Genomic DNA, 123,755 nt, shown 5'->3' with positions numbered 1-123,755 from the left:
AGCAGATGGAAAGCTTCTGTTCCTCCAGGCTCGGCTCTGCGGGAAAAGGAAAAAGCAGCTCTGTGTGGTCCTTGTTTTGGAGAAGACAAGAAAGTGAGGAAGATGAAAGCAGGAGGTAAGGAGGTTTTAAAAGCTGTCAAAGACAGCTATATAATACAATCATGATAATCTCTGACTGAAACTTGTAGTGATGACTGTGATCTTGGAGCTGACTTCAACACTGATAATGGTGTGTCATAGCTCAGGAGAGATTTAATTTTGTCTAACATTTTGTATCTATATTTAATATGGTAGTTTTCACCTTCCTGAATAAATAAAACAGGAGAAGAAGCCTCAGTCTTCAAAAACCCAGCATAAACTTTGTGGGCACCCCAATCCTATAAACACCAGCATAATCAAACATGGGATCTGGGGGCCTGCTGTCTGATGCAGCTCTAAAAGAGGCTGCCCCAACAAGCCAGAGACTACAATTAATAAATACATTCTTCATCTGTAGCAAACATGTTCTGTTATCTGTAGGTATCTGTGGCATGTGATAACACCAATTATGTTCTCTTCAGAATGCAGCTGTAAGTGGCCGCAGAAGATAAAAAGTGCTGAGGCTCCCCGGGACACAGAGGTGGAAAATGAAGCAGTCGGAGGGAAAAGGCAACCCCGACCGCCCTCTGGTGGGTCTCCAGCAGGAGCTCACAGGGCCCGGGATGCAGGATCCACCCCTCCTGCCACCTCCTCCCCTCCTGCCTGCAGAGGTACGAGAGCAATGCAACAGCCCTGGTGTAGCTGAAGCCTAAATACAGAGGGATGGGTAATCTGGAGCAGTTTTCCATGCAGGATTTAGTGCTGGGTTTGTGTCCTGCTGTAGGTTGCTGTTAATAATACAGTGTATTACACTGTGATTTGCAGCTTGGGTGCCCTTTGGCACAAACACTGCTGTGAGTTGGACTTGGAGGTTTCTGAGCTAGCAGTATTTTTTACTTATTTGTTTACTTTTAATAACCTCTTGGATGTGGTGCCAGCTGCATGGTCAGTAGGAAGGATCTGTGGCCACTTGTGCAAGCTGCAGTCCTGTGTAAGAGATGGCAAAGTCACCTGCCCCAGAGCTGCTTGTAATCAGGTTTTTCTGAAGTGTGTGCTCTCTGGTGTCAGAGGGGCCAAGTCTCACGATGGTTGTTCCTGGGGCCAAAAGGATAGACTTTGTTTCCAGTCTCCCTTGTTTTGATTAAATTCCAAGCACAGTGCTGGTGGCTTCTGCCTGCTGACCTCTGATGGCCCTGTAGAAACTGGATGCTCAGAGGGCAGCAGGGAAGAGCTGTGAGCTCCTTGTGCTGCAGCAAGATCCCTCCTAGGCCACACGCCAGAGCTGTGCATCCCATCTGCCATTTGCCAACCTGAAGTGGGTGTTGCAACAGCCACAGCAGCATTCCCACTCCTGTGTGACATTCCCTGTACTCTGCCATGGATTGTGTTTGCCACCGAGGTCATCCTGCTCGCTCCAAGCTACCCCTGGTGCTCCTGCTGATGTTCAGAGTGGCTCTTCCCCCAGCCTGACCACACTGGGACTGCCTGGAGCCGTGCAGGGCTTGCCACTGACCTGCTCCTTGCTTCCTTCAGGTGATTCATCACTGCTTCCCAGCAGCACAGCCTCCTCTTCTTCCAGTGGCTCCCTAATCCTTTCCACCTCCATCTCAGCCGTGGTGTCAGTAATGCTCTTACTGCCCAGGCTGTCAGTAAGGACTGACCAGCACTGAGCCAATGGGAGAGCACAGCAGGACCCTGCTTCCCTAGAGAGTTCCCATTTCCAGTTGCATGCTGAAGGCTCTGACCAGATTTGAGTTTCTTTTAAGGAATGCTGATTCAGAGCAGGGCTTGCCCAGCCGGAGGGAGGAGAGCTGCGGTGTGGTGGATTGCTGCATTAATGCTATTGCTCCATCAAGGAAGCTGTAATCTCTTAAAATGAGAATTAATTTGACAAGATTTGTTTTTCATGAACGTGTTGATTGGCATTAATTTCTTTTAGCTCTGTATCAACTATTCTTTTCTCAGGGATTAGCTTCAGAGTGACAGGCCTGTAGTAATTCAGTCTCTGTAGTTATATACTTTTATACACAGACAAAATATCAGCCTTCCTTTAAACTTGTGGAATTTCTCCTGAAACCCAAGAACTGTTGAAAATCAACATCCATGGTTCAGAGACCTCCTATGTTGAGACTTCTATGACCTTGAGAAAAAGCTACAAGGATCTGGAGATACAGGCATTAATTTAAGCAGCTAATGTCTAGTGCTGCACCCTGGGTGTGTCTCAGGAGAAAATATCCCCTTGTGATGGAGCTAAGGCACAGCTATGGTTGATGAAGAGCATGCACAGACTATTATTTGGTTTTAGCATCCTCCTAAATGAAGTGAAAAGCATATTCTTGTCTAGTTTAACACATTATTACACTATAGCTCTATGCTGTTGCTGAAGTTTGGCTCTCTGACATCTCAGAATGAAAGTGAGGAATTAACCTTTGAACCACATAAAGTGTCAGGAATATTCACAGATGGAATGGACTCATTTGTGAACTAGGAATAGCCAAACTATTAGAGGAGATCAGGAATCCTCCTTTCAAAATTTGAAATCATTCTCAGTATTAAATCTTCTCAAATAATATCTTGCCTCCTTATAGCTAATTGATCTTTCCTAATCTCTAAGTTATCTTTACGGTTGGCTTTAGCATTCCTCCCCTCTACCTAATATTTTACCTGGTTATATTTGTCCTGTAAGCCTGGACAGGGATTTGAACATATGCTGCCTTTTTCAATTTCAGGGCACTTACTTAAAATATCCAGAAATAATTGCTGGTGATCATTCACTTTCTGTTCAAACTCCTTCTCCCTGCTGATGTAGTTACTACTATTTTTAGCTTTAAAATGCTAAATACATAGTGCTTAGCTGGGCTTTTTCTCTTTCCTACCAACAAATATAATGAATTTGATTACAAGGTAATTTAGTGTTTGCTGGGTTTCAGGTTATTTTTCAATTTGAAAACATTTCCTTTTTCTTTCTCATGTTGGCATCCACTGTGGAACTTCCTGGGCTGGAGTTAAATGAAGGTGATGATGATAAATAAAATAAAGTGATGTTTGCCAGCACATATGTGAGTGGCAGGACAGATGCCTCCATGCTGCTCCTTGGCAGATGGTCCTGGGGAATTACTGACTCGATCCAGGTAATGTTTCTCTTTTCCCCTGTGTCCAGTTACACTGCAGTGCTGGAGATTCCAGCAAACACACAGGGATCAGGGAGCTGGCTCTGATGGAGATGCTCCTGAGGGTCACAGGGCAACAGGTTCCTGCTTTTGGGGTCCTGACAGGATTTGTCTGGTTTCAGGGGAGGAGAGAGTGATGGGCAGCTGTAGGACCCCACCTTTGGGAATTAATAACCTCAATGTTGCAACATCCCTCTTTGAGCAGGCAGATCAGAATGTAGAGGGGAAATTAGCTGTTAATAGGAGCAGAGCTGGAGATAAGCAGGGGCAAGAAACCAGAGCTCTGCAAGCTCAGGTTTGGGTAAGGTTGCATTTGGCAAACACACTCCCAGCTGGTGGAAGGGTTTATAAATTTGGCCTCCAGGACTGACTTTCACATGAATCTGACATGGTCAGCAGCTGAGTTGGGATTACTTTTTCCATCTTTAGAACAACATGTGGGATATAAGAGCTCTGGTCTTGAGCAACAGAGCAGAGAGTTGGTGCCTCAGGTTAGAGTGGCCTGTGTGGGGTGAGGTGGCAGTTTTTGGTGTCCTGGGCAGACTGAGCTGCCTGAGCAGGTAGACAGGGCTCAAAAGTGGTCCCTGACAACTTTGCCAGAGGATGAACCTTTCCTCTCTTGTCACCCTCCTTTCCATTGGGGTTGATGCTTTGGCATGTGAATCTTTTCACCGGGTGTTGGTAACACCCTTGCACTAAAATGTGTCACAACTGTTGGTTTTATGTGTTACCCACTTTGTGGCATGGTGCAGGCAGCTGGTCCATTTCCTTCATTGCTTTTGCTCTGAACACTCCAGCTCCACAACTGTTCCCCTCCAGCCTCTTTTCATGCTGGTTCAATCCCTTCAAACTTGTTTAGTCTGCCTGAGCCTGATGCTCAGAAAATTGAGTGGCTCCTACTGTGGCCATCCACAGCACACAGCCTTCCCACCGGAAGAAGGTGCCACAAACCCTTCATCTCTCACTTAAAATGCAATTGCACCCATGATTTCTTTCTGTTCCTCCTATCCCTTGGTTAAGCATGGAAAGGGTCTCAGTAAATGTTGCTGAGATATATGCTTCTTTGTGTTGTGCAGAGTCCTCACCAACCCTCCCAGCATGCTGGGATGTGTATTGGCAGGGATGGCACTGCTTCTTTACAGGTGGCTCCATAATTAGCTGTCCTTGGAAATGCAAGCTTAATTACATTTTATATATTGGCTCTAGAGAGGCAGGAACCGTGTCCCTTGAAGGACGTTCTTCTGTTATCCAGAGATTTGTGGTTTTTGCAGTGGCTGAAGAGCTCTCAGGCAGCCTGGACTGCCTTTCAGATTGGGTTGAGCACCCACCATCAGTGATGTTTCTCGTTCCACCATTTGTGTTCCTGCCCTTTCCTCTTTCTCTCTCCAGCCAACAGTGCTTTGTCCTTTTGTCTCTAAAAACTGCAGAGACTCTTGCTTAGCTTTGATATGAACCATGTCCCCACCAGTTACTTTTCCTTTTTTCCCCATCTTCCTTCCCCCACTGGAATATCCTTTTCATGTCTCACAGCTGTCCCTGAGCAGGGACATTTCTGGATCCAATGAATGGAAAAGCAAATTGTTGCATGGCTGTATGGGAACTCTAAATCCAGTTATTAGATTGCCATCATCTGTGGAAAGAAGGGAAAATAAAGCACAAACTGTGAAATAGCCTCCTCTTGCAGACTGATTGTGCCATTGTTGTAGTCCCTTGGGTCAAACACACACCCAAGGTGTTCCTTCACCTCCAGGTGCTTGAAAAGGCTAATATTTGGAAGGACAGGTTCTGCTGAGTGTAAGAGTTCAGTCTGACTTGCATGTCCCAGAAGTAATTCTGGAGTAATTTCAGTGTAGCATCCCTGGGTGCTGGGTGTGAGACAGAGTCGGTCACATCCCCAGGCAGGTGTTGCAGGCAGGTTAAAAGAATTGCTCCTTGGAGATCCCTCTCTGTCTGCCTTGACTGCACAGGGAGTTGCAGAGAGATAATTAGATTTCAGATGTAGTCTACCCTAAATAAGGAACAGAAGCAGCAATGGGTTTCTGTGGGTTTCCTTTTCGCTTTAGCCTCTTTTTATTGGTAAAAATTAGAAAGTGGGAATTTTACAGAGCCTTCCTGGATTTGGTCCAGAAACACTAGATTTGCTGTTCTCTAGGAAAAGGAACCCCTGTCTTATAGGTAAAAAAAAAAAAAAAAAAAAAAAAAAAAAAAAAAAAAAAAAAAAGTAGTTTGCGGGTCAGTGTCCCTGCAGCACCTGGGTTTATCTTCTTGGACCACAGGACATTAATCCCAGAGGAACCAGGTGCTGGCTGGAGAGCTGGGTGTTGTTTGCTTCTGCGGGTGGCTGTGGGCTGCCAGAGACGAGTCAGCCGGTGGCATCTTGGCTCCCTGTGGGCAGAGCCGCCGCTAATCTGCAGACGAATGTGTTTCAACAGGAAAAATGAATCCTGTCTGTACCTGCGCTCGCTTGCTGCTGCCGGAGCCCGATCGCGGCACTCCCCGGGGCCGGCTCGCAGCTCTTGTGCAAGCCCCGCGCCCCGGGGGCTGCGTGCGGGGCTCGGGGCGGCAGCGCCGCTTTTGCAGCGCCCTCGGTCTCGGCTCCCGGCTCCCGCTGTTCGCTTGTTTGTTCGGTGCTTGTTCGTCTCTGCCAGAACTCGGCGTTTCGGCCCAAACGCTGGCTGACGGCACGGCCACAGGCGGGGAGCCCCGCACAGGTTTGGGGACCGCGTGTGGCAGCGGGAGGGAGCGCACAAGGCAAACCCACGCTGTGTGCCCCGCGCTGCCGAGGGACTCCTGAGCCTCTGGGTTCGGCAGAGAGCTCCAAATGCAGGCTAAAAAAGCGCCAGAAAAAGAGAGACACATTTAAAGCATGCTTTTCACAAGCTGACCGATTGATTTTGTGTTTCTGCTTCTTTGGCTTTTGTTTGCAAATCAGGCCCCCCCTTGTCAGGAATTTTGGGAATGGAAAGAAACGTGGAAGCCCCAGGCCGCGGAGTGGCAGTCGCTGTTCCGGGCTAAGCGCTCGCAAATGACAGCTGGTGCGCTGCGCTCAGCGTGGTGGGGGGCGCTGGGGAGGAGAAGCCACTTCTGCTATTTGCCAGCACTCCCAGGGAAGAAATGCTTGCTAGACAGACTGGTTTGTGACACAAATGTAAAACAACAGCAGAAAAGAAACCCAAAAGGGCCAGCTAAAACCTAAGAAAAGCCACTTGCTGTTGGTCTTTTCTTGCGAGTTGATATATTGTCTTTGCTCTAATGATGAAAACAAAATCCTTCAGCTCAGGTTTTTCCTACTGGGCAGGGTTTGTGAGAGAAATTATTTCCATTTCTGGACGTGGAAAGTTAAAATCTGCTTACCTGTCAGAGAAGAGGCAGATCTTGGCCATCCTGCTTCCACCCCATCCAGACCTCCTCAGTGTTTGGAGCAGACTGATCTGAGATTTTTTTATCGTACATGGCTCCACTTACAAAGCTTTGCTCTAGCTCCTCCAAGTCTCTTTTTGGATCTCCCATTTGGCTGGGCACCATCTCTGACAAGATCTTCAGGAGCAGAGCCTGGACTTGTACCTCCTGTTTAGAAAATAACCAAACAAAACTCTCCAGGGCAGAGACTGCAGTCAAGGTGCTCTGCTGTCCTGCAGCCTCTTCTGTGCTGACTTTCTCCAGCTGAGTGGGAGATACTTCTTCCCTTCCTCTTCATGTGTAACCTCACCTACTGTCCAGCCCTCATTTTCTTTGGTTTGGGGTTGTTTGGTTTTTCCCTCCTTATTTGATAATTTGTCCTTTTTCCTTGTGACATGGTCTTTTGCCCATCCTTAACATTTCTGTCTTTTCTCAGAGCAGCTGAAGGAGTCAAACTGTGGGTGAGTCTGTGCCATCCTGGCCATGGCACCGGTGCTTTGGATGCAGCCACAAATCCTGAGACTTGGAAGGAGCTCATCTACTGACAGCAAGGCACCTGTGGGTCTGCTTGATGCAAATAATTTGTGATGTATCACTGGGCTGGGCTGCCAAGATGTAGTTTAGGGGCAGATGAACTGGAAATCACTGCTGAAAGATGAGGACAGGGTAGTTAGCCACCTCCATCCTCTGCTTTCAGTGTCCATGGCACAAAGCAGGAAGAGAAGAGAGATGGATTCAGCTGCCAGCAATTCCCACAATGAAGGGCTGGTAGGGCTGTGGCAAAGGCTGTCCCTGGTTGCTGGGGGTCTCTGTGCCTGCAGATGGGCACAAGTGGTGCCAGTGGTGGCTGTGCTGCCCCAGGGCTGCACATTCCCAGGGCTGTGTCCCCTCTGTTCATCCCCTGGACAGGACACTGGCAGTCTCTGCCCTCTTTCAGTCACACCTGAGTAATTTATGGCCTCGAGTTGGTGCCAATATGAGATTCACTGGCACTTGCTGGCATCCTTAAAGAGGGGCTCAGACTTGTGCTCCTCTGCACTGCAAACAAAATCAGCTTTTGCTAAGTTTCCAGGAAGGGCCCTTTTCCACAGGGGCTGCTGCTCCTTGGGTACCTTTCCATGGGGAATGCACTGGAGCATTCCTCAGGGCTGGGGAGATGCAGACCTCCCTGTTCTTGCAGAAGTTAAGGGAGGGGGAAGGGGAAACAGAGAGACAAAGCACCTGGTGCTGTGGCCACCGTGGCCTGCCTGCTTTAGGAAATAAACTGAAGGCAAGTTCCTTCTGTGTACCATGGTCCACTAAACTTGCATCTCATACCAGTTTACTGCCTGGTGCCTGCTGATGTCAATTTGGAGGGAAAAACCTGTTGTGGGATGCTACTTCAGGCCATGCAATGAAGCATGTGACTAGCTAACAATTAATGAAATGGCAGAGAAGGGTTTTTTGGGCTGAGATCACCCATACTCTGTTCTGTGTGTGATCACTCTGCTCTGTGACTGCCCTGCTGCAGATGGCAGCTACTCAGAACCTCTTCCTCCCAGGGCTCTCCAGTAGCAGATATGGTAATTCCCAAGGGTAGGTGTGTGGCTGATTGGAAAACACACCAGCTGCCATGGGAGCCTCCTTTCCTGTGTGTGTGGTCAAATGCAACCCACGGCCCTGGAGGCTTCTCACAGGAGTTCAGAAAGTTTGCACTGGCAGGGTGTGTTCAGGAGAGCGGTGTATTTATGGAGGAAAACCCACAGCAGAACTGAACTCCAGTGCAGCTCCTTGATGGAGCTGGACATCTCCAAAGAGGCACTTGCTAGCTGGTCATCATTGTGTTTTCCCTTGGTTCCTCTGCTTTTCTCACTGCCTTGTTCCTCGCAAAATTCCATCTGCTGTGCTCCTCCAGGTAGCAGCTCTAGGCTGCCTCATGCTCACTGTCAGCAATCCTGTATTTCACACCACAAAGCAGGGGCTGCAGGTGTGGCCCCATGTCTCTGGTGCCTTCTTTGCTGTATCCTTGTTGTTTGTATTCTTTGGTAATTGCAAAACCAGGGAATCTTGGAAAGGGTCTAGAATAAATCCCAGTGACAGGTTAGTGTGCTTAGCAGTGTGACAGCAGGCAGTATCTTGTCCCAACTTTTCCAGCTTGGAAAAGGTTCCAAGGGAAGAAATCTGGGTTGCTGGTAGCTTTTGGTGGGCTATGATGTGGTTTGAAATGTCTCTGTGGGAGGAAGGAGTTTAAAGAGTGATTTAAGGGCTTTAAGGTGCTGTGAGGGAGGCTGGGGACAGGCAGGACCATCTGCACCAGGGAGTGCCCATCTGCATGGAGGCTGCAGGGAGGGGATGCATTGCAGGGCAGCACTTCCCATCTGCTGGGAAAGGGGCTGAGCTGGGTGGGGGATGCCATGGCAGGGGAGGGATGCAGGACCTGGGCACATCCAGCAGTGCATGGGGGCTGACAGCTGCTGGGCTGTTTAGAAGCCAGCTCAGGGGTACTGCTCCTCAAACAGGGCTTGTGAGCACATTCCAAGGCTTGGCTGCTGTGCCAGCTCCTTGGTTAAATGGGTCATCTTGTGTAGTTCAAGTATTTTGTGAACAGTTAAACTGCAATTCGTGTCAGTGTGACTGCTCTTACAATGTGCTGGCAATTACAGGAAGTGCAGTGTTTGATAACCAGTATCTCATTTTCTAGAGGGTGATTGAGATTTCTTTTTCACACTCTGATGCAAATTTCTTTAAATTTAAGGTCTACTGAGGGGAGAAGAGAATGATTTATCTTAGATGAATTGTAAAAACTTGATAAATCCTTTAGGTGCAGTGGTCTGTGTTTGATGGTGGTTTGCTGCTACAGACTTTAGGTCTGAAAAAGCTTCCACCATGCAAAGAAGTTTTTTTTCTTTTTTGGACACTGAATCCATGACCCTCACTAGAAACTATGCAAACACCCAGGGACAGCCTGACCGTGCAAGGTGGTGCCTTTACCAGCAGCTGCTGCTCGGGGTCAGGCAGATCACAGGGAAGGATCACAGCAGCTCCCTGTGCTCCCTCTCTCCTCCCCACATTCCCGAGCTGCGGTGATTTAAAGTTAACATTCCTCCATTTGTTTGCAGCTATAAAAAATAGACATCTTGCAGGGAATGGTGAGATGATGTGCAAAATCAGCAAGGAGAGAGAGAGGATGTTATATTCCCCTTGGTGGTTGTGTCTTCACATATTTTAACAGACTTGAGGATGGACAGACATCTTGTTCTTTTGATGGCTGTGTCCAGCACAAGTAGGTCTTCAGCTCCAGCAGGACCTCTTGGGTAATACCCCAATAGCAATTAGCTAGGAATGATTTGAAGTATTAAAAAATTTCACAGGTTCAGAGTGTTAACTATTAACAATTTCCAGCAGTAACCATCATCTGTGGTTTTTTGCCCTGTGCTTCAGAGGGCTGTACACCCTGAGCTGCTACCTTGTAGGAATTTTGATCTGATTTAACTGTGAGCAGCTGGTCTTTGCCATTGGCTTCAGGATACTGCTCCTGCAAGGGCAACTGAAATTTTTCTACCTTTGCCTTTTTCTATTTTAGCTTCAAAGGACATGTCCCTATATTATTATGAAAAATCATCTTTCACTAGACTAAACTTTGAAGCTGCAATATTAACCATTTTATATGCCTATGATCAGTGTTTCTGTGGTAAAGACACAGCAGCATCCTCTTTCTGTTCTAACCCAGCCTGTTTGCTATTTTTGCATGTGATATTTTGATGCTGCCTCACCTTATGCTAAACCCCAGTCTTCTACTAATTTTCTTTATATGTGATTCAGTTAGCTTTTGTATTACCAACATAACTTACTTCAATAACACATCCTTTGGTATTTTGAACTTGAGTTGTGGGGTGTTTTTTACTCTCTCTAACAAATTATTTTATTTGTCTACTTTGGCACTAAATAAGGCCTGGTTTTCTTTCTTTTTAAGGACACTGACTTACTGATTTCTACATGAAAATTTCACCAGCATTAAGAGTACTTGTTAGTATGCACAGCTACAGCAGAGGATGTTTTATTTTTTGACAGCTCCAGCTTCGTTAACGTCTCTGTAAACTGTGGAAAGAAAGCTGCCATTTTAGTACATAAGTGGGCTGTACTACAAACAGACACATTTCCGAAGCAGGAACCAATCCACAAAATATTGCAAATTTGCATGCAATTAGAAACGAGATTGACTATCATATCTTTAATTAAATATGCTAAGTGAGTTGATCAAAAAAATGGCCAAGCTGATGAAATGACAGTATCCTTGATCTACATCTAAATATACATTTTTCAAAGGAAGTCATAGCCTTTTATCATGCCTTCATATTCCAATAGCTGGCATCGATTTCAGCCTGTCAGCTTGAATCTACTGGAGTTGATAAGGAATCTTTGATAATATGATGATATTTTTTTAAAATAAAGCTATTTTTTCCCCCAGAGGTATATGGATTTGGGGTCACCTTGTTGGGTTTGTCCTTTTGTATTCAATGAGTTACCCAAAATCTCCTGCTCCTGCTTATTTATTTAGTTTTGTGATTTTGTCAAGGTTATCAGCTAGATATTTTATCTATATTCTCTGTGCCTCTAGCTTCTGAAAATTGAGATTTAACTTTGTCTGGCAGCTAGGACCTCCTGCACAACCACTGCCAGCTCTGCAGACCTTGTCAGCTCACCAGAGAGGCTGTGTGGAAGGGAAGCTGCCTCTTTCTTGAGACAACGCTTTGACCCAGAAGAATGTCCTGTGTATACCTTGCAATCCACTGTCACCCTTTGTGCTCTCCAGTTATGTGCTTTCATCCACCATCAGCTCCTTGCCCAGCTGCCCTGTGAAGCACTGATGGGATGTTTTCTTCCCTCTTTTCTTGCACCTCCTCTCTGACTGGCCAAGGCTCTCTCCTTAAACCCAGGTACCAGTTTGTCTTCATCTGCTTGTCTGGCTTGGTGTGCATACATGCACCCAGCAAACAAGGGCAGTTTACTTCACAAAGAAATATGGTTTTACTTACTACAAGCCATTTTAAACCATTTATTTGACTTTTAAATTATCCTCAGCATTGAACTCTCATCTGCCTTGCAGATGGAAAGCAGCTCTTACCAAACAGGCTTTGTTGTCTGGGATATCCCCAGCCCACACTCAAACCGTTCTGACGTTCTTCTGACCACTTTCATTTTGTGTTGTCCCCAAGGCTTAGCCAAGCTCCCTGGATTTCCCAAGCAGGTGGTAATTGCAGTTCTGGAGCTTTCTGAGCTGGCATTACATGGACCAACCTCCTGACCAACCTCAGGCTCTCTGAATCTGCCTGGGCACGAAGTGTGGCAGCGCGCTCTCCTTCTGCAGGGACGGTCAATCCTCACCAAAACCTTCCAAAGGGTTATGTCAGGGTGAAAGGGGCTTCACAGCTGCCAGACCAGGTGTGATGTTCTAGGAGACCAGCAGAGATGGTCCTTTTCCATCAAGCCTGTGGGAAGCCACGTACAATTTGAAAACTGCATCAGTGCTGTTAGCTGAAAATAGGCTGGTGTTGCTCTGTCACTGGCTATAATATTAAAAAACAACTGCTGCCACTCCTGAAGTGATCAATGGAGAGGCCATATCATGTGCAGCATCCCTTCCTTATCAAAGTGGACCCACAGAGAGAAGCTGAGGAGGGACCTGTCTCCACTTGTGTAAAACAGTGTGATGTAGCAGCATTACAAAGGTCACATTTTTCTTAATGCTTACACACAGCACCACATTCCTTCAAAGAAATTGATCGCTTAAAGTTTGCTTTGTGTTTTAAACAAATTTCTGGCAAAATTTCTGGTATATCTCGGAGATTTCTGGTGTCTCTATGTGTCCTTAAATGGATCCCCTCCTATTTTAGTTCTTCATAGGCACCAGCTGATATGTATTGATAATTGCAAATTTCATGGAGTTATTCAGTAATAACCAGGTTTGTTAAGTTAACTTTGAGTAAGACTTAGCACTGAAGACCTTTGCCCTTCTGTTTTTAGGTAGTCAATGCTGTCATGGGGATTGGAGATCCTTTGTCACTGTTTGCTCATTATTGGATAAACCAGACAGAGGCACCTCCTTCACACACACTGAGTTCTCTTAAGGCGATAAAGAGGCCATGACTTTACAAAGTCTGTTCAAGTTACTGCTTTGGGGCTAAGCAGTGTTTTCAGCTCAGGACATGTGATAAATTTAACACAGAGAGTGCTTGGAACAGACTTTTCCTCTGTTCTTTCACTGATGAGCAGGCATGGCCAGCCAGCCCCAGCCTACCAGGACAAACAGCATCTTCTTGGAAACAAAACAGTCCTTTTTTTTTGCCCCCTTTGCTGTTTTTAAAAAGAGCAATATCTGAAACTTCAGGTTTTTGTCTGCTTTTGCCCATTTCATGCCCATTCTGTGACAGAGCGTGGTACAACCACAGGGTATGGTGAAGCAAGAGGAATCAGATTACTTTATAGCCTTGCAGGTGCCTCAGGTACCCATGTTGGCAAGACATTTTCCTTCAGAATCCTTTTGGCTTGGGGTTTGGCATGAATGCTTCAGATGTGCCATAGCAGAGAAGTTCCCCATTTCAATCTCTTGTATTCTTTCTTTGTTGATTTTTTTTTCTATACCAGACATTACTTCATGTACTTTTATTCTGTCTCACTTGCTTTTCTCTGAAGATAATAATCCAAATCATTTCAATCATTTGGGAATTGCCATACCCTTGATCCTACTTGTTGCTCTTTGAATCCTCTGAAGTTCCCCAGTCTCTGAGATGGCTGGAGATGGCTGGACCACAGCAGTCTGCTTGAAGTTGTACCACAGATCCATGTCAAGATACTGTATCTTTTTACTGTTCTTCAGCCTATTTTATCTGTTTGCTTACTTTATCTGCCCACAAAAACCAAAGCTGGGTGGCACCTGGTGCCAAAGGCTGTGATCTAGGTTACCTCTTCAAGCATTCATGGTTAATTTGTGCAAACTACTAAAGATCTCTATTGACTCCACAACCCCATAGGCCATTTCAGTGGTTTGTGACCTTTGCTATTAGAAAAACAGAAAATATCTAACCTAAAGGTAAAAATTCATGTCTTACATACCTCCCAAGGGCAGGGAAACCAGCCTTCTCCACTTGTCTGTGTGATGTCTTCTTACCTGTCTGAAGACCCTCATCATGTTTCCCCTTTAGCATTCTCCTTGGGAACATGTGCCTTTTGGGTCAGTTTTTAGACCTCTTGGCATTTCTACTGACCTTTCCAACTGGGCCATATCTTTCCTGCCCAGTTGAACTCTCAGCTGTCCTTGCAGACTGAATGGAAGTGATTCCCTTGTGTTCTTCAAGGTTTAAGCCAGGTCACACTAACAGCATGATGTGCACATCAGCTGATGTCCAGCTTGTGAACCACTGCACTGCCCTACTAAACTACCTTCTGCAATATTGCTGTCCTTTGGCCCAGCCATAGATTCAGGTCTTTTCTCCATCCTTACTGAGCTGAACTCCATCGTCTTCTTCTCCATCCTCATCCAGAGGAGGCTGGACCTGGACCTAGACCTGCTTGGTGCAATTTGAAAATTTACCTGTCCTCAGCCTCCTGTTGAATAATCTGGTACAAGTCCTAAGCAACTCCATTCAATGCATCCTTGTGTTTTGAAAGAAAAATCAGTCATCACTACATTCAAGTAGCATTTAATTTGCTTGCTTTGGCCTTATGACAGGTTTCATCCAGTTCACTTCTCATTTTATGAGAAAGACACATCAGAAAATAACTTATTAACAACTTTACCTTCTTGCCTTTCCCTGCCAAGCCCCCCTTCTTTAGTTGTACTGTGGCCATTTGTCATTTGTAATGGATCTTAGCAGTTTGTCTTTTCTTCTAAATTCAGAACTTCATGCAGATACAATGAGCTTTGCTGGCCATTGTGTTATCCATTCATCTGGCATTTTTGGAGGCCTCTGAGGTTTTGCTTAGTCCCCGCTGGGGTCTGATTAACTTAATAAATTTATGGCAGCCCAGTCAGTTCAGCTCCTGACAGTCACGAATAGGCTCTGTGTAATTTGGAGAATGGTTAATAGCCTGACTTGTTCCAATATTTCCTTATTTTGACACAGTTTTTGAGTGTAGTACCAGAGGAAACCAGTAATGGGAGGGCAACATTATGTTTTTTATTATGTTTATACATAAACCCCAAAACCCTTCCTTTTTTTTTTTTTTTGCTGTGTTGAGCAATAAACTTACAGAGTTCCAACTCCAGCCTTTTAGAATCTCTCCCTGGTCTTCAAGGTCCATTTGTGCTCTTCTCATTCCCTTCTCCTTCACTGCCAACTAAATTAGAGATTTGACTGGCTTTCACAGATTCAGCTTTCTATGCTCTGTTTGCATTTCCATATATTGTTTGTTGGCTCAAATAATGTATGGAAACATTCCATTTGGCATAATGGCTTGATCTTTGTAACTCTGGGAATGTACAACCTCTTGAGCTTAAATATGCAGAATCATAGAGTGGTTTGGGTAGGAGGGGACCTTAAATGTCATCTAGTTCCAAGACCCCTGCCTATATATACATACCCATTAAATATAAATACTATAAATATAAATACTATAAATATAAACATAAATAGAAATGTAAGCTTAAAGATGTTTTTGTGTTTGAACTTTTGTTTGGTAAGTATCAATCTTCCATCCTTGCCACTGCATCAGAGCCTGGTGTCCTACCTGCTCTGCACATCTTTTGTCTTGCTTTTAATCAGGTCAGTGTTAGACTTGTAAAGAGGTGTGAATCTGAATTTAAAATGCTGTGCTTGGCTTGCACAAACTCTCAGCACATTCAAGGTGGTGTGATGCAGCCTACAACAGGATAAAGTAAACCAAGAGCAGTGACATAAAGTAGGTAGGAAGTAGCTCGTTACTCATCCCTGAGTAACCTCTCCACCCCGACAAGCCTTTAGCCAATGGTTCAGCTAATGCTGTCTTTCAAATTAGATCCACTATAATATTTCAAATTAAAGAACTCAGCTGCAGTGGGACAGACACATGGGAAAGATTAAGATTCATTAAGTAAAGGTGTGACAATAAATTGCAACAGTTAAAGCCCACCAAATCCCTGTGTGGATGTTCTCTCTTTTACAGATAAAATATCCTTCACTCCTTTACATTTATTTCTGAAAAGCTTAATCCTAAAGTGTTCACACTGGGGTTTAAGGCCCTCTTGCTTTCCTATCTGCAGCTAATTCAACTTAAATGTCTTAGGGAGGCTGCCAATCTAAGTTAAGAGTAGATGGTTTTCTGCTCTACTCACATCTTGCGTTTTAAGGCAGAGAAATGGGTTCTTTAAGTTCTGTCTCGTGTCATCTGTTAGGCAAGTGCTGCATTATCATCATTTTTGTTGCTTTTTCTGTCTATTAGACATCACAGCATGGGACATTAAACATCCTCTCTTCTTTTAGTCTAGAGATTTATAATGCTAATTTACAGGAATGCCAGGTGGGACCAAGGCAGACGTATTACAGATATCTGAATGTCTCGTGTCTACACAATCCCTCTCTGACTGATGCTGCCTTGCTATCTTTCTTTTTTCAGATAGGTATGTCTCTCATCAAACTTCTCTTTTTTTTTTTTTTTCCCTGAGATTTTTGTGCTGTCTTGACCTCAAGTTTTAGAGCACTTCAGGCTGCTGTATTATCACAAAATAAATGACTGAGTCAGGCCAGGCATGTTGGTGACATTAGAAACTAATCTGATATGAACTCTTCATGGCTCAGGTAGAAGAGGAACAGTCCTCTCCTGCAAACAGTTTTGGGAACAGTAAAGGTTCTGGGAATAAGGAAAAGATCTTGGTGACTTGCATGCACCCTCTAACCAATACTGACTGTAAATAATTATTTTTGTGTGCAAACATCAGATGCCCAGGTGTTTTGAGCCATTGCATGCCACCACATTTCCACCCATTTCCACCACATCAGTAACATCAGGATGAGCACACTGTGCCCCTCTGTGGCATTGTCATTGATTCCTGATCTGCCAGCAATATAGGGCAAGGCAGGCTATTGAGTCAGGCTTACGTGGGATCATGAATTGAAAGCTTGCTATAAAAAACATTAAATAATTAAAACACAAATTCCACCAGGGATGCTGAAATGAAGAGAAGCAATTTACAGTCAATGTGAGTGGATGCTCAGACAATGGACTCATTACATTTCTGCATTGAATATGTGTGCTGGTTAAAGCCCTGGTGAAATATTCCAATTGAAAAAATGGATGGAAAGTGATTTTCTAGCTTTCAGTAGCAACTATCCCCAAACTGAATCCACTGCAGAAATGTCAGGCATTCACCAAGGCATTTCTAAAGCACCATGCATTCTATCACTGACACATACTGGCTACCAACCAGTGACCTTTGTGGACAAGGAAGGAGGGCAAGAGAGAAAGTGAAGAAGAATAATGGGAGTGGAGTGCAGAGAACACACCTGTAATCTCTGAAAGTCAAGTTACCCTCATCTCCCACCGAAGTTGTGAACTTCAACTGATGATTCCACAAGTACAAAAAAGGTGGGTTTAGCATTGTTTGGGAAGATGAATTGTGTCTGTCCATACCCTAACACCTCATGATTTTCTCTTGGATTTACCTTGGATTAGAACTTTCTGTTTGCAAATACCTTCTTTTGAGAACTTAAAATGTTTTTCAAGCAGTGCTCTCTGTATGTAAACTACTGACATGAACCCTTCACTGATCATCTTCAGTCTGTTTTTTCAAGACTTAGCATCATTATAAACTACTCAGTAAAAACACTGATTGCTGAAGTGCAGATTGTTTTTCACATTTCCTTTGGCCTGATCCTGTAACCACAAACAGACATAAATAGTCCAACAGATCTTTATTTTTTTGCTCGAGAGAAGCCAACCGTACGTGTTGGAAGGAATGAGACTGTTAACGGTGAGCTGTGACATCTGCAGGGGGAAGGGGAGAAGATGGACAAGCTGTATCCTTGTTTTACACAGCAAAGGACAGAGAAGCAGCAGGGAACCTCAGCCTGGACAGAGTCAGTAGGACAGGTCACATCACTGGACTCTGTGCTCCAAAGGCACAGAAAAAAGGTGGTGTGGGTGGGTGAAAAGCTGTTCTTGATGTTTGTTGTTTTACCTGTCTGTGGTCTAAATGATTGAGCTGTAGGCCCACCCTAACAGTATTTTCAAATAAACAAAACAAATTTTTTGAAAAACTGGAAGGGGAATTATAAAGAGTTGCGAGGATAAAGCAAGACCTGGAGAACAGAGTTAAAAATCTTGATACACAGTCCTTAAACCTGATAGCTAAAATGAGTAATTAGAAGCTCAGGCTTGATGAATGCAAATACAAAGGCATAAATTTAAAAGCTAGGCTATGAGGCCGTCCTAAAAGCCTACATAACTGGTGGACTTCTCTCTCAAATTCCCAGACTGGATCTCTCCAGGTCAACAGACACTTCAGTAGAAGTTACTGGTTTGATGCATACATTTCTGAATTAAGTCCTTTAGTTTTTCATGCAGTTCAAATATGTTGGTTCTGCTTGATGTGTGCAGTTACTTCTGAAGTTACTTCCTGCTTAAGACCTTTTAAAACACATGTATTGCCCAGTGATTCCCCAAAGCCACTTTTTAATACATAAAATACTTGTGCTTCCTAATTTTTTGTTTCTAGATTTATACAGAAAAGAGAAGGAAAAAAAATAAAAGGAAGGAGGGTGAGATGCTTTCTACTTTCCAGTATTTAGCCCTCTTAAAACTGAAAGGTACTGTGCTCCATGCTGCATACACATTGCCTTTTAGAGGGTTTCTAATGGGTGGGCAACTTTTGGAATTCAGAAGGGAGAGGAAAGACTATATTAAAGACTATTAATTATTTTACCTAGGGAAAAGCAGAGTTTTTCTGCTATTTACAGAGCAGTGTAAGGAAAAAAAATATAGGTCAAAATGCAAATGCTCCTTTAAGCTTCTCAAGCTACTGAGTTTATATATTTATTTTCTGTTTTGCTATGTCGAAATACTAATAGTAATAAACAGCACAGTATTAAATATGTGTCCAAACACCAAGATGAACATCAGTACCACAGCTGGGTGACTTGGTGAGGAACTGCCATCATTTGAAAATATGTGAGGGAGTGGTTCAGGGGCTGATGTGTCCCTTCACCACCTCTGCCCTGGTGCGGGGGACTCCCAGGTGAACAAAGCACTGCAAGATTCTTACTGAACTTGACAATTTATAGGTGCTTAATTCCTCTTAAAACAACAGAAAAACCTGCACCCTAACCCAAACTGTCATTTGAAAATTGGAACATGTCTTGATTAAGGTCATAGAAGAATGATAAGAGTGTAATGAAGAGTAATGAACAGCACTCAAATATGCTGAGTCTTACTATTTTGCATTAAATACAAGGCAGTCTTTCTTCTTTGTATTACACTGTTAATTGCCAAACAGATATTTTGAAAAGCAGGTTCCAATTGATGTGTCCTTGGAGAAAGACTTGTGCTCACCCTGCAGAAAGCTTTAATTCCTCAGTGTGTTTTAAAATAAGGTTTTAGTGCTGAGCTTTCCGACTCAGACTTAATGCAATTCAAAAGATATTTTTTTTGACAGGGAAAATGAGTAAAGTCACCAAGTTAACTGTCTTTGAAGGGGAAAAAAAATCAAAGCTGAATAAATGTACGTCTTCCCTCAGCTTCTAAAACTCTGGTTTTGGAAATGAAAAAGTTTCCCATTTTATTCAATAAGCAGGTTAATGACACTTCTTGTATTTGTATAAAATTGTAGAGGACTGCATGGAATGTAGCTACATTTTATTAACCCCTTCCTCTGTTCATAGAGATTGAGTACTTGACACCATCATTTTGAAATGTACATATTGCACAAAGTCAGGGCAGACCTTCTTCAGGGTCCTGGTGTCATTAATACTCTCTTCTTAATGAAATTTCTTGCACTGTAACTTGATGGCACAACCTCTGACCTGCGTGAGGGTGCAGAACCTTATTAATGCATCTTGCTGAAGGAACTCGAAACCCTGTGTCCAGCTGACTCACCAGGCAGATGCTTCTCACTTCTAACAGGACCTGAGAGAAGGGCATAAGCCCCATCACGGAGACAGGGTGATCCTGTAGGACAGCCTGGGAATAACTAAGCTTGTAGCAAAAAGCTTTGGGCTTCTGCTGATTGAATGAGTCACAGAGCTAAGCCCAGCGAAGCTGGTAAATTTTACCCAACAGAGCTTATGCAGATCTTGGCTTCAATCCAGCAGAGCACTTAAGCACATGCTTAATTATACGCAAATGACACAGAGCAATCGAGGTACGCACGTGTTTATGCGCGTTGCTGGGTGAAAGACTTTATTTAGAGAAACGTGGAAAAGTTGGTAACCCCTGAAAGAGGTGAAGCTGACAGGTGCAAGTGACACCATGCCACAGCCCAGGCTGCAGAGGTGCAGCCAGTTTGGGTGGAGAGCTAGTCCAGGGAAGGCGTTGGGTTTTAAGGTTGGGCCTCTAGCAATTCTCCAAATGGTTTATTGTGCAGGATCATGGTGAACATCATGATAATGGAGATTACAGTGCAGAAAACTCATGTTGGGACTTTCAAATGGATTTGGAAGCCCTGAGAGTCCAAGGCACACCACCTGTGTAATGGCATGGCAGCCTTCAGTGGGGCCTGAGCCCAGAGATGCATCACGAGTGGGGAACCAGATCAGGCTTTACTTCTTTACATTGAGGGTGGCAGAGCCCTGAACAGGGAGGTCGTGGAATCTCCCTCTCTGGAGACATCCCAAACCCACCTGGACGCGTTCCTGTGCCACCTGCTCCAGCCGACCCTGCCCAGCCGGGGGGTTGGACGGGATGATCTCCAGAGGTCCCTTCCCACCACAACAATTCTGCGATAGTTGAGCCTTCTCCCTGACACCGACCGCGGCCGTTCCGGCCTTCTCTGCTCCGGGCGGCCCTGCTGCGCATGAAGCCGCCGGCCCGGCACCGAGGGGCCCGGGGGCCGCCCCCCGCCGGGGCCGATGCCCGGAGGGTCTCTCCCGCCCCGCCTCCGCTCGGGGGCCGGCGCGGGCAGCGCTCCCACGGCCGCGGCGGCCTCCTGACCCGCGCGTAACCCGGCACCGCCCGCCCCGGCAGCAGCCGCAGCCCCGGCGCGGCTCCCGGCTCCCGTCTCCCGGCTCGCTTCCCCATCGCCGTCATCGCCATCCTCCTCCTCCTCCTCCCGTCCCGCCGGTCCTCCGGGCGCGTTTCCCGTGGTGCAGCGCGCGCGCGGCGCTCTGGCCGGGTGTCGCTGTCACCGCCCGCGGACGCTCGGCGGAGCAGCAGGAAGGAGCCGCCGCCGCCGCCGCCGCCGCTCCCCCCGGGCTCCCCCCGCCGCCGCCGCCGCCCCGCCGGCCCCCCCTGCCTGCGCCCAGCCGCCCCCGCCATGCCCGGGGCCGCGGCACGGCCGCTCTGAGCCGCCGCCGCCGCCGCCGCGCCCCGGCCCGGCCCGGCCCGGCCGCCTTCTCCTCGCAGCTCTGCGGCCGGTAAGTGCCGGCGGGAGCGAGCCGGGGCCGGTCGGGGCCGTTCGGTGCGCGGAGGGAGGGCGGGAGGAGGAGGAGGACAGGGAGGGGAAGGAGGGAAGGAAGGGAAGGGGGGGCCGCGGCGCGGTGCGTCCCGCATGGGCCGCGCTTGGCCCCGGCGCGGAGAGGCCGGCGGGGAGCGGGGGATGAAGAGGCGGCGGGCGCCCTCCGCCCGCTGCTCCCGCTGCTCCCGCTCCGTCCGCTCCCCCGGCCGGGAGCCGCGGGGCCGCGCAGGCCGCGCCGGGGCGGCGGGGATGGGGCCGGCGGGGCTGCCTGACAGACGGACAAAGAGCTGACGGACGGACGGACGGACGGACAGCGCGTCCCGCCGGCCCCGTCCTCCCGGGCCGTATCCTCTCGCTGCCCGCCTCTCCATTGTTCCCGGTGTAAGATAGGTGAAGCGTGCCGACCTGCGAACAGTCATTTCGTTTGGTTTTATTTCTGCATAACCTTCTCAGAGTCTCCTCTCAGCTGCTCGGAGGAAGCTTTTGCACGGCACCTCTTTTCCCCAGCGTCGGGAGCTGCTAACAAGTGCCAGGCTGGAAGTGGCTTGGGAGAGCAGGGGGGACCAGTAGGAGTTGAAGAGAAATTAGTTGGGCTTCAAACACTTTCACTCATCAACATCATTCCTCCCCCGATTCCTGCCAAACCTCAGCTGGGGTGAGTGCAGCAGCGTCTGCATTAAGCTGGCTCATGGAAAGGGAAGACATTTATGTTGCAAACATAAGTCATCTCTCTGATCACTTTGTTTTTGTAAACTGTTTAGGGCAGCTGTGAGAGATTTTGCAGAATGATTTTAAAAAAAAGTGGATGTGTGGAATCCAGTGATCACAACTTTAGTCTTGCTTTGAAAGTCTGCTTGGAGCATGACCTATCTCTGTCTGCATACACGTGACATTCTGGTCCAAGAAGTTGTAGATGGGAGAGATGTCTTAGTCCTGGTGAGCAGCATCTTTGCCACTGGACAGGACAAATGACAGAGGACTGTGTTTTTTCTTTTGAATAGGATCTCAGTTGCTTTGTTTATTTCTGTACTTATTTGCAAATGTCAGTAGTACTTTACATGCTTGCTAGGAATATATACATGGGCCCACCCGTCATGCTTCAACATTTTGGAGTGCCCATATGCAATTTTGTTATTGTAAGTGGTATAAATTTTGTAGCCATTCTCCATGAGTTTGGTCAATATGCCTTGTGAATGGAAGAAGTAGAAAAACAGTACTACCCTACATCAATTTTTGCAGCTGTTCTTATCCTGTTCTCAAAATCAGTTCAGATAAACCAGTGGTTTGATTGAGACTTAACATCTCTCCTGCTGTGTGAGAAGTTTGCATACCTTGAGGCCATGTTAGTTTTCCAGTGTTCACTTGCAGTGTTTGGGTTTGTGCATTGTCCAGTGACAGCTGTCATCTGCAGGAGTTTGGCTGCACCGGAAGCTCTGGAGCATATGAGGCCTGCTTTCCTGTGCATCTCGTGGGATCTGCAGGCTCTTGGTACTCACACATTCATAGGACAGACCAGCAAAGCCTGCTCTTGTTGCAGTAATTTAGGAAAACAAAATTCAGTTTCAGTTGCAGTTTCCTGAAAACTGTTGTCATGGTCTTTCCTCATGAATAGGCAACTGAATGTGTGTGTGTGTGTTCAGTTTCCAAAAGTGTTTTCTTTGTATTTTTTTCTGGATGTCTGCATGCCCCTCTTCCTCAAGTATACCTGTACTTCAGTCAGTGAGCTGATATAAATGAAGAAAGCTGAAAAAGATGAGGATGATCTCTTGCATTTAGACTGCTGTGTGCATGTGTCCTTCTGTCTTTGCTTCTCGGGCTCAGACCTGAGAGAACAGATGTGTATGTAATCTATGCTTCTGTTACTCTGTCTTGTCTATGTGTGCTTCATGCCTACTGTATTGCAAACATATTCTGTTTATGGAGAAATCCCTAATATAATGCATCATGAAATCAAGCTATTAAGTGGGTAAGTAGCTACTTGAACAACCACAGTGATTTAAAAAAAAAGGGAGAAGAATTATTCAGAATGTGAAAAGTTATGTTGCAGGCTGAATTGTTCACCTGAAGGAATATATACTTTGGGAATATTGTTATGTAATTTTTCAAAAGGTGGTTTTCCCTCTGAGTTCAGTGTGTACAAGTTTATTTGTATGAGGATTTAAAGCACTGTGGAGCGTGGGGATGTTCTAAAGACAGTTGGTGTAAAACCATTGAGGCTGGAAGTTTGTACTTCCCTCTGAGAATTTCTGTGTACCAGTAATGATAGAGTTGAACTGTCAGAGTGCTAATAATATATTACTCTAGTGAAATATGGTGATGGTACATCTTAAAGAGTTTATCTCACTTCTAGATATGTTCTCTGCACCACAGATTCAGTAAAATAGATTTGCAAATAGTGGAGCTCAGGGTATCAGTTGTTAGTAGATGGATTTAGGTTAAACATTTAAACATGCACTTATGGGAAGGAAGTGTTTGTATTCTAATTGGGGAGAAACATGGTGGGTTTGTTTTTTGTGTCTGCTGCAAGACATTTGTGATTTTTTTGTGACTGGAATCTCTGTAGTGTCTTCCTCCAGCAAGGATTGCTGTGTGGGCTCTTACAAATGGAGACCTGTCTGTAGGGAGCAGCTTGATGGAGTGGGCCTTAATCTATCAAAACCCCTTTAAGTGTTTAGCATAATTTGGGATTAAGTTTGATTTAATTTTGGCTCTAACATAAAATACATTTTTCTCTGTGAAATAGTGGAAGTTAAATAAGAAACAGTAACACTGGGGTAATGTCTTTTGTAAATGAAGATACTGCTGTTGCCCTAAATATGGAATGAAGCATCCAGCTTTCTTGTCCAAACTTAACATGTCTTATATGTTAAATGAATGGCACAAGCAGTGAAAAGTAAGCACCGGTGGAAATATTTTTTATTTTGCAGGCTCTTAAATGGATCTAACAGAGAAATAGATAGGTTTTATTTAAAATAAGTACTTCCTCTGCCTTTGCCTGGCAGTTTAATGATAGCTGCCTTTCAAACAGCATCATTTTTGATGAAATAGATTCAAACCTTCAGCTTGCAGTCTGATCTGCATAACTGAGTGTTTAAAGACAAAAGTGGTCCCACAAAGGCTCCATGGATGTAACCAGACATGGGTGTCTGCTTCTATCTGATTGCAGGGCTTATGTAAAGGATCAGTACTGTCATGAAGTTCCACTTTAATTTGTTTAGGGTTTGTTTGAAAGAAATACTTTTGGGAAAATTATATTTCTTGAAGTACTGAGATTCATGATTTTTTTTCTTTTTTCAGTTCTGTTAATTGGTATCTGTGCAGAAACCGTTGTACTAGTATTGAGTTAAATGTACAAAGTTATTGTTTTTTAACAGCTGAGACCTAGCTATTGACAAGATGTGTCAGCAAACCACAGCCATTGGCTATAATATGTAGTTATATGCCAAGCACAAATTTCTGTCTAACAAAGGAAAATCCATTCAGATTTTCATGAGATTTATTTTCATTTACACAAGTGCTGTTAGTTACTTTATTTCAGTACTTTCCAGTGAAGTTAAATACACAACCCCATCTGTTTAGCTCATTAGCTGGTTCTCTATATACATTTTAAATATACATTTTTTAATCTACATAGAACAGAATGTTTTATACATCAGCAGTAATTCCATAAACCACACAAGTGATAAAATTTTAAACTATTTAACTTACAATTTATTGTACAAATTAAAATACAATAACATATGTGAGTATTCAAATATTATATGTGATTAAATTATCTTTCCCTGACTCCATGTAGAGATATTTTTTGTATATCATTCATCATGTTCGATAAAATACTTGGAAAAAACCTATAATATGTTCTCACAAAACTTGATTCTAAGTGTGTCCCAAGGGGAAATTCGCTGTCTTTTAGAAAGACTGTGCAATCCACAACATGCAGAAGGGTTAGAATCTCCTGATAACTTCTTTCACACTCTCAGAATATTATTTTGGGAGATAGTATAGAAGCTGGTACTGCTTTTGCTCCAAAATATTTTTTAATGTACTCTTAACATATTATCAGTGTGTTAATGTATTCCAGGCTATGATATAAAGGGATAGCATTGTGAATACTGTAATGTAGTTAATGTATTACTAGGTTATATTATTTTATTATTTCATTGCACTTTTGAAAGCAGCAACCATAGCTCAATAACAGCATGTGTATTGGCCTGATCCTGGAACTGATACACTCTACTGGCATATTAGTATCACAGTATCTGCATCTTGTCACGGTATGTGCAGAAAATCTTAAGACAGTGCTGTCTAATTCTTCCCTTATGACTAGGATGACATTTTTATAAGCGCAGAATTAAACAGTCTGATGATAAAATGAAATCTGTGTGGGAAGAAGTTCCAACCTGCAAACAGCAGTAGACTATAATTTATGAACAGCCTATCAAATATAAACTGTCTACATCTCTTGCACTGGAAAAAACCCAAAAAATCCAACATAAAAACCAAAACTCAAGGTGCTTCTAAAATGTCCATAAACCAATTTCTTGATATAACATGTGATATTACTCATGTGTAGGGCAGTTGTGATATCTGTGTGAGCTCGGCTATGTGACTGATAGAGCCTTCTGCTCTAAAATAGTTTCAAATGGCAGCTGCATCTGCAAGGGTAAAAGATGCCCATTCATAAAAACTTGTACAACTGCCTTAAATGTTTTTGTAATAATTTCCCATAAAGTCTCTATTAACTTTTGTTACTTATGCACCCCAGCATGGATATAAAAGACTTCATTAGAGAGGTTTACAATGCCAGTAACATCATGACTAGGTCAGGTTACCTCAGTGCAAGAGGTGAAGTGAGAAATACTGATGCTGTGCAGATGTGTCATAGTTACATGATCACTAGCAGTATTTAAGAAAAGGGAAAACCCAACTTTCTTCATTCTCTGAATATTACCTGCTATGTGATTGCCCTGAAAATTTGTCAGATTTTTCTTTTTCTGTTGTTAGGATTGTATTTGAATCAAGGAAATGGTGATAATGCTCCTAAAAAGTGTGTGTGCATGCAGATATGCAAGACTCTAGTAGCATGTATTTATGATGCTGTCTGGCCTAAAGCTCTAGTCCTGGAGAATGAGAAATGTTCATCACAAAGTGAAGTTTATTTTGCCAAACAATAAGCAGTGTGTTTTAGTGCCTGGGATGTCACTGGGAAGGGGCAAAGCAAGGAAGCAGTTTCTAAATACACTGGGTTTCTGCAGGTTTCCGTGGGTACTGAAAACTCTCCAGGCTTGCTTTCAACAAGTGATCTTTAGAATTGCACTGCAGACATTCTTCAGTTTTGTAAAAGCAGGGAAGAGAGAGCAAAGTGAGAATGTAAGCCAAGAAATAAATACATTTCACAGGATCCACGGATGATTTTTTTAGTCTATAGGCATTATAACAGTCAGATTTTCCAGATTCAGTGGATGATTTCAGAGTGTCTTAAATAGGAGCACTCTGAAGGGAATTATCATCTCCTGAGGCATGATTCTCCTCTGGTTTTGACCACATACACAGAGTGGTTTCTAACACAGGTCTCTGTTACATGTCAGTCTCTATCAAACAAAATACATGTGAGATGGATGACAATGGCCAGGCTTTTAAGTTGGGTCATTTATAGCACTGAGCAGTTCTTGATGCAACAGTAACTATATACATAAATTTAAGACATGTTCTCTTTTGTGTCTGTAAAGTTTCTTTTAACAAAGAAGTTTTTCACAATAGATTGGTAAACTCAACCAACTCCTTTTTGCTAGAGTAATCTTGCATTGCTGACTTTGAAGAAAATTTTTGTATTGACCACTGTAGATCAACTGCAGAAGGAGGTAGTTAATCCTCGGGACACCAACGTATGATACAATTATTTTACCAAAATCACTTGCAGATTTTCCAGACATGCCCATGAAATATTGGTTTTCAACTTCTGTTTTGACCTTATAACTGGTTTTCTTGAAAATAAAGTCTAGTGTGAAGGTGCCCTGAGTGAATATTGCTTTACCAATATCAAATAAAAATGAATCTTTCATATGGGAAAGACTGCTGTCATCCTTCAAGGAGGAAAGCTTTATTAGGCTGTGGTTCTCAGGAGCTTCCTCTGTCACTGGTGAATCTGACAGTTATATTTTGTGATGAATTTTTGTCTGAGTCAGCAAAAAGATCTCAAAGTTATGTGATTGTGTTCTGAGGAGCAGGAAAGCTTGTATTGTTATGGGGTATAATGAAGTAAGGAAAAGCTACTTGACTTTAGTGTTGTTTTTTCCTGGTAGAGATGATGAAGTTGTCTTTTTAAATGACTCGTAGAAAAGAATTTTATGTATTTGAAATGTGTTTTTTTATGATCACCAATGATGAAATTAAGTTACTGAGAGGGGAATTAAAATAGAGTTTATAGAAGAGGAGCACACAGAGGATGATCATCCAGTTGTCACAGTATTTTGCTGGAAGATGTGAAGTAGGTGGCAATTTGTAGACAAAACCAGTGGGCTTGTTGTCTGAATCTGACAGTTAAAAGTAGATCATGCAAACCAGGCATGTTCAGCTGGTGCCTGTTAGGAATCAGTGTTACATACACTATATTGCATCAAATGTAGTGCAGCTTTAAGTGTGAGTTTACTGTCACTTTCCAAGGAATAGCAATGTAAAAGGACAAACTGACAGAAAATTTAATCCGTCAATTCTTTGCGTGATCTCACATTTTACTGTCTAGTGTTCCTTTGTGTCACCCCTGGATTACATTCCTTGTGGGTCACAGGACAGGCAGGGGGCTTTCTGCAGTTGTGCTGGTGATGCTGGTGTGGCTGCACATGCAGAAAAAGTGGAATCTGTTGTAGTTACATCTGATGTACCTAAAATTTGCTGTACCGTTGGGCAACTCTTAATTTCCCACATCTGGTTGGACACAAGTTCAGCAGAGAAGTCTTGGCTCTTGTGCTTCTATCTTGGGTACTTGGACAGGTAGTGTTAGGGCAAGGGGTAATGAACTGAAACAGGGTAGATTTAGAGTAGCTATTAGGAAGAACTTTTGACTGTGAGTGTGGTGAGACACTGGAAGAGGTTGCCCAGAGAAGCTGTGGATGCTCCAGCCCTGTCAGTATTCAAGGCCAGGCTGGATGGGGCCCTCAGTGGAAGGTGTCCCTGCCCTGGCAGGGGGTTTGGATCTGGGGGATCTTTAAGGTCCCCACCGAGCCAAACCATTCAAGGATTCTGTTACACATTGTTGCCCTGTTACCTGTGGAACACATCTTTGCATTGAGGGAACTTGGGTGAGTGCAGCTGCATCAATGTGAGACTCTCAACTTGGTTGGATGAGGAACCAGGATCTGGAAAGCAGTCCATAAAGGCAGAATATGCTGAATTTTTCTTTCATCTGAATCCTGTCAGAATATTTTCTGGCTTTACAGATTGATTTCCTGCTTGCTTAATAATATGGATTATATGGAATGTGTTTTACTATAACTTGGCTTCATCATGAAGTTATTTGACTATGAGTTCTCAAAAATTTCAGACCTGTTTGGAATGGTTGCCCTTAATTATTGGTCTGTGAGTTAATGGCATCAAGAACCGTCAAGATTTTTATTCATAGTAATTACAGGAGTTGTTATAAACATATATCATATCTTTTAATCTTTCTGAATTTCTGTTTTAGTGTATTCTAGGACTTTAATTAGTGAGATTTAGCTGCAGGGCACCAAAGTTATTGAGGTAGAATCCAATTTCCACAACCTTTTTATTTAAGAGGGGACAATCCTGAGAAGTCTGTGTTTTATTTTTTGGATTATTTTCAGTGTTAGCTAATGGGCCAGGATATCTGTGTTATTATTGCTCTTATAAAATTGTTTCTAGACATCTCATGTTTTGGCTTGCCTCAATCTGAAAATGGGCTTAAGTGCCTGAAAATTGTTTGAGAAATTTAAAACTGTAATGAGGAAAAATCACCTTGGGGTATGTGGTAGAAGTCAGTGGGATTCCTTGTTCATACTATTTTTGAAGTATCAAGGGAAAGAGTTACCTGGAAGTTCTTGCAGAGGTTGGGGATAGTCTTTTGAAGAGGATACACTGCAGAAGCACACTGGATTTAATACTTGATTTGCCATTTGCCTTTTTTTTTCTTTTGAAGTGAGGGTCATTGAGATTAAAAATGAATTAAAAAAGGCTGATTTACAGTTCTGGAATTTTATGTAAGTGGGATAGGAATAGTTCTTAGTTGATTTAATCTGACCACAAGTGTTGGTTAGCAGTAGGGAGGTGGTGGATTTGTTGCAACAGTGTGGAAAAAAAAATCCTAACTGGAGACAAGTATACTCTTAAAAAAACCTTCTTTGTTGTCTTGGCAAATGTACATGGGCTGTAACATGCTTGTGTTCCAAGAGGGGTTTTGAGAAAGTGACCTGATTGCTCATTTCCATGATTTTAGAGTTTGTTTCTACTCTTTCCTCTGGCTTATTTCATACAATCTTTAAATACTAACACATGTCAGTTTATGTGCTGAATCTTCTGTTTATTCCTGATGTAGGTGCTTGATACTGTTCTGATGCTATAGCAGAGTAGTGCTGTTTAGGCCACAGCAATCCCTGATTCCACTGATGAAAATTGCTCCTTGATGCCCAGTTTGTAACTGCTTGAATATTTGAAGAGCAGTGATAGATTTTCTTTTTCTGGCTCATTGTTGGTCAGTGCTCTCCCTAATGTAGCATCACAACATCTTCTGCTCCTTGATTTTTATCCTGCTTTAAAGGAAAGAAAAGGCTATCACCAGGGTATACAGGTTGAGATCCTGCTTCTAGTGATACCTAAATCATTGTCACTGCACTGGTTTTATATTCCAGAGCTGCCATCTCTGAAGGGTCCAAATGCTTTATGGAAATGTCATGAGCATTCTATGATTCTTTTTCTTACTTGATGAGATTCTTATATGGGCTTTTTTTTTCCCATTGACTATATTACATCTGTGTTGCCTTGTGTTTATGTTAGCAAATGTGAAGTAGATATTTAATTTTGAGTTGCCAGGTGTATTAGCCTTATGGAATAGATAGGTCACTAAAAGGCCTTTTTTTTAATATATATAGGTAGGATAAACCTATAGTGTTTGAAGAGTGGAGCAGTGAGTAGAGATCTATGTCTTTGAACTTTAGGTTCTTTCAGGTCTCCTGGCCCACATTTTTGGCCCCTGAAGGTAACACTGTGGTATTTGAAAAGCAGTCCAGAAAGCATAGGATTTGCTTGGTCTGTCTGGTGTGAATCTTTTGCTAGAGGTATTAATTCTGTCATGTTTCGGATTAACTGGATTGTTTGAGTTTCTGTTCCATGTGTAGATAGATGAAGGGTGTGTTTAAAACACAGCTGAAATGAAGTAAATATCCATTAAAAATGAAGGTACACTGAAGTATGACAATGCTTCCTCTGCAGAAGAATGAGATGAGAAAATGTTCCTTGTTTGGTGGAAGGTTGATGCCGAGAGAGCCAAGCACATTTTGTAGAATTTGTTTTGAGATGTTACACAGAATGTAATCTTACCCTGAATAGGTTTGCTGAAATGAAGTTAGGGAAAAAAATGCCTGCTCTGTGCATGGTGATGTGCTAAAGTTGAAATTGGAACTTAGGAGAATGGTTCCTGTATTCTAAAATACTTGCATTGATTTCACAACCTGAGAGCCCATGTTGAAATAACGTCAAATGCTGAAGTAAGATTTAGAAATATCACCTGGGCTCTGTAAGATCTGTATTGTTGTTATTCATAGCCTTCTCACCTATGGTTTAAAATGGTGGTTTTTTTCTGTAAGTTTTCCTTGTGCTGTCATGTATGTAAATGAGGAATGTCTTCCAGAATCTCTAAGATGGCTTTTGCAGCTAACTTCCAGGTTTTTTGAGCAAAACCTTCTTGGTTATACTTCTGTTAGCTTATTGTCCAGTGTTATTTAATCTATGTGGATGTATTAAGTAATTGTCTTGAATTTTTCTGTAATTACTGTTTTTGTTTAGTACATGTATATGGCCTTTTAGAAAATATTGAAGCTGAAGTAAAGATATTACAAGAAAAACACGGTTTTAAAAGAGCAATTTTAGGTGTAAGTCAAGTGTGCAAGCCTTAAAATTGCAGCATTGATCTTTACTTGTGCCACTTAATTTTACCATCCTCTTTATATTATTAATATATTGCATCTTAATATTATGCCATATTATTTCATGACACATGAACTCCAAAGCCCCTACCTTTTTAAATGTCCATGAACTGGATAAGCAGCTGCTCTGTACTTTGCTTTCTTCTTTTTGCGTAATGTGTGTTCTCTTACTGTGCTCTGCTTAATCCTGCTCTGAAGGCAGAATGGATATATTTCTTTGTGAAATTACTGTAATAGTTATCAGTAGGCTTGTGAGACCCTCAGAGATAATGTCTGCTGCTCGCTCCACACCTAAATTGTAGGTGGATCATTGCACTTGATTTAGAGACAGGAAGTGGAAAGATGGGAGGGCGAATGATTTGCCAAAATAACAGATTTGCCCCAAAAGCAGTGGCAGAGCTGCAAAAAGAAGCCAAATCTCTAGTAGTTCTGTTACATCATGGTGGTAAACAATGTTTCTCTTTTCAAAGTCTTGCTGTCATGCTTACCTTTTCTTGATGGCAGTCCCACATTGGTGTGCCCCATCCTGTAATGATTCTGCACCAAAGTGGCTGCTCCATGTTAGCTGGAAACCTTCCACTGGTTGGGCTTTCTGGTCAGTGGTTAGGTCATGGGGAGGCCAGGCCCCTCTTACCCACCTTCTCACAGCAGTTTTCTCAGCCATTGGTGCAGGTTTACCTTTCCATCTGAGGTGTGCTGCCTTCTCCCCTCAGGCTGCAGGAGCAAGAGCACCACAAACTGATTAGTTCACCCTTGTGACCTATATTGAATATTGCTTGTTGTTACAAGTATTTTACTATGCCTCAGGGAGAGGAAATGGATATTTCTTATTTTATGGCTGGAGAATTGGTGCCTATGAGCAAGATGAAAATTTGTGTTTGGTGTGGATGTCCATTGAGCTCTTTAAGAGCTTTTTTAAAAATTAAAATAGCAGCATTGCATTCATCTTTGTATTTTTAAAGTAGTGCTGTAAGTGACATAATTGCAGCCCTGAGTACTCAGCATTTTGGGTACATCTGACCCAAATGTGTCAGAATAAGCAGCCAGAAAATGTGCCAAATATAATTATTGATCACCTATTTTTAAAAAACTTTTGTAGAAAGGGCTTGATCTTATTTTGCAAGGTAGGGTTCAACTGCCTAAATGGTCACGGCTTTCTTTTCATGCACTCTGCGACTCATGCATGTTTTGGCACTTGTAACAAACAGAGCAAGGATCTTATAATCTGTCTGACTAGTTTCACATATTTTTGTGGAGCATTCCATCCAGTGTGCTATAGAACCACATATGTATGTGTATATATATATATATGTGTGTGTGTGTATATATATATATATATACACACACACATATATTTATGATATTTGCATTTTAAAAATGTACAGTACCATTATTTATGCTTGGGATTGCCCTGTCTCACTTGCAGCCTTGTTAAATTCATGAAATTCCCACAGGCCCATCTCTCCAGCCTGTCAGGTCCCTCTGGATGGCATCCCTTCCCTCCAGGGCATCCTCCACTTGGTGTCTTTGGGAACTTGCTGAGGGTGCCCTCAATCCCACTGTCCATTTCCCTGACACAGATGTTAAACAGCACCAGTCCCAGTACCAAGGCCTGAGGAATCCCACTTGTCACTGGTCTCCACTTGGACATTGAGCCATTGACCACAACTCTCTGAGTGCAACCATCCAGCCAATTCTTTATCCACCAAGAAGGAAACAAATGCACACACATATACAGGCCTTTGGTGTTTGGGCCAATTTGAGAGCAACAGCAGGTTGTCATCTTCTGTAAAGCAGCACTAGCATAGCACTTGTGATGAGTAGAGATGCTTCAGGGGTACTTGCAGATGGTAAAGAAGTTGTGAGGCCCAAGGAGTTTAAGGACTTGTAAAAAAAAATCACATTTTAAAAAATCTGAGCATTAGAGTAGGCACCAATGATAGGGTGGACTCTCAGAGTTAGGAGGAGGAATTAATTGCCCCTTTCAATGACCTTAGCTGTTAGATTGGCTCAGCTTTGTGATAGAATTGCACTGTTGTCAAAATAAAATGAAAAACCATTTGACACACTATCTGAAATATTTTTATAAAGTTTCAGCTTGGGGCATGCATGAGATAGATGAAATTTCACAAAATTTTCACCAGTTGAACTGAAGGTGTAAAATGCAACTTAGAAGATGCTAGGTAGCCTTAGTTATGTGTAATGTTTGTTTTCCTCAATATAAATGTCACCAGAAGTCCCCAGAGTGAGCACTTTTGAGTATCCAAGTTTCATGGTGCAAAGACAGAAATCCTGCAGTGTTCTTCTGAGGTTAACTATCCAGTGGGAAAAATTCCCAGATAAATTCTGAAAAATAACTATTTTCTAGTAGTTTATGATTTAATGCTACAAAACCAGTGGCTTTTTTTTCCCCAGATAAAAACTAGCATTGCCTGTGATTTTTGGACTATTTAAAGTGTGTTTGTGATACTGGTAACACCCCTGTGGATTTTGACATGGAACTGTGGCTTTTTAAATACAGCATCACAAGCTTTTCCATATGCACATTTGATATTAAATTATGGTTATGCTGGTGATGATGGAATACAGATTTCAGGATAAGAAAGGTGACAAAGATTTTCACACATGGATAATTTTATGCACGATAAGGAGATTTTCTGTGAGTAATCCTGTTGATTGTAATAGGACTATTCACAGCTCAGTATGAGTGTAAATCTTGGTGGAGTCAGGCCCTGCACTGGCATGTGTTCAGCAACATGGAGCACTCAGAAATAACTGTGCAACAAGTCATAAGAGTGTATCATATGTTACCTTTTAGAATGTGTTGATTTTATGATCTGTTAACCTTTTCATGATGATTTATGTTTGATTGCTTTCTTTTTGCAAGTCAACACATTCTAATTGATTCTTAAAAATACTTGTGTGTTAATTTAAAAATCATTCTTTTAGCTGAGTGTTATTTTTCTGAGTAGGGATAAGAGAGAATTTTATTTAATGTTCTTTATTTAGAACCATTAAATAGGGTATTATTCTTTACTCTCTAGGCTTCTGTGGTATGCTAAAAATTGAACCTTTGATACTGTGAAAGCTAGCTGTGTTTCCTTTTGTATTGGACTGTATCCATATTTTAATAGTGCAACTAAATATATTTTCTGATATGATGAGAATAGTCAGCATTTTTCATGGTCTGATAGGGGTTTAAAGTGGATGTTAGGAACCTGTTCAGTTCTAATTTTTCTCTTCCTTTTGGAGGGGCTTGCATTGGTGGTGGTTTCATTCATGGAAACACTTAAACATTAGTAGTTTTAAATATGCTACTAGGCCCTGTTGCTATCTCTTTCTTCATTAGCATCAGGAATTGTAGAATTATTAGTGATTTTACACTTCATGTTAGGAGGAAGGCATTTGAGAATGTAGATAGCCATTTTTCCCATGGTCTGAATTTGGCATAGCCTTTGGGTATGTGTGGGTGGCAGCTCTGAGTTGTTCCTCTGTGTGTGCACATGGCCTTTGTGGGGCAGTTTCACAATGCACTTTGATCTGATCCAGCCACTGACCCCTCCTGGAGAAACTGTCCTGTTCCCTGCTCCTGCTTCCTCAGTGCCCATCTCCCGTGTGCTCCACCTGCTCTGTCCCACTGACCCAAATGAAACCTCCTGGCTTTTCTGTGGGACTGTTTCTGTCCAGCTCCCTTCTCAGCTACAGAATTCTGTGCTCAACCCAGAGCAGGACACCAGATCTGAGGGGGGGAGAGGTGCAGACCACTCCCCTTTGGGCAGGTACCCCCTCTATTGGGTTGTTTCTTGCAGTATCATTGGGAATTGGGTAATTCTCAAAACACACCAAATGTCCCACTGGAATGGCCTATCAGTTGTAGTTGATTTTTTAGAAGTTTGGCTATTTAAAAAGGTTTTACTTATCGTGCCAGTAAACTGCTCTGATTATAAAGGGGTTGACTTTTTAATTCAGAATAACCTTTCCAAGGTGAATTACACTATTCCACTAAACAGGGAAGGAAAAAAATTCTGTACTAGAATGAGAATGCTCATTTAGGGAGTTTTATAGATTTATGTACACTATATTAATTTAAGCTTACAGTTTAGCACAAATAGTTATAGCATGACCAAAGAGATGAGCCCTAAGAAGCTGAAGTGTTTCCCCAGATTGCCTTTTGAAAAGTTTACTCTGTGTGCATTTTGCACAAGTAACCTTTATATGTTCTGTAGTTTGAGCTCTGCATGTACTCCTTCTTCCAAAAGCTCTTGAAGCAAGGATGTGGGAGGAATGCTAAGGTACATGTTCTGTAGCTTCAGATATTTGCTCATCAGGGATTTTGTCTTGTCTTTAATGAAAATACACTTCCCAAAATGTGGAGCTAAAATACGTCATCAGGCTACTCCCAGTGTAAGGTTACCCTGAAACCATTTAATACCTTGGGCTGAGCACAGTGTCAGCTTTTGTGAGGGGAATCTTGGAGGTAGTTTTCAGCAGAACAGTATCAGATTGCTAAGGGCAAATTAGAATTGCTGTTGTGCATCCTGGCTCTTGTGTTTGGGTTGTTATATCTTAGAAAACATGGTCAAAGAGAGCTTATTGCTAGAGGGAAAGTCATATTTCTGTCTCAAGTCTTTGCTACAGTCCTTCAGAAGGAGCTCAGGTTTAAGCCAGAAGAATAGTTTAACAACTTTAACAATAGAAGAATATTTTAACAACTTTCCTTTCATGTTTCCCTTAGCCTTCTTTCCTTCCTTTTTGCCTTGCAAAAGTAGGGAGAAGATAGTATAGGAGACAGGGTGGAGTGGGTCATGGATATAGAAAGCAGCTAATCCTGCTTTTTAACACTTAAAGGAGTGGTAGAAGTTCTGGAACAACAAAGACTTTTCGCAGGACAATGTTTACAAATATAAAAAAGTCCATCTTACTTTAGAAGAAAAAGCAAAAACATTAATTCTGTTCTACAAATAGATACTAAACCGCAGATGATTTTCATTTTTTTGTCTCTGCTGTTAATCTTTAAATGTGTTTTCTTTTCTCCTCTGTCATAAGTAGTCTTTTAAATCCTACAGAATTCATTTTTCTGCACATATGGATTTTATTTTTAAAGTGAACCCAATTAGTATCTCTAAGTACTTGCTTATTAAATTAAATAATGCTTTACTTCATGCTTAAGAAAAGAAGGGAGAAGATAGAATAACCGTTACCTTTAATCAAAGTGGAGAACAAGAGCTGGACCAGGTGTTAAACTCTGATGGCTTACAAATTTTGTTGCTTTCCTTTAGGGTCTCTGTTCACATCTACCTCATAGCAGCCACCATCCCAGCAGACTTTTTGAATCAATGACTGTTTTCTCTTGATGGTATTTTTATTTTTGATTCTGAATTGAAATGTTGTCATGCTTTTCATGCAGCATGTTTTCATTGAAGTGGTTGTTTCTTTAATTAGGAATATTGCCTTTACTGCTCAGCTCTCCAGGTCAGTGCAGAAGTCTTTGGAAAAGCTGATGTCAGGGCTGCTGAAATGAATGGCTGTGAAGTGCAGCCGGAGGCTCTGGCGGAGCAGCGGTTTCTGAGCAGTGCTTCGCTGGCTGGGGATGTGCTGCAGGCAGCTGGGGAGAGCCCTGTGAGAAGAGGAGGTGCTGGCAGGCTCCTGTGAGACCTCTTCTGGGCAGTCTTTCCCCTTCCTCTCTCTCCTCCCCAGGGAGCTCTGCCTGTAGATGTCTCTTGTGAGATGCTTTGCCTACAGTAAGTGCATGGAGTACCTCTATCAAGCAAAACGTATTCTTGAAAGGTTTTGTTGACAGCTCTTTTTCTGTCAGTTTATAGTTTTCTGTCAGTTTATATACTATATACTCTAAGAAAAATCAAGATATTACTTGGTGAAGCTTAATAGAACTTCTGAAATTCCATGAAAAACATCTCTGCAATAGGGATAACAATGTCTTATGCCAAGAAATTTGCTTGTGTGTGTGTGTGGTTTGCATTTTTGTAGCTTCTCTAGAGATAATCTCTAAGTAAGTTGATCTTTATTTCACAAATGCATCTTGCACTTAAAAATATATTTAATCTTTGCAGGTTGGTAAAGTGTTCTTGTTGGAATGCTTTTGACTAACATTTCTTTATCACACTGTCATTCTTCCAAGAACACTTCTCATCTTCAATTTAAATGATAGGATTCCTTTTATGTGAGTCGAAAGGTGTCACTTGACAAATTACAAGTGTTTTACTGAATTAATTGCATTTAGGATGCTTCTTACTTGGATTAATAGCCTGTTTTTGTTTGTGGTTCTTTGTTTTAAAACATTACCTCTTTGTTTTAAAACATCACCTGCAAGTCATGTAACTTATATTGTTTTTCATCACTTCTCATATGCAGCCTAACACTATAAGTTCTCACTATTTTTCTTTGAAAAGCCAGTTGTTTGAAAGCCTGATTAATAAGCAGTGCACTTACTGCAGCACTTCTGATATGACTCAAGATCATGGCTGGAAGACAACTTGAGGGCTCTCAGTTGCATGACTCTGCTAAACCTGCTAGTCAGGGTGAGAAAGAAACTTTCCATATCCGTTGCAACTGTGGGAGCCAACCAGACCCGTGAATACCAGCCCACAGCTGGCCTGTCCTCTGGGAAGCTGCTGTATCTCGCCAGCTGTCCCAAGGTTTGGCATGTCAGGAGTCTTCCTGCCTCTGCTGGTGAGAGCAGCAGGCTCTTCTGTGTGGTTAACTCAGCTTCTTCGCCTGCCTAACTTCCTGCCAGGAAGTAGCTTTAAATCCAGGATTTCCGCAATTCCTACCTAATTTCAGAGTGATGTGGCAGTATCGTCCTCCATGTGATACAACCTTCTGTGCTGTTCTTGCCAGTGGCATGAGCAGACAGATTAGGGCCACCATGTTCTCACACTTGATGCTGTTTGTTCTCCCTTGAATGTGTTTCAGCATCTTGAGTTCTTGTATTCTCATACCTGTCCACGTCATTCCTTTGGAGAATCTGCAGTGACCTGATGCTGTCATATTTCTGTAGTGTGGAACAAAAGCATAGTGAATGACAGTCTGTGTGAGATGTACCCTGAGCTCAGATAAAGGCTGAAATGAGTAGATACATTTGTTTTATTTTCCTTGAAGTCTCTCTTTCAAGCTGGATATTTAGAATGCTCTACCAAAAGAACCAGTCTCAGCTTTAGGACTTTTGCACCATCTTTTACCAAATCTTAAGAATTTCACTTCTATCTCACCTTTCTCCCTTGGCACAGGATATTCTAAACCAAAAAGATGATAAATTAATCCTCACTTTCTTCTTTTATGATGTTGTTGCAAGACGTCTGGGAGATCTGCATTGGTTGGAAGAATACAGCCTTAGTGCTGTGCCAGGTTTTGTTTGTTTGTTTTTGTCATTGCTGAGAAACTATCAGTTTGGTTTCCCAGTTACCTATGAAAAATACTTCATGGATTATATAATGTCTGCAAGTGGCTGTATGGCATATCAGACCTACATTTTCCCTTGAAGACATCTCATTCTCTTACTCTAAATGGATTAATTTGAGAGGCAGTTTGTCACATAGCACTACCTGAGCTCACTCAAGGCATTAAGAAATTGTTGTCTGTATTTGAAGACAGATACTGAGAAAATCAAAAGCATTATTTCAAACTTGTGTTAGAATTGCAGGAGAACAAAAAAGGACAAATCACAAACATAAATGTGCTGAACAGAATTTTTCCATGTTCTTCTCCTGTCATGAGTGGTTTTAGTCCCTAAAATGGTCTTGTTATGTAGGAAGGAAGAATGCTAAAAAGATTGATGACACTGTCATATATAAAGACATGTAGCTTGGTGACTCTGTCCTCCTGATTTCCAGCAGAGCAAGGCTTACTAAAAATAATAAAAAAAGTATTTGCCTGAGAAGCCTCTTCCTTTGGTGTGCTTCTTAAGTATTTGAAACTGAGAGAGGTCAGACCATCCTGGCTGTCAGCCTTTCTATGATGTATTCGGAAGTTTAGATTAGAACCTCTTATGGTACAGAGTAGGGACGAATGTTCTTTCACTTTTGAGTTATAAGACATGACTTGCCATCAGGATGTGTGAATTGGCTTTTTTACTTTATTTGTTGTGGTGTGTGGTGAGGTTTTTTTTTTTTTTTTTTAAAGAAGTTGAGTTAATTTTACTTTCAGTATCTTAAGGACCAATAGTAATATTTGAAACAAAGGACAATGTAGGAGAAACTCATGAGAGTTTTCAGCTGGTGGTTCCAATTCTACAAAGTAATCTAGGATCTCACCCAAAAAGAAACCACTGTTTATTTTGTAAACTCGATGTAGTTTGATATAAAGAAAACTTCACAAATGTTTAGATACACTGAGAGTTTTTGAAATATATTCCTGGAGAAGAAAATTATTTAGAAAGTGATCAAATGGATGAAACTGAAAATGGAGATTTACACACTTGATGTACGTTTGTTTGATGGAGTGTTTTTGCATGTTGGCAGCCTGTTAGACTGGCAGAGGGCTGTTGTGGTGCAATTCTGCTGTGATGGTCCTGCTGGTTTTAGGCAGAGACCCGATTTCTGTGGACATAACCTGCAGAGAGACCTGATTTCTTTGGTTGTGAATAGTCATTGTGAGCTGCAGGGAAGGCAGCATAGCCTCTGACTTGAGACTTGGATGGAGCTGGATCCTTTCTCCATGCTGCACTCAGGGGGATGGAATTTGAAGCTGCTGTGTAGCAATGTACCCACATCACACCTGTATCCTAACTCTGAGTGCATCAAAACCAAAGGTGCTGCTGCTGTTGTGATGCTGCCCGAGGTCCCACGTGGTGCTCTGGCTGGGCCTGCTGTGTGCTGTCCAACTGCCCTGTGCCTCTGCTCCCACCTGTGTCTGCTGTGGCCTGTGTGTGTATTGCCTCTGCTCTCTGGCTGTGGGAACATAGAGGGATGGAGGAAGGATGTCTGTCTGTCTGTCTGTCTCTCTGTCTGTTGGTGTGTCTGTCTCAAGGAGCACTGAGGAGTGGGTAGTAGGGATTATGGGCCTGGGGAATAGGGTGAAGGAGACTGACTGCTCTGATTGGACATCCAGTGTGCCAAGGAGGAGTCCTAGAACTGTCTTGCATAATGAGAAGATGCTGCCACTTCCAGCTTCACAAAAGCCTCCTGCTCTGTGCTAAAAACTAATTAATAATGTCATATACTTGTTGGAATATTGTGAATTGTATTGCTTTTCATGTTTGGAATTTATATTTCCTCACTAATGCTCCTGCTCCTGTTTTATGAACAGCTTCGACCTCTATAGTTTTTATTTGATGTACAGCTTTAGCTACAAAGTTATATTTTCATAGAATCACAGAATAGTTTGGGTTGGAAGAGACTTTAAAGGCCATCCAGTCCAACCCCCAGCAATGAGCAGGGACATCTTCACTTAAATCGGTTTGCTCAGTCCCATCCAACCTGGCCTTGAATGTTTTCCTGGAGGGGGTGTACACCACCTCTCTGGGCACCTTGTGCCAGTGTTTCAGCACCCTCACTGTAGCAATATTCTTCCTTGTATATAGTCTAATTTGACCATCTCTGGGTTCAAAACCATTACCTGTTGTCCTGTTTCAACAGGCTCTGCTAAAAAGTTCTTTCTTCACCTTAAAAGCTCCCTTTTAAGTAATGAAAGGCTGCAATCAGGGCTCCCCAGAGCCTTCTTTTTCTCTCATCCTGTTGGCATAGCAGAGATGTTCTAGCCCTTTGATAATTTTCCTTTCCTCCCCTGGACTTGCTCCAGCATATCCATGTCCTTTTTATGTTGTGGCCCCAGAGCTAACACTGCAGGTGGGGTCACAGGAGAGTGGAGTGGAGGGGCACAATCACCTCCCCCAACTGCTGCTTTGGATGCAGCCCAGGTTTCTCTCACTTGTGGATATTAAGGTGTTCCAGGAGCGACAGTGCCCTGGGGTAACAGCGGTGGAAGGGCACTGGAAGGACAAGGAAGTAGGGAGAACAGGACCAGTATGAAAGAGGTGTTTGTAAAAGACAGTCAAAATGGAAAAAGAGAACAGAGCAAAGAGGGCATACAGAAAAAAATTAAAAGTTTTCTAAGGAATGAAAAGGAGGAATTAGCCATCATTTAATTACCATACTTTTGCCAGAAGTCAGGAGCATGATTTGAAACCTTTTATTGGAAAGTGTTCAGTTGTGTGCACACAGATGTGCAAAGGGAGAGTCTTTTGACATTCCTTGAAGATATCCAACTCTTGGTTCTTACTCAGTATCAATTTTAGGACTGCATGTGTGTTTGTTGAGTACTGACTTGAGTTCTTATAAAATGTTTTTAAGTAAAAAATTTTAAGCAAGCACACCAATTGTAGATGTTTACTATTAAAACTTTCTTTGTAGGTAATTGCACTTAAGAATGAACATTGAAGACAAGCTGGGAGGATTATTTCTTAAATGTGGTGGCATAGACCAGATGCAGTCATCCAGGGCTATGGTAGGGATGGGTGCAGTATCTGACCAGTCTGGAGTATCGAGAGAACGGCAAGAGGCAGTGCTTCAAGATCGGACTATGCCGCACCAAGAAATTCTTGCAACAGATGAAGTGTTACAGGAAAGTGAACTTCGACAGCAAGAGATGATTTCACATGATGAACTCATGGTCCATGAGGAGACGGTAAAAAATGATGATGAAATGGATGCACAAGATAGACTTCCTCAAGGGCTGCAGTATGCTGTTAATGTCCCTGTAAGCAATTTCTTTGTGAAATATTGGAGAGATTACTAGGAAGCTTGATCTGGTAGTCTAATCCTACTCTGGCAAGAATCTATTAATTGCTTGTTTGGATTTTGATTATCAAAATATTTATGTCATTTGCCTCTGGCTGTGGATAAATTTTGCCAATTAAGTATAATCTTTAAGTATCTGTTTTATAAATATTTTATAAGCAGGCTGTTACCATAGAACTAAAGTGTTAAAATGTGCTCCTTTAAGGATATTTAACGTTCAGGGGTAACTGCAAAGCGGAATAAATAGCGTTATTAGAAGGTGCATAGTGTTTATGCTGTTCATAGTACTGTTTAGTTGCTTTTGCTATAGGAAGCATCTTGTATGTTTTTAAGGTATGTGGACGCTTAGCAATTGCATTCACACTGCAGGTTGGACTGTGACACTTCATACATGACCATAAATATGCCCCTCCACGGAATCTCATAGAAGGCATACCTTGGCTTTCCCAGAGAGCATAGAGATGACTTCCTTTGGAAAACAGAGCATCTGTCTGTAATGCAACACACCATCACTGTTACCCTTCAAACATAAAGGACAGTCACCAGGACTATAAAAGTAGAGAGCCTTACACATGAAGAATAATCTTCAGAAACACAGCACTGTTAAAACACTACTCTGTTAGCTGTAGATCAGGTGGCTCAGGTGTTAGAAAAATGTGAGAGTATCATGGTCTTCATTAAAGTTCACATTAGATTGAGATTTTTTTTAATTTTTTTTTTTTTTCAAAAACTTCATTGGAACTGGTCTTTTTTTTTTCTCTTAAAAATACTTCTGTATTAAATATATAATAAACTATTCCGTTAAATCTTATATTGACAACAGCACGGACTAAAGTAAAATAGGTATGAAAAACTGAATGGTTTTACAGATGGAAGTGATTTTAATATATGAACTGATCTCAAAATCACCACAGGTCAGGAAAAAAGACCTTGGGAGATGAATGAAAGGATACATCAAAATGTTACTGAGGAAATTAACTGTGCCCTTTTTATTTAAGATACATATTAATTCTTTCACTTAAATTTCTGAAAGAGTGAAGCCAGAAGATAATTCCCTTAGGAAAAGGTTTTCTGTTTCAGCAGTTTGTCATCTTCTAAAATTGAAAAATTGCTTTTCTGTAGTGAGAACCTTACCTGAAACTGGCACTTGGTATCTTAACAGATCAGTGTAAAGCAAGAAATTACCTTTACTGATGCATCTGAACAACAGAAACGAGACAAAAAACAAATACGAGAGCCAGTAGATTTGCAGAAAAAGAAGAAAAGAAAACAGCGTTCACCAGCAAAAGTAAGACATTGATTTGGCAAAACCAAGATTAAAAGGACCTGAAGATTTGGTTGACTATGACTAATTTCATTAGCATTTGAACTAGTTAGGCTGGAAATTGTTTGTTTGCTCAGTAAAGATGCAGTTCTGAAGTTCACCAGAGACCCAAAACAAAACTGATATAACAGTGTTTTTCTTTGAACTCCTTTTAGCAACATGAACTCTTGACATATTTTAACATCTGTCTCTCCAGGCAGTTCTCTCTCCAAATATTTTTTTTAAATTATGAGTCAGTAGCTTTGTAGACCATTTATAAATCATTACTCTGTATCTATCTAATAATAGTTGTGCTTTTCTGTGAGCCTGATAATTTTATATGCTTCACGCATAGTAGTGAAAAGTTTTTAAAAAGAAAACTAAAATGGTAGTTTTGAAAATTCTAAAAAGCTTACTAATATATATAAAATAATTTACTGGTAGGGAAAATTCCTGTGGTCATAATCATCTTCATATATGTATTTATTTATATCAAAAGGTTCTTACCCTAGCTGCTGGTTTGTTACTTAAAAATTTGTTTTGTAGATCCATTCATGAGGACTATGTATCCCTGTATGTTTGAAAACAATTTTCTTCTGTTGAGAAGCACTTCAGATAAAAGCAGAATCATTTCACCTCATGAGGTAGCAGTGTTACATCTTCTAGTAATTCCCCAAATCAGTATTAATCTTCAGACTTAAAATAGAACATGTGCAGGCTGCTCTGATAGAAGTAAATCAGTCATATGTTATCACACAGCAGCATTAAAATAAGCCTACTCAGAAATCAACCCAGACTGTTTGTACATTAAAGGAAAACTCACTGTAATACAAAGAAAATCTCCCAAACCTCCTTTTTGTTGCCCTGGGAGCAGGACCTTCCAGTCCTCCTCAAAGCACTGTCAAATAAGGTTGCACCTGTAGTATTCTTGGAAAGCTGAGAAATTGCTTCAGATTGGGTGTGGAAGCAAGTTCCAAATGCTGTGCATTTTTTTGTCACTTCTCCCTGTGAGAGAAAAAGGAGATCTAGGTTGAGTACATCCAGAGATCACTTCCATGGAAACATGGCAAGGTAGAAGAGGTGTGTGCTCCTCTTTCTACAGACGTGTACTTGCATGCTTCCTTTTTATCTCCCAGTCTGCCAGGATTAGTCTTTTGAGATGACAAAAGATTGAAAAATGATCAGGAGAATTGTTAAATAGGTTCTTTTTCAGTCTCTCTTCCCCTTTTTCAGACCTGTCAGAGTAGAAAGGCAGAGTAGAAAAAAGCCTAAGGACCAACATAGGTGAGAACCTACTGCAGTTTCAGTATTTCCAGAGTAGTGGGGTTGATTTTCCATCCAAACAAGCAGCTGGAACTCTGACAAATGGAAGTCGGTTAACATTCTGAAACGTTCTAAATTCTGTTTTCTATCAATGCAGTAGTCAGGTAAGGAAGAAGTCATCAGGTGTCATGACTCCTGTCTCCTGTTCCCTCTCCCACGCAGACACACACACGTGCACACACGGACACACACGCACGCGCACACACTCACACGCACAAGCTTTTTTGTTGCTTTGGTTAGGGAAGCTGCTCTGACAAAGCTAACTCTCATCATTTAAGAGGGTGGTAGATTAAGTAGAAGAGCCCAGGTTTAGAATAACCATGAAATTAAGTGTATTTTCTGCACAATTATTTTAAAATTTCAATATAATATCTGAAAAGCATTTCATAACATGTATTTAAATTTGTTTTAAAGACGCAGTCGGCTTCATCAGCTGGGTAATGTTACAGAACAGAGTCTTTACAATTGTCTCTCTCTGTGACTGGAGCTGTAACACACCAATCTTACAAACGTATGAATGTGCTTGTCCTTCAGAGTGAATGCACAAGAATTTGTTAGTCTGAGACTTTCACCCTTGTTTTGACGCAGGAGAATTAAAAATTAAGTAGATCCTACAGTATTTGCTGCTATTTCAGAGATACTGTTTCAGTTATTGACTCTCTCTTTCTCATCACTGTCATTATCATAAAAACTAAAACGCTGTAGCTAATCAAACTGCAGATGTGTTTTCCCAGCATACTTTTATTTTTTTTTAATAAGAAGGGACTAAACTGTATTATTTAAGATTCCTTAAGCTCTTCTTTATAGTTGTGTTTGCAGTTAAGCAAGATTTTATAAATGTAATTTGTTTACTGATTTGCTTATTCTCTTGCCAGAGATAGTAGAGATTTTGGGTTTTGGTTTAGTTTTCTATTTTTATTCTTTTTGACAAATTAGAGAAAACCTGTGATTAGCTTTATTGAATAAAGTAGATGTGGTGCATTTTTAAAATTTAAGTTTTTAAAATTTTATATGAAAATAGCGGCTTTGTTTGACAGCAAAGCAATTGAGTATGGCAAGTTGAAGTCATCAAGGAGATGCTTTAATATGTATATTAAGTGAGCAATACTTTATTGAGTGAAAAACCTGAAAGGGGAGAAGAATAATACTGTTCTCTTGGTTGTTTGGCTTTGGGATTTTGGTTTTTTAAATACAATTTTACCTTTGAGACTACTGCTTTTATATAGATGTAGATAATATATATGACTATTCTGGCTAAGCTTTAATGACTTTTAGCAAACATTTAGAGTTGTGATTTGATATAAAGAATTTAACCATTCGCTTTTTCTTTAAAATACGATTGTCCATGGTTTAGTGCCCAGGAGTGGTTTGATTACTTTGCATCCTTTCCAACAGACGGACAAAATAAACAGTAGTGTATAAAGTGACTCAGCTGTGCCTAGGGAAGCTCTAAGCTGATTTTCCATGAGCTGCCTTTGTCTCCATCCTGTTGAAATATCTCTTAATGCACAACGAGACACAAGTTGGATTGGACTGCAATTGGAAATGTGTTTTAGAAGCTTAACGCATAGTTTTGTAGAAATCAGCATTGTTTTACCTGAAATATTTACATTTTCTGCATCGAAAAAATTAATGTTTTTTTTTTTTGTAGTTAATAAGACATCTTTAGAGGGTAGTGTGAGAACAAATTTTACTCTTTTTAAAATAGATCCTTACAATAAATGAGGATGGATCACTTGGTCTGAAAACCCACAAATCTCATGTTTGTGAGCATTGCAATGCTGCCTTTAGAACCAACTACCATTTACAGAGACATGTCTTCATTCATACAGGTACTGCTTGACTTCAAATTTGTCTTTTCTACTATATAAAGAGTTGTTTACTTATGTTAAAAATGTTTTCAGCTCTATGCGAATTTCAGTTTTAAGAGTGTAGCTAACTTGGCATCTAAGCTTAGAGATTCCATGCACCAAAGTGTCAAAAGAATATCAGAAAAAAAAATATCAACATATATTTAATAAACTGAAGAGCTAACTGTTTACAAGGTTTCTTTTCTTTCTTTATCAGAAAGTAATGGGTTGACTTGTAGCCTAAGTGCCAAAAATTGACCCCTTTGTAAAATGTGCTGCGGCTGCTTATTTGCCTGATGAGGTATCTCTGTGTTTGGAGAAGTGAAAAAGGTACTTACTGTTATAATAGCTTGCCAGTATCCTGAATGCAGTCTATGCCAGCATCCTGATTGATCTTGCACTTGAGGAAATTACAGCCATTCCAGATCACTCTTCTGTGCTAGTCTTAATGTGACTCTTAGGATCATGGAGAGAGCTCTGCAGTTCATGTACCTAGTAAGGCAAATGTTTTTTGGTATCAGGGTATTTTTGGAATTCGCTCAGATGCTGGTGTTTTTAATAGACATTTTAATATTCCTCGAAAATAGTTATCAGAAACAACAGTGTGTAGTTATTAACTTATGGATGTGGAATTATATTGTTCAAGGTGAAAAACCATTTCAGTGCAGTCAGTGCGACATGCGTTTCATACAGAAGTACCTGCTACAGAGGCATGAGAAGATTCATACTGGTGAGTATAGTGCCTTGAGTATCTTTACTGGCGTGCTTAAAAACTGTTTCCCCACTCAGGCAAGGTTTCTGGTAATAAATATGCAGCCAAAAACCCTGTCGTAGTTTGTTTTAATTTAAAACGTGTTACAAAGTTATAAAGCTTTTTAAAAGAAATTAGTTTTGTGCTTTCAACTTGTTCCACTTTCCTTTGGCTGTAAAATGAGTGTGAAGTCCAGTAAGCGGATCTGAAAGTAGTTTTCTATAAATAACCCCAGAGCAGCAAATCCTGAAGTTTGTACATTCATAAAAGTCAAAGTTCGTTAAGCAGTTCTGTCTTTTGTTGTATCAAGTTAATTCAGACAAGGGGGACTTCCAAATTACATTTCCATAGATTTATTTGTTTGTTTGTCTGTTTGTTTGTATTTGAATTTGATGGAAAAGTGCCAGGACTAAAATGGCCAAAATGCCTAACCCCAAAGGTATTAGTATCAGCTTTTCTTTCCACTTTTTTTCTTCTTTTAGGTTTAATTCAGAACTGTTCTAAAAAGAAGAGTCTTAGTTTAAAAATATGCAGTGTAGGTCAAATAAGGCCCGAAGCTTTAAACCAAAGCAAGTTAAAGTTTATATATGTTTATTTTTTTTTACCTTGTTGCACCACACAGAACCACATTCTTTAACAGGTTTGGTTTCATTGGGTTTTTGGCATTTTGGTGCATGGCCTTTCAATCCCTCTTTAAATATTTTGTAATATGGTCCCTTTTGGACTAGATGCCAATTTCTCAGCCTCTTTTTCAGAAAAGCAGAGCTGGTGAATGTGCACAGTGTTTCTTGGCTGTAGCATTTAAATGGATATGAAAGCTACTAACACGCAGTGCAGTGTGTGCATGTGTAAGGGTTGAGAGGGAGAAAAAACTCTGCAAAATGAATTTTCAGAGCAGTGTACAGGGAGTTACATGCACAAATGCCCTGTTGTTTATGGGATTTTTGTATCCTAGGTTGCCATGAGTCCAGACTAAGTAGGTTTCCTTCAGCCAGTCAGCCACAGAAGAGTCTTCCATTCTTCTGTCCAGTGTCTTTGTTCTGCTCCTAGTCTTTCCTCTGGCTCTGAATTGGTGAACCATGCTGCCTTCACTTTGTGTAGATACTTATTCTGAAAAGAATGCTCATTCAGTCTCTTCCATCTATCTGCCCTCCAGCCCCCCCCAAAAAGGCAAAAATTTGAGTGCAGTCTTCACATTTTTTAGAAGATTTTTCTTTTTTTTTTTTTCAAATGAGGATTATTCCCTGTACGTGGCTTTGAAAATGAGAGTCTGGGCAATATAGTTAATTAACACTTGACTGCAAATATTTTATAAATTGATTTAATTATCTTTTAAAATTTAGCTTCTAGCCCTAATGAGAAATCTGTGTCGATTCTAAGCTTTGGAGGGAGGGGGGTGGATGTGGTGGGATTGTAGGTTTTTATGCCAGCTCTTTCATATGCTAGTCTTTGTTTAGCAGAGAAAAAGGTACCATTTAACTAATTAACCATATCTGACTTTTTTTAGATAACTGTGTTTTCCTCCTTTCCTCAGCATCCTGAGCTATAGTTTGGTTATTTCTCAGAAAATAGAAGACAGTTTAAATTGTGTTTAAATTGTTGAATCATGGATGTTTTCCTAGGTGATAGTAATGATTAGGAGAAAACATTTAAAACCCAGCTTCCAGGAGTGGCAGAATTTTTTTCTGAAGGCTGTTAAGTCAACAAGAATTTAGCTAGAGTTTAATTTTTGGCTTCACCCAGTTATAGTATAGCTAATTGGCACTCTGCATACCTGTCTGTGCTTTCACCTCTATATGACAGTGCTCACTACTGGCCCTTAGCTGTTTGTGTAGTTGCTCTCTTGTTCAGGGCTGCATAACTAAACCCATCCAGAAAACCTGAATTTTCAACTTGATTCTCTAATGAGAAAGTGAGCAGTGGGTCTGTCTTTACTTTGATGAAAGTAAAGATCTGTTTGTATTATTCATACCCTTGAAAAAAAAAGTTTCTTTACTTTATTCAATACTTTTTTATTTTCCATTTTTATCTCTGTGAATGACCACTTTTAGCACCAGCTTTTGGACAGTGTTCAAAATGCTGATGTGGAGATTAAAGATTTTTATCAAATTTCCTAGTTTATTTTAGACCAACCAATAAGAGTAGTAACAGGTAGAAGCCCCATTTTGTGCCTCTTACAAGCCCCCAATTTACAGGTGCCTCAGCTATTTCCAGTCTGATTTGACTTAGTTCTCTGAACCACTCCTTCAAAGGAAGTGTTGTGAGGGAGTTAGGAAGCAATCAATGAACAGCCTTAGTCTGTGTAAATAATTAAACAGTTGCATCTAAAAGCAGACATTGCATTAGTACAAAATTTGCTTATAATTGTGTGTAGAGGAGGGCAGCAGTGTTGGAACCCTGCTGCTAAACTTGTCCCTAATGATACAGAAAATTGCTATTTTAGTTGTAAGAGAGGGAAGAGTCACTGGTATGCAAATATTTTCAGTTTACGAGGTTAGAGAAGATGCTGAATGTTCTTTTTTTTTTTTCTTTCAAATATGTCTGCTTACTTTTTGCTTAGAGATGTTTCTATATACCTTACCCACTCATATGTTCATGTGTCCTAATTGTGTAAGCCACCCTACTTTCCATTTTAAACACAAAAACTGAGATTACATTAAAAGAATAAAGCACCATTGGGGCTAACAATTTAAGTGCCTTCTTATTCAGTCATGCTGCTTTTTTATAGCCTTCTTTAGTATTTTATAATTTGTTTTTTTTTTCTGTTTAGACTTTAAAATGCCTGGCTTTATAATTGTCACAGCCTTCATACACATAATATTTGTACTATACTGGATGAGTAATTCTATGGCTTGGTTTTAATAGATTGCAAACACAGACACAACGCATGAGCTGTTTTCGTAAATAATGCATTAATTGTTGTATTGTATTTTTAAATTTTGAGTTTTTTTATACATCTGATTGTTTCCCAATGACCAAGACATTTCAAAAAAATGTGTCCTGGATTCTCCCTGCATTATCAAAAGGCTGTTATTAATGGTCTCCTCCATTTGCAATAGATCCTGTCTGAAAAGTACAACAAAATTGTGGAAGGCATCTGAAGTTTTAGGCTTCTGCTAGGATGAAATTATTATTGGAAGCCTATCTCCATATTAATTTTTAATCTTTTCCTAAAATTATCTTCCATATGAAGATTAAAGCCAAAATTAAATATGGTGTCAGTTTCACAAAGGTTTTCTTAATCTTACTTTCAGAGTGTTCTGGAATTCTGCTGAAAAATATGATTTTCTGTACTGTGCTGAGTTAACTCCAGGGCAGTGTCCCAAATTCTTCTCCCTGTTAAGGCATGGCCAGCAGTGCATTTGTTTGTGCCCTGAAAGTCTCCAAAATAGCTGGTGACTGTAATCCACCTAAAATCCACAGGCCCCTGTTTGACCCTGTGTAAGCCTTGAAATGGGGATAGGTAGCTGCAGAATCTTCTGCTAGCAAATAGTCAGCTTGAGTAAGAAAATGTTAAGGAACTCAGTGTGCATTCATTTACAGAAATGAGTGCATGGCTGCAGGTAAGTGTGTTAATGAAGAGTTCTGCATTTCCTGGGATTGCAGGATGGCTCCTTAGAGGGCTGTTCAAGGCCAGAACAGGACTCAGCTCTCTTGCTTTAAGGCTCAGGATAGTTTTCAACCTAAACAGCCACTCCATTCTCTAAAATAAATCTAAGGTAGTATGAAAGCAAGCTTTGAAACAATGTAAGGAGAGCTGTTTGAAGGTGCAATTTAAAAAAAAACACAAAGTAGAATAGTGGAGCAAAGGGAAAGAAAACAGTAAATAGAAAGGACTAAGTAGTAGTCTTCAGGAATGGAAGAGTTCCCATGTATGAAACAAGAGCAATGAGCTCTAAATGTCCTCCCTCAGCATCCTGAAAATGGAAGGCAGGGATTGGAATTTGATTCAGAAAGTCTGAACAGGCTTGTTGGGAGTAAGGCATTGTAGTTTTGAGGGTGCCTCACAAATAAAGAGAACATGAAGAATGAATCTGGAGTTTGAAAGTGAAGAAATAGGCCAGAAGGGAGGATTTGCTTATAGGCAGGATGAGAGGGAATGATATGATAGGTGTTTATAACTTACAAGGGATGTTGAAAAAAGTGCAAAATTTTATGGTGCTTATTAATAAGCAAGAAATGGTAAAGTTCTTTAAGTCAAGTGAAAGAAGAGAATGCTGGGGTTGTGAGCCTGTAGAAGAAGAACTGATGGAACCTGAGAGATCTGAGGAGAGGAGATAATTTGATTTAGGAGAGAATAAATTGGAATAATTTCATCCGAGAAAGGGATTGGCTGAGAAGCCACATGGAGAGGTAAGAATTAATAATTTGAAATAGGATATAGGCTTACAAAGAGAGAGATTTAGAAATTGCTTGGAATTAAGGAAGTTGAAACTCTGGGCATTAGTGATCTGACTAGGAGCACATGTGTGGGTGATCCAGATATTTTCCATTCTATTCTCTATAAATACTGCAACCTTATTTTCAGGTACTGTATTCCCATATGAAGAAGGATGTGGATAAATTTCTCTATTGGAAATGGAAAATACGAACATTTCTCTAAATGGAAAATACAAACTCTATCAACATTTTAAATAATAAAATCTATTAATTTAAAGTTTTAAACTCTAACAATTAATCGTTGGTAATTCAACAGTTCATAATATAATTAGTAAGAATAAAACTACTTCAGAAAATAGCAATAGTCTGCATATTTCTGGAAACAAGACATAAATGGTTCATATCCCAAAAATCAGTGCAGTGCAGTACCCAGAACAAAGAGGGTCTTGACAGATGCTGCCAAGACAATCCCTGACCTCTATGTCAGTCCAAAAGATTTCATAGTAAATACTAAGAGGAGAGATCACTGTTGTTCAGGGTGAGTTCTAGTAAATAATAGTGAACTTCTATAAAAGCAGAACTAACTTTTCAATGCATTTGAAATTTTTAGGTTTTGTCAGAGAAACCTAGGAAAAAATATGAGAGGGAAGATGTAAGGCAAAAGTCAAAAGAAATAAAAATAGTTACTCCCTGCTCAGAAAGTATTGTTGCAGAGTTTCTTTGTGAGGAAAAATAAGGGGAACTGAAGATGAATTCAGGGCAGTGCATATTGTCTGAATGACTATTTCCTGAAAGTAAAGAAAAAACCCCAGAAACCAAAACTAGCTAACAAAACAATCAAAATGAGAAACCTGTAAGTTTGCAAATGCTGGTTCTGCTGCAGAGGTTTCTTGGGTTTTGACTTAATTAAAACATTTTTTAAAATTAGTTCTTAGAAAAAAAATTGGGTTTCAGCCAAAATAGTAGGACTTTTTCAAAACAGTTCTCTCAATTCTACATGCAAATAAGGGGAAAAAATGGAAAAATAGAGAGCACCCTCCAAAATGTTACCTTTGAAGTTCGGAAATGCATTAATTCTCTCCTAGTAAGGATGGGTTTGAGGTAATGACTTGGTGAGAGGCTTGAGGTATTTTTATACAGTTGTCTGCTCTAAAAAATGCATACTGTAGCAACAATTCTGGAAGACCATCTTTGCAGTTCTTAATTTGTTAGGTGTAAGACATTCCTGCACCTGCATTAGAAAGAGGAGTAAGGATTTAGTGTTAAAATTAGGGGGGTTTTTTAGCATAAAAGCTTAAAGTAATTTGAGGCATCAGCAACTGCATATTGAAAAAATAGTGTAAGCAAGCCCTGTGTTTTTAAATAGCAATAGACTAAATCCTCTTACTGTTTCTAGTAGAGAATGTAGTATTTGACCTGGTAATTTTATGGAAAAATGTTGATTTGTTCTTTTAGATTAAGATTGCTATGTGTTTTTTATCAGGTGAAAAGCCATTTCGTTGTGATGAATGTGGTATGAGGTTTATTCAGAAGTATCACATGGAAAGGCACAAAAGAACTCACAGTGGAGAGAAGCCTTACCAGTGTGAATATTGTTTGCAGGTAAGATGAATTGGTGAAATCTTCTGTGCTTGAAAGCCAAAACACCGGTCAATTCCCCAGTATTGCAGATGGGCTTTCTCCTTTTTATTGACATAAATATATAATGAATGTTTTTTCAGTCAAGATGGGCTGTCTTGGTGGTGCAGAGTCACAGCTGGCTGTGGTTGATTTTATTGACTGTATGCTCTTGTTTGACACTTCATTAGAAATTGGTCAAGTGGGTGAATCATCAAGTAAATTCGTTAGAATGAAAGGCTTCTTTTCTTTCTGCTAACATATTTCTTTTTGCAAAATAATAATATAATAATAATAATAATCATCACCATAATCTTTTCCAGTATTTCTCCAGGACTGATCGTGTGCTGAAACACAAACGTATGTGCCATGAGAACCGCGAGAAGAAACCCAACAGAAGTGCCACCAAAGTTGGCTTTTTGCCATCGGAGGAAGATTCCGGTTTCTCTACGCCTCTGAAAGACAGCTCCTTGCCAAAGAAGAAAAGGCAGAAAACAGAGAAAACAAAATCTGGGGATAAGGAAAGTTCAGATAAATCAGAACACAAGAAGGACAAAAATGACTATTTGCCTTTGTACTCTTCTAGTACTAAAGTAAAAGATGAATATATGGTAGCGGAATATGCTGTTGAGATGCCACATTCTTCAGTCGGTGGATCGCACTTAGAGGAAGCCAATTCTGGAGAAATACACCCGCCGAAGCTGGTTCTCAAAAAGGTCAACAAGAGGAGTCTAAAGCAGCCACTTGAGCAAAGTCAAACCATTTCACCTTTATCTACATATGACGACAGCAAGGTTTCGAAGTACACCTTCGATCTTGTGGATAAGCAAAGTTTACTGGACTCTGAAGGTAATGCTGACATTGATCAAGTCGACACATTACAGGAAGGGCCCAGTAAACCTGTACACAGCAGCACTAATTATGATGATGCAATGCAGTTTTTGAAGAAAAAGAGGTATCTACAAGCAGCTAGTAACAACAGTCGAGAATATGCCTTGAATGTAAGTACCATAGCATCTCAACCTTCAGTAACGCAGGCAGCTGTGGCCAGTGTCATTGATGAAACTGCTACAGCCTCAATACTGGACACACAGGCACTGAATGTTGAAATTAAAGGTAACCATGACAAAAATGTCATTCCAGATGAGGTACTGCAAACTCTGTTAGATCATTATTCACACAAGGCTAATGGACAGCATGAGATCTCTTTCAGCGTGGCTGACACAGAAGTGACCTCTAGTATATCCATCAATTCCGCTGAAGTATCTGAGGTGACCCCATCTGAGACGGTTGGAACAAGCTCTCAAGCTTCCTCATCAGATAAAGCTAGTATGTTACAAGAATATTCAAAGTTTTTACAGCAAGCTTTGGACAGAACTAGCCAAAATGATGCCTATTTGAACAACCCGAGCCTTAATTTTGTGACTGATAACCAGACACTTACAACCCAGCCAGCATTTCCTTCCATGGAGAAGGTCTACACATCTATACCTGTCAATAGCTTTCGGTCGGGGATGAACTCTCCTTTAAGAACAACTCCAGACAAGTCTCACTTTGGACTAATGGTTGGTGATTCTCAGCACCCTTTTCCCTTTTCAGGTGATGAGGCAAATCATTCTTCTTCCTCCTCTACACAGGACTTCTTGGATCAAGTAACTTCTCAGAAGAAAGCAGAGGCACAGTCTGTTCATCAAGCATATCAAATTAGCTCCTTTGAGCAGCCCTTTAGAGCTCAGTACCATGGGGCAAGAGCTGGAATATCCTCTCAGTTTAGCACTGCCAATGGACAGGTGAACCTTCGGGGACCAGGGACAAGTGCTGATTTCCCAGAATTTCCCTTGGTGAATGTAAATGATAGCAGAGCTGGGATGACTTCTTCACCTGATGCCACAACGGGCCAGACTTTTGGCTAAGAAATCTTTGTAAATAATACTGGCACTTTAGAACACATTTGTCAAAAGGGGGTTGCTCTGTATAAGATGGAGTTCTGTACAGCTTTTAAGAGCGCTATGTTAAAACAGAAGTAAGCTGATATTAGCAAGACCAATAACTGCTTCTTTTTTCTTTTTTTCTTTTTTAAAAAAATTTGTTTGTTAGCTATCAGTCATTGAACTGCCTGATGTTGGTGCCCCTATCAAAGGCAGTTTATTATTCACTTGTTTGAATCCAGAAAATATTTTACCTTCTATGAAATTTTAAAATAAACAAAATCCCCAGGTAAGACTTTCCCCCATGATTGTTTCCTTGCTGGTGTCCTTGTATGCTTTGGGAGGACAGTTTTTTGTCTGATGCTATTCACAATGTCATTTCTAAGCTTGTCAGCATAGTTGTTGCTCTTCAGCAGGGAATCAATGTGTACTAAACACACAGAATAAACAAGTAAGTTTTGGAAGTCAAACAAATATGCTTTAAAAGAAAGCATTTTCTAGAAAAATCTTCAGTTTCTCTGAATAATTTTAGACCATGTGCCCTTTATTTCTGCTTTAAATTACCTTGAGTTGTGTTTGGAGGGAAAGAAAGTGAATTCTGATAGACTAACTCTACTATTTAAAAGTCTAATTAATTTAAAATACTTTAAACACTTTTTTAAGCAAAATGCCTAACTGCTAAAGCCTTTACTTCATTCCAGAAGTAATGTGTATTTCTTTGTACAGCTGAATCTAGATGTAACTTTTTAATGACTTTTTCATATGCAGAAACCAAGATTTTGAAGTTTTAGTTAAAATACTCTGTAGATGACATTCCCAATTGCAAAATGCTTACACAAACAGTGTATTCCAAGATTTAAAAGCTTAATTGTACCTTACCCTACATACTCATAACGATTAACATAGAGCACTTAGCCAACTTTATAGTTTTTGATTTCTCAAAAAATAAAACCATTTTTAGATGTTTAGGTTTGATACGGTTGCATCATTTTCATCTCATACAGCAGCTCCAGTAATTCTTTTCCATATACTTGAGATTGGGTATTTTTAGCTTCTGTAAAAACTGTTTTAATTCTCTGTCTAGAATTTTGACAATTCCAATTATTAATTTTATTGAAGTATCCCCAAAAGCTGAAGAAGTGGGCATTCAAATTCCCTATTTTTTAGTGTTTGCTTAGTAAAAGTCACTACAATTTTACCAACTCAAACTGGTGAATGATGCTAGTGAGCGGCATTTCTTTTTCCAGCCTAGGAGAGTGATCAGAAGTTTTCATTGCATTTCACAGTATAAATAAACTACAAAGTTTATCCCTGTACCATGAATATGTTTTTTTGAATAGTACTTTGTCTTGAAGTATACAGTATGGTACGATAAGTAGTTCTGTGTGCATTTTTAAGGTGGTAAGATTTTGAGTAGCCTAACTATTGTGTAGTTTAAGTTAACAAGTTTCAGATTTTTGAACTGTATGTTCATTCTATTTGCACCTTCCCTAAAGGGACACTGTCTGGTAGTTCAAGGCAGTTTAAGCCTCATGTAGGCTGATTAACCAGGGAAAAACACACACACACACACATACACACACATACACATATAGGTAGGTGTGTGTATGGTGGTTTTTAAAATAGGATTTCATCCAGGTTTTTACAGCACTGTTGCTAGCTAGTGTCTCTCAGATAAAGCCATCAGGTAGGAGAAAAGGCTGCATCTCAAGGGGCTAAAATATATCCTGTCTTTTAAGAAAGGACTTTAACAGGACCCAGAACATTTCCCACCTCTTACCAAAGCAGTAGCAATATTTTTCTGAATTTTTGTTACCAGGAAACAGATCCCAGTTTGTCGTTTCCCTTATGGGAGCACTACCACAGCACTAACTTCACTTGGTACACTTGAGGGAGAAAGGGCATTTATTATCCATAGCCTGCTTCTTCTATTGGCAAGAATACAGTTTATATAAACTAATTTCTTAATACTTTTGTATAAGAAAGCAGGCTCTTTTGATTTGTTGACCCTGTGTGTAATACAGTAAGGCATTTCAGCATGCTATGACCTACCAGTAATTTTGTCTGAATATTTGGCCACGACTTGAAAAGAGTGGGCATCAAGGGAGAAGAGTAAATTCCTTATGGATTATTAATGATACATGTAAAGAAATTTCTTTGAAAGAATATTTTTAAACTGATTCGTGGTCTCTCTGGTTTTTTTTTCCTTTATGGTCAGTTTGGTTTTTTGACTTTCCATTGTGTGTTGCACAGAAATAACATAAAGGGTCCCTATATCCCAGGAAACCACCTCTTGTAAGGCATACTTTGTTTTCAGTGTCCATTTCCATGACATCCTAGCTTGTGGTGCCTGAATAATACAGTGTTGGCACTTTTGTTCCTATGCCCTGAAATGTTGCAAGGAGATGGCAATTGTACTATTTGTTAAATATAGCAAGGAACAAAAGAGAAAAAAAAAGGCTGGGTTATTACTGTGTTACTGCACTGCTGTGGGCCCATAGGGAGGTAAGAGGAATGAAGCCTCCTTCTCCCTAAGGGGACTGACTCAGCTTTATTTAAAAAAAGTTGCTGCATTGACACTGTGGTGTGAGAATGTGATTGAGGACTCGGAGGGAGTGGCTGTGCCATGCCACTGTCACACTCGGGAATCTCTCCCAGGGTGTGTGAGGGAGCAGGCTGTGCTCAGACTGAAGGAACCTGCTCTTCCCTGCAGCCAAACAGGATCCCCAGAGGAACTGCTGTTCCTTCCATCCCAGCTCATTCCCTAGCCTGCTGCTGAGCCATTCCAGCTGCACTCTGTGCCTTAGGACAGGCTGGCAAGTCCCCTAAGCCACAGGGACTGTCCTGTAGGGTTCTTCCATGTGTACAATTAATGCAGTGGTGTGAGTAGTTGATCTGCTGATGCTTGAAGCTTTCTGCACTGGAGGAGTTAGCCAAATGTACTGCTGTGATTTCCTGAGTACATCCCCTTCTATCCTGGAACAAGTGTTTATGTAGTTCTGGGAGGTTTAGCTCTGTAAAAGGCTCATGCTTCTTTAATAATGGCATTATTTAAAAGCGTTTTTCACTGCTCACATTTTGCTGCTTTTAATCTGCTGCAGATGCACACTCTTCATATTGATCTGGTCATTTTTGTTAGTTTTCTGTGTATGTGTGGAAAAAAAGCAGCTTTGGTTGTCTGTTCTGTTCTTATGCTGTCAGTATAAGGCTGGGGTGAGCGTGGAGATTCCCCTGAGCTAACAGCAGCCATTCCTACCCAAAGTTATGTGAGCACCAGATATGTGTGTGTGTGTAAGGTGGAATTTTTGGGGATATCTACTAGTGATAGCGCAATGATAATTTTGAAAAAGAAGAAATTGATGACATTTATTACCAAGCTCTCTCTCTCTCTACATATATATATATATATATACAAAATACATATATATATATACACACATGCACTTATTAATAGGCCATATTTTGGTCCTAAATTACTTGACAGTGTCCCTTTTAGCATGAATCTTTTGATATGTTTTGCCATTAATATAACAGACAATGAAGGAATCAGCTTGTAATGGTATACTAATAGGCATTTGCATTTTCTTCATTTGATTTGAGAATGAATTAATCATAAATGACAAGTTTTGGGGAGAAGGATTAACCATGTGTATTACTGTATGTTGGTTTACAAATAACAGCATAAACAATTTAAATTGGATGATAAAAGAACCATGTTTATGATCTTGTGTCTCCTAGTGTTGTCTTTAGGAAAGTTGTGTTTCAAGAAAAAAATAGGACAAGAAAGTATTCATGTGGAATAACACTTGTATTATTTTTATATTGTACTTGTTGGTTTTTTTGGATGATGGGAGCTTTTCATTGTTAATTGAGAAGTACAGTAAAATCTTGCTAATTCGCTGACCTCTAAACAGAGCATCTGACAGGTTTCTCCATCCCTCATGGTCCTTTCCCACCTCTCTGCAATGGTCTAAAAAGTACTGTAGCAAGGTCTCACACAATAATACTGTACTACTTCACCCAAGTATACTACAGCATCTCTATTAGTATACTAGGAGGTAGAAGGAGTATTGAAAACTAAATTGCAGTTGTCAAAATAAATTAACAAAGTACTTTTTGTGATGTGACATCCTTGCTTTTGTTGCCTGCTTCTTCACCGTTTTCAAAATTGTAATTTGTAAAGGGTTTCTAAGGCATTGCTGCAAATTATTGGGGTTCTACTGTAACTTTTGGAGTTTATTCCAAAGTATTCGTGTTCTCCTATGAAAACTTTCCACCTGAACAGACACGTTGTATTCCATGCTTGATCAGGATATTTTTATAGAATTTGTATCATGTCTAGTAACTATTTGAAATGAACCAGAATATTTGGATGAATGAACTCTGAATTTTGCAGCATTGGATTACATTATGTATGTATATTTGCTAACTAAATTTTCTTGGCTTTGAGAGCTTTGATTTTTATTCTTTGTTTGCTTGTTTTAATACCATTACAAATCACAGGGAAAATCCTGATGCTCCTGGGAATCCGTTTGGAAATGTTAACAGGCAGAAATATGTTTATGCAGTCGGTACCAGTACACATGTGAACTTTCAAATTACATGGTTGGTACTGAAGCAAATGAATAATTTTACAGTTTCCTAGAGTTAAATGTCTTATTAAAATGAAACCTTGTAACTTTGAAAGTTCATTGGACTTAGGGTAATGCATGTTTATGTTAGGCATGTAATGCATTTAGCTGAAACTCACTTTGCAAAGGACAAGCACTAAGAAAGTATTACTGCTAATGAAAAGACATGTCTTTAATTTGAAATTTTACCTTCTGTTCAAGTTCAAATTGCTTTGTGTCAGGGAAATAAATTTATAGTCGCTTTTGCTCTACTCAAATACAAAACCTTCTGTTTCCTTTTTAAAATTACATCTTTTGGTAGGAAACACAAACTGAGGCAAGCAAACATTTCTAAGAGTTGTTTCTTGCTTTCCTTAATCCAATGGATGGAAAGGTAATATTGTGTAAACAACATTATTTTATTTTTTTATGCAATATCATGCTGTAAATATGATTTATCAAATAAGGATGTACCTATGATTGAATCTTTGATTCTGCACAGCTAGAGTTTATATATAAATATAAATGTGTCTTGACAATCAAGGACTTATGTCAGTCTTCCTTTATGACATTTCTTATTGTTATGCATTCCATTTGTTTGACTTGAGTATTTGTATTGTCTGTAAAGTATGTAATGTTTTTATAGCTTGTTTAAAAACAAACAGAAAAGCCTGTAAATATGAACTGATCACAGTACTGCTCTGTTAGAAGGCATATGATGATGTACTGTTTGTAAGCAATAATACATGACAGTGCTAACTTGACAAGTAGCATAAGGATAAGTTCCAAAAATACCTTTGGGAGTCAGTAGCCTTGTTTGAGTTAATGAATATTCTTAATCATTTTTTTATAAATAAATTCAGATGTCCTCCTGCTGGAATACAAACCATTGTTTACAGAGCACAATTTCAGTCACAGAGAGGACAGTGTTTAGATCTATGGCTTCGTCCCCTTTGAGTGAGAAATGAATGGCTTGGCTGCACTTCTGCGAGACGAGGAAGACTGCTGAGCTTGAGTAGCGGTGTCTCTAAAGGATCAGAGATACTATTCTGCTTCTGTGCTGATTCCTGCCACTTCCTCTACATTAATCTGGAGTCTTTAAGACCTGATATTGAACTGATGAGGCTTGGGCCACCCATAGAAAGGAATAGTTCTCTTCTTATTTCATATGCAGATAAACAGTGAACTTTTGAGTCACCTCTTCCTTTGAGTTGCATATTTTTCAAATTATGAGCTATGAGATGATGAGATGGGTTTATTCTGATAAACTAGATGTCAAACTTATAGTTTGAATTGAATAGGTATTAGACTGTACAGAGCAGCATATCAATTTGAACAGTCATCACTGCTTTAGAACCTCCCCCCCCCAATTTATAAATGTATATGACCTACATTTTATAGAAAAAGAAATGTTTTTAAATGCTAGTCATTTATATAATATGTGCTTTGAAGGATTTGCTAGTCCACTTCTGTCACTTTTAGTACACTGGTATCTTTTATATGTAATGTATGCTTTTTATTATTATAATTATTATTATAATTATTATTATTGTAGACATTTCAGTAGGAGGAATTTTGCAACAGTATGAGGGGTTGAAATTTTCATGTCAGAAATGAATTATACTGGACTTTGTCTGTGTAGTCTTGTCTTTCTTTAAATACTGTCCGGAAGGGAACTTGGTATTCAATAAAGCAAGTGACTTCCTTTTATTTTGAAGGCATACTATATAGTGCTGAATTGGATCTGAAAATATAATGGATTTGAAGATAGAGAAATTAGTACAAAATCTAGTGTACAGAAGAAATTGTCTTATGAAAAACCTGATGATATATATAGTGAAACACTGTTACAGTGAATTTCTGATATAGTGCTATTTTCCTGGAGTCCATATGCCTTCTTTGTATTTCAGTTAATAAAAAATGATAATTTGTATAGATAAATTTAGGATAATAGGTTTATTTCAGTCATTATACAGTATTTCTTTATCCTACAACATCTATTCCGTCCCTTTATTATCAGACAAAAGACCATAGCCTGAATTCCATCGGTTGGAGTATGTATATATAGGTGAGAGATGGTTTTATAGGAACCTGGAAAGTATGAATTTACATATTCCTTATGTTTCTGACAGAAATCAGTACGAGTCTTTCATTATTCCTGTGAAATGAGGAATTTCCTGATACCAAGAAGAGAGTGAGAGTGTGTGTGTGTGTGTGTGTGTGTGGGTCCATGGAAGATGTTTGGGTCTTAAGGCCAAAATGATAAAAGTATAAAAGGACTTAATGTAGCTCAACACATGACTTACATTTAATATGTAAAAGAAACATTTAAATTTCATAACTCACAAAAAGACAAAAATAGTTTTGCAGGGAACAAAACTATTTGGATAGCAGGCTTGACCAAATGAATTTTTTTTGGTTAAACTTGATATATTTTAAATGATTCTATTTCTGCCTTTATTTCTGCCCTAAAAGCAACTTAAAATATTTTGGGAGTTACTCTTCCTGTTCATTTGACTGTGAGTGTAATTTATATCATGGTTTACAAAATGTGGCATGAAGGATTGGATTGTTTTATCTGTATAATACAATGAAAGTTTGCTTTTTTTTTTACATAATCATGGTGAATGGTATTGTATTCTTAGACTGATTTATTCATTAAGTGACTTAATGAGTTTCATCACTTTTGACGTTATTGTTTTCTTATGGTTAACTTAGTCTTTTTGGGTTTATAATACCCTTCTATGTATTGTGATACTAAGGGAAGTTATGTTTTTGCTTTATTTTTAATTAAACTAATAGTTTGATAATTTATATTTGCAAATGATGCATTTTAAATGTGGTCACTTGCTGTTTGAAAAATAAAAATATAGAATACTGTTTTATGAATAGACTTAGCAGTATTTTTCATGTTAGATAATTTCAAACAAAATCTGCTTTCTTAATGAGACAGATGAAGGCATGTAAAGATACATATTGTTGTGCAAGAACTGAAGTGGATACTTTTCAACAATTAAATGAAATATTTAAGTATTTTATTTGAAACACACAGAACTTATTTGGGTTTTCTTCTCCTTTGGATCTCATTGCCTCCCTTGATTATAGAAAACAGAATATCTGACTTTAACTCCAATCCTAGTTGTCTGAGAATCCACTGAAACCACTTTAATAGAAACACCTAGTGTTAGACCAGCTTTCCTTTTGTGATTTTTGTTTGCACTGGAGTGAGTTTGTACAGTGCCAGCAGCTCCTCATGTACATGAGAATCAGGACTTTGTTTTAATCTCTGTTGTAAGAAGGGTGAACTCAATTACTCAAGATTTCAAGTCTGTTGGATAAAAGTATGCCATGTGTGCACTACAGCATTTTGTAGCACGTGTAGTATATGGAGTATTTGTTACATAGATTTTTCCATTGTTAAAGCACATATTAAAAAAAAAAATTGAGGATAACAGCATTTATGCACCTACAAAGCCATAGTATTAATTACTGGTAATTCTGTTTTCTCCTCTTTATTTGTTTGTGTGTATCAGGCATGATGTTTCCCTGAATCTTTTGGTAGGGTCCTTTGTGGTAGATACTTGATTTTTGTGGAATGCTTGGCTGTGTTGATTTTACTTCATGTAAAAAAGCAAGTTTTATGTAAGAAGGTATTAAGAGTGGCACGATCCCTTTTAAAGAGAAAAGAGCTGTAGTGAAGCAGTGTGTGAAGACTGGAGCTGTGATCAGATGAGCGCGGCAGGAAGGGCTGGTGGCTCTGGGATGTCACCAGCCCCTCACCCGGTGGGTGCCGCTACCTGGGCATCCACGGGGCACCTCAGGAGCCTCCTGTGGCAGCAGTGGCTGTGAGAGAGGAGCTTCTCATCCAGCCTCAGGGGCCCCCTGCTGAGGAGGTTGGCTCAGCAGGATTTGGCCACGGCAGAGAAGGGCACTCAGGTTTGCTCTCGTGGCTTACCCAGGGCCAGCAGAGCCCAGGGTGTCACTGGCTGCAGCAGCACAGACTGAAGTGGCCCTAGGAAATGCCCCTGCTCAGTCCCTCTGAGCCGTGGGGGGCACTGCTTGTGTATGCCTGGAGCAGGGTGTGAGCACAGCTCCAGCACTGGATAGGACTTGCTTTCATTCTTACTCCAGTCTGCAAATTACAGTATTGCCTTTTTAAAATACCTTATAAACATCATGTGATATGTTAGCATCCAGCCAGCATAATAACTGCTCTTAATGGTTTCATGTTTGATAGTTTTAAGTTGTGGATGCACTCTGACTCTGCAACGTTCCCGATGACATAGTGTCTGTGTACTCAGCCACCCTGCTTGTCTTTATTTTCACTTATATTGGTTATACTGATTTTCATTTGTTTTAATTATATGGTGGAAATAAGAAATCAAAACTGATCACATCTGCCTATTGACTTTTATGATTAATACTGTCAAAGAGTAAAGTGATACTGAAAAGATACTTTTCAACATTTTGATATTGAAAAGAATTATCAGAACCTATGTTTTGTGTTGAGTGAGAAAAATACTCCATTTAAATTAGATTGCTTTTAGTTTTTGCTTGGAGAAGTAAGCATTTTTCTCTTAAAATAATTGGTTATTTGTTTATTTAGAGGCATTAAAAATATCTCTTTGCTATTAATATCTTTCTTGCAGTGTGCAGGGTAATCTATTTTGTGGCTTCAGGATAGACAGCGGTTTATAAAAGTTCAGAGATTTGGAGGTGTGTTGTCTTAGGGAGGTCATCTCAGAAAGTACCCTGTTTGTTGATTATCTTCTGCATTGCACTTGCCAAATCAACAGAAGATAGTCTTCCATAGAATATTGTTTGCTTTTTTGTCTGCTTTAGTTGTCAAGACGTGAAGTTTAATGAAGAGAGCTGTTCACTGGAACAGGGGTTTAGAAAGGAGCCCATTTGTGCTGCCCTTTCGAAGCGAACAGCCCTGCCCTGGTTGCTCAGGTAAGTTGCCTCCTCTGCAGTGCTCTTGCCTTTCACACCAGGGCTGGTCTTCAGGTTCCTGACATCCCTGCTGCGCCATCTGCTTCGAATGCACACATGTACAAGCCACTGGCAGAGATTGAATAGGATGATTTGGTGAGGTTCCATTTTAAAATGTGTGTGCGAGTCTGTTACAGTCCAGCCAGTCTGCATCATCACTTACTGTGTCAGCAGCCGTGCACGTCATGCAGAAATCACGGAATCCAGTTCCTACCTCTTATTTAAACTCACTTCTGGGTGTTTGCTGGGTGTACAAGTCACTGTTGTTTTTTGCATTTGGAGTCCATCTCCCTGGGCAGCTCTGCCTGTCTCCCCCAGGACAGCCAAGATGTGTTGCTGTGTGATTGCTGTTGGTGTGATTTCATTGGGCCCGTGGCTGTGTCTTCCAGGCCTCTTGGCTAGAAATGTGGTGCCTAGTCCAGACCAGGCTTTGTGCTGATATCTCTTTAGATAGATCAGTGCCTTGGCAATAGCTTGTATGTAGCTGCCTTCATTTAGAGGAGGTGATACCTTCTCAGCAGCTATGGAAAGACAAGTAGTGCCACTGAACATGTTAATTTTCACTTTTATTCACATAAAATCTTTGTTTTCATTGTCAGATGTGATCATTAGTGCCATTTCACTAAGGCAGAAATAACAGCTTTTTTTAGATCAAAAGCACTAGCCTGGCTCAAATGAAACCAAAAGGATCTATTACTTCAGGTGTGTAAATTACAAAAAAATACTTCTCTGTTGTATAATGAATAATGACTGTTCAAAATGTGTAAGTATTGTACTCTGAAAGCTCTTCAGGAGCAGCACATCCTTAATCAGTCTTGTCACAGGATAAACTGAGCCATGAGAGAGGATAAAGCAACGCTGTGAGTGCTGGGAATGTTCAGGGTAATTGCAAGGTGATCTCAACCATGCAGTGACGTGCAACAGCAAACGGAGGATGACATCAGAAGCTCAAAGGATGACTTGTTTGTCTTTTCTCAAGTCCTGTGTTTTCTTCCATTTCTCTTTGCTAGTTCCTGAAATCATCTTTGTTAAAAAGCTAGTGTAGACAGAACAGCCTAAGAAAGATACAGCTCAGAAAGACATAAGCAAGTGCAAGGGTACCAATGGGACAAAATGATCTTTTGCTGCAAACCAGGACTCTGAAAGGGGGATTTTCTTTAGGACTCCCTCTGTTCCCTTAGAGGAAGAGAACGGGATGATTGATAAAACTCCTAGTGAAACACGTAGCTAGATGGATGTTGCAGCTACTTGAAAATGAGCCATAAGGACACTGTGAGTCCCCACAGCAGGTGTGGAAATGTACTTTGGCAGGATTGGCTCTCACAGAGTTGTTGCCTGAAAATCCATTTTAAGGAACTGAATCAAGAGTGTTGTTTGTAGTGATGCTCAGGTATTATGTCGATAACTGCTATTACATACACTGAATATCACCAGGTAAAAATCTGTTTTAAAGGCAAAGTATCTTATAGTTTGCAGCTGTGAGTGAACTTGAAGAAAATTGTCTCTTAATTTGGACTGAGAACATTCTCTCTGTGTCACAGCCCGTTTTATGGTCAGCCTAGGCTTTGTAGGCCATTAAGTGATGTGATTAGCTAAACTGGGTAGTTTATTCACAGTTTGTGTTGTGTGTGTACATGGAAATTGCACATTGTGTTATGTGTATGTCTGGCAGCTGAAGATGATGATGAGGTAGGTGACAATATTCATCCTATTAAGAATCAATCCTTTCCACATTTCACAGGATTGCTCAAAATTGCGGATTTTTCAAATTCTCATATTCTCTTGCTGGCTGACCTCTGCACTGCTGTTTCCTTTCCCTCTTTCTATTTGTATCTTTGACACCTCTATTGTTCCCATACCTATTCTGTCCCAACCTTTTGTCACCCTCTTCACTCTCTTAAATCCATTTCCAGACTCCATTTCCTTGAGCAATTTCCAGTCAGTGACACCACATGGACCATCAAAAGTCTTCTCAAATCATGGTTCAGGATGTCCAGTGTGTGGGTCTGCCAGGCTCTGGATGGCTCCATCTGCCCCAGGGCCTTTGTAACTTGAGGGAGAGGATTGCAGCAGGTCTGTGGAATTCACAGTGTGCTTTGCTAGCCCTGAAAGCACTTGAGATTTGGACTTTGAGAAAACAATTTTAACTCTTTGTTTTAGTTTTCTCCCCATTTATTCCTTGTAGAGCTAAGATACTCAGCATAATGAGAGAGTATTTTAATTAGGGCTTTTGGAAAACTTTCTCAGTTTGTGATAGTTTTCTTGGAAGGCCTTAAAGTGGTGTGGAGTAAGACTTAGATGAAGACACTGGTTCTGAAATGCACACAGCCCTGCTGGAGGAGGCCTCCTGCTCTTGGAAGGATTCTCTTGACAAGCAGAATGTTGAAAATTGCCATGACTAAAATAGGAACAGACAGAGATTAACACTGAACATTCCTGAAAGTGCTTCTTAGCAGTGCTTGGTGATTTTAATGTGTCGGTCCTTAAAGAAAACACCTTTTACTGGTTTTCTCCTGTGGTTCTTCCCAGTGCAGAGGCAGGATTTCCCAAAGGAGTGTTCAGCAGTGGCAAGTGCCAGTAGCAGCTGGCTCAAGAAACATCTTCAGCACTTGCCAGGTGTGCACATGTGTGTGGAAGAGCACAGAAGTGTCTGTGGGCAGGCTACAGGACTTGGTCCTCAGGGAATTAGTGACTCTTCTCAAGTACTGCAACAAATTCAAGGTACTTATTTCAGATTTTTCCCTGGCCCACATGATGGGAGAATCTGGCTGAACCTGTTCCCTGGTAGTTGTGGAATATAAAAAGAAGAGAGTGGAGAAGAGCTTCCAAATATTCCAGGAATGGGATATCCAGGGAGCTATTGATAGAATTGGGATCGTTGAGCTTGGAAAAGACACTTAGGGGTGACCTAATTGCAGCCTTCCAGCACCTGAAGGGAGCTTAAAGGGAGCACTGCAAGAGCATGTAGTGACAGGGCAAAGGGGAATGGCTTCAAATGGAAAGAGAACAGGTTTAGGTTTGATATTGGGAAGAAATTCTTTACTGTGAGGGTGGTGAGGCACTGGGACAGGTTGGCCAGTGAAGCTGTGTGGATGCCCCATCCCTGGAAGTGTTCAAGGTCAGGTTGGACGGGGCTTTGAGCAACCTGGTGAAAAGTGTCTGCCCAAAGCAGGGCAGCTGGAATCAGGTGATCTTTAAGGTCTCTTTGAACCCCAGACATTCTGTGGTTTCCTCAGGCTTCATCCTCCTTTGAGAAGTCATCTGTCTTCTCTGAACTCTTGCTTTCCTTTTCTGCCACTCACAGAAATTTGTGGCTTTATTCAAGAGTAGAAGTTTGTTATCACTTTGGCTCTGCAAGAAAATCAAAACAGATTCACTGGATTACATGAATGTCTTGTATGGATCCTTTTTGAAAATTAAAATGGCTCTAACCTATTTTGGAAGTAAATTAAATCAAAGTGTGCTACACGAGCTCTAAGGAAGGGTGGCTGGCTCTAGATATGATCCTCTTTATATTGAGACTATCCAAAATTCCTGCTTTTAATTCAGGTGGAGCTTTGCCCGTGCAGGGTCACAGAATTTCTTGGCAGTCTAGGACTGGGAAGTTCGACTGGATCAAGCTCCTATTGAAACATCGCTGCAGCCTCTCCTGTGTGGAACCAGACCCCCCTTTCCCCGTGGCCATCATTTCCTCAAGCAGTGACTTTGCTTATTTATTCACTTATTTTGTCAGACTCCAGAAAACTGCAGCTTGAGTGGCAATCAGCTCCTGACCCCTGCTGATTTCCGTTCCCCACGCTCGGAGCCGGCGTGTCCCGGGCACGGCTGGCTCCGGCCCGGTGCGGGCAGGTGCCGGTGCCGGTGCGGGGCGGGCGCGGTGCCCGGGCAGACGTGGCAGCGCCCGGGGCCGCCCCGGCGGGAGGCGGCGCCGGGGGAGCCGGCGGGAAGGAGGGAGCGAGGGAAGGAGGGAGGGTCCGGGAGCCGCCAGGTGAGTGGGGTCGGCACCGCGGGGACACCCCCGAGCCGGGATGGGGGCCCGGGCTGAGCCCCGCAGGTGGCGCCGGGCTCGGCTCGGCTTTGCCCGCTGCTCCCCCCGGTGCTGCGCGGTTCGCTCGGGGCGGACGGAGGGAGGAAAGCTTAAAAATTAAAACCGTGGTGGGGGCGAAGAAAATGGTGGAAAAGAGCTCCCCCCAAAAAGGTAAAAGAAAAAAGGCTAATAAGGGCGTGGGGAGGGAGTTAAAAAACGAAAGGTGAAAGAAAACCAGAAAAAAGGAAATAGAAGAGGAAAAAAAAAAAGCAAAAACAGGGAAACAAAAAGGAAGAAAAAAAATAGAGGGGCAAAACGGAAAACTTGAAAAAAAGAATTTTATAAAGGACAAAACAAACAGAGGGAACGGGTAGGTCGGAGCGGTGCCCGGGCGGGGTGGGCAGCCCGGTGGTGTGGGCAATGCCGCGGCCGCAGCCCCCAGGTGTGGGCAATGCCGTGGCCTCTGCCAAACCGAAGCTCTCCGGAAAACTGAAGTTGCCGGAGAGAGTCCGGGCTCGTTTTCCACGTCTGGTGTTCCGCAGCGCTCGTTGCTCTACGGAGATATGCGAAAACACAACGAGCTCGGTAATTGTCCCGGCCGGTGCAGTAAATGAGTAACTGGGAATAGCCAAGCGCCGCTCTGCGTGGCGTTACCTTTGCTGCGCTCATGGCTGCTTCATTTCCCTTTAATTCCGCTTTCCTAAAAGACTCCTAAATTAGGTGTTTTTAAGAACTTGACCCGGAGAGGAGTTGAAGGGACTGATTAAAACTAAAATGCTGTTGGCTGCTGTGTCCCTTGGGAGGAGAGGCTTTAGGAGCACCTCCTCTGGCTTCGGAGGTCGTGGGACCACACGCAGTTGTGCTTGGGAAGGCGTTAACCTTTCCTCTTCAAAACCAGCCAGCTGCTGAGTAGCTCAGAGCAGCGACGCTTAGCTCAGAAGCAGCTTTAATGCGATGATTAATAAAATAGTGCTTTGAAAGGATATGGAGGGCACAGAAATTTAATCTATAGCAATCTGGTTTTGCAATTAAATATAGAAGTGTTGCAGGAAAAGGAGATGAGCCTTTGTAATGTTCCTGCAAGGTTTGGTAATGCTCTTCTGCTCTCTTGAGTGCTAAATGGTATGGAAAGATTAAAACAGACCTTCGTGTTTAATTTATAGACTGGCTAGTGTATTTGGCAGAAACTTTAGGAAAAATAACAGCAATTTACTTTCAAGTTAGAGGCTCAATTATATTAGAGGAAAATTGAGTCTGTTTAGTTTATTTATCCTGCTGGTGTGTAGAGCAGAAAAAGCTCCCTCAGGGTTGGTGACCAAGATACAAAATAGCACCCAAAAATATCCCTGCGCTGATAGAGTGCTGCAAGAGGAGGGCACCTGCCCCAAGGACTTTCCACTCACAGACCCTGAATTGCAGAAACACTTGCATGTCCATGGATTGGGATGTGACTGAGTGCTTTTGTTCAGCTCCCACTCCTGTGCTTTACACCCCCTCCCCTGTTTGCCTTGGCTACCTCGCAGGGACCAATGGATCCAGGAGTTGTGGTGGGATGTAAATAATTACAGAATTGGGTAGCAAGATTTTTAGGCAGTTGGAAATGCCACAGAGAGCAGTAGTGCAGAGGCAATTTCCTGGGATTGTGGAGGAGGAAGATCTTATAGCAAGGTGTGCAGTAGCTGAAGCAGAAAGGGCTCTAGAGCACAGGGCAGGAGAAGGATTTTAAAGCAGAGAAAAAGGAAGGAAATGGTGAGATAAGGGGATTTAAATGTCCAGGCAGGCAACATTTCTTGCTAGGTGTGCTTCAGGTCTAAAATCCATGTGTGCAGCCCTTCTTTAGCGTTTTGCAAGTTTCAGGTGGGTAATATGGGTGCATCACACCTGTCCATGTAATGTCACACACCAGACACATCAGCCCTGAGGGACTGTAAGGGGTTGGAGCCATCTCCTTCTGGCTCCCTTGGTGGAGTGGTTTAGGAGAGCAGGGGGCTGCAGAGCTGCAGCCTCTTTTCTCCTCATCTAGATGGGACTGCTGTGGCACACTGGGTTGTGTGACCCCAGTGAATCCTTTACTGAGTGAGAGTAAAGGAAGGACTCCACTGGGGATTCTTAGAATGTGGCTATTCAATTGTAATCTTGTTTCATGTTGTGTATTTTCTGCCATTTTTTATTACTGTGGCTATTTGAAAAAAAACAAACCATGAGCTTTGTTTCCTTAGAGTTCATCTGCTCCTGCTGCTTTTGCCCTGCTTGAAGCCCCAGTTTCCCTGTAACAGCAACCATTTGTGATATTGTAAAGGGTTATTTGCTTCAAGAAATGTGGGGGCAGCAGCAGGGCATCCATGAACTCTCATGGCTTTGGTGCTGCTTAACTGCCCATGTGGGCTGGGCAGAGAAAAACCTCCTGTGCTGGCCATTGTAGCCCAGCTGCAGGAGATCTTCTGCAACTGAAACACTGTGGTGCAGCAGCATCTGCTTTGGTTATTTAATACTGGGCATTTCAAAGCAGAGTAATAAGGGCAGGATGGTGAAAGGCATTCAGACCCTGGTGCAGAAATCCTGAGTGACACAAAGCAGTTTCTGTATGTCTCTGTGCAATAGGCAGAGCACATTTCTGTTGGGTTCCTGCCCTCTGATTAATTTGGTCTCTGGTCTCAGGTAAGGTGTCCAGCCCTTGGTACAAGCCTTGTGTGATCATGGTTGGTTCTTGTAAGCATGAGGGCTGAGCTGGCCAGCAAATTACCTGCCCCAGGAGAGCCAGTGATCCAGACAAGCTGCCCTCTCCACATCTGAGGAACAAGTCTTGCTCCTCTCTGGCTGCAGCCCTCTTTGTCTTACCTAGGCATGGTGTACTGCACTGAGGAATAGCCAAAAAGTCTCTCTTGACACCTGGTGTGGGAGACTGTGGGTAGCTGCATACACTGAATACAAGGCAGGACCTTGGTGTGCAAAAGGCACAGCTGAGGCAGACGTGGTCAAGGCAGTGAAGTGATGAGTGGTGCTGGGAAGTGAATAATCCATGTGTCCTATGTCACTGGAGCACAGGAGCATGCAATGACATTACCAGGCACCAGATTTAAAACCAAGGAGAGGAAATGCATTTTGCAGACAACACTGTGGAGCTGTGGAGCCAGTGCTACAGGATGCTGGGGTTAGGTTTGGAAAGGGGTACCAAGGGCTGTTAAATGTGTGGCTGATGGTGGAGCCCGTGCTGGGGGAGCCTTGCTCTTTGCTGTTTGTGGTGTCCCTCTGGTTCAGCATCTGCTACCAGCTGCTGTTTGTTGACTGTGTGGACAATGGCCTTGTGCTTTGGCAGACTAAGAAAGCAGCAGTTGTGTCTTTCATCTTTCCTGCTTTCACAGTGAGGCTGGGATAAAACCATGAATCTTCTACAACAGAGGAGCCAGCCCTGCAGGAATTGGACTGAGCTGAGCTCCCACTCAGAGCAGCTTGGCCTGTGGCTGTGTTAGAGCTGAGCTTTGGGCAGCAGAGCCCAGCAGAAGATGTTCAGCTGCAGTGGTGCCCGCAGTGAGGGATACGTCCAGGAGCTCTTCCATGAGGAAGCACAGCAGGTATGTCACAGAGCCATCTCCTTTCCCAAATTTCCATCTCCATGGCCTCTCCACTCCTGGTCACCTATGTGACAAGGGAACAGGAGTGAAGTAACAAAACTGGCCTTTGTTTTGCTGTGTATGTCTGAGGTGTATGACTCAGAAAGGGAAAGAAGAGACTTGATTTCCAGAGGGCAAGAGGAAGCAGTTCCATAGGAAAACTGCAGTTTCCCTGGAGCTTCAGATCTTGGTTCCAGCAGCTCTGGAAAATCACTGTGCCCCAAAATCCAGAGCCCCATGTCTCCTCGAGAAGCAAAGGGTCCTGATCAGATATGGCTGTGATGGGAAAACCATCTTAATCTACTCTGTTGGTCCCAGCTGGCTTGTCATGTCCTCCAAGGGAGTTCTCCCATGCACTGAGAGCCCTGCTTGCCTTGGTGGAGTGTTTGGAAGGGTCAGGAGAAGCACAGTGTGTAGCTGCAGGCTCTGGGAAGGACCCTTGAATGGTGCTTTTGGTTGATGCATTGGGGTTAATTCACTGAGGCTCAGCAGGGCTCTGTAGCTGATTATCCTACGGGAATACAAACAGGGTGTTGTAGGAGCCATCTCTTTCAGGGCCCAGGCACCCCAACAGCCTGACAGCCCTTCATCTTAGGGACAGCTTGCAGCAAAGGAGTGTCTCAGCAGCTGTTGGTGGCCATCCCCCTGTTGGTGGCTGGCTGTGGCCCATAAAACATGAGAGGTAAACCCAGGCTTTGCTTTTCTCTAGGTATCTCAAACACAGACCAAGCCCTGGTGGAAGATCCAGCTGTTTGTGTGGGAGCCAGTGCTTTTTGGAACGTGGGATGGGGTCTTCACCTCCTGCATGATCAACATTTTTGGAGTGGTTCTTTTCCTGAGGACGGGATGGCTTGTGGTGAGCAAGTGCTGTCTTGGTTGAATGTTTGAAAAGATATTTCCCTCTGCCCTCCCTTACCTTGTATCTCCATCACCACCCAAGTGTTTTGGATTCTATGCTCTTTGTTATAGATGTTGCCTATGCCCTCTGGTATTTTTAGCTTTTCAAAAAGTTCCACTAAAATGTGCAGCTGAAGTGATCTTTGTAAGTGGTTTCCTACCTTAGCTTTCAGAAAGAGAAAGGAAAACACAGCAGCCAACCTTGACAATGAACAGGGACACCCCTGTGTCGTATTGTTGAGGAGAAATTAACACTTTTCCAGGTAAAGTAGTTACAGCCACTCACCCATCCTCCCAGCACCACTGAAGGAGGTCTCTTCCAAACATGCCAGTGTTGGAGTTCCTGATTTTTTGAATGGGGAATCCTCAGTCAGGTGAAATTGTCATTGCTGTCAAAGGATCTTCCACTGCTGGGTCCTTAATAGTATCTCTGAGGGTCAGAGCCTGGAATACTGTCCCCTCCTGATGCAAAATACTGTATTATGCCTCAAAATTTCCCCTTAGAAAAAGAAAAGTTTCCCCAGACATGGATGGGATTTGAGCTTCAGGCAGAGATTTTGTCACAGGCATGGTGGACACCTTCCAAAAGGAGCAGGAAGACACTTGCACTCTGCACTGAAAATTGCTTTGCTGGAGGTGTTGAGGGGAGCTGCAGTTGCTGTGGTGGAGAAGTTGGGATGATTTTTTAGCTTCCTTTTCCTTATGATTTTATTTCCTCCACATCTCCTTTGAAAGCAAGTTACTTCTGGAGCAAACACAAATATAAACAAAGCCAGTAAATGAAAGAAAAACAGAACCAGCTGGAAGCTAGCATGAAAGGGAAGGGAGGAGAAGTCAGGGTTGGCAGAGAGCTCCCCTGGCAGAGGACAGTCATATGTCAAGCTATTCCCAGAGTCAGGCTTTTGCTATAAATTTCCAGAGCTGGAGCTGGGGCTGGTGAAGCTTTGCAGTTCCAGGGGACCTAATCTTGCTGAAATGTTCAACAGGGATTGCTGCTGCACTAACCCCTTCCAGCATGCATGCATAAATAAGCATCAGTGCTTAATGGGGGCTTTTTCTTCCCACTTTCTCTGCTTGCTATTGTTGCTGTGAGCCCAGCATTCCCCCTCAGTCTTAGTGTTAACCCTTTATTCTGTAGGAACCATTGGATTGCCCATTAACAGCTGCCATAGCCTGGTACCACCTTTCTGGAAAAGCTCAGGGCTAAATGAATGCTTGCATATGTTTGCTCTTTTTTTTTTTTATCTATGTTTTTAACTGAAGCATATCATGTTTATTAACCATTTAACCTGGGGTAAGCAGCTGAAGAAAAAGAACAATTGTCCTTTTAAAAAGAAGTATGGGGTTTGGGTGGGCTGTGGTGCTGACCCAACCACAGCTGTGTTTATAGCAGTCCTTGGCTCTGTTCCCCACTGACCAGATAACAGCCCTGTCAAAGGCAGCAGGATGCTGAACCAAAATAGGATTTTATGATGATACCAACATCCTGGATATGTTTCTGGTTTTTTCACAAAAAAAAAAAAAAAAAAAAAAAGAGAAAAGGAAAAAAAAGAATCTGGGATTTCAACCAACCCCAGAGCAGGGAAGCAATGGTGATAAAAACTCCATCATGGCTAGTGTGACCTCAGAGATGAGCATTGCTGGAGCAAGGCTGGAAAGAGGGGATATGGACATGGCCTGGAAGAGGAGTAAAAGGAAGGGAAGCCAGATGTTAACAAAGCACTGGGCACTGGAGGAGCCTTCTGGTTGCTGTGCTCTGGCCTGAGCGATTTGTCAGCAGGGGAAGGTGGGCTGGAGCACAGGGGAGAACTCCTGACCCTGGAAAATAAATTACAGCCACGTGCAAGTGAGTGGGAAGGCCCTGAGCTCAGAAGAGTTCTTAAATTCTTTTGGAGGTACCAAGCACCTTTTCTTTCTGAAAATCTGACCCTAAATGGCAAACTGAACCCTTCCAAAGAAAGGGGTTGTGCTGGTGTTTAAATTTCCCAACGGGGACCTGCAGCTGTGTTTGTTCAGAGACTTCTCCTCTTTGCCACACAGTGGCAGGCACAGCAGCTCCTCCTGGAGCCCTCCCTCTGCCCCAAGCAGGAAGGGTTGGTTTTTTATCATGGGGCTGAATCCTGTGCAGAAAAGTCTCCAGAGCCCAGGCAGGGCGAGAGCCACCTGCCCTCTGAGCACACCCTGCAGATAAGGGCTGGTGCACGCTGCTTTGTGAGAGCATTATTTATCTTCCACGCTGCCTTGCCTTTGGGGTTTGTTCTTTGGCATCTCATTGTTTGCAGGGATCAGAGCTTTCAAAGGTAAATGTTCTGCAAAAATTAAAATGCAAGCTTGATGCTGTTAATAAATCAGTCGCTGCAAATCCCAGGGGTTCAATTTTGGAACTGCTTTTTGTTATGAAAGTGTTTTGGGTTTTTTTTTAAGCATGTCATTCTAAACCATGCAGACAGGCAGTGATCCCCTGACTATGGTGGTTGAATCACTGTTTGACCTCATTCCTTTTAAACCAGTGGACAAAACCAGTGATTCATGGAGGAGCCCATTGACAGGGCAGAACCTGCTCATGCAAAGGTCTGCCCAGCCCCAGGCTCCAGGACAAGACAGGTTCTCATCAAATGGGTGCTAATAAAGGCTCTAAATTTGGCAATCAATTACGTTAATTAGCCATGTAGAGGTGTCTGTGTGTGTTTTTTTTAATCTGTAATGAATCCAGATCCATAGATCACTAGTGAATAGAAGTGGGTAGGTTCTTATTCTGTTGCAGCAGATTGGTGTGAATTAATCTTTATTTTATAATTTTTTTTTCATTCCAGGGAAACACTGGCATTGTAATGGGCATGTTTCTGGTGTCCTTTGTCATTCTGGTTGCCCTGGTGACAGTCTTGTCTGGAATTGGGGTGTGTGAGAAGTGCAGCATTGGAAGTGGAGGAGTCTACTCCATGATCTCTACTGTCCTTGGAGGTCAAGTAGGGGGCACCATTGGCCTCCTTTACATTTTTGGCCAGGTAATTTTAAAAAGTTGCTCAAAGAAAATTTGGAAACTTTGCAATGCAGGCATTAGTCTTGTGCTGTCCTGCTGCAGAAAGTAATGTTTCAAGTAAAATCTGGGTACTGCAACGTGGGAGAGCACCACAGGGAGCACTGAGCCCACGCTGCTCCCCAGGAGCAAGCCTGAGCATGGCAATGTGCTGCCTGGCACTGGGCACCCTGGTGGAGGAGCTGAGTGTCTGGACAAGCCCTGCAGGACATGTCCTCCCTTCCCAAATTGCCCCATTGCCAGGACATGCCCTTGCTGGCGGGAGACAAATCAAACGCAGCAGGAGAGGTCAGGGTGGCCAAGCAGGGCTCAGTGAGAGGCTGTGGATGGGCAGGTTGGCCTTGGCATGCTCCATGTACCCTCGGGGATCAGGCAAGCCTTGGCTGCTTCTCTGTGGGAGCCAGCAGAAGTGGAGCTGGTGTGGGATGAGAGCTGGGCAGGGGTAAGGGCCACAGCTAATTGAGTCTTGTGAGCCAAGAGTCACAGTTCTGGATTTTCTGAACGATCCCAAGGAGCTGTTAGGGTGGTGAGGCACAAAAATACACAAGTAGTCTACAAAAAGAATGGAAAATAATCACTTAAACCTGCAGTAACTTAACCCTCTCCCCCCATAAAGATGTTATGAACAGTATAAAATGTGGTGAGCAGAGAAGCATTTTTATGGAGGTTTGTTTTTAACTGACTGGCTTACAGCAATCTCCAAAACCCCTGAACAGCCCCCAAACCAAAAATAATCCCCTCTTCTCCTTTCACTCCAGATTAAAAGCAAGTGTCCATAAAACACGAACTGAACCCAGTTACAAGCCAAGATATGGAAATGGGCCACACATGAGAATCCTTCCTGTCAGATTTTCCACTCTTGCTCTCTGAGAGGACCCCATCTGGGAAAGCAATCAGGTTGCAGCCTGTCCTGAGGGTTGTAAAAGCTGGGCTGCAGCAGCCCTGGCCCCTGCCTTGGCATCCTGTGTGCACAGGGGCTGCACAGGGGCTGGGAGCTGGCAGCTCACTTAAAATCACTTTGCCTGCTCCCAAAAGCTGCTGATGCCTTTCCTCTCTCAGCTGTGCTTTCTGCCCAACGTGCCCTGCACCAGCTGCAGGCTGATCCCCTGCTCAGGATGCTCAGGGAGTGCTGTAACCTCTGCCATAGGGCAGCTGCTGCCAGAAATGGGGCAGTCCCTGTTCCCTGCTCTCACTGGGGTCAGTGGGGAATGCCTGGCCATGTGCTGCAGAGGAGGACTCTCAGGGTGCAGCTCCCCTGATCTGTCTGCCTGTGATGGAAGGGAATCCCCCAGCATCTCCAAGTTTTTGGTGCCCAACTCTCAACATCTTTATGCCATCAGCCTTGCTGAAAACCTCATCAACCCTGCAGCTCCTGGGCATGGGCCAGGCTGTCCTGCTCCCCCTCAGTGGGCAGTGCTGGGTCTGTCCCAGGTGGGGGATCTGCAGTGAATGGGGGCTCTGCTCTTGCTGTCCTTTGTCCCTTCCACATCCCTCAGCTGTGCACAGGGGTGGTGGGGTGCAGGAGCCAAGGTCACAGCAGCCATATCAAATGCAGCTGTCTGCCCTGACCTGCTTTTCCAGGGATGCCATGCACTGGAAGGGCTGTTGCTGGAATGTCAGCTGGCGGGAATTTCTGGAGTGAAACCTCCTGGTGTTTTGGGTTGCTGTGCTGCAGTGGTGTTTGAGCCTGTGCTGCAGATGTCCTGTCCTGCAGGCTCTCAGCCACCAGGGCAGAGTGTGTGTCCTGTCCTGCTGCAAGGCAAACAGGCAGCTTTCCTGGGACATGGCTCACACAGTGTGCTCTCCTCCAAAGGGCAGGCTCCATTCCAGCAGCGAGATGGGGAGCTGGTGAAACATCAGAGTTTGCATCCAAATTAAACACTGAGTTAAAAATAACCCCCAGGAGGCAGTGAAGGGGGAGACAAACAGCTGTTCTTCTGGCAGGTGTTCAACTGGGACCCTTTCCTCCAGAGAAGCAGAAGAGGGGGAAGAAACAGAAGCTGGCTCATCCTTTTCTCTCTCAGAGAAGCCAGTGTAGTTTCTCCTGGAGTGTTGATAGAGGGTGGATGTGACAGTGGAACATCTGGGCTGCTGGTCCTAGCATCCAGCCTTCCCTGTCTGCCCAGCTGTGCTGCCGTGGCAGTAACATCCAAGGTTGCACTGTGACAGCCAGTGTCATTCTGTCTGTCTGAACAGAGCCCCCCAGCCCGGCATGGGGCAGTGGATGGGGTCCCTTTTCTCCCGTGGGGCACTGACAGAGCTGTGTCCCTCAGTGTGTTGCAGGTGCCATGTACATCACTGGCTTTGCAGAGTCCATTGCAGGTGTCCTGAGCCTCAGCAACATCTGGGCAGTGCGTGGCATCTCCCTGGCTGTCCTGCTTGGCCTGCTGGGCATCAATTTGGCTGGGGTGAAGTGGATCATCAGGCTCCAGCTCCTGCTGCTCTTCCTGCTGGCTGTCTCAACACTGGACTTTGTCATTGGGTCCTTTACACATCTTGATCCAGGTAAAACTGGGGGTTCATTGCATTGGGGTCAGCAGGCATTAGTCCCTGGGGTTTTCTCCTTACCTGTGTTTTTGCAGTGGCACTTGGACAGTGGTAGAGATGTGTCTCCTGTCCTTTGGTACTGATCTATTAGAGACAACCCATTATTTTGCAAGGAGTGTTTGCAGAGCATGACTGAAGATGCCTTATTAATTTAGGTGTTTAACCCTGGGGACTAAACTCTCAAGTTGTGCTCCTGTTATGTTTCATTTGGAGGTTTTCTAACAACAGAGAGCATCTGTGTCTGCAGTGTTCTTCGTAGCCTTCTTCTGCCTGACTCAGCACTGTGCCTGTGAAAATGAGGATTGTGAATTTGAGCTATGGGGATCTTGTGTGGACACCTCTGAGGTCCCTCAGACCTGTCTGTGCTGTGCTGTGCACTCTGCTGGGTGTGCTGGCCAGGGCTGTGCTGGGGCTCTGAGCAGGGAGCTGGGTGAGGGCAGGTGGCTGCTGGGTTTCCAGGACCCATGAGTGGCAGTTCAAGGACCCATGAGTGGGAATTTCCCCATAACTTTTCCCAGAGCGAGTTCAGCCTGCAGTGACAGCTCCAGCTCAGGCAAGGGGGAGGTTCAGGGCTCCCACCTGCAGCCCTGCTCACACCAAGTCCTGTTCCCTTTCTTCTCTCTGCTTGCTAACACGTTTCAGAGCGATAGTGAAGTGCAATTAGCTGAGTAAACAGAAGGTGTCACCTTTTTCTTGGCTTCCTCTGCGTCCAGCAGCACCTTGGGGAGTGGCCAGTGACCTACTAAAGTGAGTTTAAGGAAAGATCTTCAGTTTTCATTGACAGCTGTGATTCAGCAGCTGGGCTGGGTGGCAGGAGGTGTCATGTGGGCACTCATAGCACCGATGGCACAAGTGTCATTCATGCTGCTGTTTTATTTTGTGCTGCTGCTGTGGTGGGCAGGGACAGAAACAGCTGCTCCCCTGCCAGACAGAGCCTCATGGAAAGGCATTTACACTTTATATTTAGCACGTGGGAAATGCCCCAAATGAGATCCCATGAAAGTTTTAGCAATACTTGTAAATGAGAATGAAGCAGGGGCAGTTGTGTTGCTGTTTTGCAAGGAAAGCAAGTGACCTGCTCCAAACAGCTGTGCTCCATAGGAAGTTGTTTTCTAGAGGAAACGGGGCTGGGGGGCGTGTGTTGGATTTTTGTTGTGCTCCTCGTAGACTTTTCTAATAGTAAAGAAAAATGAATACTGGAGGTGAGACCAGATAGTAGGAAAGTGAACACAGGACCAGGAGGCAGGAATTAAAGGAACACAAACGTCAGCAGCAAACATGCCCAAGTGGAGGCCACCACAGTTGTCTTTGATTTCCTCCACTGCCGAGCTCTGTCATTTTCTTCTGACAGAAAATAGCGACAGGAAGGGAGATGAGGCAGCTGAGCATCGCAGATGCTGCAGTTCAGCCAAGGCTGACTAAAGACAGGAGGGCTCCCAGTGCCTGGAGGGAATTGGGCTGATGGTGCCGACCCAAGCCCTGGCAGCCCCCGGAGCAGCTGCCCTGGGGTGGGACAGCGGCACAGCCGGCAGGGACAGCTGCGGTGCCTCGGCACACCCTGCGGCAGTGCTGCTCCCTCCAGCCTGGCAGGGGATCCTCCCAAGCGCTGCATTTCCCCAGAAAGCCTCTGAGTGGTGTGTCAGCACCGAGGGTGAGCGCTGGGCTCCCAGGAGCCTCCTCACGCTGCGCTGGCTGCTTTCTGTGCAGCATGGATGGATGGATGGATGGATGGATGGATGGATGGATGGATGGATGGATGGATGGATGCCTGTCTCTTGGGATCGCACCCACCAGCAAAGCATCCCTCCTGCGAGGAGCCTGCAGGTGGGACACGCAGGTGGTGCTGCAGCCCCAGCCTCCAGAGCCAGCTGATGACAATGGTAGGGGGCACTGCACCAAAGCCCAGCACCAGGGGAAGCATTTGAGACCCCTTTGGGGTGGGCACTCCACTGATCAGCCCTCAGGAGCGTGCTGCTGCTTTCAGTTTGGTTCTGTGGCTGCAGCAGGAGCTGAGATGCAAAGGCAGCATGCAGGGAGAGGTGGTTTTTGAGGCTGGAGCTGTGAGCTGCATTGTAGCTGACAGCTTGTCTGGGTCATGTCCTCGTTTTATGGCAGGTTTATGGGGCTTCAGTTCACAGCCTTGGGTCTCAGTGTCTGACCCTGTAGAATGGGCCTTGTGCAGCCATCCTGCCTTTTCTGCCATGGCAGCTTTTTCCCGCACTTAACATCTCCAAGTGCTGCGCACACAGGAAGGGACTGCACATCTGCCAAGCAGCAGTTGCTTGAATTTAAATAATCTCCAGGAATGCCTGTCCATCTTGAAGGTCTTAACTGGCTGCCTTTGTGTGGCTGGGCTGGGTGGAGTCCCCTGCTCTTCTCCCCATTCCCGCAGCTCACACCCAGGCACACACCAAATCGGATATTGTCCAAGCACTCACTCCCTTCCTGTGGTTTGCCTTTATTTTTAGTCTGAGGACGGAGCGTGTTTACACAAAAGGGGGCTTCTCAGCACGGCTTCCTGCTGCTCTTTCTCATTTTTTTTTCCTCTCTCTTGCTGTGGCTTGCTCCTGCTCCAAGAGCCAGCTGGGCTCCTGCAGCCAGGAGCTGGGGCTGGAGGAGCTGAGTGCAGGCAGGGAGTGCTCTGGGTCACTTGTCCAGACTCTGCTGACCCCTCTGGGCCTGCCAGCCTGCCCTGTCCCTCTGCCTGGCCCCCAGGGCTTTTGCTCCTTTCCACAGGCTGCCTGCAGGGTGGGGTGGGACTGGCTGATTTTTTGGAGCTAATCCTAAATCCTCCCTTGGCTTCAGCTGGCACTTCCCCTGGGGCTTGGTCACAGTCCCAGGCTGGGATCTCCGCCAAGGGTGGGTAGGGAGGAGAGGGGCTCCCTGTTCTGTGTGAGAACCAGCCTCCCTGAGCTGCCTCTGGCCACCCAGCTTCCAGCTCAGTCCCTCCTCCAGGAACAGAGACCCCTGTGCTCCTTCCTCCAGACAGGAGACATCCCTATTCCCTTTCTCCCTAGCACAGGTGAGTGTTTTTAGTAAACCTAACACAGGTCAATTGACTGCCATTGCTCGACTTCTCAGCCAATCACCAAGACCCAGCACTAGCTGCAAATTTTCATAGCAGCAATGCAGGGTTGTTTTGGCTTGTGTATGTCTGTATTTTAATGATGGAGGTCCATTCCTCAACATCAACCTGAGTAATTTTGGGAGGAGCAGTGAAAGTAGAGGAGAGGATGCTCCTCTCCCTGACCAGTTTCTCAGAACAGTATGTGAAACTTTTTTGGCCTTTTCACATCCTGAACATTAGAGTCACGGAAAAAAAGAAGATAAGCCGTCTGTTAATGCCCACTATTTTATTTTCCTAGCATATCTCTGCTAATTTTTGTGTAGGGTGACTCCCAAATACTCCCTTTCAATTAGGCGCCTGCTTTCCTGTTTTGGCAGTGGCTCCCAGGTGCCCTGTGAAAGCAGAGCAGCTCTGGGAGCTCGGGGGGGCCACCACTGGGAGGAGGGCTGGTGTTAATTTGGTTGTGCTTTGATGGGGAGATGAAAGGAATCGCAAGAGGCCCAACAACAGCCTCTTAAATGCCTGGTGGGGGTGAGAAATAAATTATCTTGTTAGTAATTCTGTAATTGTGTCCCCTTGGGCTGGGATTCCCCGGTCCTGCAGTCGATGGTACCACGTGGCTGGGGTGAGCGTGGAGCTTGGCTGTGTGGGGCTAAACCCCTCTCCTCAGGCTGGGAAATCTGGGTACTTCCTTTCTCAGGGATGGAGGGAGGTTTGAAAGGCATATTGCTGTCAGGGTGCTTCTGCTTGGGATTATTTTCCATGCAAACCACATCCTTCATGTCACCCGCTTGGGTTTCAGCTTCCCTAAGCTGCTCACTCAGAGCCCAGAAAACTCATTTATCATCTTCATGTATTCCTCTGAGGACGAGTGCTTTGGAGGATTCATCCCCCTCCAATGTTCTATGGCCAAGCTGGGGAGCTGATGCTGTCCTGTGGGTACCACTGGTGAGGATTTGTGGGAGATGAGTTTTGCCTGGAGCTGCTCCAGCAGACAGGGAACCTGCAATTGTTGAAGTGATTTATGTATATAGACACTCTGGTGTTGTAAAGATGCCTCAAATGCTGCCTCTGGGGCTTCGATGGGCTGAATTAATTAAAAATATTCCCAGAGATTGAATATGAAAGTGATCAAAGCATCCTAATCAGGGGCTTCTGCTTGGCTCTGGGTTGTTTTATTTTATTTTTGGGCACAAGGGGTGTGCCCCAATATCATAAGAGAGGGTGCAGGAAGGATGTGTGTGTCAAAAGATGATCTGCAGCAAATCCCAGAGGCTTTATCCAGGCTGATTGCTGACTTCCTGGCCTGAGACACATCTGGAAACTGGCACCAAATCCCAAGTAGAAATCACTGTGCGAGCAGCAGCAGAAAAAAAATTATAAAATCCCACTTTGCTACTGAACAAGGTACACACCGTGGTGAATAAAGGCAGGAGGCTGCTAATACACTCCTTATTTATTAAAAAACATGGGATTGCTTTTCCCAGCTTTTTCCAATTATAGTGCATTGAATGGCCCTGACATCACTCTTGAGTCGGGGCCAGCCTATTCAACAGTCTGGCGAAGACATTTATTAACTGGTTACCTGCCAATTGTCTGGGCTAGGAGCTGCGGGACAGATGTGTTTTGGAAAGTGATAACATTGTTAGAGGCCTTATTTAGATAGTGAGAGGAAAGCTACACCACTCTGTCCAGGTTCTCTGAAGTAGGTATTTAAAGCAGTTTATTTAGAAGGAAAAAACCGAAGCAGCGAGCCTTGAGATGCAGCCCTGTTTGTAGGCAGGTTTTCACGGTGTTTCCCTGCTGGAGGCCATCCAGCAGTGGGACTGCGCTGGGGAGCAGCACTCTGGATTGCTGCAGATGCTCAGGTGCCAGCACAGCTGCTGCACCCCGGGGCTGGGGCTGGCCCCGCTGTGTCCCTGCTCTGCCCAGCCCAGGCAGGATTCCCGAGCCACCGCCCCAGGCATCTCCCAGGAGCTGGGGAAAGAGGGGAGGAGGGCTCGGGGTCTGCGGGTCCCGCCCTGCTGCACCTACTGGGCTGCACTGGGGATGGATGCCACGTGCACCCAATCTGCTCCTAAAAATTTCCACGGGTGGATCCTTTCCTGCATCCTTGGGGACCCTGCTCTTGTCACTTGCCAGGCTTATCCCCTCTTCCTGCAGCCTAAACCCACTGCTTTGGGGCTCTTGAGGACTTGGCACAATCTGGTGTCCTTCCTTTTTTGCATTAAACCTCCTTGCTTGGCAGGCCTCTGGTGCTCTTCAGTCCTCTCTGGGCAGCTCCATCTGAGCAGCCTGTGTGCCACGAGCTGCTGAGGATGAGCAGAGCCCTGGCCTCCCCTAAATGAGACCCTAAAATGTGCTCTGAATGGTGCTGTCCTGTACTGGCTGGCCAGGTCCATGCCTGGAGCCAGGAGAGGGCTTGCTGAGGTTGTTACAGGTCTAAGCTTGCTCAGTAGAGTTCCTGATGTGCACAGGAGGTTTTGTACACATTGATTTCACCTTTAATTGCTTTGCTGTTTCCCTGTGAAGCAATGCTAAGCTCATCTTCCTATAACTTGTAAATAAATCCTGAAATACCTTGGCTGGCTTTGTTAGACTCTGCCTTCATGTGGGCTTTCCCCATCCATCCCTCCCATAAAACCTCCTGTGCAGGCTCTCCTTCAGCAGCAACTTGTTTAATGCTACAGAACTGATAAAACTGACTGGTTTGAGGAAGATCTATATCATCCCACATCTTCTCCCTCTCTCCTCATTGCTGTGTGTGGATGGGACAGCTTTATTTAATTGCATTGATTTTTTTTCCTCTTTTTTCTGGTGCTGCCATATAATAGTTTTCAAATGATGGAGATATTTTGCCTCTTTTTTTCATTCCCCCGGTGTTTAATTCCAGTCACAGTTCAGCTGTGCCCTGAATCAGCTTTCCTTATTTGGGAATTTAATTTATTAAGATAACTTCTAGTTATTAGATTCTTCCTCCAGCCACTTCACTTCTAGTTTGCATTCCTCTCCTAGGCTAAAGAGAAAACTTTGTGTGGGAAATAGGTCCTTATCTGCTGTTCATCCTCTCTTGTGTTAAAAATTTTTGACCTTTTTTGTCTGTAAGTAAGGGATTTTATCCTGGTTGTACCTTCACTAACTGGGATGGTGGCTCAGTGGTTCTTTCTGGTTTTCTTTTTCACTTGAAGGGGGAAATGCATCCATTGAAAAATTAATTTTTGTAGGGAAAATCCATTCTATGACTTGCACAGAATTAAATTAATAGTTTCAAACAAGCAAACAAAAAATCCTTTTAGGTGACAACATCTTGCTCAACCTTTCCAAAATCAAATGCTGTTTGGTTTGATTTGCATTCTGAAGCCAGACTTAAGGCTGTAGCTGTGTGTGTGTTGCATATAGAGGATAATGAAAACCTTCCAAAAATGAAAACAAGCTATCATTTTAGATACAAAATTAAAAAGTCAACAAAAGGAATAGTTTTCTTTTGAAGTACCACTGTCATGTGGATAATATATCCATAATTTATTATGGGAAGCTGGGAGCTTGGGATGCTGTAGTCATGAGGATGGCAGAAGGCTCATGGCAGGATCTGGTGGATTAAGTTGTATCATTTTTCCTTTGAAAGATGGGGATTTGATCAGCATGGATTGGGCTTTGTCCCAAACAATACAGGGAGCAGCTCTGAGATGGAGGGGAGGCCACTCCAAAGTCCAAAGGATGTGTGTCATCACCACTGCACTGCCACTCATTTTCCTCCAATTGTTGTGCCTTGACTCAGCCTAAATTCTGATCTCTCAGGCCTAGGGCTTTTCACTGGAGAAGCTCTCCAGAGCCTCCCACAGCTGGGCTCTCTGGGCATGACTTCCAAGAAATACCATTCTGTAATTGATAATGATACCCCATTGATGGAAACTGTTTTCCTGGAAGAAGGATGGAGCAAGGGACACTGTAGTTCTTGTCCTCTTTGCAATGAATAAAATAATTTTCACCAGCTGGTTTGAATACCATTGAACAAGCCAGGCTGAAAATACCACATCAAAGAAATCAAATAGTAATGGAAGGATTTATATATTACAGCAAGTCTAGTGCTTAGCATTAAATAATGCAAAACATAAGAAGAATTTAAAAAGTTGAAACACCTGTGTTAAAATCCCTTACTTTTTTTTCCTGTCCAGAATTTCAGAGTGTCTAATTGCAGAAAATGTTCATTTTTTGGCTTTTTTTTTTTTTTGGAAAAAATTATTAAACCCCACCAACCTGTAGAGACAGAGTAAGTGCCAAAGAGCTCTGCTAGCTACTTCCACGGGCACATTCCTAAGTTTTCCTTTATTTAAGCAGTGCCTTTGTGATGAGGAGCTGTCTGTGCAGGCTCTGAGTGTGCTCTTGTGTACATTAGTGGTTTTCCACTTTCCCCAGAGGCTGAGGCAGAGATAAAGCAGGCGCAGGGGAGTTGGGCAGAAATTAGCATTTCCTCCCACCCTGTGCCGTCCTGCAGGAGATGTGGTGTGGCTGGGGGGAGCATAGAGTGCCTCCTGATCTGAGAGAGGTGACAGCATCCTGCACATGAAAATTGCTCCATTAGCTAAAGACAAACATCGGAGACAGATTTAAGCAGCTCCCTTTGTTTATTCTGCCTTTTATGCTATTTTTAGCTGCTGGCTAGCACCCAGTGCTGCAGGTCCATTGCCTTCAGGGAGAGGAGGTGCCCGTCATCTGATGGCTCCCATGGCCGGGATGCTCCACGAGGAGACGGGGGTGCAGTTACCGAAAAGGATAAATATGCAAAGGGATGATGACGCTTTTTTCTCCGGGTTTCCCCAAACAGATCGGCCCTGGCGCTTCTGCTGCAGCTTTTCTTGCTCGCCTGAGGGTATTCAGAGCAGAGACCCCATGTCTCCCCGAGCCTCCTCTAACGCAGCAGAGCATTGCACCGGCTGATGCTAAGCCTATTTCCAAGAGGCATTCTGTAGCAGGCTGACCTGCAGGACAGCTGCCGAGCCCCGGAGCAATTTGAGAAGAGGTGGCCCAGAGTGCTGTCCCTCGACAGCGCCCTCAGCATCCCCGCCTGCCCATTCGTCTGCTCGGCTGAGCCGCGTTTATGCCCGGGGTGATCCGTCCCGGTGCTGCTCCTGCCCTAAATGCCATTTAAATAGCCCGGGTTTGTCTCTGCCGCTGTTGGTGGGGATGCACAGGTGCGGTGGAAGGTGGTTTTTGGGACAGGGTTAATGGTGGGATGCCCCCAGCAGCAGGAAGCCTCATTGTGTGTTGACTTTAAACAGGAGGTTTGGGAGATCAGCTCTGGAGCAGAAAACAGGGACTGGGGAGGAACAAACACTCGCTGCTTCAGAAGGGCGGCGATTTCCTTTCGGGTAAACACGTCATTAATCTCAGGGAGCACATTCTTTTCCATCAAAAGATAAGGGATTCCAGTTGCTTTTCTCAGGGCTTGGCCTTTTTAAGATTGTTTTAACTGTGGCTTTCACTCCTTCAATTACAGACTGTGCATACTCTCTCTTTTTAGGTTTGATGGCTTTATTGTGGGTGCAGAGAAAGTATTGGGCAAGGGAACTCCTTCCCTGCTTTCTTGAAATTTGCTCTTATCCTTCCTCCCCACCACCCTCTTGCCAAACTTTTTTCCCACTAAAACCTGTCTATTTTTTGCTACTTGCTGCTCTGATGAATTTGAAACGTAAGTGTGGTGTTTGTCCTGATTCATGAAACAATCTCCCCAGTGCTGATGATAGCATAGGAGCTTATTTGTTCACAAGTGGAAAAATAGCAATGAGCCCCTCTCCCCACCCTGGGCTGCCCCTCGCTGCTCAGCTTTGGTTTGGCCCTTTTGCTGTGAGGAGTGGGCGATGCTGGCTGTGGCAATTTTCAGCTGGGATCATTCTGACACATGCTGGGGTCACAGCAGTGGCAGAGGTGCTGCTTTTGCTTCTGCTCCCTGGGGCTTGGGGTCTGTGGTCACTCTGAGCCCTTTTGATCATAATGTGTTTAGCTGGCATTTAGGGATGAAATTACAGAGGGAATTGAGTTCCTTTGCATTCTTACCTCCTCTCCCAGTACTTTCTGCTAAGGGTTGCCAACAGCAACATGGGTTGGGGTGGGGTAGAGCAGGAGCTGAGGAGCTCCCACATCCTGCATCTCTCAGTGCCCTGGCAGCTCAGGCAGATGCTCTGCAGCCTATCTGCACTGTCAGTGTGGCCACATGCTGATGTGTTAATTTTGTAATTCTTATCTCTGCATAATCATTGACCTGCCTGTGTTCAATAGAAAAATTCCTCTCTATTTTTTTCCCTTGCCCAGTTTGAGATTCTTAAAGCAGAAATACTGAGACTGTGGGAGCTGCCTGCAGGCAGGATGTGGTCCTGAGGACTGAGATGAAGCAAAGTCATGACATCATTTGTGACATATGGAGAGGGAATGATCTTGTGTTTGCTGTTCTCTGTCTGGGCTGGGCTGCACACACCCCATCTCCAGCTATGGAGCTGTGCTGCTGTCCACAAGTCCAACGTGGAGCTGATGTGCTCCTGGCTTGCAGGACATGTGCAGTGCTGCATGCTGACTCACATGGCACAGGTGTTGCACTGGAGCTGCAGAAAAGGGCAGCCTGGGTTTGGTGCATGTGGTCCCCTGGGTGGGTGAGTCCAGCAGTAGCTGACAGGAGACAGGGGCATCAACCTCATCAGTTTGCCCCATCTCCTCATGCTCTGCTCCCTGCAGCTCTTCTCTTTTCCTTCTGCTTCTTCCCAGTCTTCCAGCCAAAACCTGTCTATCCAAAGGTGAAGCAGGAGATGTCCTGGAAGGTGTTAAAACATTTTTGTATTCCTGTACAAGTTCAGCAAAGGTCATGTTTATTCTCTGCTCTTGTCAGCATGGCTCTGCTGCCCAGCGCCCTCTGCTTCCATGACTCATCAGTTCCCTCACCATTCCTTGGAGAACTGGGACTTTCTGGTGAAAATCTGTTAATGCATCCTGCAGGTTGAGTGCCAGCCCACAGCAAGTGGACTGAGCAGTGGACTGGCAGCATGAGAAACCCACCACACTGTCCTCTCTCCCCCTCCAGCACTACCGCCCTCTGCCTGTTTTCCTTCCCAAACTTTCCACATTTTTCTCATACATTTCTGCCTGCACCTGACCTGTTCCAGCCTGGCAGCTGTAGGGCAGTGCCTGGGATCAGCAGTGGTAGTGTTGGACTTGCCTGGGAAAAAATATTGTGAGGACGTAGGGAGCTGGAGCTGGGTAGTTGTGAAGGCTACAGGAACAGGCCAGCCTTGGAAGAGCTTGGAATGTGATTGTTAATGCTGCTGTTAAATGAGCCCAAACACAGGAAGCCAGGTGTGTGCATGGAGGGATGTGGAGGCTTGTGACTGCACTGCTTTGATTGATTTTTCATTCTGTTGGGAAAGGTGATTCAAGTGTTATTTGTGACCATGGTGCCCTCTTCATGTCTCTTTGATTATGCCAATCCACTGGAGAATGCACCGTTTTCAGTGCCCATTGCCCCGTGTGGCACTGCAGGGCTGTGGCTGTGGTCAGCTGGACCCATGTCATTTTCTGGCACATCCAGCACTTCACTGAGGAAATCCAGGGCCACCCAGAACGTGGCTGTGCTGGTGCACAGCATCTTTCAGAGCTGTTGCATCACATGATCCTGTGCTGTTTGTCGCCTGAAGTTAAATTTCAGTGTTTGCATGAGGGCTGGGGGAACAGAAAGATAAAGTCTTTGGGGTTTGGGCACCATTCATGGCTTTGCACCCATCTCTGCACATCCACAGTTCCTGTGTGGATGGTGAACCCTGTGTATATGCAGTTGCTCACTGAGATGCTGAAAAACCTACTGCTGGTGGTGCTTTGGCATCCACATGTTACTTCATTTAAGGCAGACATGCCTAACTTTCCTTTGACAAGTGAATATGCTGCTCTCATGTGATAAGCTGTGGGTTGTATGTGTGTTTGGGGGAGTTTGGTCACCACCAGACTATGGCTGAGCTTATTCTGCAGGCAGGAGAAGAATTTGTATTTCAGGGGTTTTTGGGGGGAGAATTTCACTCCTTCCCTGCTGCAGAGCACTTCAGCCTATGTAGGAATCAATTTGGTTTAGGACACTCAACAGGCACCTGATAGACCACAGCCTCTGAGAGGTACCAGCCTGACAGGGCTTGACTTGCCCAAGAGGGAGTCAACAGCTCAGAAGTTCTGGACTTGCACCTTGCCCTTGGCCAAGAGTTTGGAGAGGGAAAATGTAACCATGTGGTTGGCGAGGAGTGGAACTTTATGTTACTGTGTGTTCAGATGAGGATGGCTGTGAGCACCATTCCTGGTTTCTCCACAGTGGTGTGCTCAGATATCTGCAGCACCCACACCAGGACCTCGTTCTGGGTGTGTGCTTGGACTGGCATCCAAGGCAAACAGCTGGAATTCAGAACTTATGCCAGAAGGGTTTAGTGGTGCAAGAAGAAATGGGAAAAAGATAGAGAGCAGAGATAATTATGCCAAGGATATATAATTATTCTTTGGCACTCCACGTCTTACACATCACACAGGATCCTGAAAATGCTGAGGTCAGACCTGGGAAATGTGCTGCAAGACAAACACTTCCAGCTGTTCCCCTGAAAGCAAATCTCAGCAAGTACCTTCCAGGAGGGAATGTGTGGGCTCACTTATTTTGGAAAAGAAAAAAAATCTCACCATTTCAAGCCTTCACCATTCACCTTTGTAATTAAAATCTCTAATCACAAGCAGAGTGCAATATGGGACTGTCTTCAGGGAGCTTTTTCTTAAGGTGGTTTTCCATTTTTGCACTATTTAGCCCCTGCCTCGGTGCCAGGCTTTACTTAACCTTAAGCTTGTGAACAGGCTTATTGAATTTGGCCAAGACTTAACTAATCTGTAATGAGCTCCAGGTTGCCTGGAACTTGGCAGTGCTGCCGTACTCTGTGCTGTTGCATAATGGCCTGACCCTGTGTAACCACAGCTTCTCCTTGAGCCCCTGCTCCAACCTCTTTGAGTTCCCATTCTGGAACCCTGGGCTTCATGGAGGGGCTGCCCTCATAAGGGGAGTCCTGAGTGCCAAAAACCTCGTGGTTTCATGCTCTTCCACAGGGTGAGAGGCAGGAGAAAGTACAAGAAAAGCCCAAACCCACCGGGGAAGAGAGGGGATGCAGCAGTGGCCACCAGAGGAAATCTGGTGCCTCCTCCCAGGCATCTGTGATGGATAGAAAGACATCAGAGTTGTGACCATCTTCCTCCTCCTCCTCTGGCTACATTAGGCTGGTGTACAGGCTCCTGTGATCCCCCTGCACAGGTGAATGGAGGATGCTTGTCCTGAAACCTCTTCCATTTCAATGTTGTTGGGTGGTTTTTACTGTTTATCGTTTTAGTAAGAGCAACTGGAAGGACTTGATTTGTGAAGAATCACAGGAGTAGTTCAGATGTTGCTCTGAGTAATTTTTTCCCTATTGCTTATTTAGATCAGCTCAACCATTTGAGAAATGCATTATTTGCTTTCTACTTATTGAGTATCTAATGATGAAAATAAATTGTTACTGCTCTTTATTGTGCATTTCCCATAAGGCTGACATGGCACAGAGAAGGAACCGGATTCTTTTCTTCTAGGATGACACAGGGAAGATTGTTTATAGCACTTCAGCTCCAGCCCTCTGCAAGCCAGCTGAGAGCAGGATCATTAAAGGCAGGATTTAGAGGCTGTGGGTTTGCATAAATTGATTGAGAGCAAAATTTTTCAGACAAACATTTTGTAATGAACAAGGAGGGAGCAATCTGGTTTGAAAAAGAGAAAGGAGAAAAAGATCTCCTTACAGAAAAATGTATAAAATGATCTTGCCTCGTTTGAAGATCAGAGTGCCAAATATAGACCCTATCACATTTCCTTCCCTCCTCCTTCCGAAGCTTTTCCTTTTGAAGTGCACTTTCCATGGGATGTGGATAATTGACTCTGCAAACAACTGACCGAGGCCTCTGCTGGTTTCACCGATCCGTCTCGGTTGCTGGTTCCTGTTTTGTTTTGGATGATTTTTAGCCCAATTGCCCTGTCAGCTACAATTAGTGGCATTAATATTAATAAGCTGAAAGGTCACAGATGTCTTGCACTGGTCACAGGCACGTGGGCAGGCAGGAGATGCTCCCAGCATGTTGTCCTCAGCCCCATGCTCATGTGCCCCTAAATTGGTGGTGACTGCAGATCCTAGTCTGATCAAAAGGGATGGGAGGTTTGCTTCACAGGAGGGTGATTGAGTGAGAAATGGGGGTGCAATAACAACTAACATTTGGATGAACTTCTCTTTAATTAGTCAATAAGGTTCCTGGTTTCTTTATACAGGGGAAATGTGGAATGGCCTCTCACCTGCCAGAGCTGTGGGGAGAGGAAGCAGAAGTGGGAGAGCGTTGTAGGCACATCCTGTGGCTCTTTCAACAAGCCCATGACTGTTGTTTTCTGTGGTGCCAGTGACATCTGCCATGGCTTTGGGCTTTTGTCTCTTCCACTGAGGACTTCCACCTAGGGGAATAAAATAGGAAAGGGAACAACATGCAAATGAATGGAGCACTAGGGGATGATTTAATTTCTCAAGGTTGATAGGGCTCAGATGCACACAGGTGCAGGTCAGACATTGGACTCAGGGTCTCAGGGTTGGTGTGTGGCCATAATATGGCCAAAATGGTACCACAGAAAATGTAGCCTGGTTGTTAACTGGTCTGCACACTTGGCCTTTTGTATGAGGAAGGAAACAGAAGGCACCCAAAGTGCCTCATTTGAATTATATAGCCCCAAAACACTATTGGAAGACCCCAGTTGGAGATGGTTTGCTTACAAAGCAGGATGCGGTGCCTGGTGAGGTTCTGCAACAGTCTGGTTTTGGTTTGATGTTATTTGGCATTTTTCTTAACTTCCTGGAGGATGGAAAAGGGAAAGTGCAGATTCACTCTGAAGATGAGCCCCAGCTGGGAAGAGCTTGCAGCAGCCTGGCAGAGAGGGTCAGGATTTCAGATGGCCTCCACAAACTGGGCAAGTGGTATGAAAAGGAAAATTTGTGATTAGGGAAAACCTGAATGATAGGAATATGTGAGAGTAAGCCATCAAGAGAGGCTAGAGTTCCCTCCACTGGAGATTTTTATGAATCAGTGGGGAAAACTTTTATCAAGTGGCATAGATGTATTTGATGCTGCTTCTTCAAAGCTCTGGTTGGAGAAGGTCTGCAGATCTTCGTGGGGTGAGATGGGTATTTTGTTCACTTTTAAAATGAAAAATTAACATTTCCTTGAGGAGCACATACTTGGTGAAAAATCCCTTGGCCAAGGACCAACATTTCCCTCAAGCAGTTTGGTGGGAGCTCTGCGGACTGGCCATGGGCTGTGCTGTCATGAGCATCAATTCTGGTTGAAGCCACACAGGTCTGGACTTATAGGAGCATACAGCCTACACAAATTCCCCCTCTATTTCTCCAGAAACTGCACTTTCTGCAGACATCTGTGAGGTCCAGAGGTCAGTGTGTTGCACTGAGCTTGTTCCCTGTAAATCTCATCTGGGACTTGTTCCTAGCAAAGAGAGCCAGTGCTTTTACAAAGCCTAGCAGCAGGACACTTCTTCTGTCAGTGTGTTTCCATCCATGTTTGGGCAACACAATGAATGCAGATGTAGTAGGAAACTTTTGATTATCTGTAGGGTTTTCTGTGAAAACTTCAAAGCTCTGTGGTTAGTTATATTCTGAGACTTTAAATGGATATGTCTTGTGCTCAGAGGTCTGATTTAATGTTCTGTTTTAATCTATTGTCCAAACATCATTAATGTTGTCTTTGAGGCATGGGACAGCTTTGATGGAGTCTCTTTTTAATTTCTGGCCATCACCCTGTGCGGCCATAAACAACATCCTGCCTGCTAATGAGAAAATTCAAGTTATTGGAGTCACATGTCTTGTGGAAATAGATTGTAGTGGCAGAAGAAAAAAAGGAACCGACTTTGCTCACCTTCCACCCCCAGCTGGCATAAGTATTTGGATTACTGACAGGGAGGAGAAGTTTCCACAGATCAAGATATTCCAACAAAAGGCAATGTTGCCTGTTAAAAATGAAATTATTATAGTCACACGCATTAATTCCTTAACCTGCTTTTGTGAGTTATCTTTTCTGTCTATAGGCATCTGAAAACTTTCCTAATTAATGCTTTGCATGCCAGCTGTCAGGCTTAACCCTTCCTAACAAATTGAGGTCTGTGACAGGATTTGAGCCATCTTTCAAGTGTGCAGTGAGGGAGCAGGATCCTCCATTACACACCCAGCAAACCAGGTGCATGACATTGGTATCCCACCCATTGCTTTCCCCCTCCCTTGTCTTCTGTAAACTTGTTTGCAAAGCAAAACTTGTGTGTGTGACCTTAGAAAGATGGGGCAGGAGTGGCAGCCCTGGTTTCTCCCTTCTCCCCACCATATAAGTTGATGTTAGTCCTTTCAGGTGGTGCTTGCAGGCAGCCCCTGCAGGTGCTTGTGTTTAGAGGGGGGTGGTGCTGAGAGCATCTGGGGGGCTCCTGCAGCCCTGGTGGCTCCTGGGGCTCTCCTCTCGCCCTCCATGTCTCCACAGAGCACGGCTTCGTCGGCTACTCCCAAGAGCTGATGTCCAACAACACCCTGCCAGACTACAGCCAGGGGGAGTCCTTCTTCACTGTTTTTGGAGTGTTTTTCCCAGCTGCCACAGGTACAGTTCGGTTTTGTCCTCTGCCTTTTTTCCTCCACAGGAACATCTCGGAGATGAGCAGAAGCAAGGGGAGCTCCTCGGCTATGAGCAGGACTGCACTTGGCTGTAGCAGACCCGAGTGGTCAATTCAAATGTTCAGGCTTCCCTCCAGCATCTCAAATTTTTTGCACTCCTGTCTTGCTCACTTGCTCTTCTGTCTCTGTGGTTAGACGCTGCTGGTGAGCTCTGTGGGTTGATGTGGTTCTGTAAATCCTCCCCTGCCAAGGACAAGGCTCAGGCACTGATCTTGGCCAATGCTGTCAGGGCAGAAGGTATCAAGCCTGTCTAAAAGAACTGATCGTGATTTATCAAATCAGATGAGCCCTATGACTTTATTGCACTGGGAGAGTGGGAAGAGCACAGGAAGACTTTCTCTCCATCCTTACCTTAGCAGGTGGCTGAGCTGGGCTGATGCCATTGCCCATGGTGGACCCACCACTCACTGTGTGGTGTCACAGGTTCATCCTTGTACGTCAGCAGAGCTCATCTCATATTTAGGAGCTTAATTAGGTACCTTCATATCATCCATTCCCTTAAATACCAGGGAGATGCATGTCCCCTTTCCAGAGCTGACAATCTCCAGTGGGAATGCAGTAGCTATCAGCTGAAGTTACAATACCTTTTGTTGATGCTGGGTGTTTTAAGCTATAAAAAGTACTGATTATAAGCAGTTTCCATAGTGATGAATCCTTGGATTACAGAATGAATTTTCAGAGGATCAGCTCTAAGCAACTCACTGGAAGTTGCAGAATTGCTGTAGGAGACAAATTAAAGTGTTTTGTGAAACAGATGGACTGGAGGAATGGTTGGGTTGCAGAAGTCACTTTGTCAGGTGCACCTGGTGCAGGACTTCAAATTTTTCTTTGAGATCCTCTCTCCCACCTTATCAGTCTGGCTATTACCCCTCTAGGTTTCCTCCTGGAAAACTCACCTTCCTGAACTATTGGCACCACAGAGATGTCTTCTGCCCTCTTTTTTGTTGTCATTTTTGATTGGCCTAAGTGAGTACCCAATAGAAAAAAAACTCATGAGCTCTGTCTGGTGCAGGAAAGCAGGTTGTTTTCTGGCTCCTTGGTTATAGAAGAAGGAACAGAAAACAAAACTGTGCAGAAAATTACCGTGATTAGCCATATTAAATGATTTTTTGTCACTGCTAATGCCTGGCTGCTAGGAAGAATGCCAAAACTAATAGATACAATTTGCTTAAAGCCCTGGCAGCCTGTTGCTCTGTTTAGTTAGCAGTAGTAACACCAGTAGTAATGTCAAACATTCTCTGAAAATACAGTTTGGGATAATGTATAATTACTTTGGTTGTTAGCACAGCTTTTTCACGTGTTCTTTTTAATTGCTTGGTTATTTACAGGATTTAAATTATTCCTTCAGAGTAGCAGTGCCAGTGGTACCATATAACATCACTATCACTCCTGTCACTGCTGTTTGGAGCACTGTGGAGCTCAGGAGCCTCAAAAAATGCAGGTCTGTGTTTGGTGCTCTGCATGGAAGAGGTTATGGTCTGATTAAGAAATTTCTAGGATTTCAGGGAGTCAAGACTTCTCTGCTGCCAGTGCTGCTGCTTCAGGGCAGGCAGCGTGATGCAGAGGGTGAGCAGAAGTGGCACAGAGGAATGACATGGACAGGCTAGCACTGCTCCCAGGCTGTCCCCTCCAGCCTGTGGCCCTCCCCACCACCCACCTCTGCTGGAACCCCCACAGTGACCACTGGAAGCAAAATCCTTTGCCTTAAGATACAACAGAAATTTGGGGAGAGTTTCAGCAAAACAATATGCTGTTTAGTTTTGAGGGGTTACATTGAGCCAGTTTGAAACAGTTCTTTGATCCACAGCAATGTTCTGTTTATCTTTAATTAGAAAATGTTGTGTTTACTATTTTTAATTTGTAGCATATGCTAGCTTACAATTTAAGATGCTATTTTGATAACAAAGTTTTAAAAAAAGAATATTTCGGAAATTGTGAAACAAATTGTTTGGGCCTTTTGAGATGAAATGTTCCTCTTTGAAGTGAAACTATTTTGATCTCTTCAGGATAGGCTTCTTCCTCTGTCTCTGAGATGGCTATCTGAATTCAACCAGTTTGAGTTTGGTCTCTGGGATACACTGAAAAGGGGCTGTAAGTTGCCCATTTCCACCAGACACAGCAGTGAAAGAGAAATGTGAAATGCAGGCTGGTAGCTGTAATAGCAAAGAGGGGCAGCCACTTCAGGAAGGGGGAGCAGGACCTGTGGGGAGACCCTTGCCAGACCAAACAGGCAGGAGGAGCAGCTGGGGATATGCTTCAGTTGATGGGCCAAGGATGGTCATCCCAGCCTTTTGCAGACCAGTAGCATCATGCTGCCTCCTAGGAGCATCCTCCTTGGGGTGTTTTGCTCCAGGTCAGGTTGTTTTCTCTGTTCCTCTGTGTTTTACTGGTATGACTCCAGCAGTGAGAGTGAAGTTACCCCAGTGTTTGGGTTGAGCACTGGTAAGCAGAGGCTGGTCTGTTTGCTACCTGTGCAGTAGCTGTTTAAACCATTTCAGCTGGATGTTCAGTGCAGCTGGCCGAATTCCCCAAAGTTTGTCATTCAATCATAGGGAAGTAGCCAAGGGATCTGAAACAGACATCTAGAGCTGGCCTAAATGGGAGAGCATGGGCACAGAAGGCTGGGATTTGCTGGCTTCAGTCAGTATAGCTGTGGAAGATGTGAACATGCCCCTGTAGAGGTGCTGTGCATTGACCAGCTGTTCTTCTGCACGTTTGTAAATACCTTCTCAGTGCACACATTTTGCTGCTGTGCTGTGATAGGTGAACACTTGGACTCCCACCCAGCCAGGGCTTTTCAACAGGGAGGGAGTCTCAGGGGCAGCCTGCCCACAGCCAGCTCCCAGCAGCAGCCATGAAGCCATCAGTGCATTTTAGAATTAAGATAAATGCTGTTTCTGTTGTTCAAAAAATGTTTTTCCACTAAATCCCCAAGGTTTTCAGTCTAATGAAAGAAGTGTGTTGTCTTGTGATAGAAGAAAGTAAGATGTCATTTGAAGCAGCGTTAGTGGAAAATATCACTGCACAGAAACCAGTTCTGAAATAAACCATATCTGGCACTTGCAAAATGACAGCAAATAGATTTAGAAGTTTTGGGCTAAGTTATCAGATGATGTAAACTGGCACAACTCCATTGAAGTCTATGGCAAAGTGCCAGCTTACATCAGTGGAGAAGTTGGCCCTTTAAAAAAATTAGCTACAAGCCTTATCTAAGATTTTCCATTCTTCACCTCCTGGGCGAAGGAAAAAAATCACCTTTTATATTTTATAGTATGTTCACTGAGAAGTGCACTGAGCGTTTGCAGAGTGATCATATCTGCAGCTATAAACCATGGCTGGTGGGGCTGGTGGCTGTGCCTGACACACAGTGTAGGTGGTCCCCTCATGCACACATCCACCCTCTGGATGATGCCCAGGACCAGATTACACTGGGAATAGCAGCGACGTACAGACTGTCTCAGCCATAATTTCCTGGCTGGGTTGACTGTGTTTTCATGCTTCTTTGTCCAGAAGCTTTGTCACTATCTGCTGCTCTCTAAGATAATAGCCAGTGTGGAAAATCCAGCCTGCTATCTCATTGAAACAGAGAGCTGGATCATTTTCTCCATGGAGAATCGGCAGAGTTCAGAAGGGATTGGCCATTTCCCTAGGGATAGGCCTGTGTCTGAAGGAAGGAACATCCCAATTTCTTCCTACCTTGACTGCTAGGAAGGACATGCAGAAGGAATCTGCAATGAGTGTTGTGATAGTTCAGGGTCTGCACTGCCTGCCATACGTGTTCTTAACTTGAAAGAAAAAAAGAGCATTTTCGGAGGAAAAACTGATTTGTTCAGGAAAACTTGTTAACTCACAGGGTTTAAAAGGCTGCTGGTAGTGGAGAGGTGGCTCTGGCATTGTCCATACATCTGTACTACCAGACTGTCCACACCTTTGCACTGGTCATGTCAGAGTCATAACTGCAGCACAGAGGAGATGGCTTTGGCCTCAGTAGCTGAGAATATCTGAGTTTCTTCCCTCTTTGGTGGCCTTGACCTTTGGTTGTGGAACCCATGAAACTCTGGTGACCTCCTGGGAGCCCTGACAGAAGCCAGTGGTGTGCAGTGGCCTGGGTGTGACCCCTGGTCACTGCTGGGCAGGAGGTCAATCACCAGCCCAAAGATCCTCTTTATGTGGGCCCTGGGAAGTCAACTCCTGGCTGCTCCCAAGCGTGTGTGGGTCTGTGGGAGGGACGCAGGGAGGCAGCCCAGGCTGTGCAGTCATCGCTGTGCCGATGACTCACGTCTTCAGCTTTTTTATGTTCAGTCCAGAAAATGCCATTTTGGTGTTTCCCCAGTGCTTTGCTGAGGCAGGAGTTTGGATGAGGAAGAGGTGACTCAAGCTGGAAGATTTAAAGGTGGTGCCAGATGTTTGAGAAACTTGGCCAAGAAGCACATGAGATTAACAGCTGTCCTTCTGACAATAGTTTGCTCCCTTTGGAATAAAAAATTCAGAGAATTCTGTTTTCTGCTTTGTCTCTGAATTGCAAAGTAGCATGTCATCAAAGAGTGCTTCACAGAGAATTTATTTAGGATATTTGTGACCGTTTCCATTGACTTTTGCCTTCCTAACTTTTCTTACCTCTAGCTAAGCCTGTTGTGTAACTGTTTGAAAGGAGCAGGACTTGAATATTGCACAGAATCTTTATCTAGAGAAAACCAGAGCAGCTGACAGGCTTTTAGCTGTGCTGTTCAGAAGCATATCCACAAAACAGTCTTCCAGGAGAAAATTAAGAACTTGATTTGTAATGCTTTCAGTATGGTGTCAAGGATTCAAATCTGGTCTGAATTTGGAGGAAAAGCTCTTCCAGGAGCTGAGGAATGCCAGGATTCTGTGGGGACCAGGGAACAGTTGTCAGGGCTCTGGCTCCGTGGTGGAGATGACAGGAAAAGATGGCTGGTCAGTGGACTGATCGGGGGGAAAAAAAAGAGATGATCAAGGAAAAAGCATTAATAATAAATAAATAATAAGCCCTGGATGTGTTTGGCAGCAGGAGAGTGCCTTGTGCTCATTTGTATGCTGTCCTCACGGCACAGCAGTGAGGAGGGGAGGTGTTACAATTCCCTGTGGGCAGATGTGGAGATGGGGCTATGAAGATGCACAGGAGTGCCTGGGACAGAGCAGAGCAGAGTTTGTGTTCCATGATTAGCAACCCAGCCATTGCTGACAGCCCATCAAAGGCCAGGGTCTGCAGGGAATAGGGAGGCCATCCATTGGCTGATTTGGGTTTGTCCCCTTTGCCCTGAGATTGGTCCCACAGCTCTTGTCTATCCTTCATCTTGGGGAAAAACCCTTCCAAGCAGCAATCAGTGTTTGAGTTTAAAATTCAATGGGCTGTTGCTGATTTGGAGCTGTAGTCACTCAGATTTGCAGCTTCAGAGACTGACTTTGTCATTCTCATGCCCTCTGAACATGAGGAATGGCTGCTGGCCTTGGCAGCCGCGGTGGACTGGCGTGTGGTCAGTCCCTGCTGCAGGGGCTGCCAGATGCTGTGAGTGCCATGGTGCTGGCATCCTCCTTGCCATTGTTCTGGGGTGATCTCACCCTGGCCCCAGGGACCATGCCATCAGCACTGCTGGCTGCCTCCTGGCCCACGTGTCCTTATGGAGACATTGGTCTGACATCCCAGGGGGGAACAGTGATGGGCACAAGTTAGCATCCTAAAGTATTTGGTCCTGCCTTCAAATTGTCCAAATTTTCATCAGGATTCTAAATCATAGATTTTTATTTATTTATTTTTATTTATAGCACATACCCGAAGTCTTCTAAGAAAACTTTTGGGATAATGTGACAAGAGAATCTCTGTTTTGTTGACAAGTCTGGTATGACTCCTCCTTCAGCTATGGACAAAGCCCCTTAACCAATCTACCTTGGCTTTCTGGTCTTAATGTAGAGACTCTAATCCTCTGATTCATCCTGTTTCCCTCTCTTGCTCTTTAGATGGTAATTTTTTAGGCTAAGGACTGTCCCTGATTGTATAATACCCTGTACTCTGGCCTAAAATAACAGTTCAGTATTTTATTCTTAGTCCTAGCATGTGTTTTCTACGTGACACTGGGACAATCACTTGCCCTCTCAGTGTTTCTGTTTTCCTATCTGCAAGGCAGAGATAATGCCTACTTCCAAAGCAGATCCCTTGGCTGGAAGGTGCCACCTACGTGCCGAGAGCCCTGTCATTCCCTCTGCTAATGTGATCATCATTTAATGGGGACAGGACATTCTGTTGTGTAGCAGTGGCTGTCCCCTGTGAATGCAGGGACCTGTAATGGATCTGGACTGGGGGTTGTACCACTGCTGCATGCACTGCCCTGATGAACAGTGGCATTTCTCTTTTCAACAGCTGGGCAGCATTGTCTCCTGTTAGGTTTGTATGAAGATAAGATGGGTTTTGTTCACATACTGCTTCCCCCTCATCACTGTTCAAACCAGACAGAGGCTTCTTTGACATGTTAGTGGTGACTTGCTTCTGTTGAAGTCATGAACATTTTTTTACCAAGCAATTGATGGGAGCCAATATTTGTCTGTGTGGCAGTGCAATGAAGTGATATAGCTACTGTTGTGAAACAATCAATGAACTGATTGATTAAATTATTTTACATATTGCAATGTGTATTATATATACTATAACTTAGATTGACTCTAAATTGCACTTGTGTCTGCAAAATACAGGTGTGATGGCTGGGTTCAATATGAGTGGAGATCTCCAGAAGCCTTCTTCCAACATCCCTCTGGGGTCTCTGGCTGCTATCGGCACCTCGTAAGTCATTGATTGGGGAATATTTGCTCTGGAGACTGCCCTGAGTGTGACCAATCCATTTCATATTCCCATCAGCCTTTTATTACTCAGCCATCTGGAAAATTAAAGTGTGGCTCTCATTCAAATTGTCATCCATTACCAGCACATACTCTGGGTGGGCTGGAGATGTTTGTTAGTGAGGATGTACTCGGTCCTTCCACTGCAGGGTGGGATCTGTGCTGGTGCTGGGTGCTTGTGCTGCTGCAGCCTGGCTGCCCCCGAGTGAATGCAGAGTTCTCCAAGGCTTGGTGGGGCATGATTTTGTCATTCACTGCTGTAGATTTCAAGGGGGGGGGGGAGGAGGTTTATTGCTCCCCCTCTTGTGTTCTTTTTCTATATAAATAGAAAAGAAGTATCAAAATTTTGTATTTTTTATTACTGGGCAAATGAGGGCAAGAGAGGTGAGATGACCTATCCACCTGCAAGACAGGGGAAGCAGAGGCCCTGCATCACCAAGGCATGCTCTTCCCAAGGAAATACTGCTTTCCAGGAGAACTTTTCACTGCTGTTTATTAAAAAAAAAAAGCCCTGTAGGTTTTCCTGCCTGCTTTTATTGCCATCTAAATTGACTTTGAAATTATTTCTTTTAATTGTGTACCAATGTTCAGTCAGGAAGGAAGATTCTTCACAATTTGGAGGCATTCCTGCTGGAGTTGGTGCTTGTTTTAAGAGGGGGGATTCCACAGGACACAGTAGTATCACATGAGTCCATCTATCCAAGGCTCTGGTCATTCCCTTCTCTGCTGTCTGGGCTTTACAGACAAAATTATCCTCCAGCCTGAGTATTGAGAGGCCAGAACTCCAGAAGAGGATCTGGCTGAGGCTGCAGAGCAGGCTGGCTGTGGTGTTAATGTTGCTGCCAGGTGGGGGGACCTGTGTACCTGCAGAGCCACAGAATCACAGAACAGTTTGGGCTGGAAGGGACCTTCAAAGGCCATCCAGACCCAACCCCTGCAATGAGCAGGCACTTCTTCAACTGGATCAGATTGCTCCATCAAGGTCCATCCTGACCTTGAGTGTTTCCAAAGATGGGGCATCCACCACCTCTTGGGGCAGTCTATTGCCATGTTTTACCACCCTTATTGTAGAAAATTCATTTTTTACAGCTAGTCTGAATTGACCCTCTTTTAGTACATACCATTACCCCCTGGCATTTTGCTCCAGGCCCTACTAAAAAGTCTGTCCCTAGGACTGGGATATTTGCTCCCTGCACACCTAAGGAGTGGGGGTAGCCTCCCCTCAGGCTTGGTGTCAAATTCATCCCTGAAGCGAAATTATTCAGGAACCATGCAGAGTGACTGAAGACCCAACTTGTGGGCATTTGACCGTCTCCTGGCTCTCCTAGGGGCAGAATTCTCTATGTTCTTGTCTTGCTGTGAAGAAATTGGTTTATTTTTGTTGTTTGCAGGTGGTTTCTGTACATGGTCTTCGTTTTCTTGCTGGGAGCCATTTGTACCCGGCAGTCGCTCCGCTATGACTTCATGATAGCAGAGAAGGTAACTTGAGGTTTTTATAATGGTGCTTTCAGGTTGCCATCTGCCTTACTGAATGCCTGAGCTTTTCAAAAGCCTAAGGAATGTGGGTACACATCCCTCATTAAAATTTCCCTGTTGCAAATCCCAGTGTACAATTGGTTTGAATGGCCTTGCATTCACCAGCATATCCCGTAATGCCAAACCTTGGCATTGTCACCCAGCAATAGCTTTAAGAGCTAAGGCATGGTAATGTGGTCTAATGATAAATGCTCTATTTTATTCCATGTATCCTTTCTCATTGGTGAAAGCTTAGACCAAATTGAAATCTCTGAAGAACCCCCCTGCTTATCTTGACTAAGCCAAGCGAAGCTCACGTTTCCATATCTAGTGGGCTGTAATTGCAGGGTGAGCAATTGGATTATTAAGCTCAAGATATTCCACACAGGGTATTTACATGAGGGGGGTGTGTAGTGTAACACACAATGAGCCTTACCACTGCAGGCCTCTAAGAAGAGAGCAAGAGATTTTGGTGTGTGCCATTGTCTTTCTTTGGATGGGATGTGGAAAGGCTAATTTTCTGTTATTGGGTATTGTCCAAAATCACAGGTTCACTGTATTTGACACTTTTTTCTGTGATTCATTTGAAGTTGAGAAGTTTACATTGTTTGATCTGTAACATGGTTTTAGTCTAAAATATCAATTTGAAACTCTGGTTTTGTTTCTTAACTCGAAACTTCTTCCAGCTCTAAACTTCTTCCACCCCCCCAGATAAACTCCCAATTATTGGTAGGGCTCTGCCACTACCTGCTGAGGTAAAAAAGTCCACCTCTGTTTCAGGGAAAAAAAGAATGAACCTGCCTTCTCTAAGGCAACCTCTTTATATGTCAATGACTTAATGGGCAAAGAGTGCAGTATCCAAAAGAATCAGCTTTAAATGAATCTGCTGAAGAGAAAGAGATTGTTAAAGCTGTCCTTTAACTTCAGAACTCTCAGTGGGAAAATGAAAAATCCCTAGTAATGAATGAGAAGATATTTAATACTGTCAAATACAAAAAATAAACAAGCAAATACCCCTCTCCAAAAAAGTAAATTCAATTTTCTTTCCCCTAATACAGAACAAACAAATGGTGCAATATTCATGTTTCTTTGAGTTATTACAAGATGCTTTAGATTTTAATGACTTTGGAGAGAGGAAGGGGGGAGAGATCATTACTTCTCCAAACTCTCCCTTTCTATCACAGGTGAACGAATGCTTGGCTGCTTTTCTCTGTTGCAATATTTGTTTGGCTTTTTAAACACAAAAATGAGATTCAGTAATTTCACTTCTAATGAGCTCCAACTGCCAATTCCTTGCAATGTATTCACACTCTCTATGTTCAAAACTCTTAGCAAAACCTTTCATCAGCCTCAGTGAAAGGGACTCTTCCCCTCTAACCCTGATTTGAATGTCAAGTAGCACATTTAAATGCAAGCATTTTTGGCAGCTAAAATAATATATGATGTCTGGCACAAGTGTTTGTTTCTTCCGAGTATTTCTCGGAGCAGGGTAGGATTAGAGGAGAGGGAAGGGAGGATTCCCCACTGAGTGTCTGTCTGCTGGGCTAATGAGAGCTGCTATCTGCTCATCTTTGCCTCAGGTTCCTTCTGTCCCACAAGATACAATTCTCAAGGCCAAGTGGATTTTCATGGGGAAATGTTGTGGTAGGAAGCTTGAACAGTTCTGGATCATGATGTTAATTTCACTTGCCTTCCCCAAGAGAAAGGTTTTTATGGCTTTTTACCCAATCTCCTTTTTGCTGCCTGCAGATTTCGTAGACAAAAAACCAAAGTCAGATGTAGCTTGAATCATCTTTAGCCATGTAAATTTTTGTAATTCCTCCTAAAAAAGCATGTGCCACCTTACTTCAATGGGGGCAGAAGCTGGGAGGACTTGTGTTCATTTAGACCCTCTTTTCCATGGAAGGAGGGGTGGGAGCAAATGTGGGATGCAGGGGACCTGCATTTGGAGACATCCTCAGTCACAGATATTTGTCTGCACCTCCAGCATTCAGAGGAGTATGGGCATGTTGGATTTGGACCAAAATGTGAGGTTTTTCTCTCTGCCTGGCATTTGTGCTGGAGTTACTCCCATGCCATTCTCCTTGCCTGGCTGCTGGCTGTCAGACCTCTGTGGTCTCGCAGGACTTGGGGGTGTTTCAGGTGACCCTGGACTTTGTTCTCCTTATTTTTTCTGTCCAGGTCCTGCAGTGCCAGGAACACTCCCATTTCAAAGCTTTCTTGCACAATGTTTATATTGTGGGGTTTTGTGTATTTGGGTGGGGTTTTTTAGATACACTCTCTGTGCTTGCAGCTCTCGACAGTGGGGACCTGCTTAGGGGGACCCCAGTCCTCACTTCTGTGTGACAGACCAGGAGCTGTCCTTCCTTTCCCTCCACACCTGCAGGAGATGCTCCCAGCTTGAAAGGGTGCTTCAAAAAACAGTTCTAAACCCAGTCTTGTTAGCAGTATGACTTTAAATTTTTTCTTTTTAGTGTTTCATGCTGGCCAAAGGAAATTCTTTTCTCATTGAAGACAGGAAAATAAGGTCATTGTATTACATCCTTTGGAGCGTGTTTTTTGAGATGCCATTTACTTAAGTGGCAATTTTGATTTGGTTGTACTGTGGGTTTTGCTTCAGGATTGGTTTTCCCCTCTGAGACACAGGGGTTTGTCTTCCTGTTTTGGATGGTGGGAAGCCTGGGCAGCTTTTCCTGTATGATGTGCTCTGTATATAAGTGATCTTGCCTGAAATAAACTCACTTCCAGTTACTTAAGGGGAATCTAATAGCTGCTGCTTTGCTGCAGTTGCTCCAAGTGACAAAGAATTCCTTGGATATGAGCTTGTAAAATGGTTCTGTCGGTACAGGATGTTCAGTATTAAATTACTTTTATGGGATAATTTTCCTGTATTAATTGCTTGTACTTTATACCACAGACCAATTAAATTGCTGCTCTCCCAGGGCTTGCTCTGTTCATTTAACAACGTTAGAAAATATATGTGATCTGTTAAAATACGTGTATTTAAGATTGCTTAGGTGTCTTTAAGGCATAACATAATGAACTTTGCATTCTCTCTGTTTCCTCCAGGTATCCTTGGTGGGGTTTTTGTTTTTGCTAGGGCTGTACATCTCGTCCCTGGCCTCCTGCATGGGAGGGCTGTATGGAGCACCCCGGATCCTGCAGTGCATTGCCCAGGAGAATGTGATCCCCATGCTTGCTTTCCTTGGACGTGGGGTTAGTCATCCTTTCTGCAGGATTGCTGTCAAACCTTCACCTGAGCTTAAGAAGCCAAGATTTCTATGTGTCTGTGGAGTGAGATGGGGGGATGCATGAAATGCGAGGAGGGGAAAGCTCAGGATCTGGTATCCCATGCATAGGCAGAAAAGCCAGGAAATGGGTGGTTTTATGAAAAAAAACCCAAGCATCCAACTGTCTGTGGTCCTTTCCCTGCCTGTCCCTGTGTGCACTGCCTCTGCTCTGAGCCCTCCCACAGGGTTTGGTGTCGTGCAGTGCTGACACTTCACTCCCACCGTGTGCTCTGCCCTGGGGCTCTGTGTCCTGCCCTCATGCACACTCAGCCCCTGCCATCAGTCCCCTCCCCCCTGATCCACTTGCTCAAGATGTGCCCAGCAGGACAGGCACTTATGATATAACTTTGCCTGTGGGGTATTTGCAAACACCTTCTCCAAGCTGGTGCTGATCCCAGCCATGACTGAAGGAAGCACCTCCCTCTCCTCTGCCCTCCTGCCCAGGGCAGAAGCCTGAAGCTTCTGTCCCAGCACTTGGTGAAATAGATGGTAACTGTCTCCTTACCTTTTATCTGTTTTCTTTCTTGTTGTTCTTTCCTGTACATTTTCTTTGGTCTGTTCCTGTCCTCTGTGGTAAGTTCAGAGCTGAGTGCTTGGCCAGCTGTGATGCTCTGGATTCAGTCTGTGTGCAGTGGAGAAGAGGACACTTCTTTGGAAGATAAGGTGCCTTTGTGACACTATTAAATAAAAACAATGAATAGATTTGAAAGGTTAAGTGAGGGGTCTTCTAAGCTTTAGATATGCATTGGAACAAAGTCTTGCTTGGAATATGACAAGAAGCTTTTTCCTTGCTTCGTGAACAGTCTTTATGCACAGGTCATTCTACTGATACCAGTCACCAAGGACTCTGTAGTCTTGGGCTATACATCCATACATGATTTTCCCTTTTTTTGAATAGGGAGAAAATAATTCCATCACTCTCAATAATCTGGAGTACCTAAGTGTCTGCACAGAGTGTCTAGAAAAGCCTTATCATGCTTTGCTCCTTCAGAGTGGCTTAAAATACAGAAAAATATTTTTTCAGTATTGATATTTATGAATGTCCAAAATATTTAAATATTTTATAAATATCATAATTTTCTCTCTGTTGTTTTATGTTTCTCAAAGCAGTTTTCTAAACTAAAAGTTATAATAATAGCAAAAATAATAGTAATAATTGTAGAGAAATGAGGAACAGTAATGACTGCAAAAACTTCCAGCTCCTGAAGGCAGTTTTCAGGTGATCTCAGAATGAACTGTTCTCTACTTGGCAACCCTTATGAAATTCTCAGTGGTTTAGCAAAGTTGGTTCCTTCTCTTCTCTTCTCTGATAGTTTTCTGTCTTTCTGTCAAATTTTCTGCTCTGAACTCCAAGTAGAGTGCCATGATGGGAAGGGCTCAAAAAGAGGTGAGAAATCAAAGGCAGACTACTTCTCCCCCTTCCATCTCTCCACACCTTGGGAATTGTTTAGATTTGGTTTATGGAGAGTAAATACATTTAATTTGTCCTTACCAATCTACTCCACATCAGTTCTTTTTCATGGTTGAAGAAGGTGGTGTGGTCACCATAACCCCAGCTGATGGGGAGGACACAAATGTTTTCTGTGGAGTTAAATCCAAGCCAGATGCATCCTGAGGTCCTCCCATCTGTTCCCCATCTCAGTACATCTTTCTGATACTGAAGATGCTTTCTGAGATCTGTCTTCCTTTGGCCCTAAGATGTATTTTTGTTCATTCTGAAAAGATGCAATTGTCCAGAACTTGTTCCCTTTTCTATTAATAAATAAGAGTGGAGGAAACAGAAAGAGTTTCCATTTGAGCAGTGTGTTTATTAAAGAAGTGAATGCAGTTAAGTGAAAACTTAAGATGCTTTGTAAGATATCTTGTAAGATATTTTTAAGCAAAGTCTTACACAGCTTGCACAGGCTTGTCAGGTGGCAAAATGGCAAGATGGTGCCTGGTCCAAGGAAGGGTGTGTTAGACCTGGGATTAAAGCTCATGAGCCAAAGGCTCAGATATTCCCACTCCCAATGCTCTTTGTTTTGTGCCTCTTTCCCTTCCCCTTTCCCTGCCTTCAGCCAGTCCCAAAGGACAGGAGCAGGCAATGTTTCTCCTGCCCTCCTGACACATGCCTGGGGTTGCTGGGGCTGACTGCCACCCCATGTCCCCCCTGCCCAGCCTCAGTGCTGCTTTCCAGCTGCTGCTGGGGTGGGTGGAAGGAGGGGAGCCCCACCTGCACAGGCTCAGCTCACCATGGGCTCAGCTTGGCTGCCTGGCAGGGCCAGGAGCTGCTGATGTGCAGGTGGCACTGCCTCATGCAGAGCTTTTCCAAGGGCAGCATCAGGGAGCCTTTTGGGTAGGCAGTGATGCAGAGTCCTGTGGAATAATTAGAGATGAACAGTTAACTCTAATTAACACGTTTTATTGCCAGACTTCCCATAAGCCCCACAAATCTCTCTGAAGGTTTATTGCTGCTTTAATGACATTGTTTTACCATGGAGAGATGAATGAGAGTGGATGAATTTACCAAAGACAAAGACTGAATAAGGCTTAGAAATGAAGTGGGAGCTCCACAGCTTTTGGCTTCCACTCAGTTCTTTAATTTATTAGGCCTGTGAGCCTCTGTTTGCACATGCATGTATTCATGATTAGGGGGGTACTGCAGACAGCCCAGGTAACCACAAACAGCAGCTGAGCAAGTGGGGAATCCTCATGGCAAGGTTCATGGTTATTAATTTAAATGCCTTTTTGTTTTATTTATGAACTAGAAAGGCCCCAACAAGACTCCAGTGGCTGCGATTTGCTTAACAAGCCTCATCACCATGGCTTTTGTCTTCATTGGGCAAGTGAATGTTCTTGCTCCCATAGTCACCATCAACTTCATGCTGACATATATTGCTGTGGACTATTCCTATTTCTCACTATCCCTGAGCTACAACTTTCAGCAGAAACCTGAGGAGACCCAGATGGGAGCTGCTAGACCTGCTCACCCCTCCCAGCCTTTAATTTTCAACAAGCCCCCCAGCCGTGCAGCAGATGGGGTAATTCAAAGCAGATCGAATGGCACCTTGCTGGAATTCAAAAAAGACATGGACCAGCTTTTTAAACCATTTTTTAGTGAGCCAAGTACTTGCAAAAGAGAAGGAGCTGAGAATTTAACCCAAAAGGGCAAACAAAAGAAGGCAAAGAAGCCAGCCAAGCAGACATTACAAGACAGCTTTCTCCTGGATCTCCATCAGGATGCTCCCCTGGCTCAGAACAGCTGGGATGAGACCACAGAGCCCCATGGGAGGCAGCAGGATGTGGATGAGCAGGGCAGTCAGTGGGATGCAGGTCTGGGCTCATCACCCCCTGTGGATGCCCAGCACATACCCAGGAGGATGGAGCAGAGGGAAGAGCCCTGCAGTGAAGTGATGATGCTCCCTGGCCCAGGGGGAGAAGGTAAGGGCTGTAGGAGATGGACATCTCCCTGTTCAGAGGAAATTGTTTATAACCTTGGTCCTCCCAGTGCTTTCCTGAAGGCAGGCATGAAACAAGCTTTATATGGGGCTGTCATTCAGTGATTCATGGCAATAATATCATTTATTCCAGGTGAGGGTAGAGTTCATTGCAATGCATCACAGGAGAAGTTCCAATGCAATTTCCTACAGAAGATTAATCACAGGAAAGCAGGCAGGACTAAATTTACTGCTGAGTTGTTTACGATATACTCATAATTCTTCACAGGCCTGCTGAATGCTGTACATTAAAAAGGGTTTAGGTGTATCTTGGGATTTACTTCATCCTGGTGTGGGGTAGGATGGTTGGAGCCCTGTGACTCTAAAACTCAGGCTATCTTGGTGCAGTGGTCCCCACAACACAGGTGGAGTCTGCAACTCAGCATCCATAGGTGAAGATCTGAATTTGTGGTGATGTGGGTATTTGATACAGCACGTGTGCGTGGAGTTTGTCATTCCCAGTGCTGTAGTGTTTCATCAGCATTAGTCAGTTAAGCTTCCTAAACCCCTCTGAGGGAGGAAAGTATTATTTTTCTTATTTCACAAATTGTGAAGCTAAGGCAGAGATAGATGCAGCCTTCAAATGGACTTAGTAGCAGAGCTGGCAACTTTTTGGTTTTTCCCTTGCGCTTCTTTTCAGTTTTCATTTTGGAGGTTTTGGTTTAACTCTGTCATACCCAGCTGTCAGCTAGAATTTTTGCTTTGGTTCCTGGAATCTGATAATGTAAAGAAGAGAAAAAAACCCCCAAATTATAGCACCTTTCCAATTTATTTTTCTTTTCATTTTCTTTAGAATCATCTATAAAGCAACAAAATCCAGAACTGGGAATTCAGCAAATACCAGAAACCTTCTACTCCAGATTTTTCAGTCACTGGATTTCCTTTGCTGGTGTAAGTAATTTTCTTTTATTTTGAGCAGTGTTTTGTGATAGTAGAAAACAGAAGAACATTCATTCCATACTGCAGTGTAAGTACTCCAGTACCTTAAATAATGGTACTTTTGATAGTGTAAGTACTCCAGTACCTTAAATAATGGCTTTTGATTCTCGTATTCTAGGTCACCTGAGCTAAATTCTCAAGGTACCATGCCTTGCAGTTCAAATTCAGGAAAAGCCAATGGCATATTAAATTAAATAACAACAGGAAAAAAGCCAAACAAACAAACTCCAACCCAACTCAAAAGTACAAATTCAAAGTCTGGAGTCTTAGGACTTTAAAGATGCATGGGGAAAAAAATAATCAGTGTCTCTCTTTTCCCTGTGTGCCAGTCTGCTTTTTCTTGCTGTGTAATGGACTGGGACACCATCTTCAAAGCTGTGTTGCTTTTATTAATGGGTCAGTTTCTGCAATCTTAGGGTGGGGTTTCATTAGAGCTGACTTCCTGATACCAGCAGCCCAGCTATGAAATTCCATCTTTTGAGGGAGGAAAGGAGAGCATTCCTACAACATGTTACTTTAAATAACTTTTAAATAGCTTCTGCCTCAAGTTGCTGAGAAGTTTAAGACACTTAAATTTATCTTGGGAAGATGGATTATTGGGCAGATGACAAGGAAAGGGTCAGATATGCATAATGAATGAGCCATATGGCTTTGCTGCATGGATGAGGATTTCATAGCTGTGCATAAAATGTAACAAACCCACTCAAACAACAAACCCCGTTAGTTTAGTTAACTCCTCAGATGGAGTTGGACACCTGCTTTTCAAATTCACCACTGCTGCTGCCAGCAGCCAGCTCCTGGTGAGGGATTCCACTGGGCACCGGGGCTGGGCAGGGAGTGGTGGCCCCTCTTTGGGATGGCATCTTTAGGAGGTTGTGTGCTGATGCCATCTCTGGGCTCGTCTCTATTGTGGCTCCCAAGTGCATGTTAGGGCAGAGCCATCAGCTCTGCCTTTGCAGCGGAATTTGCTTATGGAGATGATGGATGTGCTCATTAAAGCAAACTTGGTTTCCTGTCAATGATCAGGCTTGGGAGGAGGGTGCAACAGAGCTGGGATGGGATTGATAATGCAAAATAAAATCACAAGAGCAAAAATTGGATGTGTTTACTCATCCTGACTCCTCTCCCCTCTGCCCTCTCTCTTTGAGCTTCACTTGTGTCGGTTGGGACCATTTTAGCCCTTTCTTTGTGTGCTGCCATTGCTGTTCTAAACATCTCCCATGGAGACGCTACCTCTGCCCCTGGTTTGTATGCAGCTTGAGCCAAACCTCCTCCTGAGCTGGTGAGCCTCTGGATGCTTCTCTTGGAGAAGCCCTGGCAGAGACCCACACTGCCCCTGGGAGTCAGGGTAGCTCACTGGAGCTACCTCCATGCTGCTCGAGGTGACACTGTAAACCTGTGCTTTCCCTCCTTTTAAGGGTGAGACCAAACAAGGCTCCCTGTAACATGGAAACCTGAGCTTTGCCTCTCCATGGTATTACCTCCCAGACTCTGGGGTAACCCCAAGCTGTGTCTTTCCAACAGGCAATTGTGTCCCTCATCATAATGTTTGTCATTCAGTGGATCTACACCCTGGTCAGCCTGGGAGCAGGGGTTATTCTGTATTTCTACATCGGCCAAGTCAGCCCAGGACTCCCTCTTGGTGAGTTTTTTTTCTCTGTACTATTAAACCTGCTTAAAAATCCATTAAACTTTAATTTAACTCAATTAAGAATTGAGATTCTTGTGTTTAATACGTGGGTGACACAGTGAACGATGACAATTTGTTTCATTGCTATTTTAAAACATTTTCTCTCTGAGTCTTTAATTTTCTGTTAGATTCTAACTATAACTAGCATTGGTGTGATAGTTTGAACATGGTGCTTGTCGCTTTATTATATTGTGCTTCAAATGGGAAAAACAGATACTAAGATTTGATAGGGGTGGCATTTTGTAAATGTATCCCAGCAATGAGAAAAATCTGCCATAAATAAGGTTTATTAAACCTAATCAATCTAAACCCACCTGAGAGAAGTTTATGGAAAATGGGAATTAAGATGCGTGTCTCATCAAATCTCAGCATTCATAACTGTGGAACAAGAGAGCCTTTTGATTCCAGAGCTAAACACGTTGAATATGTTGGGAACATAATCTGGGAAAACACTTTAAGGCAGAGAGCATTAGAGAGATCTGCACATGATCGGCTTAAACAAGTTCAAGATTAAACAGTGAAGCACATTCAGCAAGCAGCTCATGAGAGCCACAGCTCCTTGGCAAGGCCAGTGGGGAGGGTTTGCAGTGCTCTGTGTCTCTGAAGGGACATGGTGTGGGCATCCTCACCTGCCCAGGAGTGAGTGTGTGTATCCATCCATCCATCCATCCATCCATCCATCCATCCATCCATCCATCCATCCATCCATCCATCCATCGGCAGGTGTGTGAGGTACATAGCTGAGTGCATGCCTGGATGTGCAGTTTTTTGTCCAGGATGAGAAAAATCAAGTATGAAATATGAGTTCATATGCAATATGTGCAGAAATAGCTACCTGGGTTTATTTAGGTGAAAGATTATTAGACAGTAGGTAAGTAGGTACTAGATTTCAGAAATGCACGTGATGAGAAACCAAAAACTAATCACCACCTTCCAAACATTGCTAAATTGTTCTTTTCTACTCTTGAGTGACTTCCTTTCTATGTATCTGTAGGGGATAGTAGAAAAGAGCTGAGATTGTGGTTAGTAGCTGCTAATTTGTATCTTTTGAAATATATATATGGTTTAATCAAGTTCTTTATGGCCCCCATATATCAAACAAAACAGAAATAATGTTTTCAGGTGTTGGAGTCTTTTTCGCTTTTGTATACTCACTGTGTTTATATCTCTGTAATCTGCTTTTGAAATATTTATCAAAAATTACTTTAATAAGAATTTCTCTTCCAGTGTGTAGAGGGCTTTGGAAGCTGATCTGAGAAATAGCAGCACGATTAGACATTTTTTTCTTGGTTTCTTTTTCTCATGCATACAATGAGACAATGCATGACATTGAAAACGTTAGCAGTGAATGCTCAAAATTCAGCCTGATTTTTACTTGGCTGCGAGGGAATATTATTTTGTGGTCACAAGTCTCTGATGGTCTGTGAGTTTGTTCTTCAAAGGATCAAACAGCCCTTCTGTCTGGAAAGGCTGGGAGACACTGGCCTGAGAGAAGCTCTGCATTAGGGGCTAGATGAAGACCTTGGGAGGAGAAATTCCCTGTGGTTGACACATCCCTTCTCTCTCTTCCTCCCCAGCAGCCTAAGCCAAATCCAGCAGGCACTGACAGGGCTTGGTTATCCCTGTCCCTCACCAAAAACTTCTCCTGCTGCTCTTGCTTCCAGCTATGGCACTTCCCTGCCCCTGCAGGAAACTAACTCTACAGAGAAATCAGAAAAGAAATCAGTGCTGGTGTAATAAGCTAAGCCAGCTCTCTGTGGGGTCAGACATGAGGAAATCATTGGTGACACCACAGCCACCCTGGCTGAGGTTGGCTGAATGGCTCCTCCTGTCTCCCTATCCCTGCAGTGGGAAAGGTTTTTGCAGTCCAGGGAGTGAAAGGCATTGTGGTGGGTGTCTGTGCTTTGCTCAAGCTTTACTGGGGTTTAACAAACTCTCAGGCTGGGAATGCATAGTTGTTCTCCATAGGAAATTTGGGTTCATACCTGGACAGTTGTTTAAAAGCCACAGCATGTAGGAAGACTGCAGGAATGTTCTCACTATCACAAAATCTTTGGGTACTGCAGGCTAATAACAAGGTTTGAGATTTTATGCAAAAATTCAGTGGTGTAATGCTATTATGAGAGAATTAGCAGCATACTGACTTCTTGTGCCTTTTCTCCATAGGAGCAGCAGCAAATTTCAGTTTCTTTGGCTGGATTAAGTCGGTTTTGATCTCTTCATGCAGGTTGGTACCAGTCACTTGGCAGTGACCAACCCACTGCTCATTGTTCCCATGACCCACTAATGAGCACAGAGAGGGCTGGAAGAATTGACTTGCTTATTACCTTAAGCAGTCTTTCTGCCCCTTCTTGCATACTCAGAGTTATTCTTGCTTAATTGTAAAAAGGCTCTTTGCTTCCCATTAGCCTGGCATATGGTTGGCTGTGTATGTGGGGAAGCAGGAGTTTCCTCTGCTTTGTGTGTGGGAATGTCAGCTGATAACTCTATCATGGGGCCTGAAGCATTATCTTAGCCCAAAGGTCTGTGCTCAAAATCTATGGCTCAGGTTGAACTGGGAAATCTGCAAGGAAATGAGAAATTGGGGACTCCTTCTCTTCCACCCATCATTCACCAAAAGCAAATTCCTCTGGTAGTGTTGGAACAGGCACACATGGCAGCTGTGTTCAATTTTCAGAGAGGAAATCTAGGGTGGGGGAGCTGCAATAACTTTGGGGCAAATATGATAAACAGGGTCTTTGGTGAAGGAACCATTCAGTATTGAGTTTACATAGGACTGGAGTAGCATTGTCTTGGGGTTTTGATTACCAGAAGACCTTGAGGGTTTTTTTTTTTGGGGTGGTTATTAACTAGTTTTGTTAAACTTATTTGATGCTATTAATTATTAATTCCATCTAATTGGGTTTCCTGTAGCAGCTTATGAGCACCTTTGCCTCTGAGCAGTGGGCTTTGAGTTTCTCAGTCTGTTGGGTTTCTTTTTTGCTGGGGTGAGTGAACACTGTAGGGAGGACTGTGCAACATGAGCTGCCACACATTATATGTGCCAATTTGCTGCCTCCTTCAAAATAAATCAAAGTCCAGCCACTTAAACACATTGGTCTGTCTTGCCAGGTCCTGTCTCTGCTCACAGTTCCTATAACATGACCACAAGCTTTTGGTGAGCAGGGGTGGTTGGGGAGAGAAGCCAGGGGTGAGGGATCTCTCTGAGGTCCCTTGGTAGGCCTTAGACATAACAGCACTTAATTTATACCTTAATTTAAACCATTTAACAAAAGATTCTTATGGAATTATGATGCCTTTGCATCTTCTCAACAGGTAGAGGGTTGAAATTTGAAGAGTGGGGGAATCAGCCCAGGCTCTGTAATCAGCATTTGGTGATGGTCCTCCAAGTATAGCAAACTTGAGAGTTCACTGCTCTGAGAGGCCCCACTGAGGGAGATGCTGGTCTCAGCCCACTGTGGGTCAGGAGAGCTCAAAGGGCCTCACTCTGGACTGCTGCTTACAGTGTAGCAAGAGAGTTGGCTTTGGTCATAGTAATTTTCCATCCTGGCCACAATTTTTGTCAGTAACTTTCTTTGAATGCTCTATTACAAAAAGGTTGTTCCACTTGGGTTGTTACTCATGCAAGAAAAATAAGTTTCCAAGGATATTCATTAAAATCCAGGAGCTGTCAGCATTAGTTCCCTGGAGCAGACAGTGTCTCTGATAAGCTCAGGAGGAGCTGAGCCCAGGTGCTGTTTGTCAAGGCTGAGCCTAACAAGCATTTCTCAGATCACAGTGCAGCCCGAGGGGCAGGGGGAGTGGGATGCACCACCACATATGTTTTCTGCATAAGGGATTGTCCCCTGTCCCCTTGCACAACATCTGCTGGACTGGTGACACAAGCCCAAGCCAAGGGTGAGGAGTTAAGACTGGGAACAGGGTAAGTGGGGCCATGCTGAAATGCTGCCAGAATTACTCATGGCACAGTGAGCCAGACCCTGCTGCTTCATACCCTGGGCAGTTCTGTCTGCTGCCACCCCAGGCAGATTTGTGGCTGGTTATTTTAGCTCGGTGCCTCTGTGATGCCAGAACAGCATTTTCCTCCCAGTTGTCCTTTGGTGCATCTCAGTTGTGTCTCCTGCCCACTGTCAGAAATCCCTGTGCGAGTCTGGTTGAGGTGTGAGGCTTCATGGAGAATGACCACATGGAAAGGAGAAACTATCCCTGCCTCTCGTGTGGAGAGGTGCTGTTGTCACAGGGGGATTTTATCTTTGGGTTACGAGACCAACAAAGTCCTTGGTTCTTTGGTCAGTGCAATCAATGAGCAAAGACCCTGCCAAGAAAGGCTGAGGGGAGATCTGGTGAGTGCCCAAGGCAGAAACTGATCCTGGTTTTCTCCTCTCAAAAAGTGCAATCTCTGGGTCAGCCAGCCAGCTTGGTCACCTTATCCTAGTGCCAGGCTCCTGCTCTTACTGGCACAAAGAGCATCTTGGGCTCAGCTTGGGAGTCAGGTCTATTTGAAGCCCATCTATGTTGTGCTGCAAAAAATTGCATTGAAATAATTTAGAGCTTTTTTCTGAGCCCTGTTTTCCTGAAATCAAGTCAAGATATTTTAATGAATTGGAGAAAAATAATAAGTCCCATTAAGCTGCAAAGGAGTTGGAGGCAGCCAAGGGTTCTTGACACCTCTAAGGCTCTTAGGTGCTTGATGAGGTCTTAGTCAGTACTATATTTGTCTTACAGTTTTGATTTAAAAATGCCAATAAGGTTTTCTTAAAATCAGCTTCTGGGATGAAGAGATTGTAGGGAAATCTCCTGTTTTATTTAAAAATTACAAAAAGTATTACAATTTTTTTTATTGCTTAGGGGACCATAAAAAGGATATTTTTCATTAGAAATGGTTTGTGCTCCTTCTTCTCTTGCTTGGTGTGGAAGGTGTTGACACAGTCAATATCCAAAGAGGAAGCCCATTTGTTATGAAAACATTTATTTTGCATTGTATATCTGGGGAAAGGGAGATCATTTCTTTTGTGCCTTCTAAGAAAAATGCTCTCAGGTTAACTCTGTGCCTCCAAGGGGCACTGGGGAGGATTCAGCCTCTTCTGGAATCACCCTGCCTTGCTGGCACAGCCGAGAGCATGGCTGCTAATGGATTACAAACAAGGGGTGATGCAGGCACCTCTGCTTCTCTGCTTGCAGGAGAAGGCCAGCTCCCATGGAGCAGATCGTGGTGACACCATCCTTTGCAACAGTTGGCATGGAGACCAGGCAGCTCACCGAGGAGAACGCAGACTTCGCCTCACGGGACCGCTACCACCAGTCCTCACTCATCAGCAGAGAGGAATTTGGGAGCCAGTTCCAGTGAAGGACACACACACACATAAACAAAATCAATCCATTACTTCAAAAAGCATTTAGAAGGGCTAATGGCTGCCACAGGTGCCTTTTGAAGTACTTGAATGTACGCACAAAGGATGTGAATTGCTATTTATGTATTTGAGGCTTGTTTGTTTATGCAAGCTACAGCATTGCTGGGCTTCAAACCTTACCCAAACTGAGGGGAGAAAATGGAAATGAAAGGGCCAGTCTGGGAAGTGATGAGTTACAGAAGACAGTACAACCCTTTTAAGGAATTCAATTATAAGCCCTACTGAGTTCTAAAAAAGGTTGCTGCTCTAAAAGCTTACAACATCCCATTTCAGATGTCCTCTGGGTGACTGGGGACACTCTGCCTGGGAGCAGTGATGCTGGCAGCAGGAGCCGGTGCCCCACTCCCAGCTGTGCCACGGATGGATGAGACCTTCCAGGTCAATTCACTTCTCCTCTAGGCATGAATTTCCCTGCTTGTAATACAGTAATTTTCTACCTCAGCATTTCAATTACCAAGGTCTTAGAAAGTATTTTAAGACATTAGACAATAGGCCAGAATCAGTGGCAAGTATGAGAAGATTATGAAGTGTATTCACAACTGAAATCGCACATTTAAGTGCAGGATAATGACCTCTTCTGTAAAACTGTGAAATTATGTCTTAGAAGCTGTTCATAGTTATTTCCCACATCCTTTCTGATGTGAGAGCTGAGACCTGATGAAATACCTGGGCCCACTTAAACCATCTCCTGGCTGAAGGGACAGATGGTTCAGAATTGCTTTAGCAAAATAAGTTTACCCCCAGCACCACACATCAGTTCTGACATTCAGGAAGGGGAAATCACTGCCTTTCACTTTGTTTCATCTCTGATAATTTCAGCCTTTAGATTATTTATTTCTCCTTCTGTGCAATAAAAGCCTGAGACACCAGGAACTCCTCTCCATCCTTTCTGTGGGCACTCTTTGAGCGCCATTCCACCATTCCAGTGCTAAGTGCCCTGGTGTTGCTGGGTGAGGGGACTCCCATCCCTTGGCCTGGCCAGCTGCAGTTTTGGCTCTTTCCATTTTCTTACAGAGGGAGGCACAGGAGGCTTTCTGCTGACATGGAGAAAAGAGCCACCTTGGCACACTGCAGAAAGTGTATTCATTTCTCAAGGTTGCAGGTCTTGGACTAAGTGCTTTTAACTTTAATTATCTCAACAGAGGCAAGAGGAAAGTTGTGTTTGCGTGACCTGCTCTGACCCACCTCAAATCAGTCACTCAGTGTTGGAAACACCTTTCCAGGATTCCTTCCTGCCTGCTTCTTGCTGTTGGTTTCCAAAGAATCTGAATCTGCTCTGTGGATTTTGGGCCCATGTTGAAGCTTCTCCTGGGGCCAGTGGCTCCAGAGAGCACTCCCTGTGCTTGTAGCATCCTTAACCTTGGCAGATACCCCTGTTGTGCAAACTTCAAACACTTCTTGGTGCTCCCCACTGTTGGCAAGCTGCTTGGTGCTGTGTTACAGTTTTATTCCTGACCATAATGCCATTACTATAAAATCTTGTATTTCACAAAGTCTGGTCACGTGCATGGTCCCTTTCCTCCTGAGTCAAGGATTGCTCAGCCCTGCATTTCTCTGCAGCTTGAGCAAAAGAAAATCCCAGAGCATGGCATGAAGAGATTAGTAGGCAGAAATTCCTTGGTAGCTTCTTTGTTGGCTACTAAATAATGTAATTCCCTTCTTAAAATAAGACATGAGTTAGGAGGTCCAGAGAAGGGAGGGTGGGGAAGGTCCTTGGCTGTGTATCTCGCTTGCTGAGGAGTTGCACTGGTTGAAACCAGATGATTTGGTAGAGAATGTTTGCCTCTTCAACACTGTGGCCCCTGCTTGTCCCTGAAACTGGGATGTGATGGGCCCTTGGTCTAGCAGTGGTGGGAGGAGGTCCCCCAGCTTTGCTTTCAGCTAAGTGTGCAGCAGCTGTCCCCTTCTCCTGCCACCACCGTCCAGCAGCCCTTTGCACCTGAGCATCCTCTGGGAACATTCTAGTTGTGTTTGTGTGCTGGCCAAGCCTCTGCTGGCTGCCAGGGAGAGGCACTGTGCTGTGCCATGCAGGGGCCTGGGGAGTGGACACCTGGAGGGCTCTGGGTGCAGGGATGGGGAGTGCCTTGGTGTGTCTGGGTAAAGGCAGCTGTGGCCCTGGCATCAGCACTGGGTGGTTATTGCTGCTCTTGAGACCTGGCAGTGGAGGGAATGCTCTGCAGAGCACACTGTTCCAAGGGTTTCTGGGGGCTCCACGTGCTGCTGCTGGAGAATCTCTACCACCTCCTTCACTGGCACCTCCACCACCACAGCAGGAAGCAGCTCCTTCCATCACCTGGTAAGCACAGGCACCTGCTCCTTCCCTTGTAGCTTCAGGGAGAAATGCATCACACAATCCTTGCTGCATTACAGGTGAAGAGTACAACAGCCTTCTTGGGTAATGCTTGGAAAGGGGCATGCTGATCTTCCCTGGAGCATTACCTCAGGTGTAGTTAATGGAAAGAGTGGCAGGAGGCCTTGTTTTAGCACCAGTAATTCTGCAGTCTGGGTAGCATTGGAGACTCCATGAGACACTACAGGAACACAGGGATTTGCACCAAGGAAACTTTTCCAGCAGGAAAGCAAGCAAGCAAGCAGTTGTACAGCTAAAGATCATGGTGTCACTTCAAAAATGGTTGTAGCTTTGGTAGAACTCTAAAAAAATGGGTGAAATTAGGTGGGCAGGAATTTATCATCTTCACATTTAATGGCTGAAGGGAAGAAATGGGGGTGGGGATTGCTCCTGTGAGTGGAAATGTGCTGCTTTCATCCCCTGAGAGCCCATGTGAGCCTCCACATGCTGGGGATTTCATGAAGCTTCAGGTTCCCTGAAGGTGAGTTTGGGGCCCGGCTCTGAGCATCAGATGCCTTGCTGTATATCAAGGTTGCAGCTTGGCTACTGTAGTTATGGAAAGGCCTTACTGTTTTTTAAGCCATGTGAGCTTTTTTATCATCCTATAATTATTTTCGTTTTGGTTTGAAATTCGATATAATAATAATAATAATTATAATAATAATTATTATTATCATTATTTTACAAGAAATGAAAATGTTCTGCAATGGGCCAAGGTGTGAAAATATTTGTTTTTGAGAGAGATGTGGATATGGCACACGGTTTGGTTCCTTTTGAAGGCTCCAGCTGTAAATTGGTGGCTCCACTTTTGACAGTTTCCTTTGCAGAACATACAAGCACAGAAGGCGGGTGGGGATAAATATTTTATTACTTGCTTTGCAGTGCTGCCTGAAAGCTCATGCTGCATTTATGATCCCTTAGCACTAAGAGGGTCCAGAAATTGGAATTTTATGCCTCAAAACACTTCCAGCACAAATAGTCAGGACTAAGAATGGGCAGAAAAATTGTTGAGATATTGGCATTAAGAGACAGCTTCTCAGTTGGTATAAATTGTCATCCACATGGATCTGTGTCCCATTAGGAGTCTGCACAAGCAGAATCAAGTTCATCAAATCCATATCTTAGCTCAAACTTTTCTTTTTTTTTTTTTTCCACTCTCCTCATGTTTTCTCTTGATCAGCCTTGAGTTTCCTTCAATGGTTATTGCTGTGTATGGTGGCCAAAATATCACACACCTGCCATGGCCATTTCTTCCCAGCAGATAGGTGTGACCACAGCGTTGAAGCAGCAAAGAAGGGTGACAATGTGAAATGATGCTTGTGTGCATGGCTGAATTAAGGCACAGGGGGCTTTCTGTGCCTTATGAGGTGGTTTGTTCTCACCCATGTGGCTCTGATTTAGATTCAGACAAGCAAAGTTTCTTAAACAGCATCATACTTACACCTGCAAGGTCAGAAGAGATTTGCTGAAGCACAAGAGCCAGCCTAGGATTAACATTTAGGTTAGTGGGAAATTGAAGTTATTTGAATTATTGCCCTTGCCTGGTGAATTTTGGAGAGGGTAATTACAGGGATAAAAGAGAGGAGATTTTGTAGACAACCTATAAATTTGTTAGCTCTGTATGAAAGTGGAATTTAATGCTCTTGTTATGTTCTGCAGTGGTGTCTTGCTGCAACCCAGATTTGGCACAGCATCCCTTAAACCTGAGACAAGGTGAGACCTCAGTGGTAGCAGCCTTAAAAGCTACAGATGAGAGGCTCTAGCAGCAAACTGCAGGCTAAAAATAAATCACTTTAAAGCCCATACGGCACAGGAAAGGCTCCTTTCCTCTCTGCCTTCTGCTCCTTGTGGCTTTTTTCACAGGATTTTTATGCTCATATCCTCCAATACCTGAGATTTGCCCTCCTTATGCAAGAGCAAACAGAACCACGGGTGCTCCCAGAAACTTGGTGACAGAGGAGCACACCTGTAACTTTATTGGATCCAAGTGTCCCTTCTAAATTTCACTGGGGGCCTCTTTCCAGATTTAAGGGCACTGCTCTGAAGTGTTTAGCTCAGCTGCAGAATATCTGGGTGTGCTCCAAACCAGAGCTGGCGGAAAAAGGTCCTGAAAGAAATAAATAAGAAATTTAGAATTGCTTCTTCAAGATAGATTTGGATGGCTGGTTTATTTTTTTCCCCAAAAAAATAAGGGATTTTTTTTCCAGTGACAGGATTCAAAATGCAACATCATTTCAAGTTGTGCATTTTTCTGTGAGGGATGAAGAGGGATCACAAGACCCATATCCATCCTGACCTCCAAATGTCAAATACCTGGAACAAGCTGCTTCCAATGGAGGTACAAGGCAAGCAATTCTTGTTAAAATAAATCAATAAAATACCACCACCCCCAAAATTTCAGGAATAATGGTCACGTATTAAGTGCCTTTTGGATGACTGGTATCTGTTAATGGATGGCTTGCGGCATCAAGAGGAGATGCAAAGGTAATTAATTACTCAGGAACTATTTGTCCACTTTGGAAACTCAGGGCTTTTAATAACAAATTCCAGGAGGAGAAAATATTCACTTTGTACCTTAATTCATCATCAGCTTAAAACTTGTCTGAGGTTTATGAGCCTGATCCAAGTTTTGGACAGATCTGGGATGAGTTTCAAGGGAGCTGCAGGAGTTTCATGACATTGGCTGTGCCACGAAAGGCTTCTATGGAACCAGAGGGAAGGGACTGGTCACTGTAATCCTCCCAAAGTGCTACACAGATGCCTCTTCTGCAGAGACTCTCATGGTTTTTTGGGATTTCAGACCTAAACAATGTAGATACCAGCAAATTTTGTCATATTTCTCTAGCCCTTCAACCTGGAAAATGGAAATCAAGGTGAAAAAAACACACTCTGTTTTTTCCTCCCCCAAAACAAGGTGATGGGCAGGTTTCAATTAATCAGTATCAATCATGTTTTATATATAGCTTTGTTAGAGGCTTCCTGTGTTGATGAGGTTGTTTGTTTGTTTGTTTTTAACTCCTTTGCTGTGTGTGGAAGGTGCCACTTGCTTTCAGATGGAAGTGCTAAATGTGTTCTGTACATGATTTGGGGAGGTGTTTGAGGTCACAGCCTCTTTCAGGAGGATGCTGTGGCATTACTCGACATCAGGCTTTGCCTGGCCCATCTGGCTCCTCGGACATGATTTCATGCATTTAAATCTCCTATTACAAGGAGGGTGGGGAGCAGCCCTCAGCCTGGAGCTGCCCTGGAAGCAGCATCGGCAGGATGCTGCAGCGGAGTGTGTGGTTGTGCCATGGGGATAAACAACTCCAGCACCACATGGGGAAAAGCCAAGTGCTGGTGGCCTTCACTGAGTGCTTGTGCTCCCCACAGCCACCTTCATCCTGCTGCAGTTC

General features: G+C 43.4%; 2 protein-coding genes across 5 annotated transcripts; both read left to right on the top strand.

The window, feature by feature from the left end:
- Nucleotides 1-20,523: 20,523 nt before the first annotated feature.
- On the top strand, nucleotides 20,524-62,762 carry ZNF148 (zinc finger protein 148). 4 transcript variants are annotated; one of them, XM_071435321.1, is made up of 8 exons: nucleotides 20,525-21,166; nucleotides 21,661-21,862; nucleotides 41,729-42,074; nucleotides 43,278-43,403; nucleotides 46,450-46,573; nucleotides 47,238-47,321; nucleotides 53,206-53,324; nucleotides 53,663-62,762. In XM_071435321.1, exons 3-8 carry the CDS (start codon nucleotides 41,745-41,747, stop codon nucleotides 55,250-55,252), a joined length of 2,373 nt encoding a protein of 790 aa, XP_071291422.1. In that variant the 5' UTR covers nucleotides 20,525-21,166; nucleotides 21,661-21,862; nucleotides 41,729-41,744; the 3' UTR covers nucleotides 55,253-62,762. The 4 variants fall into 4 exon arrangements, with proteins under 4 accessions (XP_071291424.1, XP_071291422.1, XP_071291423.1 ...); XM_071435323.1 differs by lacking the exon at nucleotides 47,238-47,321 and having other exon boundaries at nucleotides 20,524-21,166; XM_071435322.1 differs by lacking the exon at nucleotides 21,661-21,862.
- Nucleotides 62,763-72,291: 9,529 nt separating this feature from the next.
- SLC12A8 (solute carrier family 12 member 8) lies at nucleotides 72,292-117,962 on the top strand. Its single transcript, XM_071435320.1, has 13 exons — nucleotides 72,292-72,468; nucleotides 73,217-73,363; nucleotides 76,218-76,409; nucleotides 78,715-78,946; nucleotides 94,653-94,766; nucleotides 101,546-101,633; nucleotides 103,081-103,168; nucleotides 106,274-106,420; nucleotides 109,242-109,914; nucleotides 110,764-110,861; nucleotides 112,434-112,551; nucleotides 114,766-114,826; nucleotides 117,781-117,962. Exons 1-13 carry the CDS (start codon nucleotides 72,400-72,402, stop codon nucleotides 117,944-117,946), a joined length of 2,193 nt encoding a protein of 730 aa, XP_071291421.1. The 5' UTR covers nucleotides 72,292-72,399; the 3' UTR covers nucleotides 117,947-117,962.
- The last annotated feature ends 5,793 nt before the right edge of the window (nucleotides 117,963-123,755 follow it).

The sequence above is a fragment of the Agelaius tricolor genome, unplaced genomic scaffold, assembly GCF_023055355.1.
Source record: "Agelaius tricolor isolate 1412-34295 unplaced genomic scaffold, bAgeTri1.0.p SCAF_10, whole genome shotgun sequence".
Lineage (NCBI taxonomy): Eukaryota > Metazoa > Chordata > Aves > Passeriformes > Icteridae > Agelaius > Agelaius tricolor.
The sequence above is the reverse complement of the archived record's forward strand: the minus strand, read 5'-3'. Positions and strand labels throughout refer to the sequence as shown.

What these genes read in the sequence shown, in the direction of transcription:
- ZNF148 (XM_071435322.1), top strand. Translation starts at nt 41,745, where the DNA reads ATGAACATTGAAGACAAGCTGGGAGGATTATTTCTTAAATGTGGTGGC. An exon ending in AACAGCGTTCACCAGCAAAA is followed by an intron (nt 43,404 to 46,449) that starts GTAAGACATTGA and finishes TTTTTAAAATAG; the next exon opens with ATCCTTACAATAAATGAGGA. An exon ending in ACATGTCTTCATTCATACAG is followed by an intron (nt 46,574 to 47,237) that starts GTACTGCTTGAC and finishes ATATTGTTCAAG; the next exon opens with GTGAAAAACCATTTCAGTGC.
- SLC12A8 (XM_071435320.1), top strand. Translation starts at nt 72,400, where the DNA reads ATGTTCAGCTGCAGTGGTGCCCGCAGTGAGGGATACGTCCAGGAGCTC. An exon ending in TCCATGAGGAAGCACAGCAG is followed by an intron (nt 72,469 to 73,216) that starts GTATGTCACAGA and finishes GCTTTTCTCTAG; the next exon opens with GTATCTCAAACACAGACCAA. An exon ending in CCCTGGCCCAGGGGGAGAAG is followed by an intron (nt 109,915 to 110,763) that starts GTAAGGGCTGTA and finishes CATTTTCTTTAG; the next exon opens with AATCATCTATAAAGCAACAA.